General features: G+C 46.1%; 9 protein-coding genes across 17 annotated transcripts; 4 read left to right on the top strand and 5 right to left on the bottom strand.

Moving 5' to 3' along the window:
• Positions 1-60,928: 60,928 nt before the first annotated feature.
• On the bottom strand, positions 60,929-66,008 carry LOC120301644 (ras-related GTP-binding protein C). The gene is made up of 7 exons (XM_039329144.1): positions 65,691-66,008; positions 65,330-65,533; positions 64,783-64,982; positions 64,284-64,398; positions 63,716-63,858; positions 62,434-62,582; positions 60,929-62,202 (listed from the first exon to the last, which is right to left on the bottom strand). The coding sequence occupies exons 1-7, from the start codon at positions 65,964-65,966 to the stop codon at positions 62,054-62,056; spliced, it is 1,236 nt and encodes a 411-aa protein (XP_039185078.1). The 5' UTR covers positions 65,967-66,008; the 3' UTR covers positions 60,929-62,053.
• A 1,333-nt stretch (positions 66,009-67,341) lies between these two features.
• LOC120300675 (MYC binding protein) lies at positions 67,342-68,206 on the bottom strand. The gene is made up of 5 exons (XM_039326986.1): positions 68,045-68,206; positions 67,883-67,955; positions 67,742-67,790; positions 67,514-67,643; positions 67,342-67,422 (listed from the first exon to the last, which is right to left on the bottom strand). The coding sequence occupies exons 1-5, from the start codon at positions 68,057-68,059 to the stop codon at positions 67,378-67,380; spliced, it is 312 nt and encodes a 103-aa protein (XP_039182920.1). The 5' UTR covers positions 68,060-68,206; the 3' UTR covers positions 67,342-67,377.
• Positions 68,207-70,299: 2,093 nt separating this feature from the next.
• Positions 70,300-80,898, bottom strand: RHBDL2 (rhomboid like 2). The gene is made up of 8 exons (XM_039329133.1): positions 80,800-80,898; positions 79,320-79,610; positions 77,878-78,026; positions 77,437-77,549; positions 76,923-77,023; positions 73,229-73,289; positions 72,098-72,159; positions 70,300-70,543 (listed from the first exon to the last, which is right to left on the bottom strand). The coding sequence occupies exons 2-8, from the start codon at positions 79,533-79,535 to the stop codon at positions 70,361-70,363; spliced, it is 885 nt and encodes a 294-aa protein (XP_039185067.1). The 5' UTR covers positions 79,536-79,610; positions 80,800-80,898; the 3' UTR covers positions 70,300-70,360.
• A 1,409-nt stretch (positions 80,899-82,307) lies between these two features.
• Positions 82,308-86,953, top strand: LOC120301631 (ras-related GTP-binding protein C-like). The gene is made up of 7 exons (XM_039329120.1): positions 82,308-82,617; positions 82,774-82,977; positions 83,323-83,522; positions 83,907-84,021; positions 84,445-84,587; positions 85,179-85,327; positions 85,563-86,953. Exons 1-7 carry the CDS (start codon positions 82,342-82,344, stop codon positions 85,709-85,711), a joined length of 1,236 nt encoding a protein of 411 aa, XP_039185054.1. The 5' UTR covers positions 82,308-82,341; the 3' UTR covers positions 85,712-86,953.
• Positions 86,954-88,559: 1,606 nt separating this feature from the next.
• Positions 88,560-99,942, top strand: GNL2 (G protein nucleolar 2). Its single transcript, XM_039329030.1, has 16 exons — positions 88,560-88,715; positions 88,802-88,886; positions 89,516-89,610; positions 89,768-89,907; positions 90,240-90,424; positions 91,215-91,281; positions 91,786-91,944; positions 92,236-92,349; positions 93,108-93,236; positions 94,048-94,152; positions 95,162-95,320; positions 95,895-96,002; positions 97,308-97,702; positions 98,700-98,779; positions 99,343-99,431; positions 99,786-99,942. The coding sequence occupies exons 1-16, from the start codon at positions 88,646-88,648 to the stop codon at positions 99,912-99,914; spliced, it is 2,109 nt and encodes a 702-aa protein (XP_039184964.1). The 5' UTR covers positions 88,560-88,645; the 3' UTR covers positions 99,915-99,942.
• On the bottom strand, positions 99,933-102,807 carry DNALI1 (dynein axonemal light intermediate chain 1). The gene is made up of 6 exons (XM_039329052.1): positions 102,646-102,807; positions 102,435-102,571; positions 102,002-102,171; positions 101,729-101,907; positions 101,439-101,603; positions 99,933-100,534 (listed from the first exon to the last, which is right to left on the bottom strand). Exons 1-6 carry the CDS (start codon positions 102,724-102,726, stop codon positions 100,499-100,501), a joined length of 768 nt encoding a protein of 255 aa, XP_039184986.1. The 5' UTR covers positions 102,727-102,807; the 3' UTR covers positions 99,933-100,498.
• Positions 102,808-102,919: 112 nt separating this feature from the next.
• Positions 102,920-108,401, top strand: SNIP1 (Smad nuclear interacting protein 1). The gene is made up of 4 exons (XM_039329043.1): positions 102,920-103,081; positions 103,171-103,279; positions 103,742-104,322; positions 107,771-108,401. Exons 1-4 carry the CDS (start codon positions 103,008-103,010, stop codon positions 108,033-108,035), a joined length of 1,029 nt encoding a protein of 342 aa, XP_039184977.1. The 5' UTR covers positions 102,920-103,007; the 3' UTR covers positions 108,036-108,401.
• A 194-nt stretch (positions 108,402-108,595) lies between these two features.
• On the top strand, positions 108,596-112,636 carry MEAF6 (MYST/Esa1 associated factor 6). Of its 8 annotated transcripts, none has more exons than XR_005554955.1 (9): positions 108,602-108,946; positions 109,098-109,213; positions 109,315-109,402; positions 109,493-109,538; positions 109,637-109,826; positions 111,111-111,140; positions 111,285-111,343; positions 111,867-111,900; positions 112,337-112,636. XR_005554955.1 is itself a non-coding variant. In XM_039329064.1 (8 exons), exons 1-8 carry the CDS (start codon positions 108,842-108,844, stop codon positions 112,500-112,502), a joined length of 705 nt encoding a protein of 234 aa, XP_039184998.1. In that variant the 5' UTR covers positions 108,596-108,841; the 3' UTR covers positions 112,503-112,636. The 8 variants fall into 8 exon arrangements, 4 of the variants coding, with proteins under 4 accessions (XP_039184998.1, XP_039185008.1, XP_039185019.1 ...); XR_005554956.1 differs by having other exon boundaries at positions 112,407-112,512; XM_039329064.1 differs by lacking the exon at positions 111,285-111,343 and having other exon boundaries at positions 108,596-108,946; positions 112,407-112,636.
• Positions 112,637-115,883: 3,247 nt separating this feature from the next.
• ZC3H12A (zinc finger CCCH-type containing 12A) lies at positions 115,884-126,728 on the bottom strand. 2 transcript variants are annotated; one of them, XM_039328981.1, is made up of 6 exons: positions 126,057-126,728; positions 125,168-125,720; positions 120,264-120,403; positions 119,156-119,390; positions 118,449-118,555; positions 115,884-118,356 (listed from the first exon to the last, which is right to left on the bottom strand). In XM_039328981.1, the coding sequence occupies exons 2-6, from the start codon at positions 125,680-125,682 to the stop codon at positions 117,440-117,442; spliced, it is 1,914 nt and encodes a 637-aa protein (XP_039184915.1). In that variant the 5' UTR covers positions 125,683-125,720; positions 126,057-126,728; the 3' UTR covers positions 115,884-117,439. The 2 variants fall into 2 exon arrangements, with proteins under 2 accessions (XP_039184915.1, XP_039184923.1); XM_039328989.1 differs by lacking the exon at positions 126,057-126,728 and having other exon boundaries at positions 125,168-125,953.
• Between the last annotated feature and the right edge of the window lie 12,435 nt (positions 126,729-139,163).

Below are 139,163 nucleotides of genomic sequence, written 5' to 3'. Positions count from 1 at the left end.
TTAACACCTGGGCAATTCCAGTTATTAGATACACAGCTGGAATAATGGGCTGGACTCAATCTGAACTAAAAGCCCTGGATAAGAAGACCAGAAAAATAATGACATTGCATCATGCCCTTCATCCTCGGAGCAACATTGACATATTTACCAAGGAAAACGGGTGGGCATGGAATGTTGCAAATACACCAGACAGTTGAAGAAGGTAAAAAAAAGAACTGGAAGAATATGTGAATGACAATGAAGAAGATGCACTAAAGTTAGTATACCATGAAGGCTTGCTGAGTATGGAAAGACCAAACTGGCCTATAAGAATGATCAAATGAGGAACAGAATGGAGACATGGGAAGACAAAATATCACATGGCCAGTACGTAAAAAGCTAGCAGGCAAAGCAGATAACAAAAAGACCTAGCAATGACTAAGAGTAGGAAAATTGAAGATAGAGACAGAAGAGCTAATTTGGGCTGTGCAGCCCAGGTCTTAAGAACAAATGCATAGAAAGCCAGAATTAAGAAGACAATAAGAGACAGCAAACTCCAATTCTGCAGAGAAGCTGAAGTAATAGGGGATCACCTGGTTAGATGCTGCAAGAAGATCACACAAACTGGCTACAAGCAACGGCATGACAAAGTAGCCTCAATGGTGCATTGGAAGATCAATTATACAGTTGATTTCTGTTTCCTAGGTGAAATATGACTACTTTGCTCTGTTAAAGCTCATTCTGTTACATTTCAGACTCCTTCTATAACCTCTTAAAACCATTCTACATATTATTTCTGAATGCTATATATACCACTGCTATATCATACCATTTAATGTTACCACCATCTCATTAATTTAAGTGTTGAAGAATGCAGTGCTAAAACCAGTTGGCACTCCCCCTGTTATCTCCAGGATGGAGCCAGGTGGAGCCAGCTGTGCATCTAATTAATTGTCGTGCCACTCAGTTCTTGGTGAATTAACTCTCTTGCTCATAAGAATGTCATAAGGTGTTTTGTCAAATGCTCGCTGAAATCAAGATAGATGCAGTCCTTGTTTAACAATGCTAATTGGGGCTGGAAACAGTTGTTAAGTGACACAGTCATAAGTCTGACTTCATAGCTTAGCAATGGCAATTGCTGTTCTAATTGATGTCATTAAGTGAGGACTTTGCATGATTGCAATTTCTGACTTTTTGTTGGCTTCCCCACTGACTTTGCTTTTGAGAAGCTGGCAGGGAAGTTTGCAAATTAGAATCGTGTGGCCGTAAAGATGCTGCAGCGGCCATAAGTACAAGATCTGGTTGTAAGTACCAATGGTGTCATAAGTTCAACAGTCATTGAACAAGTGGCTGTTAAAGGAGGACCACCTATATATAAATATTATTTCCACAATCTACTGAAGAGATCCTCAGGCTAAACATTTAAAGTGATTAATCTGGCAAGAGTTACTCTTGTTAAATCCCTATGTTGATGAGGTCCTTAAAGGTTGATCACTGTAGGAACTGCTTTAGGATCTTTCCAGGTATCACTCTCCACACACTGCCCTTGCTCCTTTCTGCACAAAAACAGCTGGCATTTAGCTCTTCTCCAGGATTTCTAAAAAATAACACATGGAGTTTTGGCCAGGCTGCCCACAAGTTCCTTTAACATTTGTGATCTGACCACTTTCAAGGCACTGTAATTATTCTCTCACGATGCCCAATTTTATGCTAACTTCATAGTTTTACCCAGCCATCCCTGAAGCCCTCTCTTTTGCTGATGTTTTGGCACAACAATGGTTGTGTAACTCTAAAAGACAATAAAAGGTGCTAATGAGGAAATGCACAATAGGAACTGAGTTTAATTTGGATTCCTACACTGACAGTGAGATAGAATGCACAGCCCTAACAGCCTCTACTATTCTGGTTGGCTCAAAATTAATACATTGTCCAAAAATCTAATGGATTGAATTTTGTGTTCAATCTTATAGCTCTCTCCTTCTTTTCAAAAGCGGTGTCAGAAATTAACATGATATTCCTCCAGCACTATGCATGGAGAAAGGGGACACTATTGAAGAAAATTCTCAACTTAATTCTGCTCTTTGCCTACTGCCCTCCAACGCAAGAGGGGTGTCTTTAAGCCTGCCGTTAAACCATGATGAACAAATGGTTGGAATTTTAATCATGGCACTTGAGTACTTTGGGGAGAAATATCTTCCTTTTTTAAAACAACAACAACAACAACATGTAATTCCTACATTTTATCTAAAAGACCACTGCCAACTTCCTGGTTGACTGACAGGATTTCTCCTGACATCCATTAGCATTCTCTGCTATTTCTGCCATGTGATAAACACTGGCCTTTAAAAAAAAATGTCTTTTTGTCAGCACGGAACAGAAAAGAAAATTTGGTCAGAACCCCTGAAAGTGGGGGGACATTAATACCTCAATTGGGCAAAGCCAGGACATTCGTTCCTGCTAATTATTATGGACAAGCCACTTTATTGAACCACCTCCTCTTATCGACATTAGGATGCATGAGCTGAGGTTGTTGTTTTAAATGTGCTCATTAACCACGCAAATCTGCCCTGTTGACAGAGCGCTTTTGAATTAAACCCCAAACTGTAGGCATTGGACAAGGAGCAATTTATAATGCCATTAGCAACACTTGCGAAGGTTACAGGCTTCAAAAATTGTTCAGCCATAATTATTCTTAATGGATACAAGGAAGAAACTGACGCAGGACAGCTTTTTCATTAGCTTTCAATCAAAGCTGATGGTTCTGAGAAATGTACAGTAAGTGCATTTTGGGAAAAATAATCATGTAGCTGCACCTTTCACTGGAAAATGTTTTCTGTGTAGACCCTAACTTTTAATGTCCTTAATTTGAAACAATTAAAAAAAGCCCTCTGATTTTTCTTTGGAGCTGCTGCTGAAGATGGCTCAGTCTGCAAATTAACCCTTCCATGAACTTTTATTTTCCAAGCACAGTATCTCTTATTCCCCCAAATGGCCAGAGGCTATTTCCTTTTGTCCATTTATTCTCTGCAACTTAAAGATTTTATAGCTTTTTTTCAAAATATCCTGCCCCCACAAGTCCCGTCTAAATCAAAGAAAATATGCAGAAAAACGCTTCTCCGTGTGTTTTGTGATTTCCCATATTTACAGGGCAAGCAACTTTTCATAAAACAAAAATTAATCCTATTATTATTATTATTTTAATGGAGCAGTGTAGGAGAAAGTTCTAAAAATAAAAATGAGGAGCATCTTAGATTCTGAGAGGTCGAGAGTCTGAGAGGTTCACCTGACCACTTCAAGCAGTGTTTCTTTCTTTCTTTATTAGTTTTATTCATTTATAACATAAAATGTGAAAATACTAAAGCAAATAGTAGGGGACAACAGTAGAGAAAAGAAAAAGACAAAAGGTGTAAGGAAAGGAAGGGAAAGAAACTAAAGGCATTGATTTCCAACTCACTCTGTTGCAATAAAATCAGATGTTAAAATCAAATCTGAACTTTTGACATTTTTATAGTAATATGTACTAGCCATTTTTGTATCGGAAAATCAGTCTAATCTGTAAAACCCAAAATCATGATATCATTTTTTTTCCAACTCAAGCGCAAAGTCCAGAAGCGGTTTCCAAGTAGAAACAAAAGTACTTATGTTCAATTTGGCCATCTCTGCTAATTCCATCAGCTTTGGTAACCATTCATCCATGGTGGGAATTGAGGGATCTTTCCACTTTTGTGCCTAGAGCAATCTCGCCGCGGTCACCATATATAAAATCAGATTTTTCCCCCCCCAATTTGCTGCAGAGAAATACATTTGTACTGCAGTTGATCAAGGAATGTGGGAGCAGCTTTCAAAAATTTAGATTGAATAGTTTCCAAGGTGGATAGGTTGAGTGCCATATAGCTGTGATTTAAGACCTTAGCTTTAAATGGTTTAATTGCTGTGGGCATAATTATTGCCTTTATGGCTGGCAAATCTGATAATTGCATGGGAAGCTTTTTGTGCAGTTGTTGAGAGCTCACTAATTCGGTGGATCTAAGAAGTAGAAGGTTGGAAGTGAATACCGAGATATTTAAAGCTCTTGACTTGCTCAATAGCACTATCATTAATTTTCCAATCATAAGAAAAGCCAAAATGGGTGGTGGGGGGAGGAGGATAAAATTTTGTTATAACGTAATTCATTTCTAATGTTTCTTTGAAGCAAAAGGAGGCTGGAGCTGCTGGGCATCGGGAAAGCCCACTTTGGGATACCATACGGGATTGCACGCTGGCATCATCTGCACAGGGTAGAGAGAAGACCTGGGGAAGGGGCTGGGGCCAGGCTTCCCATTGAGAGCATAAGCATTGCATGTGGAGGGGCAGATTTCAATCCTGCACGGCTACTGATATGTCCCCATGGCTTTTGCATCTGATTAGCCCAAGCATACGGAAATCAGCCCTGACTGTTCTTTGACAGATACTGAAGCTGGAGCTCAAATACTCTGGCCACCAAATGAAGAGAGAGGACTCCTTGGAAAAGATCCCAGTGTTGGGAAATACTGAAGGCAAAAGAAGGGGATGACAGATGGTTAGATTGTGTCATTGACACAGAGGGCATGGGTTTGGGCAGACTCCAGGAGATAGTGGAGGATGGGGGATCTGGCGTGCTGTGGTCCTTGGGATCACAAGGAGTTGGACACAACTTAGCAACTGAACAATAAACAAAAGTCCCAAAGGTGCTTTTTCCAAAAAGCAACTGGACTTTGTTTTTTTCCTCCCTTTGGAAACATTTTGTTTCTCATCCGAGAAGCTTCAGAAGCTTCTTGGATGAGAAGCGAAACATCTTCAAAGGAAAAAAAAAACCCCAAGAATGTCCAGTTGCCTTTTGGAAAATGCCCCTTCAGGACAACCATGACCTGAATGATGGAGAATCTCCATAGACAACAAGCAAAAGTCTAACCATCTTTTCAGCATTGCCCAGTGTCACTTGATGGTGAAATGGATGGCATATAAATGTAATAAATAAAAAAAAAATTCTCAGGCAAAAGCAAAATCAGCCGGAGAAGGTGATGGCCAAGAGAAGCAGCAGCTGACTTCCTCCACCCTCTTTCCCAAGGAACTGAAATCAAGAATTAATAATAATAATAAAGTTGGAAGGGACCTTGGAGGTCATTTAGTCCAACCCCCTGCTCAGGGAGGAAACCCTACACCATTTCGGACAAATGGCTGCCCAGTCTCTTCTTTAAAACTTCCATGTTGGAGCATTCACCACTTCTGGAGGCAGGTTGTTCCACTGGTTAATTGTTCTAACTGTCAGGATGTTTCTCCTTAGTTCTAGGTTGCTAGGTTGCTGTCTGAATTTGAAAAGGAGGCTAAGCAGAAATGGAAAGGTCCAAGTATCCCTTACCTGCTGCTGGATGAAAGAGGCCACAGTTGGGTGACTTTGGGCCAGTCCCTCTTTCTCAGCCCGTCCCACCCCACAGGACTGTTGTTGTTGTGGGGAAAATAGGAGGAGAAAGGCACATCCCTACCTTGAATTACTTATCAAGTAATAAAGGCAGTATAAAAATCTAATAAATAAATTCAGTACATTGAGCGCAATGGTAGGTATCAAAAATAACTGGATAAATCATCTGCTATGTCCACTAATTCTGAAAAGGAACCACCAAAACAGTTTCCAGAAATTATCTAGTTATTTGTTACTTATATCTACAACATTACAAAAGATTTTTAAAATCCTTTAAAAATCCTATAATTATGTTCTCTTCAGGGCAAGATTAAAATGAAAGTCAAATTGCAGAATAAATCTTAAATTGATCCTAAATTGCCAGCATTTTACTGAGCATCCAATCTGTTCTTTATGTTTGTAACTGATTGCTCTTCTCTCTAATTCCGTGTCAGTTATTGGTGTATTGTTTGCTTTTTGTTTTGTTGGGCAAAAAGAAAATGGAACTTCTTGGTATCTTGCAGGTAGATCCTCCATCCAACCTGCTCTTTGGATCTGTATCTCTCAAGTGCTTCATCCCTTCTTCCTTTCCTACGGATGCAGAAGTTATGAGGTCTTCAGGCTGGGCTTTTGTCCTTTCTCTGGCTGAAAACAATAACTAAGAGTGTTCAGCCACGCCAAAGTCTCTCTGAAATCTACCAAGAAGTGTTCGGTATAAAAGGAGGGACTGGGATCAAAGTTAGCTTCAAAAACATAAAACATAATTGTGGAAAAGTAGCAGATTTCAGCAAAATATTGCTGGCATCTCAGCAATTACCTCTGCAGCACAGTCTTTCTTACAGCCTATTAGCATGTCAGATCCTGGTGGTACTTTGACTTCTAAATATGCCCTGAAGGACAGCAAACTGCCTTTGCCAAAAAGGCCAATTTGCAGGTTTCATAGTAAAATGCTCAAGGCACCCTTTGATCAGACTGCTTCCTAAATAAAAAGCAACAGGGTAAGTGTGAAACATCATTAACAAGTAATTAAGCCTCAGCCACAGCCCATGAACATTCCCCTAATGAATAAAGGCATATGTTGTGAAGGCAATTTTTGTCTCTTAATGCTCCTTCCACCCAAAGCAGCCAAATGGCAGAGGAAATCTACACAGAGAATCTCTTTAGGCAACTCACAGGAAAATTTTCCGTGCTGGATGGGGAGCTAAGCGGCTAGACAGTGGCAGCCCAATGTTTGGGGGGGGGGGGGAAACGACTCAAAAGCATTGAGCTGCAAATACTTTGGCATCATTGATATCTTGGCTATTGGCATGCTATATTTTTCAAGTCGCTGTTTCTGCTGTCTGCAGAGCTTCTTGATTTGGCTATTTAAAAGGCCAAACAAAAATTATGTCCCACCCCCTCAATATTATGCGAGTATGCAAATGAAAATTTCACCTAATGAGTAGACAGGGCTGCAGTTCAATGGAGAAATACTAAAAGAAGGACGGGAAGATTGAAATCCAAAGTCAAATCTTGTTGCAATGGATTTTAAAAATTATAAGAAAATCCCATGTAGATATTGTAAATGATTCATAATCAGCTAATCAGCTAATCTCTAGGAACAGGATTCTCAAACCTTGAAACTCCCTCATTTTTTTTTGTTTTATAACATTGGCGAAGAAGCTAATTAAATCCCAGCCTCATTGCACAGATTTCCTCTTTTTAAGAGAGATAAAAATGATGCACAAGGAGCTGCAGATTACAGGGCAAATGGTGACAGGAGATTCCAGACAATAGTTTTAAGTAACATCTTAATGTGATGCTTTTTTCTTAAACACTGTGAAGTAGCTGTACTAGGCAACAAGTATCTGTGCATGGAAATGTAGGCAAAAATATTGAATTTGCATTTTATGGTGTACCAATGGTCTTCCTGAACCTGCAGATTTTGTGACTGGATGCTCATTTAACAAAAATGCTTAATGGTATCAAGGAACCATTTTAACGGTTGTGATAATTGAGCAGATTGGAGAATTCTGCCCATAATCTCAAAGCTTAAAAAAAGCCACCTGAGTTGTAAAAAGTGAGCAATTACAATTATAGATCAGAATAAGGAAAATAGATTGATGCTAAATCCAAATTTGACAAATTTACCTATTTATTTATTATTTGCAGCATTTATGTAGTGTAGGCATCCCAAAAGATTCCTGGCAATTTACAATATAACCACGAAGTCCATAAAAGCAATACATAACATAAAATTAATAAATTATCCTGATGTTCATGAACTGGTGGCCTCCCGCTCTTCTGCACCTGTTTCACTCCCCCAAAACTTCATATAATGAGAGAATCCTCAGCCCATCCATCATTTGCTTATTTATTTCATAGATTTTTGCAGCCTGCCCAACTCATTAGATTCTGGATGGGTGACAATATGTTAAAATGAGAAAAAGCAGCAATGGAAATAAATGAAAGGTTATAAAACTATAAATAAAACTACAAAAGCCACAGTCATAATAATTTCCCCTTCAAGAGTTAGCTAAGTAAAATCCAGTTGTCTTTAAAGTGGAAAAGCACAAAGGAGGGAGCTTTATAGATCTCTCTAGGGGTAGAGAAATCTTTATAGAACTTGAACAAGAATAAACTGTAGGGGTCAATTCTATTTAACACAGTTGATCCTGGAGATACCAGGGTGCTGATCCATGAAGAGTTGTACAAATTATTACCAACATTTTGATTTTTCCTCCCTGAAGCTTATTGGCAGTGAAAAGTCCCCATAAAATCTGGGTCATTTTTCAGACTCATGTGGACCATGTTGTAATACTGTAGTCCATCCTTGATACAATGGACTTTTCATAAAGTTCAACTGAAGAAGCTTCTTGGATGAGAAGTGAAACATTTTCAAAGACAAAGTCCAATTACCTTTTGAAAAAACACCTTTGGGAATGACAGTGAGAGCTATGACATGGTAGAATGACTTGCCTCCTGGAGTTGTGGGGGCTCCATCACTGGAAAGAAAAGATTGGACATCTCTCCCCTTATTCTGGGATGGAATAAGGTCTCTTGCCTGGGGCAGGGGGTTGGCTAGAAGGTCCCCAAGCAGGTTGGACTACTCCTTCCAGCTTTATGATTCTATTTCTATTTCTAATGAAAAAAAAAAGAACACATCCAACTTTGTTTCTGGATTTTGTGCTTGAAATCAGAAAAAAATGAAACTTTGACTTTGGGTTTTGTTGATTAGATAACTTTGTGGTTACAAATATGGCTACATATTAAGTATTTAAAAGTCAAAAGATGAGATTGTAATGTTACTAATTTATTCTGCTCTGCTAAAAAGAATTGGAAATCAATGCTTTCCTTTCTTTCTTTTTCTCCTTTTTCCCCTACCCTTCTTTCTCTTCCCCTTTCCCTCCCCCATTTTCCCACTATTTTAATTTTTTTGTATTTATATCTTAATAAGCTTAATACAATTATTAATAAAAATGTACAGAAGTAAATGTTGAAATAATGTAATAAAACATGAACACACAAGGAAAAGCATTATGTGGTCAATTTCTACAAAAGATTGAGGGGAAAGTGAATAAAGATAAAACCTGGCAATGGTTTACAACTGGAACATTAACAAGATCGAGCTATCTGAAGTAATGCAAAAGACCAGAACTGAAAAAACCATTAAATGCTTTAGAATGCAGATGTGCAAAGAAGCAGAAGAAACAGTAGACCATATCCTCAGTTCATGCAAGAAAATCACACAAACTGATTATAAACAATGACATAACACAGTCACCAAAATGATTCATTGGACAACTGCAAAAATCATCACGTGCCAGTAATGAAAAATTGATGGGAACATAGAGTTGAGAAAGTGGTTGAAAATGAGGTTAAAATATTGTAGGAATTCCAGCTAAACCTTAGCTCAGAACACCCCAGATGTAACTTTGTTTGAAAAGAAGAAAGTGTGGATAGCTGAAGTGGCAATACCAGGAGATAACAGAAGAACTGGGAAAAGAATTCTAATAGAATAAATCAAGATCTGAAAATCAAAATGGAAAGATTATGGCATAAACTGGCTGTGGTGGTCCCAAGGATTATCGGCATGCCAAGAAATGTCCCAAAGGTGTTTCAACTGGACTTTCCTGTTTTGCTAGAAGATGTTTTGCCTCTCATCCAAGAAGCTTCTTCAGTTCTGACTGAATGGTAGTGAATGGAAAGATTTACTGTCCTTGCAATCATCTGCAAGGATTGTATGGATGGAAACTAATCAAGGAGAAAAGCAATCTAGAACTAAGGAGAAACTTCCTGACAGTTAGAACAATTAACCAGCAGAACAACCTTGCCTCCAGAAGCGGTGAATGCTCCAACACTGGAGGTTTTTAAGAAGAGACTGGACAGCCATTTGTCCAAAATGGTATAGGATTTCCTGCCTGAGCAGGGGGTTGGACTAAATGACCTCCAAGGTCCCTTCCAACTTCATCATTATTATTATTATTATTATTATTATGATGATGTCGTTAGCACTCTTTTTGAGAATCTCTCAGAAATGTCTTCTAGCAAAACAAGGCAGCTTGACTTTCCTCCACCCCTACCAACTTGAACCCCAAAGAAGAATATCTAGCGGCAGTAAGGAAAGAGAGATTTGTTTTCCAAGTGTCCCCTTTGGAGTAAGAAACCCACCGCACATGACTAAGTAGGGGAGGGGTTGAAGGCACAATGTGCCTACAACTTTCCCTCCCCTCCCGCTCCCTCTGCCCTGGCTCCACTAGAAGCCTTGCAAATGGCTGGGTGACAGGCAAGAATTATCCCCATTCTGCAGCAATGCCATTAAGGCACCTCTGAGAGTGCCATTAACATCCAAAAGGGTCCAAGCCATGTTTCCATACACAATCTGTGATGCTCAGCAGCGCCATTGGAAGCACCCATGAGCCGTCACAATTCTCATTAGTCCTTGAAAAACAGCTCATTAGTGTTGTTAGGACTGACAGGTAAATACAGTTAATGGGATAAATCTATCAATAAATTCATTGTATGCAGAAAACTGGTTTCCTGTGCCAGAGTTTCTTTGAAAGATTCAGTGTGGCTCCTGTAGTCAAACTCAGAATATGCAACAACACACACTTAGCTGAAGAGAGATACTGAACAAAAAGCAGGCAAATAAAAACAGAAATGAACCCATTGTTTATTTACACGGGAGAGTGAGTACATAGTGAATTTCAGGTTGCCGCAAATTCACAGTTGTGGGGACAAAATAAATTATAATTATGAAACTGCCCCTTATAGCAATGCTTAAAAATAATTGGAAAAAGGCAAAACATTGCCCCAACTTGAAGGCAGGACAGAGGTTGCTAGAACTCTTAATATGTATTTCTCTGCAACGGTGCAGCTATTCTGTGAGAGCGGGGGGGGGGGGGAAGCACAGGAACCGCCAACAGGTACAGAGAGTGAAGTGGCCTAGAAACCGTTGTGATTAAATAAATGAAGCAGAAATTGAACCTATATTGAAGGGCAGAAACAATGAAAAATAGCTTGATGGTAAATGATTGGCTCATTTAAGAACAGGACACTGTATCAGAAACGGATCCCTTTGTTTCATGGATCTGTAAAAAGCAGAATAACAGAATAACAGAGTTGGCAGGGGCTTTGGAGGTCCCTAGTCCAACCCCCTGCTCATGCAGGAGACCCTATGCCATTCCAGACAAATGGCTGTCCAGTCTTTTCTTAAAAGCCTCCAGTGATGGAGCACCCACAACTTCTGAAGTTCCACTGGTTAATTGTTCTCACTGTTAGAAAAATTCTCCTTAGTTCTAGGTTGTTTCTCTCCTTGGTTGGTTTCCCTCCGTTGCTTCTTGTCCTGAATTCAGGGGCTTTGGAGAATAAGTTGAGCCCTTCTTCTTTGTGGCAGCCTCTCAGATATTGGAACAGTGATCTCATGTCACCCCTCGTCCTTCTTTTCACTAGACTAGACAAATTCAATTCCTGCCACTGTTCTTCATATGTTTTAGCCTCCAGCCCCTAATCATCCTTGTTGCTCTTCTCTGCACTCTTTCCAGAGTCTCAACAAAACCAAAAATGAGATGAAGCAGTTGAGATGAGGAGATTCTAGAGCAGTGGTTCTCAACCTGTGGGTCGGGACCCCATTTGGGGTCAAACGACCATTTCACGGGGGTCGCCAAACAACACAGTCCGCCATTTTTTCCCCCTTTTCCTTAGCTGTGCTACTCCCTTTTATTCTATAGGCTTTTGAAAGCCAATAGACTAGACTCTCTTGAATAGAGTCTAATTCTATTGGCTTTCAAAAGCCAATAGGAATTGTCCAGGCTGTCTCTGCCCTGCTGAGCCCACCAAAAGTCCCATTCTGCAAACGGTGCTGCATCAGTTGAGTAATCCTCGACTTACGACCGGTTGAGTAGTCCTTGACTTACGACCGGTTGGGGGTCGCGGCATTAAAAAGATTGAGAACCACTGTTCTAGAGAGATAGTGCCTATTAAGTGTTGAAGGCAACTCTACCCCAAGCAGACTTCAGTAAACAAATGCTAAACAGCCTCCACAGTAGATTGATGTTGTTGCGGATGAAACAAGAGAAGTTGCTGAAACAATGCTTAGTAAAGAATGCTCAGAAAGCACTGGGGGAGGCATAGTTAGGAGTAATAAAAGCCATGGGGTTCAATACACCACTGGAGACAATCTTCCCAAAGCAGAATGGAAGCAATGCAGCGGCCACAAGCAAAAGGAAATTAAGTGCTCCCATAGAAAGAAATTCTGTTGAGAACAAGCCAAACTACATTCCATGGGGATTCATTAATAGACATATCCAGATGATGGAGCAATAAAGATGGCTAAATGTTCTTGCAGTGGCCAAGGTAAGAGTTGGGGAGCAAACTCTGGAAAACATTAGAATGAGACCTGCATTTACTAGGGCACCACCAATGATTAATTTAGTTAAAGAAAGGGACTGGAGCTGGTTCAATTCACTGAAATTGGATCAAATGACCTATTTTGCCCATTTATCCAACAGATGAAAGTCTTTGTGGAAGGCGAAGGATCTGTAAGAGTGCACTGGAAATTGAGAAAAGCTGAAACAATTCAACTAATTATTAAAGTTGCTTTGTATCCTCCAACATTAAATGATAGTTCAATGCTCACATTTGGAACACATGAGCTTGTGGCATATCTAGATTAACCAAAGCTAGGGGACTTAATACACGAATGGAGGTAAACTTCCTAAAGCAGAATGAAATCAATTCATTTTAAAAAGTGAGTAAGCCAGTTAAAATGACCCAGAATAAAATTAAAAGGCAGGAAAGTTTTGGATGCGGTTGGACTATACATTTGTAAAAGAAAGAAAGGGAAGGAGGAAGATTCCTAAACACTATGGCACATTTGAAATTCAAATGCCATGAAGCAGCAATCTCAGACTGATGGAATGTATGGATGGAGTTGAAGCTCAAGGCAGGACAGAATCTACACCTAGAGACCTATCAGGTGGGTCGCTCAGAAGCCACTGACTGCTTTCTTTTCATCCAGGGCAGCGAGTTTGTTAGTGGTGCTGGCTTGCAAGAGACCTGAAAGAAAGAAGATCAAGTGTATTAAAATTGACCTCTTTACTTACTTACAGGCCCAGGAGTTCTCTCCCAGTCTGCCACCATGAACCCAGGAGGTGGGTTGGTCTCCCAAATTCAACTCACCACGGGGCTGCTTTCATTGGGCACCTTTCATACGCCCCCCCCCGTGTTGTTTAGTTTAAGCATCAGCAAGAGAAGGTTAGGATGCATCAATGAGGATTAAATGTCTAGCAGGTCTTGGGTTCCTGCTATGGCAAAAGGGGGGAATTAATGATCTAATTGGGGTTAGAGCAGAAAGTTTGAATCTGGCAACTTGCAAGAGTAAAATAGGCAGGGTCAGCTTGTCTAAGCAGGCCCTCTTCTAGGGGCTAAGTGATAAAAATGCCAGATCCATGGTGTAATTTGCTTTTCAGTGCTATATTTTATCAAATGCTTACATTTCTACTCATAGTAAAGGAAAACCTTTGGCACTTGTTAATGGGATATAAATCAGTCAAACAAATAAATGAACTTGATTGACTAGAATTTGCTTGCTTTGAAGCATAACCTCCTGTTAGTGTTGATTCTTGTTGCTTTGTTCCGTGTGTGATCCCACCTTTGCCCACATCAGTTTGTTACTACAATCTTCTCTCTGTGTGGCAAGACCACAGAAGTATAAAATGAGATGGATGAAATTATAAGTGTAACTTCCACAAGAGGCATATTTCTTTGGTAAGCCATGAGCAAATGACCAATTAAGTTACTTTTATTCATTGTTTTTATTTTCATTTCTAAATGTCTCTCCTTTAATCCATTTTAAAATGTTGTTTAATGACACTTTTTAAAATACTTTTTACTTTGTGTTCCTCCATTGTTAAAGTACCCTCTACTTAGCTTTCTTTTAATTTTTTAACTAAATTTATATAGACATGCATGTGTATCTTACTCTTGTTTTTGTTCTTCTAAATAACATCCCCCTTTCAGCATATTTTAGGTCAGTTCATAAGTGTGTTTGTGTCATCCGTTTAACTGAAGATGAGGAGAACAGAGGCAGGACTTGGTCCAACAGTGATGTATGTAGCCCCTTTGAACCCAGTACACCTATTTTGAAAGTATAAGAAGCTTTTTGAAGAACACACCAACAGGTGTTGCATGGATACCCCCCCAGACTTTTTTTGGCCTTCAAATCTGAAATTCTACATAGAGGTTTTTGAGGGGTATAGACTTGATTCAATGCACAGCTGTTGCTGAAATCCATGGTACTTACTCTGGAGTAAGGAGCATAAATAGATCAGGCTGCTTTGTTCCTTATGGGTAGATGCAGCAACAGGCTACAGGCCTTTCACTTTTGTTTCTTCAGCGATGGCCCCTAGTAATGGTCCTTGTTCAGTGTCATTCTGTTACTTTGCTACTTTCTCAGCCCATCAACTTTATTTCTGTCCTTTAGGACAGAGGTCCCCAACCTTTTGGGCATCAGGGACGGTTCCATGGACAATGGTTTTTCCACAGACCAGAGACTGTGTGGTTTGGTGTGCTGCCTGCATCCCACGGATGAGGCTTTGCTTGTTTCTGAGGACCAATTGCTGGCATGCCATGGCCTGGTACCGGTCCACGGAGCAGGGATTGGGGGACCTCTGCTTTAGGACATTAGTGACCCACTCTCCAATTTTATCAAGTGGGTATTCAACAAGTTTTTCCTTGGGATCTTCATCTACATTGTTAATAAAATGCTGAGGAGCCAGGACAGATCTGGTGGCACCCCATGGCTTTCCCTCTCAACTCTGATTACAAATCATTAATGAGTAATTTCTCAGGCCAGCGTTGTATCTACTTAATTGTCAGGCCTTCCAGCCTTCATTTAACTAGCTTCCTATGAAGCATATCATGGATGCTTTGCTGGGAAATCAGGACTACAGGATTGTCCCAATCCACCAAAGTTATGTGATCAAAAATAAATGTTAGCTCAACAAGATGTTCTTGACCAATAATCCACTAGTTTCATTACTACTTACATTTGTATCTGTCTTCATTCCTGGATGTAGAATACACCTACCTCCATTTTATCCATACTGTGTGACACAGGATAAACTGTGATGTCTACAAGAGATGTCTACGATACAATTATCTAATAATATTAGAAACTGGGTGTCCCCTGTCTCTGTTGAATAGTCCTATGACTACCCTAGTTTTTTACATGAAACTTGTTAAGATTTCTGGGGATGCAAGGATGGCGTTTTACCACCATCACAATATCACCAGTTGGACAATATGATTTCCCAGCCAGAAGATGTTACCTCTAGCGGATGACTTGCGATGGGAGGAACTTCTGTTCCTCCCTTCCTCCAAATGATAATCCAAATAAGCCCTAATTAAACCAGGGTCACCAGTGGTTGCCATTTTCATGCCATCTAAGAGGAAGTTACCTGTAATGACTAAATATCACACCTGGTAATGATGTTAAGTAAATAGGAAAGAACGATGAATTATTTATCGAATACAATATGTTTTTTCATGCTGATGAATCATTCACAAAACACGAAAACTAGATAATCTCTGTGTATGTCTATGCAGTTATGGGGTATTTGTGTGCTAATACCTGAAACAGAAGTCTACAAGAACATCTCCAGAGTATATTATAACCCATGGGAAGAGTCTTCCAATTAAGGAAGCAGTGGCTTTGTTGTTATTTCTTTCTGATTGATGCCATGTGCCCCATTCCAGAAGAATTTGTGGCACTAATGATCCACAACACACAAACATGCACACACACACACACACACCAGGAACAGTGTGTGATTTGTATGCTGCCTTGAATTCCTTGAGGAACAGAAAGATATAAAGTAATAAATTCACTTCTCAGAGTTGGTGCGGCTGCAGTTTCATGGTACACTATTGGCTTGACGCCCCCCCCCCCCGCCCCTTCAATTTGGTCTGGGCCACATCGCATCTTCCTGCTTGCCTTTCTTGCCCTTCCAATTTGGATCAGATGTTGAACTGGCTGGCCCCCCAGTAATTGCTGTTGACATATTTTGGACTTTTGCCTCATAGCTGGAGACAAGCCTCTCATTCATGAAGAACTATAGCTCATTAGGCAGGCTCTGAACTACAAACCTGTTTAATTAACTTGTGGAAAGCAGTTTCACTCCGCTGGGAAATTTGCACATAAAGGCCTGGTGTCTGGCTCTCTCCCCTCCACCATTGTGTTTCAGAAACAGTTTTCCAGCCAAAGCTCTCTCCCACCCTTGTGCTCTTGCACTAGGTCCATGCTGAAAGCCAAGGGTGGTCCTCATTAAGACACCCCTCATGCCACAGGATGCTTTCCCATGATTCATTCTCGGGCCTTTCTCTTCCTTACAAGCAAGGGTGTGTGAGTGTTGCAAAGGGTCCTCTGAAGTCTGCTTACTGGAGAAAACACATAAAGGAAAATATATAAACAGAGGACAAAAAGCCTCTTGGGACTATTATACGAACATTTGAAGTTGACAGGATGGGTTGTTTTGTCCCATTATGTTGACAGATACTTTGCTGCATCCTCTTGCTAAGGGCCAGTATAAAGCCCAGGATAGGGAATGTTTCCAATGGAGAGGGAACCCTTTTTGGCTACTGTGATTGTGAGTTGGATCCTAACTTTCTGGACTGTTGTGAGCCTACATTTAGTAGCGGGGTCTGGCTTTGCTGGAATTAAGAGTCACTGGAGCTATGTTGCATTGCGTTCATCATCCACAGCCCCCATGATCAACCTGCATCCTCAGGATCAAACCAACATCTCCTGTGCCTGCTTTGAAAAAATCATGGTGGAACACAAATATGAAGCACATAAGCCAGATTGAGTCCGTGTCCCCCAGAAGCAACACACTATACACAGAGCAGAGACAGCAATAGTTCACAGGTGGAAGCGAGGCCAAATGGATCCCACACTCATAGACATGCATGACCCAAAGGACAAGAACTGTGAAGTACAGGACAGGTAGAACTGCTTTGTTCTTTCTTCTCCAAAAGAAAATGGCCACTGGGCTTTGCTGCGAGTAAAGAGGGAGCTGTTGCTAGACCAAATACAGGCTCCCACAAGGCCTATTCAGAGAAGAACTTCAAGGGCATTTTTCTCCTAGGAGGTGGGAGACAGTGAAGTCTTTGAAAGTACCTGACACTCCTGACCATACAGACATTTCCCAGTTTATATTCGAAATATATCATTATTTGTGTGGCTCTTGTCTTATATGAAGCTGAAAGTTTGCCGAAGGGATGAGCTGGATACATGGAACTGTGCTTATGAAGAAACCTCTGTGTTTAACAGAAATGGCCAAAATTTCTGCTTATTTAAAGGACCATTCACAAGAGAGATATGTTATTGTATGGAGAAGATGGATAGAATATGTTCAGAAGAAATATGGAACTACAAAGTTTCATTTATTTTATGAGTAATGGATTTGTTTATAAAATTATGATGTTAAAGTTTGAAGAGAGTTAAGGGTTAGTATGATTTTGGTTATTGTATAATTAGTAAACTTAAATAGATTATGTTTAATATGTTTGTATAACCCTGTACTTGGCTCTGGGAAGTGGGGGGGGAGGGGGGTGGGGGGAGGATGGGTTGAAGGTTAAATAGCTCAGATAAGTAGAAATAGTTCTATTGTATATAATATTGATGTTTTAATTTGGAGAGAGGAATTGCTCGGGCATTTCCCCTGGACTGCATCCGGAGTGAGAAGATAGGAGGAAGGGGAGAAGTAAGTAGGAAGGTTGAGGAGAAGGAGGAGAGGGGGAGAGTGAGGAAGAAGAGGGAGAAAGAGGGAAGTGAGAGAAAAAAAGAAACCTCTGTGTCTATTCAAATGTTTCTATGAGCAAGTGTAGAGAAACTACTTTCCCAACATTCACATCTCACAACTTAGAGACTCTTCCTAACTCATTTCTATATTCAGGCACAGCTAGAATGTAAAGGTCCCTCAGCAAGGAAATCAAAATGGATTCCTCATATCGAACAGTTGTTTCCATATTTAAATGAAACAGGCGTCATAGAAGCCATAGAATAACAGAGTTGGAAGAGACCTCTGAGATCTTCTAGTCCAGTGGGTTCTCAACCTTTTTAATGCCGCGACCCCCAACCAGTCATAAGTTGAGGACTACTCAACCGGTCGTAAGTCGAGGACTACTCAACTGGTGCAGCACCGTTTGCAGAATGGGACTTTTGGCGGGCTCAGCAGGGCAGAGACAGCCTGGACAATTCCTATTGGCTTTGAAAGCCAATAGAATTAGACTCTATTCAAGAGAGTCTATTCTATTGGCTTTCAAAAGCCAATAGAATAAAAGGGAGTAGCACAGCTAAGGAAAAGGGGGAAAAAATGGCGGACTGTGTTGTTTGGCGACCCTCGTGAAATGGTCGTTCGACCCCAAATGGGGTCCTGACCCACAGGTTGAGAACCACTGTTCTAGTCCAATCGCCTGCTCAAGCAGGAGATTCTATATAATTTCAGATAGGTATCTGTCCAGTCTTTTCTTAAAAACCGCAAGTGATGGGGCACACATAGCTTCTGAAAGCAAGCCATTCCACTGTTTAATTGTTCTCACTGTCGGGAAGTTTCTCCTTAGTTCTAGGTTGGTTCTCTCCTTGGCTAGTTTCCATCCGTTGCTTTTTGTTCTGCCCTCAAGTGCTTTGGAGAATAAGTCAATCTCCCCTTCTCTCATACATGAACTCATTCTTCGTCTTTCTGCGTGACGTTGTGTTTATTTGATCATTCCACCTCGGGTTTCTCCACCCAAAGCAAGTCTGTTGTCATTCTTTCATTTCAGGCAAATAAGGCAGCAGACAAAGTATTACTAAATCCCAAGTACCCTCTGAAAATCAAGTAGTTCCATCAGAAACCTGGAGTGATCAAATAAGCAGAACTTTATGCAGCAAGATAAAGAATGAGTCCATGTATGAGAGAAGAGGGGATTGACTTATTCTCCAGAGCAGAACCCCAATCTCCAAAGCAATGAGAAGTGGATCTGACTGCAACAATGGACAAGTGTTACTGTTCCTTGTGTTCAGATCATTGTGTAACAAAAACCATATCAAAGTATGTGATCGCCTATGTATGAGTGACTCAATGACTTGGTTGTTTCATGGTTGCCAGGTTGAACATAAACTCTGAAGTTGGTTGTAGTCCTCAGGAACTGTTAGCCAAAGGACTCTACCGTAAACCCAACAAAAGAGTAGTTTGGGCAGGGGAGCCAGCATGCAGCAGAAAAATCAGTTCTGGAAAATATTCTAGCCTTGTGTAGGTCTACAATCTTGTCCCTGGCATCCTTGGAGAGCTCTTTGGTGTTGGGCATAGTGGAGAGTTTGGAATCTGATTGATTGATTGCTTCTGTGGACAGGTGTCTTTTATACAGGTAACAAGCTGAAATTAGGAGCACTCCCTTTAAGAGAGTGCACCTAATCTCAGCTCATTACCTGTATAAAAGACACCTAGGAGCCAGAAATCTTGCTGATCAATAGGGAATCAAATACTTATTTCACTCATTAAAATGCAAATCAATCTATAACTTTTTTGAAATGTGTTTTTCTGGGTTTTTTGTTGTTGTTGTTATTCTGTCTATCATTGTTAAAATAAACCTACCATTAAAATTATAGACCGATCATTTCTTTGTCAGTGGGCAAATGTACAAAATCAGCAGGGGATCAAATAATTTTTTCCCTCACTGTAGTTCAAAATTGAGAAAAGAGTGTGTCAGAGTTTGTGTCACCTGATTTATGTAACTGATATGCAGAATGTATGATGAGAAATTGGGACTATGATGAATAGAAAGAGGAAAATTCCTGGGAGAAACATCAACCATCAGTTATGTTGCAGGTGCTATTTTTATGGCTGGAAGTGAGGAAAAGTTAACATCACTTTTATTGAAAAGAGTACAAAGCTACCCTACTGCTCAATATTAAAAAAAAAAAAAAACAGGATTATGTCAACAGGCAATGCAAACCCAGGACAAGCATATGGAGAAGCTGAAGTAGGAACAGACCTTGTCCGTTAGGCTGAGACATTTACAAAGATGTAGATTTTGGTCATGAAATTGAAAGGCTATGAGAAAGTTGGACAAAATGTTAAAGTGAAGAAACAAACTGACAACAATAACAATGACATAGTGTAATATCTAAGCCAGCCTGTGCAGCTTACAGCCCATCAGGCAGCCTTCTATGAGCTGCCAACATTTCTTGAAAAAGCAATGAATTCTCTGCCATCCCAGGTTGTTGTGTCCACAAAGGATCTGCATTTGCCCCAAATCACAATCATGTCACTGAAACAGCTGGAACTTCATAGACCAATCCTAAGTACCACCCTGTCCCAAGTTTGAATGGTTGCTGAACGAGTGTCATTACGCAAGGACCACCTGTATTGCCTGTTTGGGGTCTTGGAACAAATGAAGTAGAAAACAAGGACTCTTGCTCTATTTTTCTGGAAATACCTTCCTTGGGGAAAAAAATATTGAAAGGGAAATTTCTTTACCAAGTTCTATACTGAACCTTCTGATCTGAAAGTAGCTAAAACACACTCTAGGACAGGGGTGTTAAACAGCTGACCTGTGGGCCAGATATGGAAGCCGCATCCACCCCAACTCCGGCAAGGGGAAAAAAGTCATGATACGTCACGACACGTCATGTGACACGGCGAGTTTGACATCCCTGCTCTAGGAAATAAACCCTGGCTGTTCTTTGGAAAGACAGGTACTGAAGCTGAAGCTCAAATACTTTGGTCACCTAATGAGAAGAGAGGACTCCTTGGAAAAGACCCAGATGCTGGGAAAGATGGAAAGGAAAAGGAGGAGAGGATGGCAGAGGAGGAGATGGTTAGATGATGTCATTGATGCAATGAACATGAGTTTGGGCAGACTCAGAGAGGCAGGACAGGACAGGAAGGCCTGATGTGCTGTGGTCCAGGGGGTCATGAAGAGTCAGACATGACTTAGCAACTGAACAACAACAACAAACATAGCCTGTGTATAACCCTCAAACATAACATGCAGGAAAATGAAATTTGACTTCAGTGAGAATGCCTCCCAAATCAAGATGTCCCTTGGATGCTCAAGTATGGATTTTGGAGAGAAGGAATAGCTCTTCCCCTAAAGCAGCTCTTGCCTTGGTGGGCAGCTTCTTCCTGCTCAGCCAGGTGATCTGGGCCCACCTGTCTGCTCTGACTGGGAAAATCTCATCCGCCAGCTTCTTCCCCGTCCAACAGATCTCAGGAAGTGGAATCCACCCACTGAGCCAAGTCCCCTTGCTCACAGGTAGGCGTAAATTGCTTCCTTCTCACCTCCCAGACTTCTGCCCACCTTTGTCTTTCCACAGCTGAAATTCCAGCTGCACTGGAACGAGTCTTGCTTGGCTGTGTGTTTGGACGTGGATTATGTCAGGGAACTCTGTATTGTGAGGACTCAGCAGTGGCACAAAATGGCTCTCTATGATGACCATTTAAGACAAAGATTTTGGCAAGGACATCCAACAACATGATAATTTATTTAAAGCAGATACAGCCCTGAAAGTGACCCACTTAAAAGTATTAAAGACACATGATGTTTTTTTCCCTGTTCATAAAGCAAGCAGGGCTGATGAATATGCAAACGTTAGGTTACAATTAGCATGATTAGCTCCTGCTCTACTACTAGCTTATGTGTTTAGATGCTGAAACTAATGAGGTCATGTTAATAGGATCATCAGCGCTTAGGACAACTGATGACAGTGTCTGAAATACTGAGAACCTTTTCCCCACAAGGAAGGAAAAAATGTGAAGTGAGCAATGTTCTCCATTCAGCTAGAAAACAGATAACTCTGGAATGTCATCTTTTTTTAAAAAGATATTTTATTAATTTTTTATAGTTACAAATCTTTAGTGCTTAGTAAACAACGTGTTGTCTGAGTCCACATATTTAACTTAATAATAATACATCTTCCATTCCAATTCTCTTCTCCATTTTTCTAGCTATTTGTAAAACGTTTCCCATGTTTGAAAGTATTCTGTATCTTCTTTCCCTTTTATTTTCAATGTAAGCCTGTCCATTTTCTTTCGCTTCTTGTAACTTTTTCAGTCTGATTCTGGCTTTTTTCCCTTGCCAGATAAATTTCAAAATTGATACATTTAACTCATCAAAAAAAATTCTCTAATTCATTTTCACCGTCGCTATTCTTCCTAATATTGATTTTTCCATTTCTCTAAGTCTAGTTTTATTTGTTTTAATAGTTTTACATAATAGCCTTCTTTTATTGTTGCACACCTTGCTGTTAAAGATATCCCCAAGTATTTAACTTTCTTAACTACCTGGAGATCTGTTTTTTTCTGACAGTTGATTCTTTTGTTTATCTTAAAGGTTTTTTACTATCATTTTAGTCTTTTCTCTGTGTATTTTCAGTCCTGCTACTGCTCCAAATCTTTAATTTTTGTCAATAATTTAGGGCTTCTCTCCAACGGGTCTTCTAATATAAATACAAATCATCCGCAAATGTTTGTTGTTTATATTTTTCGTCTTTTATTTCCATTCCTTTAATTTCTGGGTCCTGTCTAACATTTCTATTCAGCACTTCCAAGGTTAAGATAAATAGCAATGGAGATAGTGGACACCCTTTTCTTGTGCCTTTTTTGATATTAAAGCTCTGTGAAATCTCCATTTACAATTACTTTAGCCGTTTGTCTATAATAAATTGTTTTAATTATATTTATAAAATTTTCTCCAAAATCCATACAGTTTGGCTGTTGTACCATAAATTAGCAACTAACGTTATCAAAAGCTTTCTGCACGTCTAAAAAAATTAACACCATTTGCTTCCCTGGATGCATTTCATAGTATTCCAATGTATCTAAAATCATTCTTAAATTGTTCTTTATTTGTCTCTTTAGTAAGAATCCGTTTTGATCTGGATGTATAAATTCAATCAAAAATCTCTTCAATCTTTCTGCTATTATTGAGGCAAAAATTTTATAGTTCACATTTAATAGAGATATTGGTCTATAGTTCTTTATTTGGGTCAGGTCTGAATCTTCTTTTGGTATTAAAGTAATATTGGCTTCTGTCCACGTATTTGGTAATTTGGATTGTCATCTTAATGATGGAATGTATATTTCCAGATCTGGAAAGCCCTCCACAAATGGCAGAGAAGTTTCAGGAAAGATGGGAACCAATGTCAGAACACGGCAGTTCCTTTACGGTCAGCCCTCTGCAAAAAATGTTATCAAACTTCAGCCAGAAGGCTCTCCTGGAACCCGTTAAGCAGATACACTAGAACTGAGGAACTTCTGATAAAAAAGCTGAATTACTGAAAAACTAAGAAACTCATGAAGGTAAAGGTTTATCAGTCTTCCAGAGATGTCTGTGTATCATTGTGGGTCTTATTTATAGTGAAATTAATGCAAAAGGATTCCACCCATCTTGTGTTCTAGGAACCGACTGGCCTGGCATCAAGTTTGTTCTCTATTGATCACCTCAGCTCACTCATACCTACCTTCTCTGGCTAAGGGTCATGCAGCATTGCAAGAGATCAGCCATGTCACTGACTCAAAAGACCTGTGGCCACCCAATGTCCACTTGTAACCTGCTGAGTTTATTCTATGTACATTTTTAGGACAGCATTCCTTCAGTAAATGACCTCGGTTCTAAACTTTTAGGGTAGAACTTACATTCCCTTGCATGGTTTTGATTCCAATGGTTAAACCATATTAAGATAGGCAACCTTGATTTATTACTATTTTGTATTCAGTATATGAAGAAGAAATAATTTATGCTGGAACTATATAAATTTTAATTATATAAATTAAATAAATATTTGTGGGATTGCTTCTCCCCATTGCATATCAGAAATATATTAGAGTTTTAATACATTTGTTTGTTTGTTGTTGTTGTTGTTAATTGTGAAGTCGTGTCTGACCCATCGCGACCCCATGGACAACGTTCCTCCAGGTCTTCCTGTCCTCTACCATCTTCTGGAGTGCATTTAAGTTCACACCTACTGCTTCAGTGACTCCATCCAGCCATCTCATTCTCTGTCGTCCCCTTCTTCTATTGCCCTCAATCTTTCCCAGCATTAGGCCCTTCTCCAGTGAGTTTTGTTTGTTAGCCAAGTTGTTTTATATAATTCAGGCAGCCCTATAAACAAAGCAAACAAACTCTAATTTAACACAACCGGAACAGATCCCAAATGCAGAATGGAGTGTGACAATTGAGGGTGGATGTTATGCCCCGATAGCTTCTGTTACTCACACTACCTCTGATTCAAAATCCTTTGTTTTTAAATTCTCTTCCAGTTAATTTCTCTATCCAACTTTCCATTCATCTTGTTTCTGATGACCTCCCTTTTGTACTTTCACAATATATTACATTGTAATATTTATTTTGTTTAAAGGCAATAGCTTTTCAATTGCATCATGAATTATCTACAAATCATTTGCTAAATAGCTATTTTTTTTTTACTGTATAGAATGGCCTACAATATCAAGTCTAATCTGGATTTTGTCTTCTGCCCAATATTATGATGCTTTCGTAGCAACTGAAATCTTGATTGGTTTTGCAACAAATTAATGTGGGCTAATTTCCCTGGAAAGATAAAGAAGTGATGCAGATGTAAAAACAATCTAATATCTATATTTTGTTTACGTACAGGGCAACACCTGTGCCATATCTCTTCAGGACAATGCCTTTGTTTTTTGGTCATTGGGGCAAAAAATATCACCATCACTGCCAAAGTGTAAAGTTGCCTGCTTTAGGACCCGTGTCTCCTTCTGTCCTTCTGGCTGGTCCCTCCCTTCTGTCTTGTGCTGACTGGGCATAGCCAGGCAGTAAATAATTCTCCCTCCCAGCACATTGATTAAACATCCCAAGAACATTTAATACACTTTGCATAAATCATGTAAATGGAATGATATGTACTAGAGATTTTTCTCATCAGTATAGCCAGGATAAATGGAAATGCTCTAGAAAGGAGCCATCAGTCTCCTCTGATGGCAGAGGAGGTACCTCACAGCAAGGCACCCCTCAGATGGGGGACCCCAGGCAGAACCCCCTAATGGGCCAACTTTGCCTCTGTCGCACAGATGCTGCTGGGGGTGGACCATTTGAGTAGCATTTGCAAAGCTGCAAAAGATCAGATGGGGAATGTCCAGGTTCAGGCCATCAAAGGAAACTGGGTTTTTTTGCTTTTAAGGTGAAAACCCTCACAATGTGAAGTTCTTAATGTGGCTCAAACTATGGAGGAAAAGCTATTTGGAGAGCCTGATGAAATGAAGAGCTCCACCAGGTTTCCTCATGCTAGTCAAGTCCTGGGTCTCAGGGAAACTTTTGTGTCCAAGATGGATTATGCAATGTGCTCTACATGGGGCTGCTTTGAAGATCACCTGGAAACTACAGACGGTTCAAAATTTAGTGGCCCGAGCATTATAACAGGCACCTCCTGGTATGCTTGTGTCTCACCACTGCTAAGCAAGCCGCATTGGGCGCCAACTGGATTTGAGAGCAATTCAAGGTGTTGTATTAAAACTATGAAGCCCTGTATGGCAGAAGGCTTGGAGAGACTGCTTATCTCCAATCATTTTTGCCTGCCCAATACTTTCTGGCAGGGGAGTGTCCTTTACATCCCCTTGAAGCTGCAAGATGGGGTCATCTTGTGGGACTGAGGAAGCCTGCCTTCTCTGTTGCGTCCCTCCCCCGCTCCTGAGCTTCTCAAAAGTTTTGAAAATCTGGCTTTGATTCCTTTGATCCCTGGGGCTGATCTTTGTTCAATGGCCCATTTTTTGTTTTATCAATTTTGTTGTCTATTAGATTATTTTAGTCTGGGTTATCCGATTTAATGGGGTTTTTTAAAAGCCATTTTTATGTTTTCTCTAGTTTTGTATGCTGCCAAGAGTCGGCTGGAGTTGGGCAACCAATGAGTTTAAATGAATAATTAAATAAATAACATGAGGAAATTACTTGGATTAGAAGTAATGCATAGCAGATTTTTAGATGACACAAAATTGGGGGAGGGTTGCAAACAGCCCAGAAGACAAAAGTAAAAGTCAAAACAGTGATATGCTAGATAAGTTTCAATCAGGAATAATCGTGCCTCAGATTAACCTCATTGTTAATCTGAGATTAACAGAATATTAGATAACTGATCTGAAAATAACATGATGAAATTTAACAGAGATGTATCCTCCAAAGCTATTTACTTGGGGGCAGTGATAGGATTCCAATATGTGAACAACCGGTTCTCTGTGTGGATGCTGCTTCCGGAAGTCCATTCTGGGCCTGGCCAACAAAAAATTAGCTACCGGTTCTGTCGAACTGGCTGAATCCGACCACTGCTTGGCGGGGGGCGGGGGCGGATTAAATAGCCAGATATAAACATCTGAATGCAGGATGCCTGTCTTGGCAGCAGATCATGCATTAGGAGGGGACCTTGAATTGCAGCTCAGCGAGTGGTGGGTGCATCGGCGTAGCCCACTTGGCCTTGCTGTGAAAGTGGGCATGACTCTTATCCTAGGATAACTTTTGTCTGGCCAGTCCTGGAAGACTTGCCCCTAGGTCAGTGGTGGTGAGCCTATGGCATGGATGCCTGAGGCGGCACTCAGAGCCCTCTCTGGGGGCACGCGTGCCGTCACTCCAGTCCTAGGCCTTCAGCTGGGTTTTATAAAACCTTTTCACTTTAGGCCTCTGCCGCCGTGTGCAAAAAAAAAAAAAAAGGTTCAATCAATCAATTTCAACTTCTTGGAAAGTTGGAATTGATTGATTGAACTTTTTAGTCCCACCCAGTCTGCCATTACCACCACAGCAACGCCCGCCCAATGGGCCACACCCACCCCGCACCCGACGATTCATAGGTGGGTTTTGGGTTGCAGTTTGGGCACTCAGTCTCTAAAAGGTTCGCCATCACTGCCCTAGGTCCTGTTCCTAGCCACAGTTAACCTTGTTCAGCTCCTCAGCCAAAGTTAGCTGTGTGCTGCCCTCTGCTGAGACCTTGTAAACAACCATTGCTTCTCTGTCTCTCTCTCTCTCTCTCCCCCCCCCTCGCAAAAATGGCAAATACAATATTAGATTTTGTCAACAGATGCAGAGTTTCCAAATCCCGGGAAGCAATCAGTTCATTTAATTCAGCTCTCCTCAAGTTCAGGGTCCAATTCTGGGTGCCGGATTTTAAGAGGGATGTGTGAATACCAAAACAGGTCCAGAGAAGTCAGAGGGGATGATCAGGCATAAGCACTAAATCTTGTAAAGAGAAATAAAAGGAATTGGGAATGTTTACGCTTCAGAAGAAAATATTGTGTTGTGGGTCTTTGTATATAGGTGTGTGTGTGTGTGTGTGTGTGTGTGTGCATGAAAACATAGCACTCTTAAATATCTGAAAAAAAGTAACAACTAAGAGTGTGATCATAACACAGCGGAAGACAGAAAGATTTATTGGTTTTCAATTTTCTAGATCCTCTGTTGTGCCAGAATTGCTTATTTCTAGCTGAGTCACAAACCTGTGTCATAAAACAGTAAAACCATAAAATCACATTAATGCTAATTTGTTGTTGTTGTTGTTAGTTGCAAAGTGGTGTCCGACCCATTGAGACCCCATGGACAAAGTTCCTCCAGGCCTTCCTGTCCTCTACCATCTTCTGGAGTTTAAGCTACAAAAAATTTAAGGAAGCGCATTGCCAAACAAATGGCAAAAAGTGCAGATTGAATGTCCAAAGTCTAGGGTCTCCTGCTTGAGGACTAGAAGACCTCCAGGGTCCCTTCCAACTATTCTAGGTTCTGTATTCTGTTCAGAACAACCAGGTTTTGAAGGTTCTCTGGAAAATAACCAAAGAAGGGGTGGATTGGATGTTAAGAAAAGATGAGCTTCTTCTAGAACAGACTTGGCAACTAAGACTTGTGGACTTCACTCCCAGAATTCCTTGGCCAGTTCTAGAACATTGGGGCAGCAAGGGAGAACGAGTGCTTTCAGGGCCCTTCCCAAGCAGAACCAACAGGCCTGTGAGGGTCAGCTTGGAGGAGAAGGGTCCTTGGGTAGCCTGCATTCGTTCCCTGTAGAGCTTTCCAAATTAAAGTAACACCTTGAATTATACTGAGCAGCCTGTTGAAGTCAGTGCAGCATTCACAGTATAGGTGTCCCGCTGCTGAACTGGCAAATTCTAATCAGCATGTGGGCTGCTGTTTTGTGCACCAACTGCAGTTCTGGCTAGTCCTCAAGGGCAGCCCCAGGAAAAACACCCTGTAATAATCCAATCCAATTATGCCATGGGTGAATGTTGCCAGATCCTCCCATTATAAAGAAGGGTTGCAACTGGGAGCAGCAGTCACAGCTGGGCAAAGACTCTGGTCACAACTTCCTTTCTCTTGCTGATTAAGGTGGATCCCAAATTGTGCGGCTGCTCTTTCAGGAACCCCATTTACAGCCCTCCCACTGTCACACTCCTGCTGAATAGACAATCACCCTCTTAACTTGTTCTGGCCATGCAGATTCTTATAGTCCCTCAACAAGGGATTCCAAAGCACCATCTGTTTGATGCTCAGTGATGTATGGCTGGCTAAGAACCCTGGTGGCACAGTGGTTAGAATGCAGTACTACAGGCTACTTCTACTTGTTGCCAGCAGTTTGGCAATTCAAGTCTCACCGGCTCAAGGTTGACTCAGCCTTCCATCCTTCCGAGGTTGGTAAAATGAGGACCCAGATTGTTGTGGGCAAGATGCCGACTCTGTAAACCACTTAGAGAGGGCTGTAATGCACTGTGAAGCGGGATATAAGTCTAAGGGCTATTGATATTGCTAACTCTGCCCACAGCCAGGAATTTAATCGTGATCGGCTCAAGGTTGACTCAGCCTTCCATCCTTCCGAGGTCGGTAATATGAGGACCAGATTATTGGAGGCAATATGCTGACTCTGTAAGTGCTTTACCACTCTTAGAGAGGGTGGTAAAGCACTGTGAAGCGATATTGCTATCATCAACATCCTAATGGAACCTGACCTGGAAGCAACTGATGACCTCCCACAGCAACATCTAAGATATGGGAAAGTACATAGACTCCAGATGAATGACAGAAAAGGGCTTCCTAATCACCTCGTCAGTGGAAACGAATGACCCAGAGTGGTCGTGGGGGTCTCCTTCCCTGTGTTCCAGTAAAGCCTAGAATGACTATCCATCCCTGATGCTTGAGTCTGGATTCCTCCATTACTAAGGAGTTGCACTTGGTGGTGGTGATAATGATGATAGGATGGAACTTATGGAGACAACCTTGGAGACAGTCAAGTCCAAAAGTCTGCCTAATGCAGGATTTCCCTGTCCCAGAGGGACAGTCTGTTTCTCTTTAAGCTTCTCTAGCAAAGGAGAGACATTCTTCCTGATTGTCTACCAAAACCTACTTCCTTGTCATTATTCTATCTTCTGGAACAACTGGGTAATTCTGCAGGACCTCTTTGAAGACAGCTCTCTCTTCCCCTGCAGCCTGGTAGCAAAGTCCAGCTCCCATACTGCCACCTTCTCAGTTGTAACCTTTATCGGATGCAGTTGTGTCCGCCATATTCACATGACAGCTAATTTGGCCACTCTGTCAAAAAAGAAATGGTTTTATGCGACTTGTTTGTGATAAATACATTCTGACTCCTGCCAAGCAGTGCTGTCCTTTCCAAATGCTTACAAAAGAAGGGTTTAATTAATTAATTAATTATCTATGCCACTTTTTTTATTGAAAAGTTTTACAAAAATTACAAAATATACCCCAAACTCCCCCTACCCCCCTACCCCACTTCCCAAAGCTGAATACAGGGCAACAAATATAATAATCATAATCTAACTAACATTAACCAACTATATAGATAAACAAATATAATGCGCTTTTAACACAGAGTAAACAATTTAGAAATAAACTTTATCATATAAACAAATTAAAATCCCAATTTATAAACAATACAATATAATAAAAATTCCACTACACTAAACTATTAATAATAATAATAACAATAATAATATTCAATAATTTATTCTATGCCACTTTTTATCGGTGTCAGTATCAAGCTGACTAGCCAACCCATTTCAAGTTCATCAGCACATCTAAACTAGTCAGTCTGGCTACATCTTGCAACATCTCTCCTTTTCAGAGGAGATACTACAGCTCAAAAGTGGCCCTTTTCTTGTCCCTATCATTTGAAACCTGCAAATTCCACTCTGGGGTTCTTTGCCAAGGAACCTTGGAAGATGAAGTGCCTAAGGAGATGCCTGGAGGGATCGTGGCAGAAAACAAGGTGCTGAGCTGACTGAACAGAGATAAGATCCCATGTTCAGGCTTACATCACGGTGGTAAAGCAGTGAAACATCATATTTCTCCACACAGGGTGTCTGTGGAGTACCAACCACCAGTGTTATGTAGGGCGACATCTCCTCTGGGATCCAGACCTTTCCTTACAGCTCTTTGTAAGCATTTTGCAAACAGAACTGCTCACTCTGAACTGGGTGCTAAAAAGATGGCAGTGGTAACAGCTTACGAGATCGTGTTGATTCTTTTAAGCCTGGGATGTCTAAGAAAGTCACTGAAGGACTTATCTGAATGTAAACTAGACCTTAACCCTCTTGGGTGACACATGCAACAGTGAAGGCGTGATAGTATGGGTACTTGTGAATGGATCTTTGGAGATTAGGTGATTTCATATGTCTTGAAGGAGCAGAATACACCCCATTCTCCAAAAGCCATCTCCTCATCCAGATGTCTTTGCAGCCCATCCTTGATACAAGGCTGAGGAAGGATTGAGCTCTAGCTACAGAGAATCTTGGGTAAAACAGATTGTAGGGATCCATTTCAGGCTGGAAATGAAACTGAGTCCCACTGGCCTGTGGTAGGACCTCTTATCATCATGTTAGATTTCTCAGCAGTGCTATAAATTATCAGCCATACCTTTTGTATTACTGGCAAGGGCTGTGAATTGGAGGCACCGTTCTGTTATAGTTCTCTTCTTTCCTTAGTAGGCAATTCCAATTGGTGTAATTGGGGAAGATGAGGCCGTGCTATTAGATAGACCAGGAGTTTCCAAACTTGGCAACTTTAAGACTTGTGGACTTCATCTTCCAGAATTCCTCAGCCAGTCATGGAGTTGAAGTCCACAAGTCTTAAAATTGCCAAGTTTGGAGACCCCTGAGATATTTAAGATATACATGTGGGAGGTCATCTATTGATTAATGCTCCAATATCACCAGTCATCTGATGATAATCACTACCCAAGCCAAGGAGGTATGCATCGGAACTCCTGATTGGGTATCTGGAAGCCTTGAGGACTAGATGGGGCAGAAGAGATTCAGACTGAATACCAGCAAGATGGAGTTATTCCTGAGGCTCCTATGGAGAATCCATCTATCGCTGGAAATGGAATTCTACTTCTCCTAAAAGAGCTGGTGCACGTCTGGGGTGCTCATGGATTTGTGGTGGAAACTGGCCAAGGACCCTTCAGGCAGCTCTAACAGGTCTGCCAGTTGTGTCCATTTCCCAGGATGTGCTGAGTCTATGTCCTTGTAATCTCTTAATTAAACTACTATAATTTGCTGTAAGTTGGACTACCCTTGACAATGACCAGAATGCAGCTTTAGCTGGTTCCAGAGCAATGCCTACTTTCTGAAGCTAACCTGGTTTTCAGTAGGCTTCCAGGCCCAATTCAAGGTAGTAACCTTATTACTTTTGAAATTCTACTTCAGGTAGAAACTATATACCTTATACATTCTAGGTAGGAGAAGACATTCCCGTAAACTGGAGTTCTTGGCAAATGGCAGCTGTAGCCCCTGACGTTTGAACAGCTGGCCCTTTAGATTAGCCCTCAGCTGCCTTTTACACTGTTCCTCTCTAGGGGGAGGGAGATTGTAAATCAGGTTGCAAAGAGTGGTGTTGTTAAGGACTGGTACTAAATTGTTTTTATGAGTTATATAAGGACCTACAAATAAGGTTGTATAAATAGGCAGTATACAAATAAACAATATTCTCTGTTTGTTTTTGTTTCTAATTTATTCTTCTATTTAACTCTGTATCTTTTGTTTGTTCAATTAACAAGCTAGTGGATGTCAGTTTAAAAATCATCTTTTGGGTTCAAAGGTGGGTTAAAATTATCCTGATCAGTAAAGCTGGCTAAGCATGGAAAAAGAATGAATATGGCATTAAGAATTCTGCTTCTGCTTTCAGGCAGAGCAGGGACATAAAGTAATTCTTTTTTTTTAAAGAGGTTTCCTTGGACACTCCATTTCACAGCAACAGGTGGGGGTACAAGCACTTATAAGGGTGAAATCCAGTCGATTCCGACTTTAGAGGGCAGGGCTCATCTCCATTTCTTGGCTGAGGGAGCCAGCATTGTCCAAAGACATTTCCACTGTCATGTGGCTAGCATGGCTGTGTGCCCAGGCACACAGAGCACTGTTATTTCCCCACCATAGTGGTACCTACTTATCTTCTTGTATTTACCTGCTTTTGAACTGCTGGGTGGGCAGGCAGAAATGGGAGCTCACTCTGTCACACAGCACTCGGGTCTCAGACCTAGGCTGTCAGTTTTCCATCTCCACCTCGAGAGAATTATAAACAGCAGCTTTGTTTTTAAAAAAGGGAAAGGCCAGAGTGCACAATGCAAACTGGGATTGTTCCTGATCTAAGCAAAGAAGTGTTGTTCTTTGCTGATTATCCATCACTGTTTCATTCAGTAAGTTGTTTGATTGCCTCAGCTCTCTGATATAACCAGGAATAATATATACAGGGGCTACAAAACACAGGATAGCAGCCAGGTGGCAGCAGAGATGTAGAAGCCTCTGCCCCATTACTACCAACTAGCAGTAACCCAGAGGCTTGCAACTTAGACAGGGTAGCCCTCTACAAACCAACCCTTGGGTTTGAAAATGATTCCCAGAAATGCTCCTTGCCGGCTTTACAGAGGTGAAGACTGCAAAATTGAGATTTTTAGCAGTTTAGTAAGATCCTTCGGTCATGTTTCATCAATCTATGTATAGTTATGAAATTATTTTGGGACAATATCTCCCGCTAGATATCCTACTTGAGATAAAGCCTTACCCAGTAGGGTTATTTGGGGTTGTTTATAGACAATCTCCCTTGTTTTCTCTGTCTTCCGCATAAGGGAACTCTTGTATTGACTTCTCCCTAATTCTGACTTGGGGCATCCTGAGAATATCGCACTGCCCTTGAGATGAATGGCACTTGCACAAAATCATGGGAACCCAACATTTGGGTGTGACCACGCTTAACCACAGGTCCTCGTCTTTATTCTAGCCACGGTCTATCCACTGCAGAATGAAGGCCTCATCTGCATGTTTCCAACCAATACGGTCTTGAGTTTTCTTTTGCCAATTGGGCCCGCCATACTTGCTGACGTTGTTGCTCCATCTTGTTTTAGGTCTCTTTGGGGGATGCTTTTTGTCAGCCAGAAACATAGGTGTACCCATTAAAACCCACGCATTAATTCAAGTGCCATCCACTCACATTCCACTGTAAGACTCTGTACAAGAAGGAAGCCAGAGACGAGAGACTCAGCAGCAATTAAGTAAAATTGGGAAACGGCAATTACAGGGTTGGCAACGGCAAGGTGGAAAGTAGGGCACATGCCACTCAAGAAGTGTCACTGAAGCCCCCTTTGAAGTCCTCCCCAAACTTATTGACAATTTCTTTGCTCTGTGTGACATGAGAAAATTACAAAATACATTAATATATTTAATTAAATCTTTATGAAACAGAGATTTTACCTGGGCTGCCTGACATTGAGCATGCAGCCTTTGGGTGGATTTGAAATGGAATCATTGGATCATTGAGCTGGATGGGATAATGGAGGTCTTCTAGTCTAATCCAACCCCTGCCCAAGGTAGGAGTTATTATACCATCTCGGACAAATAGTTGTCCAATCTTTTCTTGAAAACCTCCAGTGGTCAAGCACCTATGACCCTGGGAGGCAAACTGGTCCACTGATTATTTTCAGTTTGAATCTCCCTCTGATGAGCTTCCACCTATTGCTTCTTGTCTTGCCCTCGCCTGCTATGGACAATAAATTGATGGCCATGAGCCATGGTTAGAATGGAGTATTGCAGGCTGACTCTGCCCACTGCCAGGAGTTCGATCCTGACCAGCTCAAGGTTGACTCTGCCTTCCATTCTTCCAAGGTCGATAAAATTGTTGGGGGGCAATAGGCTGACTCTGTAAATCACCTAAAGAGGGCTGTAAAGCATTGTGAAGTGGTATATAAGCCTAAGTATTATTGCTATTGCACCTCTCTGTAAAAGACCTTAAAGTATTGGAAGACTGCTATCCTGTCTCCCCTGAGCTAAGCATTAGGCTAAACATACCTGGTACACTTGGCCACTCATTGTATGGTTTAGCCTCCAGACATCTTTGTTCTTCTTCTCTGCATTCTTTTTAGGGTCTTAACATCTTTTTTGTATTGTGGTGATCAAAACTGGACACAGTATTCCAAATGTGTCCTCGCTAGTGCAGTATAGAGCCGTAGCAATCACTTCCTCTGATCTTGATGCTATCCCTCTGTTGATGCAGCCTAAGACTGCATTGGTCCTTTTGGTAGCTGCAATGTACTGCTGACTCATATTTAAATGCTGGTCCACTAGGACATCTAGATTCTTCTCACAGTTACCACTGTTGAGCCAACCACCTCCTATTCTGTACCTATGCATTTGTTTTTTCCTGACTAAGCTCAGGACCTGAATTGCATCTTGTTGAATAGGGTCAAATGCTCAAGTCTATCAAGATCCTTCTGAATCTTTATCTTCCAAACTGTTGGCTGCTCCCCTCAGCTTGGTGTGATCTGCAAATTGGTTGAGTTTCCCTTCTATTCTCTCATCTACAGCATTTATGAAGATGTTGAAGAATCCTAGACCCAAGGCAGAACCACGAGGTACCTCACTGCATGCTTCCCTTCACCCAGATGTAACTCCATGGGGGACTGCAGCAGAGTTGGTCAGCCAGCTGCGGGTCCATCTGATGATGGTGCCGCCTATTCCACATTTTTCTTTCTTACCAAGAATAGAGCATGGTCTATTTTGCCAAAATGCCTTACTGAAGTCCAAGTATATTATATCCACAGCATTTCCTTGATCCACTAATTTAGTCGCTTTATCAAAGCAGGCAATAAGGCTTGTGTGCCATCGTATGTTTTCAACAAAACAATTCAAGATGCTCACAAATCTGCTGCTTGATGATCATCTCCAGGATTTTCACAGGTGCAGTATTGATGTCAAACTGATTGCCACATGAGTGCCGGATGAACGCTACGTTACGGGCTCCTCTTTCCCAGTCTTTTCCTGCTCTGTGCTACTTATGATGTATGCCCCCCTCCCAAGAGTCCCTTGTGGAGATGGGGGCTATAGAAATCAAATCTAACAATCAATAAAAGTCAGTTGAACACATTTCTTTCAGGGACCAGAATTTATCACCCATTCATCTCTGGTTGACCCCCTACCCAAGCGCCTTCCGATGATGCAGGGTGTATTCCTGCACCTCCATCGCTGTTTGTGTATTCTCACTTGGGGTTGTGTCGGCTCTCTGTAGTGCCTTTGTTTTTACATTGAACACGAAGTTGAAGGGCCTCCAGGCACAGCTGAGGAATAAATAAGTGGAGGCTGCATAATTCATAAGCAAGGCAGAGTCATCTGGGGGCCCTCAGCCCAGCCCCTCCCAGACAGCAGCAGGGAGAGACTCACCTGGATTTGCATATCCCAGGAAAGCTCCCAGGCTCTCCCTCCCTCCACCGGGGGTGGATCTGGGGTAATCAACCCCATCCCTGCAGTTGTTTTAACACAGGCTATAAATATTCCAGCATCTGCCTACCTAGCATGAAATGCCTTCAGAACAGGGAAGTTTCTGGATAGCAAAATAAATACCAGCATGGGTGTTTTTCCTACACCGTCTTATGAACCTTGTGCCCTTTGCACCCAATTGGCTTGGCTGTGTTTGTTCTTCTGCTTTATTGGGCTTTATATATTTTACATCTTTAGCTTATATGCTTATTTATTTATTTAATTGTTTTTAGATTGTTGGGGAGTGTGTAACTGTTGTTGGGCTGTATGCCACCTCGTCAGGTGTTTTTGAGATGAATGGCTATATAAATATGAGGAAGGAAGGAAGGAAGGAAGGAAGGAAGGAAGGAAGGAAGGAAGGAAGGAAGGAAGGAAGGAAGGAAGGAAGGAAGGAAGGAAGGAAGGAAAAAGTGGTCATTTGGCCATGGTCAGATTTTTTTTCTTGCATGTCTTCTCTGTCTCGGACGACTCCTCAAACCAAGATTTCAGAACTGTAACGAATACAGATTAATTTTTGGTGAATAATTAGAATCAAGCTAGGACCTAATTTCTACTCAGGAGAAATAACCTAGGAAAGCAGGTGGTTTTGAAGAAATGCTGCTGTGGTGCTCTTCTATTGTGCCCACATCACAAGATATTTCACCACATTTTAAAGCAAACTTGCAAGCACAGGTGGTTCGCAACTTACAACCATTTGTTTAGTGACCATTCAAAGTGACATCACTCGAGAAAAGTGACTTATGACCGTTTTTCACACTTAGGCCTGTTGCAGCATCCCCGTGTTCACACATGATCGAAATTAAAATGCTTTACAACTGGCATGGATTTATGGCGGCTGCAGTGTCCCGGGGTCACATGGTTCTCTTCTGTGACCTTCTGATGAGCAGAGCCAATGGGGAAGCCGGATTCACTTAACAACCGTGTTACAACTTAGTAACTGGAGCGATTCACTTAACAACTGTGGCAAGCAACTGGGTTGCCCAAAGCCCCGTCTGCAGGATGCAGGTAGCACACAAAATCACGCCCCCTCCGGTCCACGGAAAAACCTCTCTCCATGGAACCAGTCCCTGGTACCCAAAAGGCTGGGGACTCCTGTTCTAGTCCAACATCCTGCTCAAGCAGGAGATCCAGTCCCATTCCAGATAAATGGGTACCCAATCTCTTCTAAGAAATCTCCAGTGATGGAGCACCCAAAATTTCAAGCCATTTCACTGGTTAATTGTTCTCACTGTTAGAAAATTTCTCCTTCTCGCTTGGATCTCTCTCTGGTTAAGTCTCCTTGGTTAAGTTTCCTTTTGTTGCTTCTTATCCTGCCCTCTGGGGCTTTGGAGAATAGATTATCTGCCTCTTCTCTGTGGCACTTAGCCCCTCAAATATTGGAAGACTTAAACTTTATACTTCCTATCAACTTTCACCCCAGGAATATTTTAAAGTTGTTCTGCCATAGGCACCAACCATTTTCACCTATCTTTTCTATAATGTCTTGACACTATGGTTTGTACGCTTCTATTCAATATATCACATGCATATAATAAATATCATTTTGAGGGATGTTATTTGGTGATCTTAGTTTTCACATTTGCCCAACCGTCTAATTTTCGCTCAGAGAAGACTGCGTATTTCCTCAAGTCATGGCACCATTGGTTCTTCCCCAAGACAATGATGTATTTTAGAGGGTAAACAACATCCAGAACTTCACACCAGATAGGTAAACCTACCTGTGGCCAGCAGAGCTATCGGTGATCCATCCATGGATCCATTCTTCCATGACTCTAAATTTTCAATTACCAACTACCAGAAGCTCACTTCTGGGAAGTATATAGTAGTTACTTTTGCAAGAAAACATCAGTTACCATTAATTAGTTATTTATTAATGGATCCTTTCTCTCCAGAGTACCTCCTTCATTCCAAAGAACCCCACTTTTTCATGACTGCAGAGGAGGCATAATGTTTGAACTGGGTGGATGGGGGGGGGGCAATATTTTAGCCATTCCCTCAGCTTCCTAGCCAGCAACCTGTTTCAATGAGAGAATTGTATTCCTTGAAACCTGAATGCCTGGCACTGTTCCCACACTCTGTGGGATCCCATTGTTGCAAGCAGAAATATGGTTTATGTATGACAGGAACCCATAACCAGGTTATTGCCAGCTGAATTTCTCTTGGTGGTTTTTCTGTGGGTCTATCTATTGATAAGTTACTGACACGTCTAGATGAGAGGTGTCAAACTGCTGGATGCATCATGCCGAAACTGCGTCCACCCCAGCTCCGGCAATGGAGAAAAAGTCATGATATGTCGCGACACGTCACGTGACATGGCAAATTTGACACGCCTCGTCTAGATGGTGCCAATTCTGTTCCAACTGCTGATAAGCTGAAACTCTCAGGCCAACTTCCAAAATAGAGTGTATCAATACCTATGGAGATTCTCTATCATTATGGTGGCCCTAAGGTGCTTTTTCAAAAGGCCACTGGACTGCTTCCTTGGAGACATTTTGCTTCTCCTCCAAGAAGCTTCTTCAGATCTGACTGAAGAACTGAAAAATGAAGAAGCTTCTTGGATGAGAAGCGAAACGTCTTCAAAGAAAAACTGGAAGGTCCAGTTGCCTCTTGAAAAAGCACCTTTGGGAAACCTTTGATACCGTTTATCAGCCATTTTGCCAGCTGGCTTTGGAGGAAAAAGGCCAGAAGCATTACACACACCTCCCATGTAGCCCACTGAAAGCAAAGCATTAATAGGCTCCAAAGATAAACTGAGAGAGAATGCGCCAACACTGGAAGTTTTTAAGAAGAAACTGGACAGCCATTTGTCCGAAATGGTATAGGGTTTCCTGCCTGAGCAGGGGGTTGGACTAGATGACCTCCAAGGTCCCTTCCAACTTTATCATTATTATTAGAAGTTCTTGAGGATTAATCTAGGTGAGAGTTTAAAAGGGGAAGCACATTTTGGACAGATCCCCTGTTCTATACTGTGGCAAATGCCCCGAAGATGTTTTTCACCATTCTCTCCGCATGCAAATATAATGGGGAATGCTTTTAGAGCAAACCCTTTTAATCATATATATGTCACGGGTTCACACATGAACCATACCCCAAACAGGAAGATGTCACCCCAGAAGGAATGTAACATCTTCCTCTCCCTGTTCCCTTCCCGGCTGCACTCTGGGTAAAGCTATGCATATATTGGGGTTAGACTGAAACTTAAGGCTTGTAATTTGTAAGTTGGCATGTCATAACAAAGCCTGCTAATTGCTGGATCAGGCTGTATTTTCTTGGTTTACTCTCCTGGAGTACTCGGAGTACTTTTTGTCGTTTTCACACAAACAAAAGAAGTAAAACTCTTTGTGCTCTCTAATAAACTTTTGTCTCCCAACAAAGTTTCCTCTGCATGGATATTAATTATCCTGAGGGGTTCTTGATGCCCTTTGAGCTTGGTTGTTTTCTTACAGACGTTTCATTACCCAACTGAGTAACATATCAGCATTAGTAGTGAAAGCTCTGCAAAGCTCAGAGAGCACCAAGGACCCCTCATTTCAACTCTGAGCTACAAATATTCGCCTTTATTAATTAACTATCCCATTGAAACAAGTAGTAGCTAATTCCCATCAAGTCCCACAGGAATCCTCTCCCCTGAAGCATCTGGCTACTGGTGACATCCTCAGCAATCGCTTCCAGTGGGGATGAGGAGAGGCGCCTGATTAAACCTTAGCCCAGTGATGGCGAACCTATGGCACACGTGCCAGAGGCGGCACTCAGAGTCCTCTCTGTGGGCACACCTGCCACCGCCGCCAGCTCCCGCAGGTCCATTAGGCCACCATTGGCGCCCAAAGCGGCAGCCCCACCCAACACAAAGGAGGCAAAACAGCTGGCTAGCAAGCTTGAGTAAAGGTGGTAGATCATGCCCCCATGCGCTCGCTGGCCTCACCTTGCCCCACAGCAATGGCACCCCCGCCCTACCCCCTGCCTCACCCCACAGGATGAGCTTCTTGCCCACCGCCCCATCTACCAGAGACCCTCTGGATCTCCCCCAATCCTGCCCAGCCCCCATAGGTGTCCCCCCACGAGCAACATCAAGGTGGCCACGTCCACCCCGGCCACGCCCACTCAATCTGCCATCAGCAGCCACTCCCACCCTCACTGCAGCCACTCCCACCCAGTGGGCCATGCCCCACCCCCGAGGGCACCACAACGCTGATGCGGTCCTGGCACTTTGCAATAAATAAGTGGATTTGGGGTTGCGGTTTGGGCACTCGGTCTCTAAAAGGTTCGCCATCACTGCCTTAGCCTGACAACTCCACTCTGAAGGTCTGTCTCCTTTCTTCCTCCCCAATGGACATAGAAGAGCCAAGTACCCCGAAATTCCTCACTGACCCCCCCCCATGGATGTATCTTCCTCAGCTGAAGGGGCTTCTGAACAGCCCCCAGAAACAGCAACAGCAACCTCGAATGAGTAGATTTGTGGCTGTTGGGGTTAATACCCGGGAAGAATTCTTATCCCATTTTTACAAATGATCGTTGAATTGTCTTTTCCTTAGTCGTATCTCAGAGTCTCTGGCTCTGATATATTCCGGTGAGCCTCAAAACGCTGCCCAGAAGGATGTTGGCAGTTGACTTTGATCTGCTTCACCGGCCAAGTTTAAGGGGCAATAAGGTGAGTCGACTAATGGGCCTTCTGAGCCTTTAGGTACAGGGGTAGTCAACCTGGGCTCTTTTAGGACTTGTGGACTTCAACTCCTAGAATTCCTGAGCCCGCTAAGCTGGTCAGGAATTCTGGGAATTGAAGTCCACGAGTCATAAAAGAGCCCAGGTTGAGTACCTCTGCTTTAGGACAAGGGAGATCAGGAGACAGGGAGAGTGATGCCGACGGCCACCCCTTCTAGGTGCCCGGGTGCTGAGGAAGGGAGAGTCCTCCTGCCCTGGGCAGAGTCAAAGAAAGGGCCAGTGAACTTGGGGGGAGCTCTCGAGCTGCTCTCCCCCCTCCCAGGCCGCAGCTGTAGGGGGGCCACTATCAAGACCCAGGGAGGCAAGCCCTGGGGAAGCTGCTCAAGCGCCCAGCCCAGCAATTTCCCTGATTCGGCTTCATTCCGGAGGAGCCCCAGTTGTCTCGGGGGCAGCACCAAAGGGGCTGGCTCGGCCCGTCCCGGCCCCCTCCCAGACCTCCGTGCCCGGGTTTGCCTCTCTTGCAAGCGGGCAAGGCCAGCCCGGAGCGGCAGACCCGGCTCGCCCTCTAAGGGGGCGCCAGAAGGCAGCGGCCCGGGCAGCAGCGAGAGAGCCGGGCGAGCGCCGCGGGCTGCCTGGCGGGCGGAGGCGGAGAGGCGCCCGGGCCGTCAGCTCAGCACAATTCCGCGCTGGCTCCGGCGGGCGCCGCTTGCAGCTTCCCCAGGGCTTGCAAGGACGCGCAGCGCCTGCTTGCGCGGCAAAAGGTCCCGCGGCGGCTCCGAGGGCGGGGCGGGGGGGGGGGCGGCGGAGAAAGGCCGGCGCTGCGGAACCCGCGCCCGGCTGCCCTCCGCTGCCCCGATCCCGCCGGGAGCCCCAGCGTGCCGACGGGCAGAGAACTCCAGCACCCAGAATCCCCCGGCAGAGCGCGAGCGAGCGCTCCCCTAGCTGGACGCGCAGAGGCGGGTGGAAGTCCGTCCGGGGAAGCGAGCGCCTCCCGTCCTAGGGCAGCCTTCGCCTCCGCCGCGAGGGTGTGGAGAATCCAAACACCTGGACAGAGACTTATTGGAACCACACCAGTTGAATTCTGCCCAAGTTTGGCACAAAGAAAGAAACTAACCATCCCCATATCCCCTCCCAAGTTTTGTTGCGACTGTTAAAAGGCGATTTGTTTCCACTCACGGCAGTTAGAAAATGAAAAAGAGATGATGCTATGCAAAACAACAACAGCCAGAAAATCTATACATAATATTCAAATACAAGCAATCTTGACACTTGCGGGTAATACTGTATACCCAAGGATAAATGCAAAACTTGGTGACACAAATGGCATTTGGAAACGGATACCCTGACAGAGGAAGGAATGCTGTGCAAACCTTCACAAAGTTCTTTGCTTCGGTGAACTCGTGATTTGCAGAGAAGCCCTTGCACAATAACATGGGCCCTGCATTTATGGAACCACAGAATCCTAGGACTGGAAGGGACTTTCAAGGTCTTCTAGCCCAACCCTTCCTGCTCAAGGCAGGAGCTTTACACCATCCCAATCAAATGGTTGTCCAGTCTGTTTTTGAAAACCTTCAGTATGGAGTGCCCACAACATTGTTTTCACTATCAGAAAATTTCTCCTTACTTCTAGGTTGGATCGCTCTTTGATAAGCTTCCACACATAAGTTCTTGTCCTGCGCTCAGGTGCTTTGGAGAATAAATCAACCCCCTCATCTCTGTCTGACAGCCCTGCAAGTACGGGAAGACTGCTATCATGTCGCCCCTAGTCCTTCTCTTCAATAGGCTAACCCAGGGGTAGGCAACCTTGGCTCTTTTATGACTCTTGGACTTCAACTCCCAGAATTCCTGAGCCAGCATAGCTTGAAGTCCACGAGTCATAAAAGAGCCAAGGTTGCCTATCCCCGGGCTAGATATACCTAGTTCCTTCATCTGTTCATCCTAACCATTTAGCCTGCAGACTCTTTTATCGCTTTATCTTAATACATATTATTACATATTATGTTGTATGAAACCAAAGCTGGGGCACTTCATAGCAGTACAGAAACCGTGCAGCTTCTTTGTCGATGAAGAACACTTCACCTTGGCATCAAACTCTCCCTGGTGGCAGTGCCAAGTTGTCTTGCGAAGGCCTAGATCAGGGGTTCTCAACCTTGGCAACTTTAAGACTTGTGGACTTCAACTCCCAGAATTCCTCAGCCAGCTTTGCTGGCTGAGGAATTCTGGGAGTTGAAGTCCACAAGTCTTAAAGTTGCCAAGGTTGAGAACCCCTGGCCTAGATGATACGGAGTGCCTTGTCTCTGTGAAATAACACAAAGCTTACAACCAGATGAAAAGCAACCCCATTCAACTCCGAGGAGCGTCCTTGTTTGCTGGTAAATATGCGCAGAACAAGGTTCTAACAAGTCTCTTTCGAAGTAAGGTTAATGGAATACTGAAAAATAAACTCCTCCTGTATTATTCTCGATGCGTCTTGGCTTTCCAGGGTTCCCATGGCATTAAGCATTCTTTTGGTACTTTGGGAAATACTCTGATGCAACTGAAATTCATATTACTTTGTGCCTGTAATCTTATGAAGAATTCTGGAAAGTGCTGTGCACACAGGAAGCTCTTTACAAACATTAATTAAAAGCTTCACAACATTTCCACGGATGGATATTACAAGCCTCTGCTCACAGAAGCAGAGTAAAAGGGATCAGGAGATATTAGGACTGCTAACACAGGAAAAATTCAAGGTTGTCAGCCAAATTTCCTGCCTGGTGGGGCAAATGCTTCCTTGGTAACGCAATGCAGGCGGGGGGGGGGGGAAGAGGATCACTCAGAGCCGAGGCAAAGGTGCCCAGTGTTCCCAACAAGAGTGAGCTGATGACACTAACGGGTTAGGTTAGCCTTGCCAAATCTTATCTTTTGTGGAGTCCTACAATTTCAGAGGCTGTTGAGCAATTGAAAAGCTGCCGAGAAGAGCAAGCCAAGATGGGGAGGGGCTTGCAGGCTATGTCCGAGAAGAATGCTTAGTGAGGGGCTGGTTAAAGTGGTGTCCCAGAGAAGAAAGAGGATGTGGAAGTCTCCTCCTTAGTGCTTCAAGAAGTGGCAAGAACCAGCAGGTAGAAGACAGAGATCCAAGCTTGAAATATCAGACAGGAGGATTTCCCGATTGGGGGGGGGCTGTGAAGGAGTGGAACAGCTGTCAGGGATGTTCCATTGCTGGGGGTTTCCAAGCCCTTAGTCTGCACTGCACCGGCAGACCTGCAACCCTGTCCAACTTTGCAATCCCTTGGTACAGTCCTAACTTACTAAAATATGCCCAGGCAGCTAATTGCACATGACTGAGGAGCCTAATGCAGCAAAAGTTTCATTAATAGGATAAACCTAATCCGGATAATATAATTTATAAGGTTATTAAGGATAACACAATCAGGATAAACATAATAGTGAAGAGATCCAGGTCTCTTTGTGGTCATCCTCCCTTTCTAGCATGAGGCACACTCAAGAACTTTCACAGATCTCCGAGGAGAAAGAGACACCGCAGCACAATTTGTGGTCTGATCATGTTTTGTTTATTTGTTCAGATTTGATTTATGTTCACCTTTCTGCTTACTTAAACATTCAAGGCAGCTAATAGAATTGATGTCACTGGTGGCAGGGATGACAAGACAAGGCAAGGTCAGCATTCAGGCTTTTTGCTGAGTGGGAAGCCAGCCAACGCTCGGCTGTTGGCCCAAATATCACGCTCGACGCTGTGCCTTTGGGAAGGAAGAGGTGGTAGGGCAAGATGAGGAGCCACAGGCGCTTGCCTCAGCTGCACACATCTCAGCCAGTGGCGGGGGGCATGTGGCTTGTGGAGTATTCACAGTCATAGCCTTTGGGGGCACCAAACCCTGACTGATGCTTTGCAGGTATATATATCAGAGGCTTAAACCTCCCTCCAGATCGGCCACTTGCTGATTCTATATTTCTATTCCATTCCATTCCATTCCATTCCATTCCATTCCACTCCACTCCACTCCACTCCACTCCACTGCCTTCCATTCCATTCCATTCCATTCCATTCTATTCTATTCTATTCTATTCTATTCCATTCTATTCCTGCTGTTTAAAGCAAAACAACAAGCATGGAGCAGAAACAAAGTCATTGATAAGAGCGCAACATATAAAGGACAAGAGATGTTTAGAATGTTTGCATTGGGCATTTAAAATCCCATTTTGGAAGACTGTTTACTTCTCCCGTTCTCACATGGACACTTTCTCTTTCAGACCAGCACAGAGTGCTTAATCTTTTCCAGTGCATTGTTCAGTCTTCTTTTGCAAATGTACTAGAATCTTCTGTGAATTACCTCAACAGCAGAGACTTTGGGCTGCAAGCTAGATCGTGTACCACCTCTTGGGCAAGAAACTCTGCTGAGCAGATAATTCTTGACCTGTCTAGCTGACAGCTTCCCCTCTCCGAAGGTGGAGAAAATCTAAGGGACTTGATGTTAATGAGGGGAAGAGCTGTGGTGACAGTAAGTCATCGGGACAAGGGCTGAACTAGGAAAACTGGCCCCAGTGGTGCTCAGGCCACCCGTCTCATCCATCCCCCAAAGCACCAAGTGACCCATTAAGTACCCATACATGCAGAACAGAGGGAGGGAGGGAGGGAGAAGCCCAGCCAAGAGCTGAATAAGCGGTCATCTGAGTGGGGAATCTATGATTTATTTTAAGCCTGGGTGTGAAATCTGACAGTTTGGCATAAGGATGTGGCTCTTTCTGTGGCTTGTGGAAGTTCTGGAAACGTTCAGCATCTCCAGGGTATGTAATGGGTTAGGGAGTACCATACTGGGTCTCCCTGGCTCCCCTCTCAATGTCAGAGTGTTCCCCCAATAGGAAGGAAGGAAGGAAGGAAGGAAGGAAGGAAGGAAGGAAGGAAGGAAGGAAGGAAGGAAGGGAGTTCCAAAAACACACAGAAAAGAAAGGTAACATGAATACCTGCAGTACCTATTCTTCTATACACAGCCCATCCAGTCAATATTTTTCTTCCAGTTGTCTCCTTTACCCTACATCAAGCATCTAGGGTAAACTAGTCCAATGTATCTGCCTCCCTGTTACAGAAAATAGGCACAAAGAACTCCAGAGCCATTTAAAAGTGACAAAGTACAAATAGCAAAAGCCCCCATATCCAGAGCACGCCCGGAAACCAAAAAATGAGTTCCTCTTCTATCCCCTCATCTAAATCATTGATGAAGATACTGAGGAGTATTGGGCTTAAGGCAGAACCTTGAGGTACCCCACTGCATACACCCCTCCAGGTAGATGCCGTTCCATTGAGGACTATACGTTGAGTGGTCAGCCAGTTACGATTCCATCCGGGGGTGACACTGTCTAATCCACATTTTTCTATCTTATCAAGTAGTAGGTTGTGGTCTACTTTATCAGATGCCTCACTGAAGTCCAAGTAAATTATATCCATAGCATCCCACCGGCCCACTAATTTTGTCACTTTGTCAAAGAATGCAATTAGATTTGTCCAGCACCCGCATTAATGAGCCAACTGTGAGCCTTCCAGGCCAGTCAAAGCTGAGATGTTCCTCCATGTTTGGATTACAATTGCTTCAGGTGGTTCTACCCCTAAAAAGTGTTCAGAATTTGCAATTGGTACACAATGTGCTAACCAGACTCCTGACAGTACAAGATCCAGCAGTCCTACAAGATCTGTAAAGAATGATCTACAGTATGCTGGTTATCAGGCAGAGTTTAAGGTGCTGGCATTAAGGATTTGAATAACTTTTGTCTGTATTATTTGAGGATCTGCCTTTTCCATGATGAATTTTGCTAACTGTCCAATCAGCAGGAGAAGCCCTTTTGAATTCACTCCCCGAGATGTGTATGGCTCCTGTTCTCTTATACCATGTAAGAAAGACGTACATCTTTATTGCAGTCTTTTAACTGTTTATAATTTTTTTCTCTTTTATTGGTATCATCATTTTAATAATATTTTAATTTTGGTTTAATTGCATTAATATTGCTAAGTTTTATTCCTTGTATTTTTTATATCTGGAATAAACAGAAAGACAGGATATAAATTCAGTAATAATAACTAAAAAAAATCTTCCCTTGAAACCTGATAGTTACAGGGTACTGAATATGAATCAGTACTGGAGAATTCAGAAAGTTTCTGTCACAAATAATCTAGTTTGATGTCTATTATGACGCCTCCTAGAGTAAAATAATCTAAGATACCAGACAGTTTCGTTTTCCCTGGAAGGTTTTAAAAATTAAATTGGACAAGTTTTTGAGGCAAAATGTTTTATAGTTAAGTCTTTGGTTCTCCACCTTGTTTTCCAGTCTATGTAGGTCTTTAAAGTTTCCTTTAAAGCATTTGTTGTCATTCCTTGGATCTGTCATGCTGGCAGCTCTTCTTGTCTTAGGCTGAAAGGATTAAAAATAAAATGAGGCATACCTCTGCTTTTGGATCAAGAACTTCAGCCATTTTGTGACTTGAGGTGAATCACAAACTGATTGAGCATGAACCAAGAGGTATTAAGCATTGTCTGAAGCCTTCCAATCCCAGGGAGCTTGAGGTTCTAGAAATCTGGAACGACTTTGTTCCATTGTATACCAAAGATCTATCTTACATTATTTCTGGATAGAAAAGTGAAAGACTTTAAAAGAGCACAAAAGAACTTTCTGTCTTTCTTACTGAACTCCACAGCTGAGGAAGAAAGAGAAGGACGCATGCAAACATATAGGCGGGATATTATTGATTGAGCTATTTATTTGTGAAAAAAACCACGAAGAGACCAATGTCACAACTATTTTTAAATAAAGGAAGAATAAGGCCCATGAACCTGCCAATGTGGCATTCTGGTGTCTGTGTTGGGCAAGGTCTTCAAACGGAGGGCCAAGCATTATGTTAGTGAGTCCTTGAGCATAATCAGTCCTAGGATTAAGAACATCTGACTTACGGATAATTCGTATTTATGAACGGGCTGCTATTACTTAAAAATGGCAGATAGCCTTCTCCTTCCATGCACTGATGAACTACTGAAACAGTATGTTTTTATGTGTGGCCTGTTTTCAGCGATTTTCAGCAGCTCATGAGAACATTGTACGTAGGAATGCATGCAGGAAGCATACCACAGTAGTAATGGGAGACTTCAACTATGCAGATATCAACTGGGAGACAAACTCTGCAGCGAGCGGGAGATCAAACAGATTCCTAATCAACCTAGCCAACAACTTTGTCATCCAAAAGGTAGAGAAGGGAACTAGACGTAAAGCCGTACTAGACTTAATTCTGACTAACAGAGAAGAAGTGATAGAGGGAATTGAAGTTGCAGGAATCTTGGGGGAAAGTGACCATGTCATACCGGAATTTAATATAACACAAACACTAGCAACAGACCGGATTCCAAACACTCTGTTTTTCCTCAACTGTCAATTCCCCCCTCATAAAGGTATACAGTTCTATTGCCCATTTGTTCCCTCCTCCCTTCCCCAGTTCATTGATGGCAGGACACCAGCGAGGTACCAAGCTGAAGGTGGTGGATCTGACAGATAGGCTCAAGATCGAAAAGAATTTTGACAGACTTGAACACCGGGCCCTATCCAACAAAATGCAATTCAATGGTGAGAGAAACAAGGTCTTACACTTAAGCAAGAAAAGCCAAATTCACAGGTGTAGAACAGGTGGTACCTGGCTCAACAGCAGTAACTGTGAGAGGGATCTAGGAGTCTGAGTGGACAACCATTTCAGTATGAACCAGAAATGTGCTGCAGCTGCCAAAAAAAAATCCAGTGCAGTCCTACACTGCATCAACAGACTCATAAGGCCACAATATTATGTCCAGTTCTGGTCACCACAATATAAAAAAAGATGTTGAGATGGTAGAAAAAGTTGAGACAAGAGCAACTAGGATGATAAGGGGTTTGCAAGATAAATAGTACGAGATGCAGTTCAGTATATCTAGCCTAACAAAAAGAAGAATTAGGGTTGACATGATAGCTGTCTTCTGGGATTTGAGGGGCAGCGAGTTGATTTATTCTCCAAAGCCCCTGAGGGCAGGACAAGAAGCAATGAGTGGAAGCTCAGCAGAGGGAGATCCCATCTGGAAATAAGGAGGGATTTCCTGACAGTGAGAGCAATTAATCAAGGGAATAGCTTGCCTCCTGGAGTTGTGGTTGCTTGACAACCAGGATCATATAAAGTCTCCTGCATTGGGCAGTGTTTGGACTAGAAGACCTCCAAGATCCATTCTAGTCTTATGATTTTGTTCTGTTCTGTTCTGATCTAAATAAAATCGTTCAAAGGTAATTCCTGCCACAGTTGCCATCTAGACATCTAGATCTAGCAAGAGGAGACAATAGAGATTCTAAGATTGCAGGAGAGATTTTTCAGGTAAATGTAACCTAAGAACAGGCTGAACCACATCTTATTGTGATATAATATAGAGAGCTGCAATGTGCGGGCTACTGGTTATATCAATATTCTAAACAGCAGCTCTTTTCTAACAGTAGACATGGTGGGATCACTGGAAATATCACCAACCTTTTGCACACTGTAAGAAGTGTTGCTGTCCCCAGAATTAGACCTTTCTTAAACCATAAGACATTTTGTGAGAGCCTAAAGAATCAGATGCGAAGGCTGTGGTTTTTCTAAAAATGCGTCCAAATCCTATTTTTCAAAGTTAATTGTAGAACTTGCTCAGGTTTTATTTCTCTTCTCTTGGCTTTTGGTAACATGAGGAAAACTGCCAGAGGAACCAGAAACTGACACTTGGATGGGTTTTTAAAGATGAATTAGACATGCCCTTTTTTCTTCTTGACTATTCCACCAAGAGTTCAATCCCCAGCCTCAAAGTGGTCAGAGGAAGGTGACTTCAGGCAAACACAAGAATAGTCTCCGCTTTGCCCCTCTTCAGCCCCTCTTGGACTGGAAATGGAGTAGAGCTAGGACACCGCCATCCTTCAAATAGCATCGACCTGCCTCTGGGACAGTCAAAACAAATTGCACCTGACAGGTGCATGAGAGTCTAGTGTAAGAGTTCTTCATACACAGCTTGCGCACCCAGGTTCCTTTAGCATTTAGCATCTCAAGAGGGCGATGCTTGTCTGTATGGATTTCTGTAGCCTCTACAGAAGAAGGGGAGGGTGAGGATTTGGTTCTGGAATTGTGCCAGGCCTGGAAGCTGATTTTTTAATCCTCCAAGATCAGTTGCCATGTCTTCAAAGGGTGAGGAGATGGAAGATGACTTGACTCCAGTACCTTTCCTGAAATAGGCCAAGAGGGAAGATGTTTTCAGTTACTGGTTTATTTTATTCATTTTTTTTATGTTTCCCAACTCCAAAATGACTCTCAGTAAGTTTAATAAGCACAAAAACAATTATATAAAAAAACACATGGTCACCCAAATGGAACAAATAAAGAAAAAGGCCCTTTTCATATTAGTGCCAACCTAAAGGGTTCACTAACTATCCTAACCAAAGGCCTAAGGGAACGGCCAAGTTTTTAGGGCTCACTTGAAGGAAGGTGGGTTGGAGGGGCTATACAAATCTCTAAGGAATACTTCTTCCAATCAGGAGTTGGGACAGAAAAGGTCCATTTTCCGGGCTTGGCTTGATCAAACAGGCTTGAAACGAACAACTCTGTCACTCTAAGTTACAGATAGTCCCTCAGACAGCTAAGCCCTATGCATGTAGATTTTTGTAAGTAATAAACAGCTTCTTGGTAAGCACCTCACTTGTGAATATAACTGTTTGTACCACTGTGTTTGGACCAGTTGTAGCTTCTGAGAAGACTTCAAGGGCAGAATCAAGGCATGAGTATCTGTGAGGAGAATCAAATTGTCCAGGCATAAATGGAACTGGCAAAAAAAAACCTATGCTTGTGCAAAGGCCTTCCTAGCCACATCTCTTCGAGCATGAACTGAGTGTCCAGAACGACTCCCAGAGAGAGCCCAGAACCAGGAGGACGAAGCATCCAGAGCCATTTTGTCTTGCTAAGATTGTGCTTGAGTCTATTCTTCCTCGCCATTCAGACTGAGAAAGAAAACTCTTCTTTGGTCACCCCTACAACGGAACGATTTTTTAAACTGCAGTTGAAACAAAATGAAGTGGCCAGGAGCTTAGTGGGCAGAACCCACTTTTGCTTCATAACAGCAATTATCTAGTTATTACTTGGACTCTTCAAAGCTGGCTAGTGTGACAACATTGGTATATCCATACATAAACCTCTGAAGGTTGTTCGTGAAAAGTGTCTTAAGTTCCGTTTGAAGGATTCTGTAATACCTTGATGATGTTACCTAGTTTGGATAATGAAACATCTGCAAGAAAACAACCAAGCTCGGAGACCATGAAGAACCCCTCATTTCAACCCTTACTGGAGAATACAAATATTCTCCCTTACTGGTATTCAGTAATGTACCTGTCTAATTTAGGGAGCGGCATCATATGAAAAATGACAGTGCCATGTGACCTGAGAACATAGACCCCTTACAAGATGGATATGTGTGGTGTTAAAGTAAGTAATCAAGGATTTTGACCTGATACCTAAGCTATCAAAAGTATCCAAATTCAGATGATCGGATCTGGCTAGCTTCTGGGTGTGCCCAATTCATCTTTTGACCAGAACATATCTCTATGTTAAATCTACTAAGCTGTGCTCAACGCATAGTTTGCGTCTCCACTAAAACTTAAACATGTTTTTTCCTGCATCAGCCGTCCTGGCTTCAGCTCCATACATTATTCATTACCTCCAAATATGACACAATGGTGAGTCCATAAGCTTGGATTTCTTATCAGAATTGCTTTTATTGAGTAACACCCAGTAGAGCCCCTGCAGTCTGGGCTGAAATGAGCAGCTCCCTCATTGTAATAATGTGTTTCTGTCATCTCCTTATTATCAGCATGATAAAAGATGAAATATTCACAGATGCTGCCCTTCTAACCTGATCACAGTTTGATATTTGAGCTTTGAAAATGAGTTTTATAAGCCTTAATATACTCCTTGGCGGGGTGACCCCTGAAATTAAACATTATTACAGAGCAGATATTTAAAAAACAGGGGCTGCAAATTACATCAGAATGAACATATTAAGGCACATTATGACTTTACCAAGTGGAGGCTGACTGGTGTGGAAGCTGCGAATGCTATAAAACTCAGCAGGCTGATGCCAAAAGCATCAGGGGAAAAAAAATAATAGCAGCCATATTTTGATTTCAGTTATGATCTAGCTGAAGCAAACCAAATTATGGGATTTTTTTTCCCCCTCTGCTTTCTGGTTTTCCTAAGGGAAGAACCACATTACTGTGAGGTTTATCTTTTCAGTGCTCTTTCATAGTTGGCTTCAAGTACATCGTTATTTTTCTCAGTGTGAACAAAATAAAATAAATACCTATTTTAATGAAACCAGAATGCCCCAGAAGAAGAAGAAAAAACTAGGCAGACAGTCATATGAAGTTCTTTCTTACACTCCTGTTTTTGCCCTTTCAAAGTCTCTCCCTCCCCCCCTCTCTTATAGGAAAGGTTAGCTATACCGAGAGGTCCTTTGGATATTCCTATAAAGTCGGCATCTCAGGTTAGCTGCCTTTATGCATGAACATCTACATTCTAAAACTGAAATATCTAAAATGTTGACCTTGAAAACATTTAACATATCATACAATACAACTGCAGTGGAAAAATACAGTGGGTATACATGGATTGCCTCTGTGGCTATGTAGGGCAGGTGGGGAGGAAGCTAACCACCACATTACAAGAACACAAGCGAGTGGTCAGATGAGGAGAGCCAATCTCATTGGTAGCCCCGCACTGCAATGAACAAGGACATACTGTACATTCAGTTTCACAGCTATTAAGATTGTTGGCCAAACAGGTACAAAGATAGCCAGGGAAATGAATGAATCCTGGAAAATGGGCCCCTTGTCAGTCAACAGGAATGCTGATTTAACACCAGCTTGTCAGCACAACAGCCAACAATTAAATAGCCAGCCATTAACACCCCAATCAACCAATAAGAACCACACCCAACCAGGCACCACTCAGATACAATGCATAGAATAATCCAAAGCAAACTTTCCAGTAGAAAGTTCCCTGAGAATGGATGGTCCTTTTTATTTCAATAACCCATATTGCACTGAACTAATTGTTAAATAATAATGGGCCCAAGATATATCTTTGTTTAATTTATCTGGCATTGCTTCTACCTCATTGCCTCCCCGTCTCATCAAGAACAGGCCAGTTGCAGAGAGAGAGAGCTTTTGAATTCTCTAAATGGGCTCCCTAAAACAAATTTAGCTTTTGTTCAAAGGCTAAATGTGTACATAAAATGTAATAATCAGTTAAACAGCAACATCACTTTGGAGAGGATATACTGAGTTTAGTGCTATTTATAAATAAATAGTTTGATACTTAAATGATTTGGAAATAATATGCATTCTCAAAAGTACGCACACACTATTAATGTGCATCTGGGCTAGACCTGGCTATTTATAAATTTATTTGAATCAAATTTCTTTCAATGCTAATAGCCATTGTTTTTCCTCAGATGTGTGGATAATATGATGCATTTTATCTAATAAAGCTGAGAGGCCACTCTCACCTATTTGTGTGGTAAAATGCCCTGTAACAACTGAACTGTGATTTGCTGAGTTTAAAATGCTATTATGTTGAAATTAAGACCTCAATATTTTTAGCAGCTTTAGCAGATTTTGCGTTCGAGAAGACACCTGATAAGATACAATCGTGTTTCATCTTACAGGAAAAACCAGTATCTGACAGGTCATCTGGATAATGGCTGAGATTAAGGAAAGATCATCAATGTCCCTTCATAATTATGGGATATAAGTAATGGGGTTGTCTCAGTGAGCAATGAGCAGGACTGAAAGGTTCAGCTCAGAAAAAGAGACTTTAATTTCTACTTTCCCTCACTATGAATGCTAGAAAATAACATCCTTCTCCATCTCTATGGCATGCCCTTCAAGGAAGACCATCCAATGCCATATAGGTCAATACTAATTTTATTGTAAAGCTATTGTAGCAGAATCTTATAAGTATGGATGGGCTTCTCCCTTCCCTCCATTTATCTTTTGTGATAATTGGGAGCGGGGCTTGTCTCGGGTGGTTTCTTGGGTTACATTCCTGACCCGGACTTGGTCCTCTTTTATCTCCTTCCTGTCCTCCATGTTTATTCCCTCTGCCCTTTATAGGATCTCCTCTACAAGACCTGCTTGTTCAGGAGAGCTGCCTCTTCAATTAGCTTGTGGCAGATCTCCTAATCTCAACCCACCCAAAACACAACCCTGGAGATGTTGTAATGTTAGGAAGATAAAACCATTCCTGTTAGGTGGTCACAGGTCAATGGATGTAAGCAAGGAGGAAAAGGAGTAAAGGTCCCAAGTCCAGAAATAAGGATCGCTGCGGCTTTGAAATGCCTGCAAAATAGATTGGAAGCCGCCTGAATTCCCAGGAGTCTGCAGAGCAGATGGCTGTCATTTTGTGTAAGCCTCAAAGTTTCTAGAAGGTGTCCCAGTTTGCTTTGGGGCAGAGAACATTCAACGGGAAGATGTCACAAGCAAAGTGAACAAGTCCAGCTGTATTAGCATATTATTTCAGTTGATTAATCCTCTAAAATAGGATTAGCTGTCTTTATAAAGTGAGCATTTCAAATGTTAGAATGAGTGAATGAGCTTCATTATATGATGGAATTGTGGAATCATAGCCGTCACATAGTCTAACCCCTGCCTAGAATACGATCTGCTGAAGCATCACAGCAGGCTAGTGGATGATCACTTGACTATGAGCCAGCAGCGTGCAGCAGCAGCCAAAAAAACTAATACAATCCTGGGTTGTATAAACAGAGGCATAAGAATCAAGATCATGTGAAGTGTTAGTACCGCTTTATAGAACTCTACTGAGGCCACACCTGGAATCCTGCATCCAGTGAAGCTCTCCATCTTTTATTGCACAAAGTTGCATCATGGTGGTTTTTTTTGTATAGATTTTATTAGTTATTATGGCATGAGGAATAAGGTGGGGTTGGGATTTAGGTTAGGGTTAGGATTAAGGTTAGGGTTGGGGTTTTTCCAAATAACATTCTCAATATTTAGCAAACAGCATAATGTCTACGTTCATGTATTTAACCAACAATAATAGATAATAGTTAATTATCATAAACAATATGTTAATTAATCACTCAATAGCCTTCTTCTTGCTAATATATATTCTACATATCACTTTCCTTTCTCTCTAATTCATCTTTCTAGCCCTAAAATTGCATCATGGTTTTAATGATCAAGGCATATATTTTTGGAGGAAAAAAATCACCCTTAAACCGTTAGGTCAGCATGAGATTTTTTTTTTTAAAAAAAGCACCCTTAAGAAAACGCCTGATCTGCTGCAAGGCATCTGACTACAATATGGCGACAGTGGTAGAATTTTTCTTTACAGGTGCGATTTGTGCAAAAACTAATTCGCAAAATAATTGATTGGCCTATCCAACCTGGAATGCAACCCGAGGCAAAAAAAAATAAAGAAAAAAGATTGCAGGGCTGGAGGGAGTGTAAAGGATTCCTGTCCCCTCCCTTCCTCCATCCGCACGAAGGAGCTGACTTTCAGGAGTGTGGTGGGATGGAGACCAACAGGTTGTCCCACAGAATCCCTCTTAGCCTGGCAATTCATGAGTTTCAGTGCTCCAGAATTTTCCCATCCCTACACAGAAGAAAAACATTAATTTTTTAGGTATCCTGACGCCTTACATGCACGACACGGTCAGGGATTTCTAAAGGAAGCCAGTCCAGCATTAAGATACACATTTGTCTAATTTAACGTGCAAGGAAGCCTGCAAGTAAACACGGGTTTCCTGGTAATATATTTAACCCCATTCTGGACATGGTAAATGAAATGGAATAAATGTATACAGCCCATGAGATTTCCATGAAGCACTTGGGAGGCTTCGGTCCTCTTGCTGTCAGCAGCCTGTCTCTCTGCAAGGCACCTGTCAATCACAGGCAGCCTTCCTCTCCCTCAGGAGTTCATTGTGCCCACAGACCGGAGTGGGAGAAATGCTCCTAGGCATCGGAGCAGCAGACAGGAGTACAGCTGTCAATCATTGTCACTAATTATTAACTTCTGCCACTCAGAGCAAGGGGAGCCTCTCTCTGCCCCATCCTCGGTGGCTCGAATTTGCTTTCCGAGAGGCTGTTCAGCTTTTCGGTATTTGCTTGGTGTGTGTGTGTGTGTGTGTGTGTGTGTGTCAGCCACAACTGTTCAGAAGACCAGCTTGCCTTTCCCACCAGACAGTTCCTGGGAAGAAAGCTTCCAGACCGTGGATGCTCCACCTTCTCTCCTCTGGAGTAGCTGCTTCTGAGGAGCGCTTGGCCATCAGCAGCTGCAGCGCAATCTCTATCGCTTTGAGTGGGGCAGGGGGGAGAGCCCAACGGAAAAGGACTCCTGGCGATGGAGGGGGTGTGCTTGTGTGTCACAAAAAGTCTGACCATCTTGCTAAAATTGTCCCCTTCCCTTTTAGGAAGAAAAAAGACGAACATCCTGGACAGCATAGAGCAGGACCAAAGGTGGTACACTTGGGTTTAAATAGTCCATAAATATGGAAACAAAAAAAAGGTACCCATAGTGCTGAGCCTACAGAAGTTGGGCTAATTGGAATTGTGCTCTCCCATCCACGGAAGCCAAGGGCAAAGTCCCCCTCCTTTGTAAGTGTAGGGCAAATGTCATCTCTCTAACTAGACTCCTCTCTAAAAATTCTCTATCTATATTTCGTACAGCATAACAGAATACAGCATTAATGCATAAAACATTCCCAAAAACAGCATATAAAATGTCTGTCGAAATATAAAACATCAGAACAGGGAATTATTTTAAAAACACATAGTGATGAATAAAACTCTGTATGAAATTAAATTATGTATCAGCAGTTACAGAGGTGGCTAAACCTATGGCCGGATATCTGAATTGTTTAGCCACTGGACAGCACTGCCCTTGAGATCATGGAATTCATGCAGGAATCCAGGGAAGTTTCTCAAGAGGAATTCTATCACAATGTGATGTAAAGTTTGCAGGATGTTCCCACAATCATTGTCAGGATTATCAACCAGCCCCCATTTATATTTCCAGTACTGGCGCAATGGCTACTACAAATCCAGCGGAGTGCTGTCCAAATTTTCCTTGGGAAATCAAAGCCGAAGGGATGTTATAGGGGATCAAACACTAAATTAAACAGATCTGAGTTAGAAGTTGCCCAATGCTGGCATGCAATGTAGACTAAAGTCCACCTGGTGCACCTGGGCAACATGACCTTATCATGGCTAAATGGTCTACATTCCAGCTGCTGGACCTCACTAGGATCTCCCAACAAGAAGCAGCAGCATGAATACTGGAAAAAAAAATAGATAAACTCTGAGGCTGCATGAAAGCAGGTACTGCAGAGCAGGGCGGATTATTTGTGGAGAAAAAAAAAACTGATTTTAGCTTGCCTCACCAACAGTTCCTCTGTGTTCTCTACTCAGGTCCAGCAAACTTGGCTTCCCACCCATCTTGGATTCTATCTGTAATTTCTTGGCCCCCTCCCAGCCCCCTCCTGGTCTCTGCCTCTCTTCCTGTCCACTCTTCAAATACATTCAACTAAGATAGTTAACCATTTTGTCTGCAGATCCCAGGTCCTTGTCTAGTGTTAGTTGTACAGTTGCTATGGCAACCAGATGGACAGATCTGCCGCCATTTCTGCCCTGAGATCCTTTCTACTTCCCAGCCAAATCTGCAGCCAGCAATTCCCTCTCAGGGAATTGCTGTTTGAGATCAGCTAGGTTCTGTCAAGTATAGTTTTCCATTTTGTAGACCAAAACGGTGGAGGGGGGTTTATTACAAAACATTTCTATCACTTACGGAACTAGATGAGCAGAGAATTCCTAAATATAGCTCCAAACAAATAAACAAGAAAGTCCCGTTGCCTTTTGGAAAAAAGCACCTTTGGGTCAGCAGATACTTCTTCATCTTTTCCCTTAATATTCTTGTCATATGCTCCTCAAATTCCTTTCAGTGCAATTTTATTGGTAGCTTGCTTTTGGTTTCTATTTTGCCAAAATGACATACGTATTTGCTATTCTCATTTGAATAAGACATCATTTTTTATTCTTTCCAGTACAATAAGAATGCAGGAAATAAATTATGCAAAGGGATGGCAAATCTGTCTGTCTGTCCATCAGTAGGTTAACTCCTCAAAAGCAGAACAGGATCACATTTACTCTCTTCGTGATTTTAATAAAGAAAGACTTCCAAATTTTAAAATTAAGCGCTTCCAAAACTTCTGTTATATGCTGTGTAATCATTTTGTCATCAGAAGAGATGAAAATAATTTCTGCAAAGCAGAGAATTCTACAGCTATTCAATCAGTTTGCCATCCTTATTTATTTCATTCTACTGAATCCCATGCAAAAATATCTGGGGACATATGAAATGGGAGATTTGGGAATCTGATCATTTTTTTTTCACATGGTACTGTAATGTGTGACATTACCCCTTATTTTTTGGGATGTTTCCAAGAAAGTATTTTGAAACAAATATATGCCTCCATCATTTAACAAACCATTTAACTCTAGATTATGGGCAGAAATCGGTGTATAGTAGGTTCCCCCTTATTTATTATAGGATTATCCTTAAAATTTAAAAAGTCCTCAGAGCCCCCTGTATCCAGCTCCCTGCCTCCCAACAGATTGCTGTCCAGGTTCTGTTCGACCACGTATCATGAAGGGAGCCCATCATCCCCCACCTCCCACCCATCTCTGGGATCCACAGCTGAACAGCTCTTACTCTGAGAAAAAAATAATGGATAACCTTCAGCAACATGCCTTGATGTAACACAGCCATTATTCCACGCCTTGCCTTCTACAATGATAGACATCAGGACAACTTTTTCTGACATTCATTTAGATATCTCAAGATTGCTGCTACATTATATCTGTCAGCTGAAGCATTTGTATATTTCCAATGACCAGAAAGCAAGAAGACAAAATATGGACCTCAAAGATTACATGCTGAGAATGTGCCATGATTGCATACTATTATCTTGTTGGAATAGAATAGAATAGAATAGAATAGAATAGAATAGAATAGAATAGAATAGAATAGAATAGAATAGAATAGAATAGAATAGAATAGAAGCTGGAAGGGACCTTGGAGGTCTTCTAGTCCAGCCCCCTGCACAAGCAGGAGAACCTATACCATCTCAGACAAGTGACTGTCTGGCCTCTTCTTAAAAATATCCATTGATGGAGTGCCCATGATTTCTGGAGGCAAGCTGTTCCACTGGTGAATTGGTTTAACTTACATGAAGAAGTTATATAATAAGAAATACTGGTCTAGAACAAACAGGAACTAGAATTAAAATTGTTAGGAAAAAAGGTAAAAAACTTTGGTGCAACTGATACCATCTTGATGTCTGGAAGTAAAGAACTGAAAGAATCTCTTATTGAAGGTTGAAGAATTGTTCTAAACAGAAAAAAATCTATTCTGATGCTCCGTATTGAAAAAGTTTAGATTATATCATCAGGCAGTTCATGCAAATAGGTGGAGAAGCTGAGCAGTAACAGGTTCCCTCTGCCTTGGCACAAACCTTCATGACTGTATCTGTGAAATAAAGAGAAATCCATTGCTTGGGAGAAAGAGGATGCCAGTTATAGGCAAAAATGCAGAGGAAGAAAGAAGAAAGAAAGGAAGGAAGGAAGGAAGGAAGGAAGGAAGGAAGGAAGGAAGGAAGGAAGGAAGGAAGGAAGGAAGGAAGGAAGGAAAGCTAACCAAGTCCAGTCCAGGCCCACTGGAGGGAAATAATCCATTTTATAAGCTCTCCTTGGAAGAAAGCATGCAGACACCTGGACAAGGAACATTATTAGGTGTACCAGGGACAAGGAAAAAAGTAGACCAAACTTCCTCTAGAAAAAAAAGCAAACATTGGTGACAGAAGACCCATCACTGTAGGCTTTCAAGAAGAGATTGGACAACCATTTGTCTGCAATGGCATAAGGGCTCCTGCTTGAACAAGGAGTTGGACTAGAAGACGTTCAAAGTCCCTTCCAACTCTGGGGTTATTCTGTATTCTAAATCAATTTATTCCTCGCTTGAAATAAATGTTTAGCCAAAGAGTTGTCAAACTAAACTTTTTGTGGAGCTCTACTGCCATCTTGTGACGTATAGAGGTATTTATTGCAACTTGCTCCTGTACGAGTAGAATGAAAAATATACATAGTATTAAATGATTCTCAAACTGTAATGCCTGGATTTATTTTCCAGATAGTGCCTTTGCGCTGATTTGTGCTTTTTTTGAATGAAGCATGTGTTTCTTGAAACTGGATAAACTACCAAGATGCCGTACATAGGAAACTCAGAATAACAGTTAGAAGGGACCTTGGAGGTCTTCTAGTCCAGCCCCCTCTCAAGCAGGAGAACTTATATTATCTTGGACAAGTGACTGTTTAGTCTCTTCTTAAAACTCTCCAGTGATGGGACTGCCCACGATTTCTAGGGGCAAGCTGTTCCACTGGTTAATTGTCCTGTCAGGAAGTTTCTCCTTAATTCCAGGTTGCTTCTATTTGGTCAGTTTCCAACCATTGTTTCTTGTCCTGCCCTCTGGTGCTTTGGCAGCCCCAGTCCCATTGGTTAAAGAATTTTGACTTGGGGGTCTAGGAGAGCCTGTTTTGCTGTTTCCACCACCCTATGGACCATTCCTGGAGGTGAGGTTGGCTTCTACTCTCACAGACATGGGGATGGTTGGTGGTTTGAGGATACTGTGTCTGTCTTTTTCAGTTTGCATGTTTTTGTAAGGATTTTAATGGTCTTTTTTGCTTGCAAACTGCTCAGAATCACTTATACAGCGAGATGGGCAGTGCATAACTATGATAAATCAACCAATCAAAATAATCCACTCCACTGCTATGTAGATTCAATTTCAGCATCTCTATTATGTAGCTATTGAAATATCTCCTTCTGAAAAATGTGGAGAAACTGCTCCACATTGTAACAGTTTTAACATCTGATGTATGTATTGGGTTGTGTATATTCACTGAAGATTTGCCACACATACAGTATATTCAAATATGTTACTGGTGATCAAATCACCTTAATTCATTGCCCTGTAAAATAAAAGTTTCTATATGTTCGAAGTAAAACCCATACTTTGGTGCAAATCATTTGAGTCAACATGGCTTTACCTCCATATCAATTGCAGGCTGCTAATTCTGTAAGTATTCCTTATACATTTTTCTGCAAAGGTGATTATATACTTACCCTCTGAAGTGTTTAGGTTCAAAATAAGAAAAATATAACTGGTGCAAAAGTATGCACACAGCAAAATATTTGGAAGCTGAAATTTCTACCAAAGAAGGTATTCCAATGTAATGTCTAAAAAACTGTCACAAGAAAATACAAAGTACTGTTTGGCAAAAACAGCTAGTTGGTTTTGCTTACAAGTTGAAAGAAAACACAATAAAGCAGGCGGCCTAATTTCTGCAAGGTATTAATTAGCAACTGAACTGCAGCCACATTATTATAATGCCTGTGAGTTTACAACTTCCCACAGGACAGTAAAGCCTGTATTTCCTTGTATTTAATTCAGAAGAGAAACACTTGCTGAGATAAAGATATTTTATTAATGTAGTCTGGGAACATATCAGCTATGGACATGACCCCCCCTGGCAGAATACAATCACCTGTGAAGAGTATTAAAGCATCTGTTAAGTCTTTAACAAAGTCAAATTGATATTTTGAGTAAAGAACGGAGTCTGAGGCGCTGGAACAGCTGTCATCATTAAGAAAATGGCATTTCCATGCCAAAATACAGATGACCTACAGGAAGATTCACAGAAAACATTTCATCACATGGAAAGTGTTCCTATGGAAGGAAGTTTCACATGTTGTTAAAAATGAGCAAAATTGTTTGCAAATTCCAGCAATCAAAACCTATCCTGTTCCATTTTTGTCAAAGCAGAACTTATTTTTTTAAAAAATAAAACGACCCTTTATGCGATCATGCAGGTTCAAGAATGAAATATCGAACGAATGCTAACCATACTAGCCATGGCGGGGTGGAAGGGAATCACTTGGGGAGAGGGTAAAGCTTTCTCCTGATCAGTCCTGTCCCACTCTAGCGGATGATCTTCATCTCCGTTCCCTAGCCGAGGGAGCTAGCGCTGCCCGTAGATGCTTCAAAAATCAGTGTAACGATGCGTGCAGGAACTGAGTCAAAGGCTTGAGAAGAGCCCAAGATATTTCAAAGAATTCTGACGACAATTAGAGCTAGAAAAGCAGATAAGCGCTTTCATTCAATGGGTTTGTTAAGGATATATTACTTTTTTCAGGTATTACCACAAAACCGTGTGATAAGTCACGTGGAATGTGTTGAGTGTGTACTCAAATAAATTATGGAATATGCCTGAGTTTCAGAGCCCCTCCAGCACATCGCCGGCTGCTGAATCCTGAGACAAACAAGGAAGTTCCCACCTGGAGGAGAGGCTGCCTGCCTGCCTGCCTGCCTGCCTGCCTGCCAAATGACAGCGAAAGCCGCCACTCCGAATCTTGGCTTCCTCGCAGTCACTCCGGGTGTCTGTATGGACGCTGAGGACCAGTCCACAAGGCAGACTCCTCTGGCTCCAAAATGAACGGCTGGAGTCGGGCAGCCCTCCCTCCCTCCGTGCTGCTGCTCCTGCCCGATCCAGGCGCAGGGTGAGCAAGCAAGCACCAGCTCATCCCGACTCAGTCCTCCTTCGGGGCGCCATTGTGAGCCACTGCTTTCAGACCGGGAATGCTTGCTTGATGGCCGCAGGGGCGATGCGAGGAGACGCCCACTTCAAAGACCTCGTGGATGGCCTTGCGGAAGCAGTGGAAATTGTAGTCTATTAAGCCTGCAAAGATAAAAAAAAGGGATTGGGACGAAAGGGAAGGGGAGACGCCAGTTGGGAAAATCTCAGAAAACGAGAGGCATGAGATATGGGAGCTTTGCAGACTGAAACGTATCGGCCCTTTTCTGAGCTCAAAGGTTATCACTGGGGATTGTAGAAGCTGCTGTTTGTGCTGCTGATCCACGGTAATAAAGATTGATTGGTTGACTGAACAAAATGAAGCTCTTTTCTTACCTTTGCGTTCAAAGCTTTCCTCTCGAAGGATACACACCAAGGCTAGAAATTTTGTCACTTCTTTTAAATATAAAACAGTTGTGTTGTTGAGTTTAATAATTGCCATAGATTCTTCGTCGTATGCGCTACCGCTGCCGTCTTCTTTTAACCTAGAGTTGGTTGAAGGAGAAAAGACTGTTCAGCGTATCTGAGATTTAGACTGAGCACTTAAATTCGAGGCAGCTCAGATGTCTCATTTATATTTAGGCAACTGAACAGGACTTTAGAACAAATTTAAAATTTTTACACTTTACGACAACTTCAGAAATGTATAGCTGCTTTTCAGCTTGGTTGATCTACGAATATATTTATGCTTTGCATCATATATATATATATATATATATATATATATATATATATATATATATATATATATATATATATATAATATATATATATATATCTTTGCATCTTAAGAAGACAGAACTCTTGGAATAATTCTTCCAACAGGAATCCTTTATTAAGAGAAAATGGTTGCAGGCATGCTAGACAGGACTTGGGGTTCAAGCTCTTCCATTCAAGGTTTTAAGGGGTTCCCCAGTAGTCCCACCCAATCAACCCCCCTTCCAGTGATAGTTTCAAGTATCACAATTCCACCCCCTTTCTTCTTTCTTCCGTCTGGATGGAGACTTCAGATAACTACATGAAAGGCAAATACCCTCCTTTGGTATGCTAACGCTTCGAGGTTACAATAAACACACATTCAGCATTCAGCTCTTTGAAGTGTACTGAAGGAAGTGAGGGCCATAAAGCCCCTTTGTTCTCCCCCTTCTCTCCCTCTTATGGCAGAATCCAAAGATGGCAGAATTGGGAGTTTCTATATTTGATAATTAAAGATGAAATATAATTGGATTCTGACATCATCCTTATATTAATATATAAAGTCAGCTTACTGCAATATTGATGATCTTTATTATTTTTATTTATTCATTAAATTTACATGTTGCCCATCTCATCAATTAGGTGACTCTGGGCAGCAATCCTATTTTGATGCAAATACCTGTCCTGTGATCATGATGTGAGGCATACCAGGGTTTATAAGGACGCTCGCTCAGAATCCTGGACAAAGTTTTGTTGGCAAAATTATGCCAACAATAAGCAAGGTGGCACAGCCTCCCCCACCTTTTAAACTAAAATCTTCACTATTTCAAGATTATCTTGCATTTCCCAAAATATCCCTGAAGCTAGAAGTCACTAGCTTCTTTCGAGATGGTTGTTCCGTACTTCTAAAGGATTTGCTTACCCATATATGCAAGAAACGTCAATGACAACGTCAATCATGTCACAACACAGCTCGTAGGACTGCATGTCAACAGGGGAGCTGTCGGTTGCAATATAGATCTTGCTGACAACGTCAAAAAGAAAAGCTTTCTCAATCCCCGAGTTCTTCAGGAAATGAAAAGACAGGTTTACGTTAAGATTACATCTCCCAAATACCCACATTTGTCCCACGATCTATTTCCTTTTGTTTATTTTGCAATACTTTATTGTATAAACCAAGGAGGTAAAGTACCCACTTAATATAAAGCAAGTATTGATCACACCACCTATTTTAATAATTTTACTAGTGTCCAGTCCAAATTTTCAACATACAAAGATTATTCGTTTAAAATGTCTACTATAAACCAAATCATCTGTTTAAGCTCAGCACGATTGAGCAATCTCCAACCCACCTCTGCTTTGGAGGCAGAAGTTCTTCCCAAGATCTCTGGGTGTCAGTTTCACCATCCCCTAAACGGAAATCCCTCATTTGTTAACTTTAACGACATGATTTGCCCTGCAGACATGTGGAGTAATTCACTGCTACTCACTGATATAAAGATATTCAGCAAGTTTTCCAAAGTGGGCAACTGTGGAATGAGCTTCTGCACCACCTTACTGAAGGCCTCAAATATTGAGTGATCGTAGATGCTGGTCAAATAAAAGCTAAAAAGAAAAGAACTCTCATTAGTTACCTGAGTGCTTTCGCCTATTACCTGCTCTTTGGCCAAAATAATCCCACCACTGATATAATTTCCCAGAAAAAGTAGAATGGCTAACCGTGACAGCATTTCAGATTCAGAAAAAGTATATTCTGGGCTTTGGCTGTTCCCTTCCCCACCCCAAAATTGGTGCTGACTCATGAAAGAAGGGTGCAGGTCATTAAGTGGAGCATGGGGTGCCTCGGGGGGGGGGCTTGGAAGCGGAGCAGGACCCCAGGCCTGCCTGCCCTGACCCTCCCAAGGCTTCCGCTGCTCCTCACCACATCCCAACTTGCAACTGGTAACCGCCATTCAACAGCATGTAAGAAGCTACAGAAATGTCACTTGCCTAAGATGCAGCTTCTCTAAGCCAGCATCAGCCAGATCATCGTTCGCTCTCTGATGGATGTCTCTCTGCGTTTCAATCTTATGGTCGTCCGATAAGCCATCCACTTTATGAATAAAAACTTCAAAGTTCATTTCTGGATTGATTTTGTAAGCTTTGGAAACAGTGATATGGAGCCTGGTTAACGCCTCCATGTAGTCGTCCTGCAAAACAAACGGAAGGCCCGTTTTTGCCGGGTGAGTTTCATTCACCAGCCCCATGAACACTTGCGAGGCGGCTGGGCCAGGTTTAGCCCACCTCCCAAGAGCGGCTCCGACTGGGGGCCTTCCTGGGGCCCTCCGAGGCCAAGCGGACGAGGCCCAGCAGCGCTGCCAGGAGGAAGGAAGGAAGCAGCTGGGAGGGAAGCCCAGGAAAGAGCCGGAAGCGCCGGCTGCATCCTCCGCCCAGCTGAGCGCTTTATGTCGTCCCAGCCCAGAGGCCTGGGGGGGGGCTGGGCTGCCCCTCCGCCTGCAGCCCCCCCACTTGGCCCTCCCCTCCCCCTCCCCCCCACCTGGGCGTCGATGACGTAGATGAGGGCGCCGGTGCCGCGGAAGATCATCTCGTAGTCGAAGGCGGGGTCGAAGAAGTCCATCTGGCCGGGGAAGTCCCAGATCTGGAAGTTGACGAAGGAGCTGGCGGAGACGTCGTCCTTGTGGATCTTGGTGGTGCTCTCCAGGAAGAGCGTCTCGTTGGGGGACATCTTGTGGAAGACCACCTGCCGGCACAGGGCGCGCGGCTCAGGCGGGGCACGCCCGGGGGAAGAGGGGAGGAGTGGGGGGGGGAGAAGCCCCGCCGCCCCCGGGGAGCCCCGCCAACCCCCCCCACGCAGAGCCCCCCGCCCGCCCGCCCGCCCGGGCCAGGCCGCCGCGCACCTTCTGGATCGAGGACTTCCCGCTGCGCCGCAGCCCCATCAGCAGGATGCGCGGCTGCTTGGAGGAGTCGCCGCCGCCGCCGCCGGGCCCCGCGATGCCGCCGCCGCCGCCCGCCAGCTCGGCCCCGTCGTCCTCGCCCGCCAGCTCGTCCTCGTCGGCGCCGTACCCGAAGTCCTTGGGGAAGGCGTCGGCCGCGCCCAGGCTATCCGCGGGCAAGGCCGCGCCGGACAGCAGCTGCGCCGGCTCCTCGGCGGCCCCGAACGGCATGGCGGCCATGGCGAGCCCGGCCCGAGGCGGACGCGCGGCCGATTGGACGGCGCCGCGGTGGGAAAAGTCACGTGACCCCTCCCCTCGGGCCCGCCTCCCCGCCGCCGGGCGGCTTCCTTGCCTGCGATGTCGCGGGCGCCCCCTCCGGCCTGGCGGTGACAGGACAGCCAGCCCGGCCGAGCCCCCTCCGGCCCTTGGATGCTTCGCCCTCGGCGCCCGCCAGAGTCCGGCGCGGGGACGGGAAGACCGGATTATAATACGGTTTTAAACCGAGTCTAATAACACTATTTATCCAATAGACGTATAAACGTAGTTAATTCTATAGACTACTTTTTACATTTGTAATTGTAAAAAGGATCTTGATATTAGATTTCTATTACTTCTATAATTTTTTGGTTGATTTACCTGGTTAGAAAAGTTTATCTTACTTTACAGCCTTTTATTAATTTTCCTTTATTACCCAAATCCTTTATTACTTCTAAACCTGAAGTGATGCTAACTTTTACAGCCTTATTTTATCCACTCTTCCGCCCAATCCTAGGTACGTTCCATCTTTTTTCCTAGTAAATGGCAGCTTAATTCTGTAATATTAGCAATTATTCCAGAATACGTTAGTACAACATTTTCACTGATCTATAACTTTACAATGAAAGAAACATGAACATATTTCTATGGGGGAAGGTGTGAACCTTTGATACCTAGAAATACAAGTAATCCTCAATTTAGTGGCAATTCGGACATTATCACTGAGTGATGCGCTTGTGCATTTATGAACGTGTCCCTTAGCAATGGGAATCTCTGTAGCCCAAGATACCATCATTAACTGAATCCCACATTAGGTACGGCTACTTCCCCCTGGCTTCCCACAATCATAGTTAGTGGAAAAGCTGGCAGAAATTTGCACGTCCGAGGACAGCAGGCAGGTAAATGGTTGCTGCCTGTCGGGGGAGGGAACTAGGGGGTGCAGATCAGGAAAGGTACACAAAAGGTACAGTGTGAATTGGGGAGGGTGTAGGGTAGGAAGGGTGCATGGGGGGGGGACCAAAACTGGTCAGGAAGCACCATCCCAAATGCAGACTGGCCAGGGAGGCACAGGTGACACAGGCAAGTTAGGGGAAGCTGGCAGGGAAGGTTGCAAATGGGGAAGCTGCTATGGTGGAGCACTACAATCAGTTCTAAGTGTGGACCTGTTGCCAAGTGCCCAAATTGTAACCACAGGTGTGCTGGGGTGGCCAGAACGGCAAAGACCGGCTGTAACCGCCATTTGTTCAGCTCAAATGCTAGCAGAACAAGTCGCTCAGATTGCACGGAGAGGGGCCGGCCTGACCCACCCTCCAAGTAAAACAAGGTGGGCCCCACCAGAGGAAGAAGCTGCAAGACGAGAGACTTTCCAGATCTTTTATTGAAGCAGGTACAAGGCTCATTCTCCCCGCTTCTCTTCCTGCGGCGGTTCGTACTGGGCCAGCTGAAAAGGAGGGCGAGGCGGTTAGTTTTTCTTTCCCCAGGAGCCGCCCTGCCCTCGGCTTCTCCCCGAGGAACGGCCGGGGCCGCCTTACCTTGGCTTTCAGCTTCCGGTTTTCTTCCAGGAGGGCTTCGTACTTCTCCTTCATCTCGGCCACCTCCAGCCGGAGGGCTTCCACCTCGGGGTTCTCGGGCGCCGCGGCTCCCAGGTGGTGCTTCAGGAAGCTTCGAGGCCGGAGGAGTTAAGGGCCGTCGCGCCTCCCGGCCCTGCCTGAACCCCCCCACCCCCACCCCACCCCGCCCCGCCCCGCCTGGCAGGATACTCGAGGGCGCAGCTGGGCTTCTCGGGCTCCTCGTAGAGCGCCACCAGCACTGCAGGGCGAGAAAGCGGAAGCGGCGCTGGCGACCCGGCGGGCGGAACCGAGCGGCACCCCGCCCGGCCCCTCCGCGCCGAGCCGCCTTACCTTTGGTCAGGGTGTCCATCACGCCGGACTTCTCCAGGTAGCGCCGGAACTGCTCCCGCTTGGAGTCGGCGGCCTACACCGCAGGGAAGGAAGGAAGGAGGGAGGGAGTCAGCACGGCTCCTCCCCCCAGTCCCCCAGCCCGGCCCCGGCGGCGCTGCTCACCTTGTAGCTGGCCATGGGCGCCTTCGGGTCTTCCCGCTGCTGCTGCTGCTGCTGCTGCTCCTCCGGCGGCTGCTCTCGGGCCTCCCGCGCAGGAAACGGGAAGAGGCGTGCGCCGCCGCCCGCCTCTTGAGCGCGTCGCGGCGTCCGCGCGTCGCCATAGACACCGGCGGGCCCCGCCCCCTCGCGCCCCTCCTCTTCCGGCGCCGTCCTCCCCCCCTCCGTCTTCTCCTTGGGGGAAGGGGCGGGGCCTCCCGCTGTCCCCGCAAGGAGGAGGAGGACGTTTGCTTGCTGCGAAAGTTGGAACTCTCCTCCCTGCGCTTCGGACTGGAAGAAGGGGCGCGGGGGCCTTGAGAGCCCGTGGGAGGGAATACCGAACATTTCCAAATGTCTTTCCGCTGAAGGCAGGGGTAGGCAACCTGGGCTCCTTTATGACTCGTGGACTTCAACTCCCAGAATTCCTGAGCCAGCTGTGCTGGCTCAGGAATTCTGGGAGTTGAAGTCCACGAGTCATAAAAGAGCCAAGGTTGCCTACCCCTGGTTTAAGGGGTAACCTGGAGTAAAGTTGCTTCTCCAAAACGTGCTGCTTTTGGGAATTTTGGGAGTGGCAATCCAGCACGTCTGGGAGGTAGCTATGAGAGGCAGAAGCACTTTCCTTCTTTCATTGCATCCCGGTTTAAAAAGGGAGCTTGGGCGAGTTTGTCTCTTTTCGTACCAAAGGAGCACCACCACACATTGTTATTTAAATATTTAATTTTATTTCTTTAGATGGATTCATAGGGCCACCCATCTTGATTCTGGGCCGCTAACAAAGATTTAGAAATGCAATATAAATTGTTTTTATGTATGTGATATACCCAGGAATTGTGTTTTCACTGACATTATTAATATGTACATATGTATGTATATGTATGTATGTGTATATATGTATGTATGTATGTAATCAGCCAACTAAAACAAAATGATTTCAGAAAACGCTGTTCACCAACCATGCCTAGGAAAACAGGTGTTCATGACTTTCTGAGAGGTAACAGAGTCAGGAGCAGCTAAACTCTGGGTCAATGGGCAGGCACAGGTAGGGAAAAAGGTTGCTTTCTGGGAGATTGCAATATAACAAGCGACGATTAACGGCCTGGAGCGGGCCCCTTCTGCCTGACATAATGCTATGGCTAACAAACACAGGGATAAGGCCATCCTTCAAACACACTGTCCCTGTGTCATGTAAGACTGTATAGGTAATAACTAGCACCTGTAGTTGCGCCTGGAAGCAAATTGGGAGCCGTGCAGATTGCAGAGCAAAGGTATAATATGGATATAATGAAACATAATTGCTTCTGCTTTTGTATTCTGGATCAAGTGAACCTTGTGGAGGTTCTTCAAGGGCAGCACCGTGTAAAGTGCATTGCAATAATCCATCTGAGAGATGATCGAAGCATTAGTAGCCATGTACCTCTTCACCCAGGAAAGGGAACAACTGGTGTAAAAATGAAGTTGTGCAAAGCTTCCACTCCATCCTATCTGCCCATCAAGACTGATTGCAACCAATTCCAGAGATGGGAGGAGAATCAGCAGAACATTCTGCATGTAACACATACATGTTCAGAAGAAGACAGTAATACCTAAGTCCCCTGAGAGCAAAGATAGACATGCTACCCCCATCCTTCATCTACAAGTGCAGTCTGCTATTTCAGGTCTATATCCCAGCCTGAAACATCCCTTGATGAAATATGTGCTAGCCTCCTTTCAAAATGGATACATGTGTCCACTCAAACCAGTCTATTCCCATTTGTGAGGCATGAAATAATGCTGGAGGAAGTGCAAGCTGATGATCTGAAGAGGTCTCTTCTAAAGCATCTTGGACACCAGCAAGCTTTCACCTTTCTCAGGGCAGGCCATCCACACACGATCAGCTTGTCAATTATTGGCAAGTTTTTGTACAAATGAAACTATGGCACAGCACTGCAAATAATTTGCCATATATCCTTCAAAGGCAAGAGTCACTGGAGCAGCCCCTCAATGCTTAGAAAAATCAAGTCATAAGGGAAGGCGACAGAAGACCTGGTAGCCAGATACTGACGCTGAGGTTTTAGCTAAAAACTCAGACCCGCTACTGACCAAAACTTCTAGCAAAAGAATGTCCATAAAATCATAACGACTCTGAAAGTTGAAACAATTCAGCAATTAAAAAGCATTGCTGCTTTGCATTAAAATATATTGTCACACGAAATATGATACTACAAAAATATGAAAACAAAACATATTTTTCAAAGATTTTTTAAAATTCTCCTTCAAAATTATACAGTTATTGAATGTTGCGTTCTACTGGTTTGCTGGTGAGAAGAACACATTGAACAATACAGCAAGTATCACAAATATTAAAAATACACTTATACAAACCCAGAATTTAGGATCTTTAATGAAATTTTTATCAAAATTGCTGAATATGACATAACCTACTGACATTCCAGCAAGGCCGCCTGCAATGTGGGCCACAAAGGAAACCTTAGGGGGAAAAAGACACACATATACATATATATATAATTTTAATGACTGTATTTATGCTTGGAGTGTCAGCCTTTGGTGCAAACAGCCAAAGGACAACACAAAGATTGTTGCAGCATTAGTGAAAACCAAAACAGAAATATTTGCAAATAGGCAGGATTTTGGTGCTTCCAGCACTACAAAGCAAGAACAAGGACAGCTGCAAAGGGATTTACAAGGACAGCTCCCAAGTAATAGACTCTCCCTTAATCAAACAGGGATAAAGAGTGGAGATTCCACAAAAGAAATCAGAAAATAAGGAGAAAGTTTCCCAAATAAATCCTAGTGAGCAATTGTACTCAAAGAAGTCCACCTCTCTCTCTCGCTCATCCTACTCAGAAAGTGTATCTAATTTTGAGGCGAACGCTTGATTCAGGGCCTCTATGAATTAACTGCTTTCCTTACTGAAAGAGGTCAATGGACCTCTTAAAAACATATCCCCAAACTGCAGCTCTGAATAGGATTATCTAGCAGGGTTCTACTGATTCTATTCATACATAGAGAACGCCAGAAGTCAATCATAGTTAGAATTTCTAGTACTGAGTTGCTAGCATGGACTTTATTAGTTCTAATCCTAACCCAGTGGTGGGATTCAAACATGTGAACAACTGGTTCTCTGTGTGGATGCCGCTTCTGGAAGTCCATTCTGGGCCTGGGCAACAAAAAATTAGCTACCGGTTCTGCCGAACTGGTGCAAACTGGCTGAATCCTGCCACTGTCCTAACCTCATTACTGTGCAAGCCGCATTGGCTACCAGTGTGCATACAGATCCAATTCAAGGTGTTGGTTGTTACCTTTAAAGCTCTGTATGTCATGGGTCCGAGGTACTTATGGAGCCATCTTTCCCCAATGGAACTAGCCTGTTCTACTTGCACTAGCAGAAGAGGCCTGCTATGGATCTCATCTACTAAGGAACTCCGGCAGACAGGTTGAAGGAGAAGGACCTTTTGCACTGTGGCCCTGTCCCTATGGAACACTCTACCACTGGAGGTGAGAACTAGCCCTATCCTTTTGATGTTCTGGAAGGGTATTAACACTTGACTTTACCAGTTGGCTTGGGAGCCTGAGGGGCATGCTCACTGCTGGAGATGGTTGACCAGGTAAGAAGACCTCATCCCCATGCTGTCCCTCTCTTAATTTTGGGTTTTGTTCAGTCTTCAAAACTTTAATCTGCATAGTTTTAATATTTTAATATATTTTAATTATTTTATTTGTTTTATTACCCGTAAGTTACCCAGAGTCACCTCACAGAGGAGATGGACAGCATAAAAATATAATTAATTATCTTGAAGTTTGTGCTGAAAAGGGAAAAGATGAGAGAACAAGTCAACGTAATACAAGATATAGAGGGGGGAAATGCAACATTCAGATAAAGGGGCAAGGAAAAGTATTTGGTGCAAGCTTGCAGAGAAAAAATAAATAAAAGAATGCCAAATTATTCATCAGAACTGGCAGCAAAATAAACCAGCAAGCTAAGAGAGCGAAGGTAGTTTTTAACAGGAAATACGCACTTACCTGAATCCCAGCTGAAGGGGAGAGAAATCTTCTGTACAGAGCAAATCCTACATCTGTTCCAACTAGGAATTTAACACAAATGGTCAGAAACAAAAGTTCAGAGTGTTGCACATTAACCGATGGCTCTCAAAGGAGTAAGTAGGTAGGTATTGTTTTAAAAGGCAGAGGGCTGCCTCTGGCCCTGAAAACTAAGTCTCTCAGTAAAAGGCCTTATATAGCTGGAGCCATATTCTCCGAAGATGTTATAATAATAATAATAATAGTAAAGTTGGAAGGGACCTTGGAGGTCATCTAGTCCAACCCCCTGCTCAGGCAGGAAACCCTATACCATTTCAGACAAATGGCTGTCTGAAACTGTTAAAACTGTTTGGTCTACTTCATAATCTTTCTTCCCTCAAACCCATTATGTAGCATGCCAACATATAACATTCCAGGAGAGAAGACCGGATTGGTGTTCGTATCAGCACTGATAGCTTGGATGGCATCAGGACTGTAATCTTGGGGAAAGCAGCCCCATTATTTGTGCCCTCTGTTCACATAAACCACACCGCGAAGCCTTCCTTCTTGCCTCACTTAGTCTGGAGGATATGCTACATTAAGAAGCAATGGGGACCACTCAGCTGCAGACACATCACACAAGATCCCAACAGAAGGTTATAGATAATTATTAATGATTTTAAAAGCCATAGGTCAGTGATGGCGAATATTTTAGAGACCGAGTGCCCAAACTGCAACCCAAAACCCACTTATGCATCGTCAGGTACCAGGTGGGTGTGGCCCATTGGGTGGGCGTGGTCCATTGGGTGGGCGTGGCTGCAGTGGTAACAGCAGACTGGGTGGGACTAAAAAGTTCAATCAATCAATTCCAACTTTGCAAGATCTTTTTTTTCCCGTGAGAAGTTGAAATTGATTGATTGAACCTTTTTTTTTTTTTTTGCACACGGCAGTGGAGGCCTAAAGCGAAAAGGTTTCATAAAATTTTTCTCCCGTGAGTAATTTGGCATGAGAAAGAAGAATAGAAGTGCACATAGGCTTCACTGAGCATGGAGAGTAAAAACAGGATGGCAACTTCTCCAATTTTACTATACTTATTTAATGACGCTCAGAGAAGAGCACACTAAAAAAAGTTACCTATTGAGCCAATGAACAGCAGTCTTGCAATTCCAAATAGAGGAATCATTTCTCGGAAGTTCTGAAAGAAGAAGAGATACGAACAAACTCTAAAACAATTCCACTTCAAGCTATAAGCTACCCATCAAAGAGTAAAATTATATCACCAAAGAATTAAATCAAGATCACAGATTTATAGAATATAAAGATGTGAAAGGGTCTTAAAAGATTCCCTAGCCTGACCCTCTGCCTAATGCAGGATCCCTCTCTGACAGCATTTCTGATAGATGGACTTCCATTTTCTGTTTAAACACTTCAAAGGAGAGTCCACCACTTCCCAGGACAATTCCATGACTGAACAGCTGATACGATATTAATATTTTCACACTGTAAGTGTAAATTACCCTTTCCCTCTCCTATTTTCCCCACAGCAACAAGCCTGTGAGGTGAATTGGCTGAGAGAGTGCAACTAGTCCAGGGATAGGCAACCTTGGCTCTTTTATGACTCGTGGACGAGTCATAAAAGAGCCAAGGTTGCCTACCCCGGGACTAGTCCAAAGTCTCCCAGTTTGGCTTTCATGCCTAAGGCAGGACTAGAACTCAGAGTGTCTTGTTTCTAACCTGGGGTGCCTTCACCACTAAACCAAACTGCTCTATTTTTATCCCCAAGGAAGCACTACTTTGATGTGGTTGTGGGGCTTGTCTGCTTTGAGCAAGATGATTTCCATGCCAAAGTTTCAACCCTACTGGTCAGTTCTCCTCAGATGAGCCAGTCAGTTCTCCTCAGATGAGCCAGACAAAGAAGTCTTTAGTCTGGTGCCTTAACAGTTAGACCAAATTGCTCTATTATATTCTCTCTTCACACCAACTGTGAAGTCATAGCTGCTTGCTCCTTAGCTGGTGTAGGTTTTCATTTGCACTCAGTTCTTGCCAAGCATACGGGATGTCGTATCCACATAGTATGTCCAGATCCAAGCAGTTTGCCTCTTTGCAGTTGATAGACAGAAATTCTGTCAATGCTTTCAAAGGTTTTTGGTGTACTAATAACTACGAGGGATCACCCAGCTCACGCCATAATCTTTCAGTTTTGATTTTCAGTTCTCGATGTATTCTATTAGAATTTTATTCTCCAATTCTTCTATTATCTCCTGGTATTATCGCCTCAATTATGCATGCTCTCTTTTCACCCACAGTTAAATCTGGTGAGTTCTGAGCCAAGATTTTATCAGTCTGTATTTGGTAATTTTAACCTGCTCATTTTTGACAACTATTTCAACTATTTTTCATCATATTTCACTTTTCATTTCATCCACCATGCAACCCTGTTCTATTCTCACAAGCTGTTTGTTTGTGGAGTTTGTGGAGCTGCCTTAACAAATGGAGCCCGCTAGAGCAGAGGTCTCCAAACGTGGCAACTTTAAGACTTGTGGACTTCAACTCCCAGAATTCCACAGCCAGCGCTAGACAATGAGAATCGCACCTGGTAGCCTCTGTAGGAAAGCGGATGCTCGCATTGCATCGGCTGAGCACATCTTGAAAAAAGCAGTAAGGTATGTTGGGTGCTGCTGCTGACCCTTAGAACTGGCTGAGGAGTGGGCTGAGTCCTGGATAACTGGATCGGCAAGCTCCATTATGGTCCTAAGTCAAAGATTACCTACACAGTTTTTCTTAGTTTTCCAAAGCTGCATTGTTTCTTTTTTTATTTTTTCCCCCAGAATTTTCTATTGCCATTTACATTTTGGCAGAATCGCCTCTGGTCTGATTGAAATAGCTGATTTTGCTTAAATTGGATGATTGGTGCCTCAAAGCATTCGGTTGTCCTAGTTATTGCTGTTATTTGTTGTTTTATGATTTCCTAAGCTTCTTCAATTTTTCTTTTCTTTTTAAATTACTCACATCTGATCTTAATTTCTTTTTTTGGCTTCCAGTCTGATCTTCCACTTTGGACTGAATACAATTTTGCTTTTGGTTTCCTAATTTCAGTATCCAGTTGTTCTGTAACCACCACTGCTGTACTGTAGACAACCTGATTGGTCTGTTCAATGGATGATATTTTAATCCTTTCAAATGCCTTGTCCACATCCTTTATTATAGGTCTGTTTTGGGCACTATTTTCAATGCCAGCAGTTTTCTACTGGCAATTCTGCATATGTCACAATCTTCTCTCTTAATTCTTGTCAGGAGGTCGGTTCGTAGGTTGTTTCAGCGATGGCCTGTACTGTTTCTACTATTATTACTTCTTCTAAGCTATGATGTGTGTAGTTCAATATTTCCAAATTGCTATTATCTGAGTTTCATTCTACTCTTGGCTTTGGGTCTTTCATTTTCATAATTTTTCTGAATCCCTTCCAGTTTTGCTTTCCTGAATATTTATTTCTGGTAATGAATCTCTGATCTGCTCATTGTTGTTCAGTGATATTTGAGTCTGGATAAATTATTTTCCAATGTTCAGACATTCACTTTTAGTCCCGCTTTGTTGGTTCTGATTTATAATTGTAGGCCATAATGGTGTGATTTTGAAACACAGTTTGTTTTTGTCTTGTCTGTGATTGATGCTCCTCCAATAACTCTACAGTCCTTGGCCCTGGTTGCTCAGCCATCTCCTGAGTCCCTTAACCAACCGATGACAGATGCCCAGGGACTCTAACATCTGATGTGGTCCTTGTTGACTTGGTGATGACTGATCTGGTGTAGAATTCTTTTTGTTTTCTTACCATTTTAAAGGGGTTAGTCCTAGGCTTAGTCTGGCCTTTCTGGCATGGGTTGACCCTTCTGGAGAACCCATTCTGGCTGACACGTCCCTCAACCTCTCAGAGCATTGCAAGTCTCCTCCCCCCCATGACAAGGGGGTATGCATGGAGGGGGTATTGTTATAATGTTATTATTAGACCAAACTGATCTATAATGCCATGGTTATTAAATCAACAGTAGTTGTGAATAATTATATTTATTTCACATTACGAGTAGACCTTCAGGGTTGAACTGTGGGATCCTTGATGCTCTTTGAGCTTGATCATTTGCTTGCAGACACTTCGTTACCCAATTAATTAACATCATCAATGCAAGTGAGTGTGGAGTTTGTTCCTTGTTAATATATACCACATTTACTCACCATTCAAAAGTAACAATAAAAATAACTAAGGAAACAAAAAGACTAGAATGCATCCTTTCCCAACATCCAGGTAGGCAAAGATCAACACCAGACAAAGAATAATGCAGAAAGCAATGCCCTAATCAAGGAACTATCAAAGAGAAAACTATACGCTCACCAATACTGGTAGGGCAAACTATTGTCTATAAGAGGAAGTAACACCCTTCCTCCCCCCCCCATTTGCACTGATGATGTTACCTAGTTACTTAGCAAGCAAACAACGAAACTCAGAGAGCACAAAGGAATTCACCTAATAGAATAATTATTACTGTCTGTATTTGTTGTAAGCTAATTTCCATATTGAGACTTTTTTTTCTCTGAAGACCCACATACAGATGTATGTTTCAGCCAGCTTGTGGGTGATATTCTGTAACTTTGTAAACCCAGGTTTAGATTATGAAAACTTTGGCTAGTGACCCAAAGCAGTGAGGGGGACAGTTTTCTTTCAAGAGTTTTATCTCTGCAGCTAGCCCTGGCTTAATGACCCTAATTTCCAATATCTGTTTGCCTCACTGCAATGGGAAATCTTATCTCCCCCCCCCCATGTTCAAGCAACCCCCTTACCAGTAGAATATTCATGAAGTATCCTCCAATCAGAGCGTAAACACCTCCTGACGCTCCCACAAGACCCAGCATGGGATCACAGATGGAACTTGCCAAAGAACCTATTAACAGAATTAGGCCAATTAATGAAGATAATGCTGGCAGTTTGGAATGGCTAATGTCAGGCCCAAAGGATCAGTGCCACACCCAAAGGGGTCTAATTAAACTGATGTATTGCAATTGATGCCTATGCACGTAAATATCAATGGAATTCAAGGGTGGGTTGAACTTAGTCCGCTTGTAACCACATAGAGATTCAGGGCAGATCCCTCTTTTGACTCCGCCCCTGGGTTTTGCCACTCCTTCCCCTATAACTAAGCAACTATTAAGTTTGATTACTGACATGCAGGTTAAAATGTAAGATGTTTTTTGATTCACATCCAGGCCCCAGCGTTTCCACGGGCTATTCCTCTCATGCTGCTTTGTATCGAAAAGTGGGCTAATTGCTACGAAGCCTTTTTTTGGCACGACTCACCTCCAATTACTCCAGCAAGATACACGGCTGCAACTCTGTGTCCTTTATGAACTAATTCCAGGGGAATTCCCAGGCACAGCTGGAGAACAAGGTTCCCTATGATATGTTCAACACTGCAGAAGGAAAGGTGAATTTGAAATGAATACTTATCTTCTCCAGAAAAAAGAACACTGAGATTATTTTAATGATAAATGGGATACAAATTTAATGAATATATAAATATTCAGTGTTTTGCATAATTATATGAATACGACAAGCAACGTAAGTGGCAGTGAAGTAATTAAATACAATTAGAGCGCAGCGGTTTCACGGGTTCTAGGTGTGTTCTTAGCCCAAAGCCATAAAGCAGCTTCAGTCCCAATGGAAAGCAAAGCAGAATAACAAAGCCATGCCCAGGGCCTCATCTAGCACCTATCAACATGAGCATAACAGATTGCTTACCCAGCATGCAGAAACATGTAAGACAAAAATCTCCAGGCTTCTTTTCGTTTCTCAGGCCTGTAAATAAGTGGACTTTCCCAGATTCCCATTTCTAGCGTGATCCATTGAGTCTGGGGCTTCCAAACAGCATAATAAATGAATATTGACAGCTGGAAATAAAAAAAAACCCTTCAGTCCATACCTGATTGAATTAATGGCGTGATTTTGATTCTCTGTTCTGATCTGGTAATGAGTAAAATGCAAAGTTCACTCAATATTATTCCATGTGAGCAAAGTGTCTGTTTTAAATATGATAATATGTTTTGATACTTTTTTTTCTTTCTCCCTTTTTAAATCAGGTACATAATTTCTTTTTTATTTCTCATAAAATCACAGATGTCTTTAGAGGTGACCTAGGCCAATCTGAAATGCAAACCTAAAGCATTTTGAACAGATGGCTATCCCTCCTGTGAAGACTTCTTTCACATGGGGAAAATCATGTTTCAGAGGCAGGAAAGTTCTTTAATATCTGAGTTCACTTCTTTATCGTTTTCACCCACTGGTTCTTATTCTGTCTTTTAAAGTTTCCTTCTGTGTATAAAACTATCAAAATTAAACACTTAAATGGGATACTGGGAGTGTAAGGAAGAAAGAGTCACTTTGTTCTTAGTTATATTTCTAAGCAGGGATTTTTCAGCAATCTTGAAAAGCAGACTTTGACACTGATTTTTGGGTAGAGATTCAGCAATGCCCTTTTGAGTCACGCCCTTAGGTCCATGGCTTTGTGGTCCCAAGAAGCCTGCAATCAGTTGCTTGGCATCTCACAGAAAACTATCCTTCTTAGCACTTTGCTGGAAAAGAAAGGAATCTCTGCAACTTTTTTCTCTCTCAGGAAATCTTCGTAAAGCTCAGTTTATTTACTTATTTATTTGACTAGGTTTATAGACGACTCCAATACTCCATCAATTCTGAACAGCTTTCAAACCTACCATCTATATAATTAAAACAGCCCAATATTAATACTGTATTAAAAATATTCCTATTCTGAGAAACCCACATGACTACATTCCTTCACAGGATTTTCTCTGGCATTTTATTTTGTTTCTCTTGGGATGAAAGAGACAGTCTTACATTTGGGGAAAAACAAGTAAGCAAGTGCCTTTTGTGAAGCAGTTAAACCAGAAAGCCCAGGTGAGGATTCCTGTGGAAAGGTCCTTTCAGTCGACAAGTTCCTTTTTTAGGAACTGATGAAACATTCACTTAAAATGAGAAGTAAAAGCTCTATGATGATTTCTTTAAAAATAACACTAGTTAAAAAGGAATTAGAGCTCATGAAAACCAACTCTATAGATCAGGGGTCTCCAAACTTAGCAACGCATTAGATTAAACAAGCAATTCCTGAAACTTTTCCTCAATGGTAAAAACCATGAAATGCAGATTTAGAAATGCATAGAGCTTCTTACCTCAGCTAAGCTGATAGCCAGGATGAAAACGGGTGGCGGAATGCAGCTGGCTCTTTCCAAGTAAGTAGCTCTGGCCTCTCCGGGGAGCATCCATTTGGAGACGGTATTGTGGACGCTGCTGCACCTCACCCAGGGGCACCTGCTCTTCTCCTCGCTAGGCTCCTCTTCCCGCCAGGTGTCTGGGGCATCTTCCAGGTTGAACCGCTCAAGCTCCATGCTGCCCCCGGCCCAGCCCTTCAAGGGGCTGTCATGAAGGAGCCTCTGCAGTGGCTGGGACTGGCTCTCGGCTGCCTGCAAGGCAGGATTTGGGGCACCTTCAGCACTCTCTGTCTGGTGCCATCTGGAGTTAGCACTAACCTTCCCCAACCCTTCCCAAGTCTCAGCAGATCAAGGAGCGTGCAGAAACGGACAGACTCACATTGAAGATTTAAAAAAAACCAAGATGCAGTGTATTTCCAAATATGGGATGTATTTTACCAATGGCTGGAAAAACGGGAAGGTAGAGATTAGGATTTTATTACCCGTTATTAAGATAAGACCCAGACAACACATTGTTTATCAAGCATTTATGAAATGTAAACTTATAAAAAAATGTTTTAAAAAAAAGCTTTGTGTCCTCTTGGTTAAAGAAAAGATCCACTCTAGAGCCCTGGGGCAATGCTCCCGGGCTCTCCACGCACTCGGAAGGCGCCTCAGAGGCTGCCAGGCAGCACTTGGGCCACTTCTTCCCTGGGGGTGGCCTTTCTTTGGATGGGCAGTTACTGGGGGGCTCCCAGCCTGCAGGCTTGCTCACCCAACCCGGGGTCCCCTACCCAGAGGTAGGCAACGTTGGCTCTTTTATGCTGGCTCAGGAATTCTGGGAGTTGAAGTCCACGAGTCATAAAAGGGCCAAGGTTGCCTATCCCTGCCCTAGCCCTTCTCAGCCCAGCCAGGAGGGGGGCGGAGGCGGCCCGTGGTGTCCGCCCGTCCCATCCCAGGGCCACAGGAGACCCGGGGAACGCCAGGCTGCCTGGACGAGGGGCCGGCCGGGCGGAAAGAGTCGGGAGGCCAAGCCCGCCTGCGGCCGGAGGAAGGGAGCAAAAGGTCGCATCGCTGCTCGGGCGGCCCGAAGCGGTCCCGGGGGCAGCGCCGCGACCCCGTCAGCCCCGGGCGGCCGGGAGGGCTGCCTGCACCCGCCGGGCAGCCGCACTCCAATCACTCCCCAGTCGCAGGGATCGAGGAGCGGGCCGAGCGGGGCTGGGCACGCGGCTCAGACGCGCCGCGGAACGGCCGCTCCCAGGTGCGCCGAGGAGGAAGGAGCTTCGTCGGCTACGCCCGGGCAGCTCGGGGACCGACGCCGTCCATCCAGCCAGTCCCAGGCTCCGGAGAGGAGCTCGGTCCCGACGGCGGGAGACCCGAGGCGGCGGAGAGGGTGCCGAGCGGCCGGGCCGGGACGAGGGAAGCCGCCGCTGCCGCTACCGCCGCGGCCAGCAGCGATTACCTGGGCGCGTCAGCCAGGAGCTCCGCCGGCGCAGCAGCGGGAAAAGGCGAGGCGAGGAGGGCCGGCCAAGCGCTCCACCCCGCCCACCCCTTCGCTTCCCTGGCCTCGCCTTGTCCCGGGCCGGGAGACGCCCCGTCGCCAAAGCGGGTCGGAGGCGGCGGATGCGACCCGGAGCTCGCCCCGCTGGGAGGGCGGGCGAGGGGGGCGCACGGAGGGGCATCGGTTCCTCGGGGATGCGACGAAGGGAAGAGTTACGGTGGAGAAAGACAGGCGGATGTTGCCCCTTTTCAGCCTCCCGGCGCGCTCCCCTCGGCCGTCCGGCTCTGTGGCCCCCTTTTCTCCAGCAGCCTTGAGTCGGGGTTCGCCCAGGCGGCAGCCCGTGAACCATTGGTGGGCCCGGCCTTCCCGGGGAGCAGGGAAGCCGGGCTGGCGGAGAAGCGCTGTTCCCCCCACCCCGCCTTCCCAGTGGCCCCTCTGGGCGAGTCCCCTGAAGGAAGGGCCTGCTGAGTGGGCTTGATTAGATTGATTATAATAAATGTTTGTAAATGATATCATATAAACGTTATATTTATTTTACTGTAGAACTCATTTGTCATCCAAGTTTCTTGATTGTAGAGCTGAGATTCAGGCAAAGGCACAGAATGAAGCACCAGCCACTGCTACCGCTTTCTCCCCTCCGGCTGGGTGTGCCTTTAGCGGAGCTTCGGTGCATCGGCTTTTTATAATGTGAGCTATTTTTTGCAAGGGAAATATTAACCTCCCAACCTTCTGGAATGTTCCCAGGTTAGTAAATACAGAAAGGAACATTGAGCTGTCAAAAATCCCTCCCTTCCCAGGAAATGTGAGTAATCATGTTGCTTTTTTCAGTGCCATTGTAAGTTTGCATAGTTAATAAATGAATGGTTGTGTGTCAAGGACTATCTGTAGTGTATCTGTACCGATAGGCACTATACGTCCTCATGCACCCAGTTGAGCCCTGGAGGAAAATGGTGCCTGGGACCCTGTGATTAGACGTCCAGACAGTACCAAAGGAGGGAAGCGGGGTGGCTCCATCCATCCAGCTGGAAGATGTGGCCAAGGTCCCTCTCAGGCTGTGGCTGACCTTGGTTCGGGCTTCAGGGTTTATTTGAATCTGCAGACTCTGGATTAGAGTATTTAGGGCAACAGTCAGAAGTGTAGTCAGAAACGTCCCTGTTTCTGCATTGATAAACAGAGGGTAAATCACTAATATGCCCCACAAGCAAAGAAGCAGAAATTAAGGAGGGCTGGGAGAGGGTGCAGCCTGGAAAACACGAAGGACACGAAGCCAGGTACGGATGGCCTCTTCCCGTCTCCGTTCTGGCGGGCGCCGATGGCGAAGCGTCCTGGGGCCGGAGATGGCTCGGCCGGGCTGGCTGTCCTGTCACCGCCAGGCCGGAGGGGGCGCCCGCGACATCGCAGGCAAGGAAGCCGCCCGGAGGCGGGCCCGAGGGGGGGTCACGTGACTTTTCCCACCGCGGCGCCGTCCAATCGGCCGCGCGTCCGCCTCGGGCCGGGCTCGCCATGGCCGCCATGCCGTTCGGGGCCGTCGAGGAGCCGGCGCAGCTGCTGTCCGGCGCGGCCTTGCCCGCGGACAGCCTGGGCGCGGCCGACGCCTTCCCCAAGGACTTCGGGTACGGCGCCGACGAGGACGAGCTGGCGGGCGAGGACGACGGGGCCGAGCTGGCGGGCGGCGGCGGCGGCATCGCGGGGCCCGGCGGCGGCGGCGGCGACTCCTCCAAGCAGCCGCGCATCCTGCTGATGGGGCTGCGGCGCAGCGGGAAGTCCTCGATCCAGAAGGTGCGCGGCGGCCTAGCCCGGGCGGGCGGGCGGGCGGGGGGCTCTGCGTGGGGGGGGCTGGCGGGGCTCCCCGGGGGCGGCGGGGCTTCTCCCCCCCCACTCCTCCCCTCTTCCCCCCGGCGTGCCCCGCCTGAGCCGCGCGCCCTGTGCCGGCAGGTGGTCTTCCACAAGATGTCCCCCAACGAGACGCTCTTCCTGGAGAGCACCACCAAGATCCACAAGGACGACGTCTCCGCCAGCTCCTTCGTCAACTTCCAGATCTGGGACTTCCCCGGCCAGATGGACTTCTTCGACCCCGCCTTCGACTACGAGATGATCTTCCGCGGCACCGGCGCCCTCATCTACGTCATCGACGCCCAGGTGGGGGAGGGGCAGGGAAGGGCCAAGTGGGGGGGCTGCAGGCGGAGGGGCAGCCCAGCCCCCCCCCAGGCCTCTGGGCTGGGACGGCATCAAGCGCTCAGCTGGGCGGAGGATGCAGCCGGCGCTTCCGACTCTTTCCTGGACTTCCCTCCCGGCTGCTTCCTTCCTTCCACCTGGCAGCGCTGCTGGGCCTCGTCCGCTTGGCCTCGGAGGGCCCCAGGAAGGCCCCCAGTCGGAGCCGCTCTTGGGAGGTGGGCTAAACCTGGCCCAGCCGCCTCGCAGGTGTTCACGGGGCCGGTGAATGAAACTCACCCGGGAAAAACAGGCCTTCCGTTTGTTTTGCAGGACGACTACATGGAGGCGTTAACCAGGCTCCATATCACCGTTTCCAAAGCTTACAAAATCAATCCAGAAATGAACTTTGAAGTTTTTATTCATAAAGTGGATGGCTTATCGGACGACCATAAGATTGAAACGCAGAGAGACATCCATCAGAGAGCGAACGACGATCTGGCCGATGCTGGCTTAGAGAAGCTGCATCTTAGGCAAGTGGCATTTCTGTAGCTTCTTACATGCTGTTGAATGGCGGTTACCAGTTGCAAGTTGGGGTGTGGTGAGGAGCAGCGGAAGCCTTGGGAGGGCCAGGCCAGGCAGGCCTGGGGTCCTGCTCCGCTTCCAAGCCCCCCCCCCCAGGCACCCCATGCTCCACTTAATGACCTGCACCCTTCTTTCATGAGTCAGCACCAATTTTGGGGTGGGGAAGGGAACAACCAAAGCCCAGAATATACTTTTTCTGAATCTGAAATGCTGTCACGGTTAGCAATTCTACTTTTTCTGGGAAATTATATCAGTGGTAGGATTATTTGGGCCAAAGAGCAGGTAATAGGTGAAAGCACTCAGGTAACTAATGAGAGTTCTTTTCTTTTTAGCTTTTATTTGACCAGCATCTACGATCACTCAATATTTGAGGCCTTCAGTAAAGTGGTGCAGAAGCTCATTCCACAGTTGCCCACTTTGGAAAACTTGCTGAATATCTTTATATCAGTGAGTAGCAGTGAATTACTCCACATGTCTGCAGGGCAAATCATGTCGTGAAAGTTAACAAATGAGGGATTTCCGTTTAGGGGATGGTGAAACTGACACCCAGAGATCTTGGGAAGAGCTTCTGCCTCCAGAGCAGAGGTGGGTTGGAGATTGCTCAATCGTGCTGAGCTTAAACAGATGATTTGGTTTATAGTAGACATTTAAACGAATAATCTTGTACGTTGAAGATTTGGATTGGACAATAGTAAAATTATTAAAATAGGTGGTGTGATCAATACTTGCTTTATATTAAGTGGGTACTTTACCTCCTTGGTTTATACAATAAAGTATTGCAAAATAAACAAAAGGAAATAGATTGTGGGACAAATGTGGGTAATTGTGAGATGTAATCTTAACGTAAACCTGTCTTTCCATTTCCTGAAGAACTCGGGGATTGAGAAAGCTTTTCTTTTTGACGTTGTCAGCAAGATCTATATTGCAACCGACAGCTCCCCTGTTGACATGCAGTCCTACGAGCTGTGTTGTGACATGATTGACGTTGTCATTGATGTTTCTTGCATATATGGGTAAGCAAATCCTTTAGAAGTACGAAACAACCATCTCGAAAGAAGCTAGTGACTTCTAGCTACTTAAGATCTTTTGCAGTTCAGGGATATTTTGGGAAATGCAAGATAATCTTGAAATAGTGAAGGTGGAGGAGGCTGTGCCGCCTTGCTTATTGGCATAATTTTGCCAACAAAACTTTGTCCATGATTCTGAGCGAGCGTCCTTATAAACCCTGGTATGCCTCACATCATGATCACAGAACAAGTATTTGCATCAAAATACTGTATGATTGATACGCAGAGTCACCTAATTGATGAGATGGGCAACATGTAAATTTAATGAATAAATAAAAATAATAAAGGTCATCAGTATTGCGGTAAGCTGACTTTATATATTAATATAAGGATGTTTAAATATATTGGTAGATCAACCAAGCTGAAAAGCAGCTATACATTTCTGAAGTTGTTGTAAAGTGTAAAAGAATTAAATTTGTTCTAAAGTCCTGTTCGGTTGCCTAAATATAAATGAGACATCTGAGCTGCCTCGAATTTAAGTGCTCAGTCTAAATCTCCGATACGCTGAACAGTCTTTTCTCCTTCAACCAACTCTAGGTTAAAAGAAGATGGCAGCGGTAGCGCATATGACGAGGAATCTATGGCAATTATTAAACTCAACAACACAACTGTTTTATATTTAAAAGAAGTGACAAAATTTCTAGCCTTGGTGTGTATCCTTCGAGAGGAAAGTTTTGAACGCAAAGGTAAGAAAAGAGCTTCATTGTGTTCAGTCAACCAATCAATCTTTATTACCGTCGTGGATCAGCAGCACAAACAGCAGCTTCTACAATCCCCAGTAATAACTTTTGCGCTCAGAAAAGGGCCGATACGTTTCAGTCTGCAAAGCTCCCATATCTCATGCCTCTCGTTTTCTGAGATTTTCCCAACTGGCGTCTCCCCTTCCCTTTCGTCCCAATCCCTTTTTTTTAATCTTTGCAGGCTTAATAGACTACAATTTCCACTGTTTCCGCAAGGCCATCCACGAGGTCTTTGAAGTGGGCGTCTCCTCGCATCGCCCCTGCGGCCATCAAGCAAGCATTCCCGGTCTGAAAGCAGTGGCTCACAATGGCGCCCCGAAGGAGGACTGAGTCGGGATGAGCTGGTGCTTGCTTGCTCACCCTGCGCCTGGATCGGGCAGGAGCAGCAGCACGGAGGGAGGGAGGGCTGCCCGACTCCAGCCGTTCATTTTGGAGCCAGAGGAGTCTGCCTTGTGGACTGGTCCTCAGCGTCCATACGGACACCCAGAATGACTGCGAGGAACCCAAGATTCGGAGTGGCGGCTTTCGCTGTCATTTAGCAGGCAGGCAGGCAGCCTCTCCTCCAGGTGGGAACTTCCCTGTTTGTCTCAGGATTCAGCAGCCAGCGATGTGCTGGAGGGGCTCTGAAACTCAGGCATATTCCATAATTTATTTGAGTACACACTCAACACATTCCACGTGACTTATCACACGGTTTTGTGGTAATACCTGAAAAAAGTAATATATCCTTAACAAACCCATTGAATGAAAGCGCTTATCTGCTTTTCTAGCTCTAATTGTCGTCAGAATTCTTTGAAATATCTTGGGCTCTTCTCAAGCCTTTGACTCAGTTCCTGCACGCATCGTTACACTGATTTTTGAAGCATCTACGGGCAGCGCTAGCTCCCTCGGCTAGGGAACGGAGATGAAGATCATCCGCTAGAGTGGGACAGGACTGATCAGGAGAAAGCTTTACCCTCTCCCCAAGTGATTCCCTTCCACCCCGCCATGGCTAGTATGGTTAGCATTCGTTCGATATTTCATTCCTGAAGCTGTATGATCGCATAGAGCAGGGGTTCTCAACCTTGGCAACTTTAAGACTTGTGGACTTCAACTCCCAGAATTCCTCAGCCAGCTTTGTTGGCTGAGGAATTCTGGGAGTTGAAGTCCACACGTCTTAAAGTTGCCAAGGTTGAGAACCCCTGGCATAGAGGGTCGTTTTATTTTTTAAAAAAATAGGTTCTGCTTTGACAAGAATGGAACAGGATGGGTTTTGGTTGCTGGAATTTGCAAACAATTTTGCTCATTTTTAACAACATGTGAAACTTCCTTCCATAGGAACACCTTCCATGTGATGAAATGTTTTCTGTGAATCTTCCTGTAGGTCGTCTGTGTTTTGGCATGTAAATGCCATTTTCTTAATGATGACAGCTGTTCCAGCGCCTCAGACTCTGTTCTTTACTCAAAATATCAATCTGAGTTTGTTAAAGACTTAACAGATGCTTTAATACTCTTCACAGGTGATTGTATTCTGCCAGGGGGGGTCATGTCTGGATGGGATAAGTTATTAATAAATATCTTTTGTCTCAATAAGTATTTCTTCTCTGAATTAAATACAAGTAAATGTATTTATTTGTGTCCAGTGGTGAAGTTGTAAAATCACACACATTGCGATGAAGTAATTTACCAGATTGTTGTTATTTTTAATGGCAGTTGCAGGTCCTAATTAATACGTTGCAGAAATTCTGCCTTCTGCTTAATTGTGTTTCCTTTCAACTTGTAAGCAAAACCAAGCACCTATTTTTACCAAAACAGTAATGTAATTCTTCTGGGAAACTCTTTCAGACATTAGTTTGGAATACCTCCTTTAGTGGAAACTGCATCTTTCAAACACTTCACTTAATCAGCTTAGAGAGTATCCTTCCTTTTGGATATTTTTCCCACTCTTCTTTACAGAACTTTTAATTCAGTATTATTATTGTTAGCTCTTGCATGCAACGCGTATTTGAGATGTCCCCACAGGTTTTTTTTGGCAATATTCAGGTCTGGTGATAAGATAAGTGGAAATAAGAGTAGTGTGGTAGCCTAGTGAAGGAGTTCAACTCCCATTCAGAAGATTGAGACTTCGATCCTAGGTAACGGTAGATGTTTCCTTCTTAGGGTGCAAAGAAAAAATATCTGCTGCAAACACATGGCCTCAGGAAAGGCATCTGGCCAGTAAACACTCAGCTCCATCCGATCGCCCCAATTACACCAAAATGAAGGGATTACAAGGACATGAAAAGGGAGTGGTTTTTTAAATTCAAGTCTGGAGAGTAAAGGACATTTCAAAACATTTTTTTCTTTCTTTCCTTGCTTCCTGTAAGTGCTTTATGGTTGATTTGGACTTAAGTTTCAGATCAGTGTCTTGCAGAAGTGTGCACACTTTTGCACCTGTCATTTTTTTCTTATTTTGAACCAATAAACACTGTACACAGTAAGCATGCCATCGCCTTTGCGGAAAGGTGTATCAGGAATTCTTATTGTATACCAATAATGTAGTTGGCATGCAGGTAAAGCCATTTTGACTCAAATATTTGATTTGCACCAAATTATGGATATTTGAGCAGATAGAAACTTAATTTACAGTGCAATTCCTGATCCTTTTGCTTTTTTTAGTAAGTGAATTTAATATGGTCATTTGATCAGCAGTAATATATTTGAATATATGTGTAGCAGATCTTCACTAAATATACAGTATATACAGTATGTATCCCCCAATAGGTCCCAAAAGAAGCATGAAATGTTAAAACTGTTACAATGTGGAACAGTTCCTCCAAGTTTTTCAGAGGGAGATAGCTGGGTGGCTACATAAGGAAGATGTTGAAATGGATTCTACACAGTAGCTGAGTGGATTATTTTGATGGATTGATTACATTTATAAAAGTGATTCTGAGCAGTTTGCAAAAAAGCATGGCTGACTCAGGAATTCTGGTAGTTGAAGTCCACGAGTCATAAAAGAGCCAAAGTTGCTTACCCCTGGTATAGGGCTTCCGGCCTGAGCAAGGGGTCGGACTAGACCACCTCCAAGGCCCCTTCCAACTCTGTTATTCTCTTAGTCTGTAATTAATCGACTTCGGCCCCGAACTGCCTATGGGCGCCCGCGGGCGCCTACAGCCTCCTGGTGACGCGGCGTGACGTCACGCGGGCGCGGCGTCTCGCTCGCGGCAGCCGGAAGCGCGCCTGGGCTCTTCCGGAAGTCGTTGACGGCCGCTCTGGCATTTCTGAGCCGCCGCCGCCGCCGCCATGGGGAAGCCGCACTTCCAGGGCCGCCGCCGCGCCAGTTTCAACCCGTCGCGCTCCAGCAGCAACCCGGGTAAGCGGAGCCGCCGGCGGGCGAGCGGGCGGCGGACGCGGGCTCTGCCGGGCGGCGGGCGCTGATCCTCCGTTTTGTCCCCGCAGATCGACCGGCCGGCGCCGGAGGCCACAACATGCGGGACCGCGCCACCATCCGCCGCCTCAACATGTACCGGCAGCGGGAGCGCCGGTGAGTGGGAAAGCCGGGGCGCTCGGGCGCTGCTGCCAGTCCTCCGCCCGCCTCCGTGGGCAGACGGGCAGTGGCTAGGCCTCGGGTCCAGACCGGATCAAAGGAATCCGGTTTCTTCCTACCCAGCAAGCTAAAAAAAAGGCACAGGCGGAGACCGCCGGCCCGTCCTTCGGGTGCCCGGTGTCGTTAACAGGTGGACCGGCTCGTAATCCAGCAAAATACAGGGTAGTCCTCGACGTACGACCACAGTTGAGCCCGACGTTTTGGTTGCTAAGCGAGACATTCGTCGTGGGTCTTTCCCCGTTTTACCTTTCTTGCCACCGTTGTTCAGTGAATCACTGAAGTTGTTAGTAAGTTGATGGTGAAGTGAATCTGGCATAGCTGGCTCAGGAATTCTGGGAGTTGAAGTCCACGGATCATAAAAGAGCCACGGTGGCCTACCCCTGGGCTAGGCCATCTGGTTCCATGATGTCTTTGCTGGTGCATCGTTACTTCTGTCAGCTTTACCCAGAGAGGGCCAGGACCTTGTTCATGCGAAGGGGGCTCTCTTAAAGAGCTGCCGCTTTAAGCTGAAGATTGTAAGCAAGCCAGTTACTGTCAAGGCTCCCATGTTGCTCTTTTTTATACAGGAACAATCGTGGGCAACTGGTCCGACCACTTGAGTTCCAGTCCACAGTGGCACCAGGCACCGTAGCCCGCGTGGAGCCCAACATTAAGTGGTTTGGTAAGCCTGCTGTGACGGGGGCAGTTTGGGCGGGTTCTGCTCTTGGATTTGAATCAGAGACTGAGAGGGCTGCTGGTGCAAGTACTGTGTTGTTTCCTGTGTCCTGTCAATCCAAGCTACGACAGGCACCAACAGTTGGAACATCCTTTCTATGTAGGAAACACGCGTGTGATCAAGCAGTCCTCTCTCCAGAGATTCCAGGAGGAGATGAAGACGGTGATGAAGGATCCTTATCGAGTGGTCATGAAACAAAGCAGGTTGCCCCTGTCTCTGCTCCACGATCGGATTAAGCCTCATGTGAGTGATACGCTTGTCCTGTTGACCCAGGTGTTACCACTGTGTGTGGGTGAAGGAGGTTGGGAGGGAGGGAGGGAGGGAGGGAGAGAGAGAGATCCATCTGTGGCTGAAACAAAGCAGTCAGCAAAGAACAGCGGTATCTTCTTGTAACAGTGGAAGGACGTTTACACTCTGGCTAGCCTAGCCTGCTTTGGGTCAGGAGTGGTGTCGCTATGGCCCTGTAGCTTTTCTCTGGGGAAAGCTCGGCGGGGGGGGGGGTAATTCTTCCAGCTGAGCCTGAGCAGCTTGTTTTGAGCCAGGATGATGGAGATGGGCCCTTTTTCTTCTTTTAGAATTCCAAAGTCCACCTTCTTGATACAGAAACCTTTGAAACAACCTTTGGTCCAAAATCACAGCGGAAGCGACCAAATCTCCTGGCAAGTGATATGGAGTCTCTGGTAGAAAATGCCATAGTTGAGGCCAACAACTACAGCCAAGAGAAAGACCGGGATCTGGTGACAGAGGATACTGGAGTCAGGTATATTATTGGAACTGGCCCCTAGAAATACGGTTTGGTGTGGGAGGGAGGGTGCAGGGTGATGCATTTTCCCCCTGAAGTTGGAAGGTTGTTAGTACCTTTATGGGGTTGGGGTTGCTGGGTTCTTCCCTAAACCAGCAGCGTCCACCCGAAGACCTACTCACTTAAATTCTCCAGCTACATTAAGTTATTAGGAGCACCTGAGTGATTTTTTGGCCTTGTGTTAAATGCGTCACCATTGGCCACTGTGACTTTTTTGGCTGGAGTTTCCGACTTTTGTTTTTCCAGATGAATATTAATTCTGCTTCCACCCAATTTGATTTCTTCCCATTCTGTCCAGGGGACTTGCCATATTCTCTGCCCTTCCAGATGAAGCGATGTTTCATCTGCCAGACAGCTTTGTTAACGCCTGCAAATGCTTGTTTTACTTGATTACGACTAACATGGTTTTAACATAGAACCAACAGAAGGGACACGGGCAATGGGTCTGCTCTTTGAGACTTGGCATTTAAAATGAATAAAACTTTCAAATAAATGAATGCCCTTTTATTTGTGAAAAAGATAAATAGGGCACCATGAGAGGAGCTGCCACAGCAGCTGCTGTGTGGATGGTTCAGCTGGTGAAAGAGTATTCTGTGAGAAAAAGAGACAATATGTTGGGCGCATAAATCTATTGTAAGGATGGGTTATTCTTTCTCCCACGGAAAAAGGAATCTGCTATCTAGTCATCTGTTGACATATTGCCTGGTTGTGCTTTTGTGTGGCTGAGTCTTCAGGTTCCCTTTTTCAGGCTGGAGGCGCAAGAGGAAATCTACAAAAAAGGACAGTCTAAGCGGATCTGGGGAGAACTTTACAAGGTATACGAAAGGGGGGTTGTGGCTGTGTAACTGTTGTTCTTGCAAATGTTTCTGACTGAGGCATGGGAAAGCTGTTCCTACCATGGTGTCCTGGACTAGCTTGCTTGCTTTTTTATTAGTTTTATCACTCCTTTATTATATAAATAACTCAAGGTGGCAAGCATATGCAGTACTTGTTCTTCCTCCCATCTTCCCCCGCGAGGTGGGATTGGGCTGAAGAGAGAGTGAGTGGCCCAAAATTGCCCAGCTGGCTTTCACGCCTAAGGCCGAACTGGGATGTACCATTTCCTGGTTTCTAGCTTGGTTCCCTGATCTCTAGACCAAAAGCATTGAGTTTCTTCCAAGTTAAAGTTAAAATAGGCCTGGAGTTTGATATGTTCAATTCTGCTCAACTGCGTAGTTTGAAATGCTTGAACTTGATTATGGTGAAGAGTTAAAACGTGGAAATCCTCCTGGATGCTTCCCCAATCCACTAAATCTCTCATTTTGTCTCTGAACCGCCAGGTGATCGATTCATCAGATGTCATTGTGCAAGTCTTGGATAGCAGAGATCCCATGGGGACCCGTTCCCCTCACGTGGAGGCCTACCTGAAGAAGGAGAAGCCCTGGAAGCATCTCATTTTTGTTTTGAACAAATGTGATCTGGTGCCCACCTGGGTGACGGTAGGTCCCTCGGGAAATGAGGTGGGCTACAAGAAAAAGCTGCTGGTTTGGGGCTTGTCCCCAGTGCAGAGAAAGACCATCTTGCACATGAACTCGGTAAATGTCAGGAACGAAGCTGGGAGAGGTTTAAATCAGAAGTGACTTTTTGCAACTGCTTGGATGTGCACTTTGGGAATGGTTGGGGGGGGGGCGAGGTCCAGAACCTGTCAGCTGGCAACTTCCTCTGTAAGCTGCTGGCTTGCATGGGATGGAGGGGCTGCTGGGCATGGAGACTTGGTTTGTTTCTTCCAGAGGCGCTGGGTGGCGGTTCTGTCTCAGGACTATCCGACTTTGGCTTTTCATGCCAGCCTCACCAACCCTTTTGGAAAAGGTGCCTTCATTCAGCTCTTGCGGCAGTTTGGGAAGGTATAGTAAATAATAATAATAATAATAATAATAATAATAATAATAATAATAATAATAATAATAATAATAATAAAGTTGGAAGGGACCTTGGAGGTCATCTAGTCCAACCTCCTGCTCAGGCAGGAAACTCTATACCATTTCAGACAAATGGCTGTCCAGTCTCTTTTTAAAAACTTCCATTGTTGGAGCATTCACCGCTTCTGGAGGCAGGTCGTTCCACTGGTTAATTGTTCTAACTGTCAGGAAGTTTCTCCTTAGTTCTAGGTTGCTTCTCTCTTTGGTTAGTTTCCATCCGTTGCTTCTCGTCCTGCCTTCGGGCGCTTTGGAGTAGCTTGACTCCCTTTTCTTTGGGGCAGCCCCTGAGATACTGGGACACTGCTATCATGTCCCCCCTCGTCCTTCTCTTCATTAAACTAGACATACCCAATTCCAGCAGTCTTTCTTTATATGCTTTAGCCTCCAGACCTCTAATCATCTTTGTTGCTCTTCTCTGCACTCTTTCTAGAGTCTCAGCATCTTTTTTACATCGTATTGACCAAAACTGGATGCAGTATTCCAAGTGTAGCCTTACCAAGGCATCTTTGTGCTTGCCTTGAGCATCCTGAAGAATTCTGTGTTGGGTGGCCCGTCACTTCCATATCAGCCAGCCTTGTGCTGCGGCTGCCAAAAAAGCCAACGGCTGGTCCAAAACATCTTGCTCTATTTCTTAGGACATTCACCTTCAGCCTGCCTCATTCTCTCTGTGTTGTCCCTTACAGCTGCATGTCGATAAGAAGCAGATCAGCGTGGGCTTCATTGGATACCCTAATGTGGGGAAGAGCTCCATAATCAACACACTCCGCTCCAAGAAAGTCTGCAATGTGGCTCCCATTGCTGGTGAAACCAAGGCAAGCTTCCCCACAGATTCAGGATTAAAATGTGGCCATTGTGGTTGAGAGGTTTTCCTCTGCTGGAAGGCAAGGTCTTCTGCATCAGTGCGAAGCGTGTTCTCACTTCTAGGATTGCAGGGCTGGAGTGAAAGTGCCTGATGTGTAGTTCAGCATCTTCTCTACTTAAGGTCTTTATTTTTCCAGATGTGACAAATACCTGATAACTTGGAGTGAGAGGCTGAACAAAACTTTTATCAGATGGCTGAAAGAAATCAAAATAGCCATGTTGGAACTAGCATGTAGAGCAGGGGTCTTCAAACTTGGCCCTTTGATGACTTGTGGACTTCAACTCCCAGAATTCCTCAGCCAGACACGTGTGCCTGGCTGAGGAATTCTGGGAGTCGAAGTCCACAAGTCAAAAGGGCCAAGTTTGAAGACCCCTGATGTGGAGTGAGAATCTTTGTGTCAATATGCTCAGCTGATTAGACAGCTACAGAAATTCACTGAAATGTCATTACTGAAAAAAAACCTTCCTTGCCATTTAAATGTGGTTCTGAGCTTTGCTGATGTGTGTGAACAGTAGAAAAGCTGCCTTTAAGGACAAGAAAAACAGTCTTGGATTTATTGTATGCCCTGCTCTCTAGCATGCATGCTAAACAGCCTTTCCAAAGCAATAGCAGGTGAGGCGATGACATTAAAGGGCTACTCACGTGTCTCCTGGCCATGAAGTTCTCGATGTTTACATCCTTGAACAATCTCAAGAGCTGCCGTCATGTGTTTTGTTCCTTCTGAAATAAAAGATAGACTGGCTTTACTTTTTCCTCTGCAGGTATGGCAGTACATCACTTTAATGCGCCGTATTTTCCTCATTGACTGCCCAGGTGTGGTGCACCCCTCAGGAGACTCAGAAACGGATATTGTACTGAAAGGAGTGGTAAGTATCAAGGGAGACATCGGGGGAGTTTTTTTCGGCCTTAGTCTGACTTGGCCAGCCTTATTGTGTTTCCCCTAAAATAAGACCTACCTCAAAAATATGACCTAGCTTGATTTGTACACGTGTGCCCAATATAAGCCCTACTTAAGATCCTGTCCACTCCATTGCACCTGGTTGTGCAAAGTGGGGCGAGGCACACGGGTAAAAATCAAGCTAGGGTGGGGATGGGAGGGTAGAGCTGTCCCATGCGCCCCACACCCACTTATCTTAGGATGGTCGCAGCCAGGCCTTCCACGCCCCAAAACCTGCTTTGCCTCGCCGGCCCACTTCTTCTGCGGCTATTCGCAGCTGTCAGTATGAGCTTGCAGTGTGCTGCAGCTACTAGAAAGGCCAATGCAGTCCTTGGCTGCATCAACAGACGGATAGTATCTAGATCACATGAAGGACTAATGGAGGCTTTGTACTGCACTGCCTCCCCTTTTGGTCACCATGATACGAAAAGAATGAGTGCAGTGAAGAGCAACAAAGATGATTGAGGAACTGGAGGCTAAAGCGTATGATGAATGGCTCCAGGAACTGGGCATGTCCAGCCTAATGAAAAGAAAGACTAGTGGTGACATGGCAGCAGTCTTCAGGACATGAGGGGCTGCTGCAGATGAGGGGATTGGCTTATTCTCCAAAGCACCTGAGGCAGGGAAAGAGCTAATGGATGAGAGGTCATTAAAGAGAGATCCTACCTAGAACTAAGGAGAAATTTCCTGACAGTGAGAAGAATTAATGAGTGCAAAGGGCAGCCTCTGTGGACGCTCCATTGCTGGAGGTTTTCAGGAAGAGATTGGAGAATGATTTGTCCAGAATGGTATGGGATCTCCTGCCTGAGCTGGGGGTTGGAGTAGAAGACCTCCAAGGTCCCTTCCAACTGTATTTTCTTCGTAGTCGTTGGAGATATGTGTGTGGAAATCTGTGTCTTTGGTAAAAGCTAGGAGTTTGACTGTTCTGTAATTTCCAGGTTCAGGTAGAAAAAATCAAGTGTCCGGAAGACCACATTGCTACCGTGCTGGACAGAGCCAAGCCGGAATACATCAGGAAGACATATAAAATAGAGTCCTGGGAAAATGCAGAGGACTTCCTGAAGAAGCTAGCATTCCAGACTGGGAAGTTGCTGAAGGTGAATCTGGTCTTATGGATGCCGAATAGCTGTTTGATTCAAGAGAAAGGAATTTGGAGCCCTTAGTGCGGACCTTTGCTCAGCAAGCAAGATGTTTCCTGAAGGAGAACCTGCTCCAGAGGACCCTTCTGGGAACAGCCAGAGGGGATAAGAGAGAAAAGTTGATTATGCTACAAGGGGGATGATGACTTGGTTGCTCATGGCTTGCTCTAGGACAGGTAGACAACCTTGGCTCTTTTATGACTCGTGGACGGCTCAGGAATTCTGGGAGTTGAAGTCCACGAGTCATAAAAGAGCCAAGGTTGCCTACCCCTGCTCTAGGAGGCTGAAATGGCTTTGTGGTAATTTGGTGAGCTTGCCTTTGCCTTTGCATATTGGATGAATTGGGCCATCAGAGTACACAGTGGGGTAGTTTGAGGAGGTGTGATATGAATCCAGCCCATAATTTCCCCCCTCCCCCTGCACGCATCCTGCCTGGTGTCACAGCCCCAGGCCCCTTCACCATCAGGCTGTTCTCTTGGATCGTCTCTCTCCCCTTCTTCAGTTGTGACTGCTGGCCCTTCTGCCTTTGCAGGGAGGAGAGCCTGACCTGCACACGGCCAGTCGGATGGTGCTGAATGACTGGCAGAGAGGCCGCATCCCGTTCTTTGTGAAGCCTCCCAATGTGGAACAGGACTCTCCGGTAAGGGCTGACAGAATAGCTTGAGTGTTGTTGTTTTTTCAAAGAGAGAAAGGAGGAATGGCTCCTCCTGAGAGCAAATACAAGAGCAGGAGTTAGCAATCAAACAGTATTTCAGCAGGACTGAGAACGGGCTGATTTTGAAGGCAAGAACTTGAAATAATGGAAGTGTTCTTCCTAGGCCCCCATGAATATTCACTGTATGTCTGGCCCAGGGGTAGGCAACCTTGGCTCTTTTATGACTCGTGGACTTCAACTCCCAGAATTCCTGAGCCAGCATGGGGGAACTATGGCCCCCTCATGACTGGTGGACTTCAACTCCCAGAATTCCTGAGCCAGCGTGGCTCAGCTTGGAAACCTCTCCCTTTCCCCTCAGCATGGCTAGCTCAGGAATTCTGGGAGTTGAAGTCCACGGGTCATAAAAGAGCCACGGTTGCCTACCTCTGGTCTGACCATAAGAGATGAGCCTTTTCCGTGCCTTTAAGTCTCCTCCAACTTTTTCACACAAGGCGAGGAGGGCCCACCTTACTTGGATAAAAATCACCCACACTTAAAACGTTTTTGTACCATTGTCGTAATTATAAACTACTCGTGGGAGTAATTCAGAACAACCAATTTCAGTGTACAAGTAGTCCTTGACTTACAATCATTCAAAGTTACAACAGCACTGAAAAAAGATTCATGACTGACTGTTACATGGCCATTGCAGCAGCCCTCTGGTCATGTGATCAAAATTCAGACGTTTGGCCACTGACTCATATTTATGACAGTTGCAGTGTCCCTACTTGTGATCTTCTGAGAAGCAAAGCCAGTGGGGAATCCAGATTCACTTAACAACAATGTGTTACTAACTTAACAATTGCAGGGATTCACTTAACGTTGCCAAGAAAGGTCATAAAATGGGACAAAACTCAATTTAACTGTCTTGCTTAGTAATTGAAAGTTTGGGCTCAGCTGCCATAAGTCAAGGACTATCTGTAATTGTCTTCCTTCTCTTTATATATTCTGTTGTCAGAAAAGAAAGGGCAACTGAGCCATCGCTTCTGTCCGGAATCCCTATCTTCTTTTCAGGAAGATGGGGGGATTTGATGGTTGTTCATAAAGGGATTGGTGTACTTGACTATCCTTTCTCATGAATCTGGGTTCTGACAGGTCAGGTCAGGATCCTGGTGAGCCTTACTGAAGGCCTTCCCAAGTGGGAAATGGTGCCCAAATCATTTGGAGTTGAACAAGCCAATGGCAAAGTGAAGGGCAGGGATGGATGAGTAACCTGGCTTGCAGGGAAACTTCCGTTGCTTAATTTCTCAGCCCACAGAAGCTGCCTCAGATGGGACCACAGGCCTGAGTCACAGTGAGAACTCGGGGATGAGAGAAGAACGTGAAGGACAGGCTGGGAGTGATAAGTGCTCCAGCGTGGCCCCAAAATGGCCTTTGCCTCCAGTGCCACAAAACTACGAGAAGATCACAGTGACCTCTCAATTCTTGGACGAGGATCTAGTTCCTGTGAATATACTGGGTGTCGGTGAAACAGACAGTGGTTCGGAGGAAGAAGAGGAAGAGCAGAGTTCACCACATGGGAGGCCAACCTGTGAGGCTAACCTCAAAGAAGATCCAAAGGTAGTACTTAGGTCCCTGGACGAGAAGATTGCCAAGTACAAGAGATTCCTGGATAAGGCAAAGGCCAGGAGATTCTCAGCAATAAGGTAATGGCATCCGACCATCTTGGTTCATCTGATTGGGCAGAAAGAAGGGCCTAAAACACCCACTCACCACTGTAACTCAAGACTGACCAATCTTCAACCCTCTTTCTTTTCAGCATCCGCTGCAGCACCCAGTTCATAATTAAATTCCAGGCACCATCTGTTTCTGTGCACGGATTAGTGGTCTTCAGGGGGGTGAAAGATGCACATTTGGGTTCTCTGCCCTCCTGCATGAAACAAAAGGGGCTGTTTTGGTCTGTGCAGGGACCACGTCACTCCCACTGCAGTCATTAAGTGAGACATCATAGGTCTGTGACTTGCAATTTTACTGCCAGTTTCTCCGTTGTTTTTTTTTTTTTTGAAGCTGGCTGTAAATCATGCAGATGGTGAGCACCTGACTGCCAGATGCTGCAACAGTCATAAATATCTGTTGGTTGTGAAGCACGCACATTTCAGTCACGTAACCACAGAGATGCTGCAACAGTCCTAAATGCAATGACTTATTGTAAAGTTACTTTTTCATTGCTGTTGTAACTGAACTGTTGCTAAACCGTTAGCAGTCGTTAAGCAAGGACTGCCTATACAGCCTTCTCCAGAGTCAGGTCTTTCCATATGCCTGAAATGAGATAATTTGAGACTTGTCATTTGTACATTGAGAATACTGGGTTTATTTCTTCAGTGATCCATTTGTTGGTTTTCTTGGCTGTGTCCCCAGCTGCTTATTTCTAAAGCATATATTCTACATTGTATTTTTTTTAACTTATGATGATGAGAATTAGGCTGTCCTATTAAACTTGAGGCTGTACAACTGCTAGAGCAGGGGTCCTCAACCTTGGCCACTTTAAAACTTGTGAACTTCAACTCCCAGAACTGGCTGAGGAATTCTGGGAGTTGAAGTCCACAAGTCTTAAAGTGGCCAAGGTTGAGGACTCCTGTGGTAGTGGAATGGGGGAATCAGATTTAGGTAGAGTTTTAACTATTTGTTTGCTCTCCTACCTAGAATCCCTAAGGGGCTGAATGAAAAAATATTTGCAAAATCAGAGTTGGATTCAGTGGCTGTTGAAACTCAGAAGACTAGAGGTATGGTGGCTCCTTCAGCAGTATCTGCATCCTGTGCACATTTTATAACTTTGTCCTTATAAAGGGCCAGTGCTGGCTTCATTCCACTTGGCGCACTTAAGCCACAGAATTCTGTGTTGCAGTGCAGATAGTAGAGTTCTCCACAAATTTCTTTTCAAAAGGCTCAACTGTTACTAATCTGCATGGATTTTGACTAGCACCGAGTACTGGTTGTTAAGGAATGACTATGAAAAAGTGTTGTTGCCCTCTTGTTCACTTTGGAGAGCTTCCCAAATGCATCTGTGTAGCCTAGAAAGCTGCAGTAGATAGGACCACACCTAGCCTGAAGAACCCTTTTTCTCATGCAGTTTTGAGTGACCTAGTTTGCTCTTTGAACATATTTAAGGTCATCCATCAGAGAAAAGGGGGGCCAGGAAGCTGTCATTTTATGTGGAAGGGGAGCACAGCTATCCCATTCTGAAACAGTTTTGTCCTTTACTGGAAAATTCTTTGTTGCTCAGTGTTTTGTTCTTCAGGAAGAGCTTTATCTCTGTTTGTCTCTATTCTTGACATGCTACTTTTAGGAAAACAGAGAGAGAAAAAGAAAAGGAAGATTTCAGAAGGAAAGGAACAGCAGAGTTCCAGCATCTGCAAGAAGCTGAACTCAAAGGAGGTAAGTGTCAGCAGTGAAAGCTGGCTGAGTGGCTTTGGGACAGTCACTTTTCCTTAGCTCAAACCATCTTATGGAATTGTTCTGGGGAAAATAGGAGACGGGAGCATTAGGTTACCTTAAGTTAAACAGAAACTAAAAGCAGGATGTAAATCAGTTCTCTGTGGTTTTCACAAGGTGCAGCCCAAGGGAAGTGTGTTCATTTTATATGGCATAGTTGTCATGTAGTGTGGATTTTAAAAAGAATTGTAGTAGGGCTTACGTGTGGGAAAAAATTTCCTTTTGGGATAGTAAGTTACAGTTATTACATCGTCCATTGTCTTGGATTGTTCCAAAACCTTTGTTTTGCCTTTGCAGAAGAGAAGAGCAGAGCGGCAGCAGCACACAAAGAAAGTCGGTGTTCGATATTATGATACTCATAACATCAAAAATAGAAACAGGAACAAGAGGAAAGTTGACATTGGAGACCAGAGACTTACAACCTAAGATAAATCAATAAAGATACATCTTGAAATTGTTATCTTTATAAATCCACATAGTAAACATTCACCACATGAAAACTGTTGGTTACCAGTTGGGATCCTTACAAAAGACTTTGCCCATCAGTGTGAAAACTAAAAATCAAAGTAGCAGAAAGGGCAAATTTTCTTACTATTTTTGGCATATATGGCTGGCAAAGGAGAAGTTGATCAGGAGGTGTGATTGCCAGTTAAACCACTACATCAGATTTCAGGAGTCAGGATTAATTTTAATGCATTTTGTACAGCCCTTGTTTTGCAATTGGGCAGAGTCCTGCCTGCACAGAACTAAAATACTACTGGCAATTTTTTTTTAATTTAAAAAAAGCACCTCTATTATTTACCTCCAGTAAATATGAATTGAAAAGGCAAATCCCAAGCCAGTTGAGATTCTTTTTAAATGTGCAAGAACAGTATTTGAATTTATGTTGATTCAGACGAGGTGGAAGAATTTAGATGCAGGTAGATTCTAGATTCTTTCAGGAAGAATTCTCTACAGCTGAGTTCTCTTTTTCCCCTCAAGGCACATTTTGCACTGGGCTGACAGAAAGCTTATTTCTTCGGGGCAATGATGCCTTCCAGCTGGGCCTAAAATAAAGCAGTTAATCAGTGAGGACTTATGCATTGTGCCAAAAGATACAAAACTGTTGAGAGACAATATACTGCTGGGCATGAAGGAGAGACATTGAGTCAAATATTTTAGCCGTGGGCCATTCTGTGACAGGATAGGGTTGGCTTAGAAAGGAAAGCATATTTGTTAAGTTTGAAAAACAGAATCCTGAGTGGGCTTTTTTTCAAAGACATCAGCACCACAAGGAGTGTAAATTGGCCAAGTCCAACTCATCCTAAGGCACAAAACATATCCAGGCAGTCCTCAACTTACAACCAGTTGGATATGTTTGAAGTTACAATGCACTCGCCAAAATCTATGACTTGATTTGAAAATTATGATGGCAGCAGCACCCTGTCACATGGTCAAATTTCGGGCACTTGGCAACATCCTACACTGGTCCCCAACCTACTGGAATAGCTGATGAGCCCCACTCATTAGCGCCACCGTGTGGGCATTAGCAGCCCCATTTGTACATGTGGGCGCCAGCACATGCTCCGTGGGTGTGCATGGCCCACTTGTGCATGCACATGCATGCTAATGCTGTCGTGCGCATGCCTGGAGCCCCACATTTCCCTACTGTTCCCTTCTGGGCTGCCAAGCTGGGAAGGTTGGGGAACTCTGTCCTACAATGATAGGAACACAATTTTCTGTTTTTTTTGCCACGGCAAAAAACACTGAATAAAACGAATTCACTTAAATCAAGTCTGATCAGGCAGTGACCTGCTTAACAACCAATTCTGGGCTCAGTTGCGGTCACGGGTCAAGGAGTGCCTGTATTGTTCTGGGAAGGTGGACTAAGGTGACTCCAGTTGGGATTCCTTCCTCCCACTAAGCACCAGCCCATTAAAACCAGAAGGCTCAGTTTGTGTCTTCCCTAACCTTGAGCTGCTGATTAGTCCGTTTCAGGAACTGGACCTCCTCGGTGTGCTTCTTCTCTTCCACCTGTCGCCTTTCCAGTTCCCGCTTTTCAATGGCTTCACACTTGGCCTTCTGCTCGTTCACTTGCCTCTCCAAGTCCCGCTTCTCATCCTCGAGTTCCGCAATCTGGAGACGGAGAAGACACCGGCTGGGGGGCCTTGAAGAAGGGCTGCCACTTGCTCTGCTCTGCTGGGGCAGCCTAAGCCTGGCCTCTACCCGGGGCCAGATGGGCACCAGCCGGGAGACCTTACCTTCTTTTCCATGTCAGATTTGCCCTGCTCGGCTTGCAGGGCCTTCCTCATGCCGAAGGCCACGCTGCTCTCGTACAGCGTCTGGTAGGCCGCGATGGTCATCCGGATCTCGTCCCGCACGCGCAGCAGCAGCAGCCCGCGCTCGGCGCAGTTGATGGTCACTTGCCGGATCAGCTCATCTGCGGGGCCGGGATGTGTGTGGAAGTCAAGCGACGCTGGCGGCCCCCTCCTCCCTCCCCTGGTTCCCCTCTGCCCCCCTCCGTGGTCGCTCACCAAAGCACTGGGAGTAGAGCTCGCGCCGCACCGGGCAGATGCCGGTCTCGCGTGCCTGGCGCTGCTGCAGCTTGAGGTCCAGCTGCTTCTGCAGGTGCACCACGTCCATGCGCGTGCTGGGCGTGCTGGAGACCTGTTGCACCCAGAGCTGGTTCTCCTCCGTCCATTCTCTGCAGCGGGAGGCGCAGGTGAGACGCTGCTCGGGCGCTCCCCTCCCCCCCCCGTGAGCCCCCCAACCCTCCTCCCCCTAACCCCCCGGGATCTCCCCAACCCCCCGCCCCCCTCGAGTCCAACCCCCCCAACCCCCCGTGAGGCCCCCCAACCCTCCGCCCCCTCCCGCCGCGATTCACCCCAACCCCCGCGAGCCCCCCAACCCTCCTCCCCCTCCCCCTCGAGAGCCCCCCAATCCCCCCCACTCCCCCGCGTGGCTCACCGCGGCGGCAGGATGGCGTTGAGGATCTCCTCGGCCTGCTTGCTGGGGTCCACCGAGGGCGACGGCGCCTTGCCCTTGGGCGGCGAGACGGGCCCCGCCGGCGACGACAACTGCGGGGTCCCCTTCAGCGGCCGCGCCTGCGGAGCGGCGGAGCGATCAATCCCCGGGGGCGACCGCCTTCCCTCCGCCCCCGGCCCTCGTCCTCCCCTACCTTGGGCGAGCGCTTCTCGGTGTTGCGGCTGACCAGCACCGGCGTCTCGTAGCGGAGGAGGGAGTCCGCGGGGGGGATCATGGCGGCTGCTCCAGGCCCGACCGGCGCCGAGCCAGTTGCACCGCCGTTGCCACGGCCACGGGGACGCCGGGGGGCGGGGCGGGAGCACGCGCAGGCGCACAAAGGCCTTGACGCAAGAACCCCCCTCTCGCCGGCCTCAGCCAATCACGGGTCGTATCGCGCAAACGAGTCACGGGGCACACCAGCGGGGGCGGAAGCACTTGGTCGAGCGCTTCCGGGCCAGGCGGAGGGCGGCGGCGGCCTGAGGGTGGAAACCAGGAACTGGGAGCCGGTGAGACGCGATGGAGGAGTCGGAGCGGCGGCGGCGGAGGCACCGGACGCGCAGCCCGCGGGGAAGCCCCCGGGAGGCTGACAGGTGAGCGCCGAGGGCGGGGGCGGCCCGGGCGGGCGGGAGACCGTGGCGGGCCCGGGCTTGGTGCCTGACGGGGTTTGTGTCGTTGGAAGGTCGCAGTCGAGGAAGAGGCGCCGGTCCTCGGGCAAAAAGAGCAGGTCGCCGCCGCCCCGGGAGAAGCGGAGCCGGAGTCCGCGACACGCGGGCGTCAGGATAAAGCAGGTAGGCAGCTGGAGGAGCCGGTGCGGGGTGCCCGGGGGGGGGGGGAAGAGGAGGCCGCTGTCCGCGTGGCCGGCAGACCGGAGGCTCTTGGTTTGCCTGCAGCGAGGCCCCGGCCATAGGCGAGGCGGCTGATCTCGGGTCGGGGCCTCGCAGACGCCAGCCCAGCCTCTCGGTGCCAGGGTTCTAGTTCAGACGCTTCTGGTGCTGCGCGGCCCTCGGTTCCACCGGAAGGCTGGTTCCGTTGTCCAGCTGCCCTTAGCCTTAGGTGTACCATTCGGTTACACTTGGTCGTTCAGTGATTCAAATGTTTGTGATGCTTTGCAGCCACCTATTTTAACCAGCTCGTTCTAATTTGAATAATAGAGAACTCTTGTAAAATATAGCTGGGAATCCAAAAACAGTTTTCTATCTTTGTTACTGAGTTCCACTTGTAGGTATCTATCTATTCCTCCACTGTTATAGGAGCCGGAGGATCATTCTCGAAGGGGACATGAAGAGCGGCAGAACCAAGAGCACTCAGAGCTTGGACACAGGCAACGAAAAAGCAATAGAGAGAGGTACCGGGATCATTCAGGTCGAAGGAAGCTCGCTAAGGAACAGGCCGAGAGCCGTGGAAGGGAACAGGATGCCCGCCATCTCCTGGGTCAGCAGTCGGATAGGGAATTCTATAATGAGAGGCGGAGGCAACATCGTCAACAAATGGAAGCAAGTGGAGATGAAGAAAATAGTGAGGGAAGAGGGCCCAGCAACAAGAACACGGACAAGGAGGCTAGCAAAAAGGAAAAACCAAGCTTTGAACTATCTGGTGCTCTTTTGGAAGATTCCAATACTTTTCGTGGTGTTGTGATCAAATATAGCGAGCCCCCAGAAGCACGCATTCCCAAAAAGCGATGGCGTTTATATCCCTTCAAGAACGACGAGGTTCTTCCTGTTATGTACATTCACCGGCAGAGTGCTTATCTGTTGGGAAGGCACCGACGCATTGCTGATATTCCTATTGACCATCCCTCATGCTCTAAACAACACGCTGTTTTTCAGTACCGGTAAGTTCTTAATCCAGGGGGATGAGGTGAAGTGGAGAGTGGGATTATGGCAAGATTTCTCAGGCTGTGGGCCACAACTCCCTGTGAGGTTTTGACTGAATTTGACAAGAGGTACAAAAATGTAGCTTGTACAGGCAGACTTTCTCTGGATAAGCTGGCTGCCCATTCTACTCTCTCCCTATTTAGGTTGTTGTGGTAGCAACAACAGCAGCAGCAGCAACAGTCTCTGCCCCACACCAACTCTGACCTCTGGAGCCTGCTGCTTGCTGCCCCTTGTGTTTTCCCACCCAGCCTGCTATACTTTCTTCTTCCCTCCCACTGATGAAGGAATTAAGGGGTCTTAATGCCATTTACACTGCCATCACCTTTCAAACCAAGATGAACAGAAGCTAAACATGTTTTTCCTGTTATTCTGCATTCTCAGTGGCTGCTTTGGTAGTCCAGGCTTCTTAACTGCTGCTTGGTCTGTAGAAGAGAAGGCAGATGTAAGGAGAAGAGAAGATGGTCTGGCAGGTGTAATGGGCAACAATGGGCTCAAGCCCCTGGACAGAGGTGCTGTCATGATAGCCAAAGTAAAGTAGCCAGAGAACAGAGTATGTAGGCAGGTTCTAACAGAGCTTTGTGCCTGTGTCTGGAGAAAGTTTAATTTTTCTATATTGACAGCTATGTCCATGCTGCTGTTACTAAGGACATCATACAAACTCACTTATCGTAGTAGGGAAGTGAACAGAACAAGAATGAAAATTAGAGAAGTCAGAATGAACTTTATTAATTTATCTAGAGGTACAGGAAAGGGATTGGCATTGCTTGTACACAGAGTTCTTGACAAATTATCGGCAAACTCGTATCAGTGCAAAACAAAGGGAAGGATGGCAGAGGAGTAAGCAAGAGAAGAAGTTGCAAGTCAGTTGGTTTATCTACAGTCTACATCAGTTTAGTGTCTTTTAGCTGTTTTGAAGAGCACAGATTCCAGGGTTGATGTGAATGGTGGACGCTAAATTAGGGAAGGTCAATCTGGAATATTTGGAGAAGGGATGCCATGGACACCTAGAAAAATTAGTCTTGAAGAATAGAGTATAGGGAGCAAGAAAAAAAAATGGAGGTCCAGAACAGGAGAACTTGGGTGGTTATGGAGGAAAAAAAGAAGAGGAAAGAAGACACATATCATCCTGATCAAATGTTAATGTTACTAGCTCACATAGCTTATTTGGTAAACAGAATCCACAGTTATTTGAGTCTGCTCCTATCAGAATCTGTTTCCAGTTATTGCATAGATGGTTCAACTTTTTTTTGTATAAAAAATGTAAAAATGGTATTTGGTTTCAGAAGAAGGCTCTGCAGCTAGAGGAAAGTTGCGTAAAGTTCGGGCAGAATATAGTACAGCCTTAAAATACAGGGCATGAAAAAGGCAGCCTCATGCCTTTATAAAGAAACTACAAATAGATTACTACAACCACATGGAATCAGCGTAGCACATAAGCCAACTAAAGCTCTTCAAAACATCCTAAGTAAACCCAAGATCCAGCAAACCAAAAACCCAGAAGAAAAAAACAGGAGTCATCTACAACATACAATGTAAGGACTGCAACAACCATTAGTAGGACAAAAAGGCAGACGACTGGCAGAACACATCCAACTGGCAGTCAGAAGGCATGACGAAAATTCTTTAATTTCACAACATATAGACAGATTTAATCATAGTTTCAATGGGGAAAATGTGACCATCTTAGACCAGGCCAAATCCAAAAATGCAAGAGAATTTCTAGGAGCCTGGCACTCTGATAAATCGGCCATCAATAGACACATAGACATTAACAACATCTATAGAGTGTGCAAAAGAGACTATCAACCAGCCCCAAAGAGAAAAAGACTCGAGCACTCTCCACCAGCAATCAGCACTCAGATTAGCTCTCAGGTTACCTTCAGACCAACAATCAAGTAAGCAATAACCCAATCAAGAAACTGCCACAGAGATATTAGTAAACAGCCCAACCAAATAATCTCTCAGACCACCCCCTCCCAGACAGGACAGACACCAGAATATAAACTGACAGCAAACAGCCCTCCTTACCAGCACTATGATGTTACCTAGTTGGATAATGAAACGTCTGCAAGAAAACAAGCTCAGAGAGCACCAAGGACCCCTTATTTATAAAGAAGACATGATATAATGTAACAGAATGAATGTAAAGTATAAAGGAAGAAGGAATAAACAGACTGATGGCAATTGGGGCTGGAGTTGCCATCGCTAAGTAAAGCATGACACAACACGATAGCCAGAACTTTTGAGGACCAGTTATATGTCCATTTTTTCAGTGCTACTGAAATTTTGAATGGTCCTTCAACAAATGGACATAAACTGAGGACTACCTGTAAAATTACTTTAACTCTGCCTGACTTCGGACGAGTCATTCTCTTTCAGCCCAATCCATCTCACAGAGTTGTAGGGAAAATAGGAGAAAGGTGTGTTGGGATATGTTTACCTTGAGTTATTTGTAAAAATAAAGGTGGGTACAAATAAATGCTTCATGGTAATCGAGAAATGGAATGGGATTTTTTTAGTAGATAGGGAAGAGAAGAATTAAATTACTGGAGAGGATGGTGCTTAGGAGAGACTTGAATAAACTGCTTGCCTAAAAAGCAGCTGAAGAATCGGTGATAAATACAGATAGTCCTTGACTTACCAACAGTCATTTTCCGACCATTTGGAGTTACCATGGCCTTGGAATGGATGCTTGACAGACAGCTCCCATTTACGATCAGTTATGATTCCCACGGTCGCATGACCACTATTTGTGGAAATTTGGGTTTGCTTAGCAACCCTGGTGATTCATTTAACATGTCAGAAAAGCAAGTCTAGTCACATGGTTTCCTTAGGACTGCAACATCAAGGACTACTTGTGGAAAAAGAGGGTAGCTTTTAAGAAAAGAGAAAGCCACTTTATAAGAGGAGAGGAAGGCAGGGCCCATCAAGGATTAGTGTTAGAGGAGTTCCAGAGATTTTTCTACACAAGGATAATAAACCATCTCCAGGCTGGGAGACCCAAGAGCTGCCATTTGAGGAATGTCATCTTGAGCAGTTTGGTTTTGCCCTGTATTCCACAAATCTCTGAAAGCCTGGTGGCTCTGCTCACGACCTGGCCTTAAGAGAGCCTCTTACTTGTCTTGGATATCTTGTGTAGTTTGTTCTTGGCACATGTGCCTTTTTTCTCTCATTTCACTGTAAGCCACTGAGAGTTGCTGGGAGTTGTGCAGCCACTCAATCCACTGACATAAACTGCCTGTCCCCATCTGGGCACAAAGGCCTCCAGCTATGGAATGAAAAGGGATCTGGTATTTTTGATCTCTCTCTCTAGAGCTACATGAGAGGCTGAAGGACTCCGACATTGTATTCCTGGATCATTGGGCATTAACTGGCGTGGTTTTTTTTTTCTTTCTTTTTTGCAAGGCTGGTGGAGTATACCCGTCCCGATGGCACAGCGGGCCGGAAGGTGAAACCATACATCATTGACCTCGGCTCTGGCAATGGCACCTTTCTGAATAACCAGCGCATCGAGCCTCAGCGCTATTACGAACTGAGAGAAAAGGACGTGCTGAAATTTGGCTTCAGCAGCAGGGAATATGTCCTCCTCCATGAATCCTCCGATGCCACCGAGGACGATCAGAAGACAGAGGAGGAGGAAGAGGAGGAGGAGGAGGAAGAATCCACCTGAGGACCGGCTGACAGCGGGTTACCCTGGATCCACTCGGATCCGTCTGGTGGACCTTGGAGCTCGGAGGCTCTGGGTGCCCTGGCTGCCTTAACACCTGGAGGCTCCTAGCTAGACGGGGTGATGGGCCAGGAAGCCCCATTTTTGCTTTGGGGCAATCTTTTTTAAAAGTTGGATGCCGTTGTAGGATTCGGTGGCATCAGGGAACTTTTCCCAGTGCATGTTTCGTGATAAAACCTCTTTTAAGCAGCCGGTCCTCCTGAACACGCAGGGCCGCCATTTACAGTTTATAAAACCTGTTCGTTTTCCTTTTTTTTTTTTATTGCTGGTGCAGTTTGTTTAAAAATAGATGCTTTTTGGTTAAGAGAATACGGAGTCCCGTGTGTGTTCTTCGCCCGTCGCCTCCTTTCCGCTGCGTTGACCGACGCGCCCCACTTCCTCCCCCCACGAGGGGGGGTCACCGGACCTGTCTGGGTGGGGCCGGCGGGGCCTCTCCGGCTCTCCCGGGAAGGGGAGGAGCCGAGCTCGCCCGCGCTTGGGCCGCCCCGGGCAGCAATTGCGGCCTGCCTTCCTCGCTTCCCCGCGCGGCTGAGGCGCCTTCCCCGAACCGGGGCCTCCTCTGCCCGGCTCGCTCCCGGACGCGGGAGGGGCGCGGCGGCGGCGGCGGTCTCCGGGTGAGGGCGCTCCAGGACGCGGCTCCTCCTCCTCCCGCCACGCTCCGCCCCTGCCGGCCTGCCCGCCTCTCCGCTCGCCGCCTGCTCCTCCTCCGCCGGCCGGGTCGCGGTGGGCCTGCTGGGCGCGGGCGGGCCATGGCGGCGTTGCACGGGGCGAGCGCCAAGGCCGGCGCCCCGCCGCAGATCCCGGACACCCGCCGCGAGCTGGCCGAGCTGGTCAAGCGCAAGCAGGAGCTGGCGGTGAGCCCCGCGCGGGGGGGGGACGCTAGGGAAGGGGGGGCGCTGGGGGGGGTGGAGGCAGCAGGGTCCGAAGGGGGGGCGGAGGACGACCACCACCCCCCGCCCTCCCCCGCTAGCCCGGCCCGCCCTTCCTTCCCCCTCGCGCGCGCAGGAGACGCTGGCCAACCTGGAGCGGCAGATCTACGCCTTCGAGGGCAGCTACCTGGAGGACACGCAGATGTACGGGAACATCATCCGCGGCTGGGACCGCTACCTGACCAACCAGAAGTGAGCGGGGGGGGGGGCTAAAGAGGGGGGGAGGGAGGGGCGCCCCCCTCGCCCGCCCCGCCGCTGCCCGCCTTTCTCCCCCCCCTCTTCCCCCCCCCCAGAAACTCCAACAGCAAGAACGACCGTCGGAACCGGAAGTTCAAGGAAGCGGAGCGGCTCTTCAGCAAGTCCTCGGTCACCTCGGCGGCCGTAAGTGGGGGTCTCCCTGCGGGGCGGGAGGGGGATGCGGCGAGGGGCGCGCTGCTCCCGCTGACCCCCTGCCTCTCCTCTGCCCCCCAGGCGGTCAGTGCCTTGGCTGGAGTTCAGGACCAGCTGATTGAGAAGCGTAAGTTTGGGGCTCCCCTCGGCTCCCCCCTTGGCCCGAGACCCCAGTCGGGCTCTGGGTTGCCGAGCTCGGGGCTCCCGCCTTTCTCCCCCCTCCAGGCGAGCCCGGCAGCGGCACGGAGAGCGACACTTCCCCGGATTTTCACAACCAAGAAAACGAGCCGAGCCAGGAAGAGGTGGAAGAGCTGGATGGGTCCGTTCAGGGGGTTAAACCCCAGAAAGCAGCCTCTTCTGCCTCGGGGGGCCACCACAGTAGCCACAAAAAGCGGAAGAATAAAAACCGGCACAGGTGAGGTGGGCGGGCTGGAGACCCCGAGCGGCTTCTTTCTCCAGGTCTTGGTCCAGGTCTCCGGCTGGACCCCCCTGAGTCTCTGGAGAAGGAAACGCCTTCCCGACATTTTCTCTTGAACGGTCATAGTTCAATATTCCTCACTGTGTCGCCCCACAGGCCAGGTACGTTAGGGTCAGGGTTCACCCCATGAGCTCAATGGCCAGGTAGAGCTTTGAATCTGGCACCTGATCCCCGGCTGAGGAACCCTCTTGGGGTTCAGATGGAAAAGCCTCAGAGGGATCTCCTACCCCAAGGGAGATCCATAAATCAGCAGAGTTTTCTAGCGACTCTATCCCCAAAAGAGACGTCCCCTCTTCTCTTAAAGACGTAACCGGTTAGGTTGCCAGGTTAACCCAGAAATGACATTTTCCTGCTAAAATCAAGAACTATCTCCGCATGCGGTCCACTCTGTGCCTAACGCAGGGAAGCAGCTCTGCCCCAGCCGTCACGCAGTCTTGAAAAGGACAGTAGAGGAGGGGATGAAAGTGGAGGGGCAAAGAGGAGAAATGAGACTGTTGTTGTTATGTGTATTTTGTTTAAGTTGCAAATGTCTGATGACAATCCTTTCCGTGTAGTGAGGTTTTCCTTATTGAGAATTGGAAATCTTCCAATAACTGGATGCTGGCTTTCTTCAAGGCAGGAAATCCTAATAGACAAAAAAGCTCAAATCTGGAGATTCTGTTCTGAAATATGCCAGGTGTTCCCATTCATAGGCCGGGAGAAAGCCGTGGAGATGTGGGTTGGGCTGGACTTGAGCAGAGTCTTCTCCATGCCCAGAGCTACACCTGAAAGTGGAAGCAGGCCCTCTCTTGGCTGTTGCCCCCGGCCCAGCATTTCCCCCAATCCAGGCTGGTGTTCTGCCTTCTCAAGGCCGGGCACTGGGTCCCGTCCATTTCCGTTTTCTTCCATTCTGCCCAGGCAGTCCAGCCAGAATCCTGCGGGGAGGCTGGCGTGCAGGTCTTGCCCACCCTTTACTGATGTAGCTGTTTGCTGCTCCTTTCAAGCATTGTGGGAGGTTCCCATCTTGCTTTTCTTTCCAAGGTTGCTGGGCTCTTTTGGGGTAGGGGTGTTCTGGGGGAATGGGGGCGATCTTGGGTGGATTTTATATTTCAAGATTACAATGATGTGTTGCCTGCTCTTTTTTATTTTTAAATTTCGCTAGGGTGGCTAATCAACTAATTGATTTAATTTCTTAGTGTATTAATTTCTATTGCTTTCTTCTTTTCGAATGCTGCCCCTCAGCCCGTCTGGCATGTTTGATTATGACTTTGAGTAAGTTTGACTTGATTTGACTTAAGTGTTTGTGCTATGATGTCCATGTGTAGCCTTCTCTTTTCCCCTTTGCCACCCTCCTTCAACTTCCCCACGTGCACTTTCAAAACTATTCTAATCCATAGTTTATCTGTTTAATTGTAGGTATGTATATTAGGTTAGGCTGGCAAGTTTTTAAAAATACAGACAAAAGCACAATGGAGGTAACTTTTTATTTAATAACCTTGGCTAAAAAAATTAATTTGGCTACCCTCTTTGCTTCTTTATGTCACTTTGAAAAGCAGATAAACTCCTACTGAATTCTGAAAACTGATTTTTGTTGCTTTGCTTTCTGAAGCCTGCAGATAAGGCAGTTTCCCAAATGCAGAAAATACAATTTGATTCTTATTGGTGTCACTAAATCCTCTGGCTACCGTTTCCTTCTCCCTCCTCTCCCCTCCCCCCCTCCCCCGCTGCCTCCTCTTCTTCCTCCACTGAGTTCTATCTTTAACATGCTAACCCAGCAGATGACGTGTTCCCAGGGTCTCTGGATGCTGCCTAACTCTCTAATGTATTTCTTCTGATTGTCGGGTGGAATCTGCTTTTCGGTGCCATTGGGAGGTGGGTGGGAATGCTACCCTGGCCTGTTCATCTCAGGCTTGTCCCTTTGCTGCCGTGGCCCAGACAGGGACTGCCTTTCTAGCCACCTGTAGGCCAACACTCCCTTCTTCCTTCCTCCCATTGCAGGATTGATCTCAAGTTGAACAAAAAACCACGAGCTGTAAGTATCCCTCCTCTTTTCCTTCCCTGCCCATCTTTCAGTTACTGCACAGTTCTGGGTAGGGTTGAGGTGAAGCTTGCTTAAAGGCAGGGATAGGCAACCTTGGCTCTTTTATGACTTGTGGACTTCAACTCCCAGAATTCCTGGCTCAGGAATTCTGGGAGCTGAAGTCCACGAGTCATACAAGAGCCAAGGTTGCCTACCCCTGCGTAAAGGGGAGGAGAGCGTCCTTCTTGCAGCCTCTGCTTTGGATGGCCGAAGGGCAGCATTGTCGGAGGGGGTGTAATGGGAGTTTGAAGCAGGGTTTTCCAGGGTTGACCCTGTCTATTGCAGGCACCCTGTGGGGCTAGTCCTCAGCTCCTTTGGGTGGGAAGTGGTGCCCGTCCAGTTTGTGCTGGTGTCCCCAGTGATGTTCACTGTGCCCTTGTGCCCACAGGACTACTAGTGGTCCTCCGGGATGAATCTTCCAGGAACTTTTCTCCTTCCTTCCTTCCTTCCTTTCCAAGAGACTGAATAAGCACAAGACCGGCTCTTTCCTGCAGCAGCCTGCACACCAGCAACACTGCTGGCCGAAACAGCTGCTGCCGATTCATCAAGCATAAAATCCATGAAGTCAAGTCCTCTCTACTCGCCGCCATCTTCTGGTTGAATTGTTTTGTCTTATGTATTTGGCTCTTTTTTTAAAAAAAATAAATAAACTTTATTTAATTTTCCATTTGTTAAAGATTAAGACAAATTGTCTGCTAGATGCTTTTATTCTTCAGAGCCCGAATAGTTTTTCAAACTGGGAAGGGTGATTTCATTTTACTCTGAAACGCTTGCTAACAACTTGAGGGGAAAACAAGCAGTCTCCTTTTTTTATACGTATGTCTCCTTATTGTAAATAAAACAAAATCTCCAGTCACTTTAGCTTGTTTTCTGGCTGCACTCATATCTTCCTTGAGAGCTATAGAATGCTTAACCAAAATCAGGGGATATCCTAAATTGTGCTCATGCACAAGTATTAAAGCATAGTCTGATCTAGTAGTGAGGGCACCAAGCTAAAAATTGGGGGATTTGAGTTCTAGTGCCGCCTTCGCCTGGAAGCCTCGGCCCAACCCACCTCACAGGGTTGTTGCAGGGAAAATAGGAGGAAGGAATATGAGGTATCTTTGTTGCCTTGAATTGTAAAGGATAATGGGATAACAAACCACAATGGCTTGGCTTGCAATACAGAAAGGTACAGATGAACTTCCCTTGGCCTTGGGTGTTATGTGAATTCAGCCTCCCAGAGAAAGTCAGGCCAAGGGGTCAGATCCCAAAGCTTGTCTTCTCAGCCACCCACAGGATTCGTGGGAGGTTGGGGCAAAAATGGCCTTTTGGGAGTTTTCTGGAGTTTCCTCTGGGGAGATGGATTCCCAGAGGCATTGGCGTGGGATCCCTGTCAGTTTCCACTTCTGGAAAGATGTTCCTCTAAATAACAAGCCTTTCTGTGCCTCTGACATGTTACCTGGTTAGATTTGGGGGGTGGGGGAGAGCACAGGGTGTGCTCTGTCTAAACTACTGATACAAACTGGGCCCTCTTAAAGATTAGAATTTGTAATAAGTTGAGAGAGACCGTGGAGGTCTTCTCACCCAACCCTCTGCTCAAGCACAAGACCTTATGCCAGTGGTTCTCAACCTGTGGGTCGGGACCCCATTTGGGGTCGAACGACCATTTCACGGGGGTCGCCAAACAACGCAGCCCGCCATTTCCCCCCCCCTTTTCCTTAGCTGTGCTACTCCCTTTTATTCTATTGGCTTTTGAAAGCCAATAGAATAGACTCTCTTGAATAGAGTCTAATTCTATTGGCTTTCAAAAGCCAATAGGAATTGTCCAGGCTGTCTCTGCCCTGCTGAGCCCGCCAAAAGTCCCAATCTGCAAACGGTGTTGCACCAGTTGAGTAGTCCTCGACTTACGACCGGTTGGGGGTCGCGGCATTAAAAAGGTTGAGAACCACTGCCTTATGCCATTCCAGACAAATGGCTGTCCAGTCTCTTCTTGAAAACCTCCAGTGACGGAGCACCCACAGCTTCTGGAGGCAAAATGTTCCATCAATTAATTGTTCTCACTATCAGGAAATTTCTCAATTCTAGGTTCGCTACTAGGACAGCTAGATCCCTCTTGCTGTTACTGCTGTTGAGCCAGGTGCCACCTATTCTATGCCTGTGCATTTGGTTTTTCTTGCCTAAATGTAAGACCTTATGTTTTTCACCACTGAATAGCATTTGTTGGGTAGGGCCTAGTGTTCAAATCTGTCAAGATCCTTCTGGATCCTGAGTTTATTTTTTAAAGTGTTGGCAATTTCCCAGCATCTTGATGTCTGCAAATTTGATGAATTCCACTTTTAGCCCTTTGTCTAGATCCGAGGTCACCAACCTTTCTTGGTTGGCAGACTGGAGGGAAAGGGAGGGGGAAGCATTTTACACATGTGCGCAGGGCTAGCGCTTGCGTGATACTTGCTAGCCCTGGCCCATTATGCACAACACCCTGTTCCTTCCTTCCTTCCTTCCTTCCTTCCTTCCTTCCTTCCTTCCTTCTGAGGTGAATAACACTCAGATGCAACTGGTGGCCTTTTCCTTGCGGAATGGATTCCAAGGGCTTCCCTCCTTTGGCCTAAGGAGTTGTTTTACCATTTCCAGAAAGTCCTGCGTGTCAAGTCTGGGTCCAGAGGTGGGGACTTTCCAAGTTTCCTCCTGGAGTTGGCTGGCCTGGGAGAGGAAGGAAGTTCACCCCTTCTGACCTCTGTCTTGCATTGGTGTTTGGCTCCCTGGCCAGAGGCCGTCAAAACTCCAGCCCGAGGGGGCCGCCTGCCTTCAAAGGGCCCAAAGATAAAAACTGCTGAGGGGGGGTGTGTGTGCCCTAAGGTCAGGCACTCCCACCCAAGCCTGTTTCTGGAGGTGACAGGAAAGTCCTTGAATCAGGGTCACCCCCTGGCTGGATGTTTGGGGAGCCAGAAAGGGGCTTCTGGAGCCCCCCGTGAACTGCCAGGAAAGGAGCCAACAGTTGCCTCCATTCTCTCCCCCCCCCCCCGGCCGTGGGTCTTTCTGGCCTTCTGGCTAAGCAGAGCAGGAGCCCCTCCCCACTTAGAGCCACCCTCCCCGCGCCCCAGCCGCTGCGCCAGGCCGCCCCCGCCGGCAGGAAGCGCCTGGCACTCGGGGAAAGCCCCTGGCAGGAGCCCCGCGTTGGGGGGGGGGAAGCCCCGAGCGTGGGCGCTGTCATGTGCGAACCCGGCCCCGGCCTGGCCGCCGGAGGGCCGCTCGGCAGGCGCCGCCCCGGAATTCAGCACCGAAGGAAGCCGGAGGCCCCGCCGCTTTCTTGCCAGCTGGCGGCCAAAAGCCCCGCCGGGTCCCTAGAACTCCGCTCCCTCCGTCTGAAGCCCTCTGGCCACTGCAGGCGGGTGGTCGTCGGTCCAGCGTCTTCTCTCGGCCTCTGTCCCCCCCCCCTCATGCGCAACCCCCACGGGAGCCGCTCAATTGCCTGCACCGCCACTCTTAAGCATCTTCATCCTCGGCTTTTTTTTCCCCTTCCGCGCGCAGCCAAGTCACGTGTGAATTGCTTTGCAAGTCACCTGGCTAGCACAAGCTGGTTTGCTCGTTTCCCACCTTAGGGTGGCCGCGTTCAAAGCTTCAGGCCGTAAAGCAGCTCTTCCCAGAGCCCTCCTCCAGATGCAGGGCCCCTCGGTTCCCGGGCGATGGGTCTGACTCCAGTTCAGCTATCCTGGAGGGGAGAAACGTCCCTGGGCCTTCCTGGCATCCCGTGTCCGCCTTCCGAAGCCTCTGGGGCAGGGCCGAGGGCCCTCAGCACCTGCAGGAGACGGTGCCCCACCCTTCTGCTTTAAGATGGTCTGTAGCAGCTCAAGGACAAGAGCCAAGAGCAGTTTTAGCAGCCAAAGCTTTCATTTAAACACTTAAAGTTGTTTTGGAAAGAGACTTTTAGGGTTGAAGAAAAGAGAGCACAGCCATTGCAAGGTTCAAGGTTGGTTTATTTTTTTTAACTTGCCTGCAACTCCACCTAGGGCAGAATAAAGCGAGACCAACCGTCACCAAAGCGGCCTCAGCTCAGAAAGCATTTCATTAAAAACTACGACTCTTGTAATTTACAAGTGTGCAAAGTTGTAAGATTATAAATGATTACTAAAAAAAAGCATTTTGCTTACTAATGCGAAACACCACATTTCTGTGATGGATCATAATTAACCAGCTACGCAGGGTTTCTTTGGCCACGTGGCCTCCGCAGCACACAGTGCTGGCACGGCTGACCCATCTCCAGGCAGGGAGAGCAGCAAAGCCTGGTGGCATTGCCAAGTGCCCGCAGGGGCTTCTGCCCTGCTTCTCTCCCAGGCAGAAGCCCTGGGATGACTCCGGCATCAGCCGAAGAACCACTTGAGAGACTGATGCAATGTGCATCAACGGATCAACTGACCCTGGCCTGCAAGTGAATCACTTATTCTGAAAAGGGCCAGGAACAATTGCTGCAAATTCATTACCGAAGGATCTGCAACTGTCCGTACGGGACTTACCAATCCTCAAGACTGAGCCGATAGAAAAGTACAAGCTAAACACGGCCTTTCCCCCAGTTTCCGCTGGGCCTTTCTACAGCCACAGAGAAAGTGGCGGACGTGTCTGTCAGCAGGCAAGCAAGTTGCCCAAAACAGCCGGCACTGAAGAGGTTCCCCAAAATCCCAACAGTCAATTCAAGCAAGTCCCTTTTCTGGAGCCCCTCCAGGTTTCACACGAATGCATTATGCATTTAGTCTTGGGCTCCGTGACATCTGAGCTGAAGATACAAACTCTGGTTTATAACGCTAACGTTGCTAAGATGCCCCACAAGAGTTATTTTCAGCACCGCTGCTCCATCTCAGGGCAGAGGCCACAACCCTCCGAGGAAAGTTGTGCCCAGACTTGCAAGTGCCCAGCATGCAGGACTTGCCTGCCAACATCGGAGGAGGAGGAGGAGGAGGAGGAGGAGGATGGATGCAAAGCGCCTCGTGGCTAGTCCCAGAAGAGAGAAAACAACATGGAGACCTTAGGTAAAATATTTTCAAATCTTACTCTGGAAGAGTAACAGAGGAACTGAAATGAAGCTGAGTGGATAGGATGCAAGTCGGATTTGGTTCACTCTCCACCACAGTACATCCTGCAGCGCCGGGGACTCTTTCCTCCCTCTGATGACTTTTCTGACCGGCCACATCCCCCGGCAGCCATTTGGGGAACAGCTATGGCTATAAAGCCTAACGCCTTCTTCTCTGGCCCGCTCCAATTCTGGCTGCACCCTAGACAGAAAGCAAGCCTGGGACTTGCTCCATGTCCAGCATGAGAAAACGGCTCAGCATTATGGCTCCTGGGGGACCTTCTTGGATTGCTTGAGGCAGATCTTTCACCTCACCCGAGCCACCAAGCCTGGTGCCTGCCCTCCGTGAACGGCTGCTGGATGGTGATCTAAACCGCAGGCAGAAAAGGACGTTTTGTCCCCCCCCCTCCACCCCCATCAGAGTTGGGCTTCCCTCCTCCGGCCGTGTCACACCCCAGGGTGTTGGCTCTTGTACGTGAGGATTTCAACAGCCAGCTGCTGAGGGTCCAAGAGGTGTGGAAAGCGGTTCATGACGGTGTCCACCAGGTGAGGATGGAAGATCCCACATAGCTTGACATGCACTTGGGCACGCTCTTCTGCAAAACTTTCCGGCGTGGCCCAGTGGCGTGAGGAGTCCTCGTAGGCCAGGCAGGGAGCTCTGGGCAGCTCTTGGCGCACCGCAGGCCCCGGATGGTACGGCTCGGACCAGTACTCACGCCCAGGGCCCAGAGAAGCACTGCTGGCCACGTCGTAGCCAGAAAAAGAGTGAGGAGCAACCTGTCCAGATGGGGAGGGCAGGAAGCTCTGAGGCAGGTACTGGCCGTACCTGCTGCATTCCGGGCCAGGAGGGACCCGATAGGCAGGTACCTGCCCCCTGCAGCTGCTGCCCCCAAGCCGCTCTTGCTGGGCCCCCTTGACAGGACTAGCCGAGGGGCTGGGCCACATTTCAGAGAGTTGGCTCTCAAGGGAGCCGATGCCTGAGTCAAGGCGGTCCTGGGCAAGAGAGTCCCTGGAAGGCAGCTGGTACTGATCTGAACTCCTGTAACTGTGGCTCTTCTGGGCTGGGATGCCCTGGGCATTGAGGAAGAAGGGGGGCAGATCGCCATGCCTAATGTGATGGGCAGAGCTCGTCTTCTCAGCCGAGGCCTTCTGCAGGGGGACTTTCTCACCCTCTGCCGCTGCAGAGCCCCAGACCTCCCCGTGGGGGGGCCTCCAGCTCCTCCTCTCCTCCTTGGTGGCTGGCGCAGCCCTGGTGGGGGAGAGCCTGGCGTTGGCCCGGAGCTCATCGGCAACAGAGCGCTGCAGTTGCTGTGGCCGCTCCGGGTGGTAGAACTTGCACTTGATGCCATAGGTGCACTTCTTGCCTGCAAAGATAAAGGCGAGCCGCATGACGGGTGTCCACCCCCCCCCAAGCCCTTCAAACTGCTCTGTCCCGAGCAGGGGAGAGTGGCCTCACCATATGGGCACTGCTGCTTCTTGTGCTCGGGCACGGCTGGCGTCTTCCTCAGGAAATTATCCAGGCTGGGTCCATGGCGTCCCAGGGGGTCATCGGGAGGCATGAACCTGGGGAGCAGAGGAACCATGTCCATCACGAGCTACAGACCCCGAGGCCAGGCCTAGCCCTTCCCCCTTTGCCAGGGCAACGGTGTACGCCATAATGCTGGGAGTCCCAGCGACTCCACCGCCTCCTGAAAGGCTGGCTAGATGTGAGCAAGCCAGTGAGCAGAGATTCAAGACTTTGCTGGGCATGATGTCCAGCTCAAGCTGAAGAAGCCGTCGGGCTGCGAATTAGAAGGGCGCTTCCTAGCCAGGAACTTCATGTCCCAGAATTCTCAGCCATAGCCTTAGGGGCTTATTCCTCACCCCCCAAAACCCTGGTCAGCCTCCTGGTCAGCCTCCAGCCTTCCCCAAGGCCAGGGGTAGGCCACCTTGGCTCTTTTATGACTGGTGGACTTCAACTCCCAGAATTCCTGAGCCAGCCATGCTGAGGGAAAAGGGAGAGGTTTCCAAGCTGAGTTATGCTGACTGAGGAATTCTGGGAGATGAAGTCCGCAAGTCATAAAGGGGCCACAGTTTCCCCCATGCTGGCTCAGGAATTCTGGGAGTTGGAAGTCCACGAGTCATAAAAGAGCCAAGGTGGCCTGCCCAAGGCCAAGGACTTACTTGTCATTGACAAAGGAATACATAAGCAAGCGATCTTCAATGAACTTCTTCCACTCCGGCCGTTCTGCCTGCAGATCCCGATAGACGTCGTTGGAAACCACGATGCCGTCCGACTCCCAGGCTAGCTTCACAATGAAGCGGTCATCGTAGCAGACCACCCGCTTGCCCGCCACTCGCCGGGAAGGGGTAAAGACCAGAATGTTCTTCTTCTCGAGGTCATGGAGGATGTGCTGGTCTGCAGGAAGAGGTGGTGAAGCCCAGGAAAAATCAGGTGAACCAAGCTCGGGGTGCTACAGGTAGCCCCTTGGCAGGAAGGGGCCCTTGGCTGATCTCAATGAGCTGATCTCATTTCCTTCCTTTATGCTGTTTTTTCGTGTTTGTCTAGGCCAGGGATAGGCAACCTCGACTCTTTTATGACTCATGGACTTCAACTCCCAGAATTCCTGAGTCAGCATAGCTGAGTTGAAGTCCATGAGTCATAAAAGAGCTGAGGTGGCCTACCCCTGGCCTAGACCCCTCTTCCTCTTCCTCCATATTCTCTTCTCGGCGCTGCCTCCCACAGCTTTGCCTTTCGTTTAAGTGTCTAAACGAGATCACGCTTTAGAGCAGGGCTCTCCAACCCTGGCAACCTTAAGGCTTGTGGACTTCAACTCCCAAAAGAGCTGACGGAGGAATTCTGGGAGTTGAAGTTCACAAGTCTTAAAGTTACCAAGGTTGAAGCCCCCTGCTTTAGAAGGTCAAGAAAACAAATCAATCCCGTAAACATGCTATAGTTTTTTTTAAAAAGTGCAAATGTAATTTTTGCCATTCGAAACTGCTCTCTGGCAGCACACCTGTCAAGTGTTCAGGTGATTCTAGATAGATTTCCGGAAACAGGGCTGCCTATCTGAATAGCCCCCTATGGCCTTCCTGGTGCTTTGGCCAGCAGCAAAATTAGGGGAGCGGCCTCTTAAAGCCACTGAGAAGCGAAAGTCCCACCACAGGGATGAGAAGGGGCATGTCCCATCCCAGTCAAGTCTTAACCCCCCCATCCTGAGGAAGGAGCACGGGCCTGCCACTAAGCCTCCGCCAATACATGATGGGCATCTGCTGGAGGTTGCCTTGTTACCTGTAATGGCGACATCAGAGCGTGGTTGCTCTTTTCTCCAAGATGGGACGAAGACCGTGACGTCCTTGTGTCCTCGATCCAAAAACCAGGTCACAGCCAGCAGGATCCCTCGGCAGGAGAAGGCGTCTTTGTCTCCATGGCTGCAAATAGAAGAGAACTGCAGGCTCAGAGGCTTCCCCTGCTTTGGCCTCATGCGCTGGCATCGAAGAGGCCATGCGCAGCCATAGGTGAGGACAGAGTTTTCGACTTGTCACGCTTCCCTGCCCTTCTGCTATTCGCAAGCAAGCCAATAGGAGAGAGAGCTGGGCCCAAACTCAACGATACCAGAACATTGACTCTGATTGGAACAGAATAACAAAGTAACAGATTGGAAGGGACCTTGGGAGATCATCTAGTCCAACCCCCTGCTCAAGCAGGAGATCCTACACCATTTCAGACAAATGGCTGTCCAGTCACTTTTTGAAAGCTTCTGAAGGCAAGCTGTTCCACTGATTAATTGTCCTCACTGTTAAGAAATTTCTCCTTAGTTCTAAGTTAAATCTCTCCTTGATTAGTTTCCATCCGTTGCTTCTTGTCCTGCCTTCAGGTGCTTTGGAGAATAGAGTGACCCCCTCTTCTGTGTGGAGATATTGGAACGCTGCTATCATGTCCCCCCTTGTCCTTCTTTTCACTAGTCCAGGCGTACCTAATTCCAAATGTCTCAAATGGATGAGGAACCTGCAGGGAAAACACTGCATTCTTGAAAATGACTGTGGCCTTGCTCATGTACAGAGAGGCAGCTCTCACCTCTACCTACCTGTTCTGGGCCTCGCCCTTCTCTTCAGCCTGGAGGGGCTGTTCTGCTGACCCCTTCTCCCTCCCTGGCCTGTCTTCAAGATGCTTGGGAGATGCACCCACCTCCTTCCCCCCTGCCCTTCTTCTGCAGCTTCCTGCCTCTCTTCCCAGGTGCCAAGATCTTCCCTCGGTGCCAGAAGGATTGGCCCCCTCTCCTTGGGGCTCCTGCTAAATCCCAGGGGAGGCCAGGGTGCTGGGGGAGCACCCATTGTAATTTTTTGCTAGGAAGCACCTACCCATTTGCCTTTCAGCTGGTCACTGAGAAATATGTGGATATAAGGAAGGCAGCTTATTGTACTTTCAATTATTTATGATTCAGAGCAGCATAATGTCATGAATAGGCTTGCATTATGGGGTGCTTTAGGAGGATGTGGAGGGAGGGCCTGCCTATGGAATGCAGTAAGAACAACAAAGCGTGGCTGAGAATCAAGGGAAATAAGTGGCTCAGCACTGGCAGAAGGACTTTCCATGTGGGAAACGTGCAAGGTGTCCTTGTGGTGGCTTTGTAGGTGTGTGTTAGCTGGAGATATATTTTTCAAGGCTGGGAGCCTGAGCTATTTGCAGCAAATGTTCAGATAGGTAAATGTGAGTAGAAATTTGGCGGCCTTATTACAGTGTTCTCACTGAAAGAATGAATAAAGGTACTTGAACTTGAAAACAAATATTTGATGAAAGAGCCAGGATCCTGAGAAAAAAGGAAAGCAGTTGTTGGATAGTGAGACTGGTGAGATTCTTAAGAAGAATGAGACGTTTGAGGCGAAGAAGGCAACGTGCCAAGGGGTCTATTGGCAAACTAGAAAGGAATGGAAAAGTATCAGCAGATGGTGTTGACACAGAGGAGTTTGATTTCCTTCTTTGTTTCTCTTTATCGCCTGCTTTTAACTGCCCTCGCTCTCCTATTTCTCACCCACTTTTGCATCATGTCACTTACTCCAAAAGACGGTGGTAATGTTGGGCAATGAAACTGACCTTTCCTCCAAGCAAATACAGCTTCATTTCTCAGTACTTCTGCTAATTACTTGGGGGGGAGGGCTGAAGACTCACCCTCAGGAACCTCCAACTTCTCCATGACTACCCAAAGACCTTCTTTTGCCAGAGAAATGCCTTGTCCCTCTCTGCCACAGAGAAGGGAACTCCAAAGCTCCTCTAGACATCCCCTAGTTTCTGCCCACTCAGCAAGACAGGGCAAGCCCTTGGCATTTGTGCAGTTTTACTTTCAGCAGTCAGACATAAATGGCCCTCCGTGTCAACAACTGGCATTCCTGTCTCCTTGACAACTGAAAACGACGGCCCTGCAATTTAAAAAATTAAGAGCTGTTCTGAAATGAGAGTTTTCCCGGAAGGTACAAGCAGTCTGTTGTGCAGTTTGACAGGGCTGGGCCTGGTTGCAGCAGGTTCTTCCCTGCACGGCCTCCGAAAGTGACCCCCCCACCCCTGCTGTTCCCCTTACTCAAATCCCTCATCTGGAAACAGAGGAGTTAATGTTCAGTGCGTGCATTAATAAGACAGCCAAAGCAGTAGAGCAAAGAAAGCTATGAACAGCAGAAAGGAGGGCTGCCAACTGGTGGAGCTGGCACAAGAACTAGGCCTGGCACGGGGGAACTTTTCCCTGACCTCCCCCCCCCTTCAAGGTGGAAGGCTGGCCCTCAGTTGTCCTGCCAGGAAGAGGCTTTTTTTCCCCCAACTAAAGCTTCAGGGCTATCTTGATTCACACAGAACCAGTTCTGCAAGTCCACTTAAACCAGGGAACCGGAAGGGCTTTCTCGTTAAAGCAGCTCCTGTGGTGAGACCAAACCTTGCACATCACCAGTCCCCATGATGGGTCTCAGGGGCCCGGTCGAAGGGTCATCATGGTCACGTTCAAAACTCCTTGCAGCTTCATCCAAACGAAGAACCCCTTTCCCTTCACGTGCCCACCACCCTCTTTCTCACACAGCACAAAGCTCCTACTTCCTACACAAAAGCCCTAAGCGAGACTGAAGCGCCAGGCAGGATGAGCCAGGAATGCCAAGGACAGATCTCCTCCAGCGTTTCTCCATCCTCAACTGAAAAGGTCCAAGTAGTTCATCTGATGTGGCAAGAGACGTGAGAAATTCCCGTAGAAGGAAGTCGGGGAGAATTCTGCTGCACACACACCCCTCCAGGATTTGCATAAACCTGCCACAGAGTATTATCCAAGCAAGGGTGAATCGGTGAGGAACAGTTTGTCACTGCACTCATGCAGGAAGCAGTCTGTAAAAATTCCCCTTTGTTTGTTTTTTTTTTCCTCGAAAAGAGATTGCTCAGAAACTCCGTCTCTGCTGCTCCGGGCACCGCTCAGAACCCCCACTGGTGCCCCCTCCCTCTCAAGTGCCCTCTGGCCGGCATTTACAGCCGGAGAGCAATTTGGCTTATCTTAAACACAGCAAGGAAATGGCAGAAGTCCCTAAATGCTGCCTGGCTGGCCTCTCCCCGCTGTGCAGACTACCAGGCCTGGGCTGCCAAGAGCAGAATTAGGACTGGCTTTGTCTTTTTACTGCCATCTGGCGGCGGTCCAGACTTTTGCAGCCCCACCAGGTTCAGTGGTTAACCCAGCGGACGGCGCGGCTGGGGAAAGGGGACCAGGAATGGCATCTTCCTGTCTCCTCAAGTGCAAATCCCCCACTTAAGCAGCTATTGCTCAGGCTAAATGTTCACGGATCCCTGCCCTGTCATGTACAGGTAGTCCTCGATTTACAACAGTCCATTTAGTGAACATTTAAAGATGCAACAACACTGAAAAAAGTGACTTGCGATCCTTTTTCACCCTTACGTCCATTGCAGCATCCTTATGGTTGCAGGATCAAAATTCGGACGTTTGCCAACCAGCACGTATTTATCATGGACGCAGCTTCCCAGGGTCACGTGATCACCTTTCGGGGCCTCCTGAGAAGCAAAGTCGATGGGGAATCCAAATTCACTTAATAACTATGCTACTAACTTGAAAACTGCAGTGATTCACTTAACAACTATGCCAAGAAAGATTGTAAAATGGGGCAAAACTCACTTAAAAACTGTCTCACTTAGCAAAATAAATAAAAATAAATAAGAATTGGGGCTCAATTGTCAAGGACTACCCGTATTTCCAATGTTGTTTAGAATGCTGGGAGATGGAGAAGTTGTAGGAAGCATACCTTCCACCTAAAAACTAAAATGTTTCCCCCAGGGACGAGAGAGTTCCCTTCACAGGTTGCCCCCCCTCTCCCCCGGGACAGGTGGAGGAGCTTCATCCTGGGCTCTCAGCCCTTCTTTCCAATTCTGGCAGGAGATTTTGCAATTCCTCCAGCATGCAACAAGGGCCACAACTATGCCCAGAGTTTCTCCTCTACGCTGAGGCAACTCGGATGGGGCCTCAGCCCTTTCAGTCCCCACTGAGAGGCCAATGGATTGGGGGGGGAGGGGGAGGCACCTCTGGGGGAAGAGAGAAATGCTCTCCCAGGCACTGATGCGTCATGCGCCTTTAACCTGCGCTGGGTTCCTTCCTGTTTAGATAAGGAAGGTTTGCTAGACAGAGCCAAAGCAGCAGAAAAGCACAGCTACCCCAGCCAGAAGTCTGGGTGGCAGCCAGAAGGATGCCCATGTGCTCCCCCCCCCCCGCAAAATCCTTCCTGCTTCAGAGGCAGAGGGAATTGCAGGGGGTCCCAAGCAGACCCCTCACATGCCACAAAGGCAAGGATACACCGTGCCCAAAACCTACCTGCCAAATCTCATCTAATCACGATAGGATAGGATAGGATAGAAGCTGGAAGGGACCTTGGAGGTCTTCTAGTCCAGCCACATAGTCCAGCTTTATAGTATTATCAAAATCCAGCAATCAACCATTATTAAATTCCCAAGAAGATTCCCAGCTGTAGGGTTAAGAAGGAAGGAGGAAGCCAAAGGCACGTCTACCTTCTCCCAGGCCCATCTCCATTGTGCATCCTCCATTGTTTGTTTGTATCTCTCTCTCTCTCTCTCTCTCTGTGCCGGCCTGTGCCTGGAAGCAGCTCAGTCGGGAGGATTTCACCTCTCAAGGCCACCTCTCTGGGAGCCGGCAGCCCGCCCAGACTTACCTCATGGCCACGTTGCTCCCATCGATCACGATCGGGCGCAGGTGATCCCCCTCCTGCTCTTCCGGAGGCGCAGGCTGGGTCGGGGGGCTGCCGGGGGCGGGCCGCGCCCTCGGGACGGGCGGCACCTCGGGGCCCTCCGCCGCCGCCTGCGCCGGCTCCCTCTCGCCCGGGGCCGCCCCGTGCTTGACCAGCTCCCCGAGGATGGTGTTGGTGTCCGCCTCCGGGCCGTGCTTCTGCAGGGCGCCCAGCACCTCCTGCGAGGAGTAGCCCAGCTTGCGGAAGAACTCCACCTTCCGCCGCCTCTCCGCCCGGCCCTGCTCCGGGGGGCTCCACGGGCCGGGCTCGGCCCCGCCGGGGTCTCCGCCGCCCTCCAGGCTGCAGCCGCCGCACAGGCTCAGGTAACCGCTTTCCGGCTCTTCCCGGCCGCGGCCGGCGGCGGCGCGGGCGAAGGGCAGCGGGGGCTCGCTCCAGCCGGGGAAGCGCAGGGCGCTGGGCGGCCGTCGGTCCAGGTCCATGGCGGCTCCTCGGGCGCTGCTCCTCGCTCAGCGCCGGCCTGCCGAGAGAAGCGCACAACTAGCACGGCGGCCCGACTGGGGAGCCACGCGCGCCCGCGGGCCGGGTCGGGCCGTCCCGAGCTCCTCCCTCCCGCCCTCCGAAGAGGGGAACCGGCCGCCCGCCCAGCCGAGAGCGCCGCTCCGCCAGCAGGCCCGGCAGGAAGCGGGGGAGGGCGCGGCGCTTGCCCGACACGCGGCCCCCGATCGGGCTTCCCGAAGCGCGGCTGGGCAGGGAGCAGCGCCCGCGCCGGGATCGGAGCCGGGCTTTGGGACCAGCGCCCTGCCGACTCGCGCGGAGGGAGACCCCGCTACCCCCGAGCCGCCCCGTCGCTTACCGGGCGCCTCCATGGGGCCGAAGTGTCCCCGTCCGCGCGCGGGCGCCTCTTTATAGGGAGTCTCCGCCGCCGCCCCCTGCGCCGCCTCCTCCGGGCTCGTCGGGGGAAGGTCTCCGCGGGAGAGGCGCGGCGGGCGGGGCCGGGGCTTGGCGGGGCCGCGGGCGGGTTGCTTCACGGGGTTGTTGGGAGCGCTGGATTGCGAGAGATGCGGGCCCGGCGCTCCCGTCGGCGGCTCCTCTCGCCTCGCCCTCCCAGGGGCTTGAAACGGCCGAGCGGGGAGTTTGCCTGCCGTTCTCAACTGCAAGACCGAGGGCCGCCTTCAAGCAGGGCCGCTTCAGTCCCGGGGAGAGGCCGCACCCTCGGGGGGCCCGTCTGAACGACCGCCTGGCCGCACAGCGCCCCGAAAGCGCTCCGGAGCTGCCGCCTCGCGGGGCAGGACGGGGCTGGGCTCCTCCCGCTGAGCAGCCCCGGGAAAGGGGCGCGTCCCCGGGGGATCTCTAGCCCTGGCAGCTCCTGGGTGGCAACTCCGGTTTAGCGACAGGCAAATGAGCTCGTCGGGGCCGGGACGAGACCGCTTCTGGAGGCGGCACGTCGGGGGCAGCCCAACATCTGGACCGGGCTCGGACAAGGGGGCGCGCGGCTCGGCCTTAAGGGGAGCCGTGGATGAGCCGGTGGCGGAGGAGCCCAGTGCGGGGCTGCTTCGGCGCGGGAAGCAGGACGCGCCCGGGGCCGAACCGCGGGGGCGGGCGGGGCGGGCTCTCCGGCCTCGTCTTCCTACTCGGACCGCCCGCCGAACCCGCTCTCTGTCCAGGGCAAGGGTAGGCAACCTTGGCTCTTTTATGACTCGGGGACTTCAACTCCCACAATTCCTGAGCCAGCAGGGCTGTCTCAGGAATTCTGGGAGTTGAAGTCTCCGAGTCATAAAAGAGCCAAGGTTGCCTACCCCTGGGGGGCGGGGGCGGGTTGCGGCGTTCCCGCCTCCGCCCGCCCGGGATTGGCCGCTGCCTCGGCCGCTCCAGCATCGGGCGGTGGCGCAACAGCCCGGGAAGGCGGGGCTTCTCGGAGGACACCCGCCCCCTCTATGCAAAGCAGGGCGCCCGAGGCCGGGGAAGAGCCGCCTGCCGGGCCGGAAAGGGCTCCCCGGGGAAGAGCGGCGCCCGCTTCCTGGTTTCGCTGGGCCTTGGCGCCCGGGCCTTGGGCTGTGGGAGTCAGGGCAGTGGCCGGTTGCTTCCCCGGAGGAGAAGTGGACCTGGCGGGGGAGGGTGAGCGGCCTTTAAGACCTTGAGGGCCTCATCCGGAGCATAAACTCCAAGACCACCGGTCTAATAAAGAGGGAGCGAGTGACAGGAAGAAAGAAAAAACCTCAGACACGAAGGAAGGAAGGAGAGAGAGAAAGAAAGGAGGGTACCCAGGAAAGAAAGAGAAAGGGAAGGAAGGAAGAGCAAGCATGGAGGATACCCAGAGTGAACCATACAGGACTCAGATGTCTCTACAGCAGCGGTTCTCAACCTGTGCGTCGCGACCCCATTTGGGGCCCAACGACCATTTCACAGGGGTCACCAAACAACGCGATCCGCCATTTTTTCCCTCAGCCGGTGCAGGGGGCGTCGCCACGCATGCGTGCCACGCAGGGGGCACCGCCACACATGCGCACCGCCTCCTTATGACCAGGGTCGCCGGTATAAAAAGATTGAGAACCACGGCTATATAGGAACGCTCAAAGTTTAGGGAACAAACAGGGTGAACTTGAAGTACTAATACATGGAGGCAGCTGTGATATAGTTGCCATTACTGAAAGTTCATGGGGTGCAACTCATGTCTGGAACCTACCGATGGAAGGATATAAACTATTCAAAAGTAACAGACCCAACAAAAAGAGGAAGTGGAGTTGCATTATATATAAAAGATCACTACATCTCTGCAGAAATCCACAAAACCACGGATGAAAACCTCTTAGAATCCATATTAGTCAGTATAAAAGGAAAAAAGGATTGACATTGCTGTAGGCGTATATCACAGGCCACCCAACCAAACAGAAATAGATGAACTTTTTTGCTAATCAATTAACAAATGTATGTAGTAATGGGAGACTTTAACTACCCTGATATCAACTGGGAGACAAACTGCAGCAAGTGGGAGATTGAACAGGTTACTGATCAGCCTAGCTGATAACTTTGTCATCCAAAAGGTAGAGGAAGGAACTAGAGGAAAAGCTATACTGGACCTAATTCTTACTGACAAACAAATGATAGACTGGGATGAAATTGAAGGAACTTTTGGGGGAGATTGACCATGTCATGTTGAAATATAATGCAGACACAAGCAATAGAACATAATCAAATCAGTGTCTTAGGTTTTAAAAGAGCTGATTTTGACAAACCTAGAGAGAGCTTGGGAAGGATTGCATTCATGAAAATCTTTTAAGGAGAAAATAACTCAAGAAGCTTGGGAAAAATATGATTATAAAAGCCCAGTCCAGTGAAATACCACTGAAAAAGAAAAATAAGAAATCCAAGAAGAAACCAGCATGAATGCACAAAGAATTTTTTGATAACCTGAAACATAAAAAGGATAAGTATAAAAAATGGATAGTGGGACACATAACTAAGACAGAATACCAACACAAAGCCTGAATCTTCAAAGCTAAGGATCAGAATGAAGTAAGGTTTGCAACCGATGTAAAAAATAAGTTTAAAAAGTTAAAAAGCTCAGAGAGCACCAAGGAGCCCTCAAAGTAGACCACAACCTACTTCTTGGTAAACTAGAAAAATGTGGGTTATGCAGCATCACCATCGGATGGATTTGCAACTGGCTGACAAACCACACTCAATGTATAGTCCTTAACGGAACTACATCTATATGGAGGGAAGTAAGCAATGGGGTAACCCAAGGTACCAAGGAAGAGATTGGACAACTATTTATCTGGAATGGTAAAGGGTCTCCTGCTTCAACAAGGAGTTGGACTAGACCCCCACGGTTCCTTCCAGCTCAGTAATTCTGCTCCCACTATAGTCACATTTCTTCCTCCCTCTATAAAATAGCAGCAGCCAAACAACAAAGAGGCTTAGAATCTGAAAGCGGAAGCTGCTCAATGTTTGATGCTATCTTAAGCAAAAAAATCCAAACTCTGCACACTTCCTGCTTTCCCCAGAGTGAGCATGAGCCACCCACCACTTCTGGAGGGCAGGAGCGCATGACCTCACGTCCCCTCCCCCACCTCTGCAACGAATGCAGAATGGTTGTTTTCGGACAAAGGAAGAGAAGACGAGGCGCATGTCTGCCACCCTTTATTGTGTTGTGGGGCAGTTTTCTCTGCTGCAGCTGGCAGAGGTGGCTGCAGGGCAGGAAAGCTCCTCCTCTTTGGTTCCGGGTGGCTGCTGTGCACAGCCGTTTTTTCCTAGGCCTCTGGCTGGCTGCTTTGCTCAGCCTTCCAAGCCTTTGGGGTTCAGATGTGCTGATCCCTTGACATCCAGAGCATTCTTGATTTTTAGCTGATTTGTTTATATACGTACAGTGAGAATTCAGCCTCTTACAGGTTGTCCTCGACTTAGCAACAGTTCATTTAGTGACCGCTCAAATTTATAATGACACTGAAAAAAAGTGAACTTATGGCCATCTTTCATTGTTGCAGCATCCCCAAGGTCGCATGATCAGAATTCAGACGCTTGGCAACTGACTGGTATTCATGATGGTTGCAGGGTCCCGTGTGTGTGTGTGTGTGTGTGTGTGTGTGTGTGTGTGTGACGTGATCCCCTTTTGCGAACTTCAGACAAGCAAAGTCAATGAAGCCAGGTTTCACTTAACAACCACATAACTAAACTGCAGTGAAATTTTGGGCTTAATTGTGGTCGTACATTGAGGACTACCCTGTACTTATGCTGGGGATTGCACATTGCCAAAATGTCCCTCAGCTTTTGTTACTTTACCTGCTTTGAGAAAAACTCTCCTCAGAATTAAAGTGTCCTGGCGCCCCCTTGTGGAGGCCCAGTAAAAAGGCCTTTCTTGCATCTTCCTTGTTCAGCTCCTAATCTGTGCTGCGTTGTGTCCCAGGAATTCAGCAGCTGCCTTTTGTATGATCTGCTGCCGCTTGCAAACAATACGCTGTTTAATTATGACTTTTCTTCGGCTCAAGGAACTACTTTCCAATTTTTCAAATTAGTCCATTATTAGGCCCAAACAGATCATGCCAGAGAAATCTTATTGCCTTGTTTGATAAGTGACTAAATTAGAAGATCAAGGAGATGTTGTGAACATAGGTTGGACTTCAGCAAGGCATATGACCAAGTAGGCCACCATCTATTTCTTGGTAAGATAGAAAAATGTGAGGTAGACAGCATCACCATCAGATGGATTTGTAACTGGCAGTTCAACCACACTCAATATGTAGTCCTTAATGTAAGACCACACTAGGAATACAACATCCAGTTCTGTTCATCATAGTACAGAAAAGGTACTAAGACTCTAGAAAGAGGGCAGAGAAAAGCAGTAAAGATGAAAAGGGGTCTGGAAGCCAAAATGCAAGAGTGGAATTTCTATTTTTGTTGAGATGATCTAACATTGCATGGGAAGGGGGAGGCGGAGGGGAGAAGAGAAAAGAAGGGGGAGAGCTAAAGCAAGAAAGAGGAGAAGGGGAACATTACCTGTTTCAGAGAAGAGCCGTGAAGATTTGTAGTCCACTTAGGGAACTAGAAATGAAATACCCTGAAGAGAAATGGAAGAAACTAGACGGGAATTTTGACAACACTTTTCAAGTACATAGAAGAAGATGCCATACTTTCCCCATTTCAGAATGCAGAACAGAAGAGAGTTAAGTTACAGTACAAGAGAAAGCCAATTTGGTACCATGGTGAAGGCACCAGACTGGGAACAGGGAATTCTAGTTCTGCCTTGAGTACAAAGCCAACTGGGCTTTGAGCCAGTCATTCTCTTTCATCCCTAGGAAGGAGACAATGGTGAACCACTTCTGAGAAAATTTGCCAAGAGAACTGCAGGGACTTCTCCAAGCAGTCTCCAATAATTGGACACAACTGAATGGAAGAAGAAAAAAAAAACTAAAAGAAGACAGATTCCAACAGTAAGAGCAGCTTTGTGGCAGCGCTGGCCCCACTTCCCTGGATGTGTTTGCGTAGAGGCATCAACTCCAGAAGGCAGGACACAAAATGATGTTAGAAGGTGGGAAAATCCTCACGGGAAGAGCATTTGGGAATGGAACTGATTGTCCGGAGGAGTGGTGGATTCTCCTTCCCTCGGCTGTTCAGGCAGATGCTGAACAGCCCTATGGATGCTGGGATTTTGATTCCGGGACTCCTCAGCCCCTGGTCCAGGACCCTGAGCGATGCCATGGTCTTCCTAGGCCCTGCTAAGAAACCTGGGGTGCAGAGAGTGTCCTGATGTTGGTAGGAATGAACAGGGAGTGTCATTGCTGAAAAAGCACACTTTCTAGGAATAGGGGAAAACCAGTCATGAGAGCCATTGTAGTAGAAGGGTTCTCTTCTGCCCACAGCATGAAATGATGGACTTGTGGATCAAGCAGATGCTGAAGAAATTGGTTCTCAGAGAGGGAAAGTGCAGTGATGCGACCAACCACTGAGTGGCTCTGTTGTGCCGTGGAAGCTTCCTCCCTCCAGTGATGCTCTGAGTGCCAAGGGGCTCCCCCATGCTGAGCCCCTGATCTGCTGAAGGCAGTCATTGGCTGAGGAGCCCTAGCCCAGAATCAGGAGCCCGGCTGCAGCTTGGGAAGAGGAACTGGCTGGAGGAGGCCGAGAGCAGACAGAAAGCTTCGGGGTGAGGGAAGGAGAGGAGCTGGTGGTAGGAGCAAGGGGGTGACATGACAGCAGTGTTCCAATATTTGACAGAGCACCAAGAGGAAGGAAGCCTATGAAAGAGAGAGCAACCTAGAACTAAGGAGAAATTTCCTGATAGTTAGTGGAACCACCTGCCTCCAGAAGCTGTGGGTGCTCCAACACTGGAGGTTTTCAAGAAGAGATTGGACAGCTATTTGTCTGTAACGGTACAAGGTTTCCTGCCTGAGCAGGAGGTTGGACTAGAAGACCTCTAAAGTCTCTTTCAACACTGTTTTTTTCACAACGGCAAATGAGTGGCTCTTTCTCCAGTCCTCTGGTAGTTTTCTGTGTCCTAGGAACTTTGAAAGATTCTGTTCATGTCTTCTAGAACCCTGGGGGGGGGGGTTTTGCCTAACTATGTTTCTACATGGAAACCACTATTGGACCTCTTGCTGGAAACTGAAAGAAATGAAAATTTAATTTTGGGATTTGATGATTAGAACTGCTTTATGAATAAAGAAATGTTGTGCTGATTTTATAGTGAGAGGCTAATGCGTTATATTCTACATTTTTACCGAAGAAAGTTGGAAAATATTTTTTTTTCCTTTTTTCACTTCCTTTCCTTTCCCTTTATCTTTGCTCTCCCGAGTTTGCTTTTTTCTTAACCTCTCTTTTCTTGCCCCTCCTTTGTTTGTCTTTTATCTTTTGTTGAATATTTTTCCCTTTTGAACGAAATGCTTCTGTGGGCCAAAGCTAGGTAGTTCCAATATAAAACAAACACGTTCCCTTTTCATATTAAAATGAGTTGTATCCTATCTTTTGGTTTAATGGCATGCCGGAAAGTTAAGGGAAAAGCAATTAACAGGAGGTTGGCATACAGTGTTCAGCAGAATTAAAGCAAAATTGTTCAAAGGGAAAACGTTATTGAGAAAATAGGGGTGCTGGAAAATCTTAATGGGTTAATTCAGGAACCAGATCAAACGTGTGCAAATACTGAGGCTGGAAAACAAGTCATTCTTTATAGCCCACCCAGATTGTTTGATAAGCTTGTTATTGATCTGTTGAACATACTTATACTGCCCCCCCTCCTCTCAACAGGAACTCTGGAGGGCAAACAGAACACAGATAGTCATCGACTTACGACCACAATTGAACTCAAAGTTTATGTTGCTAAGCGAGACATTTATTAACTGAATTTTGCCCCATTTTACGACCTCTCTTGTTGCACTTGTTAATTCAATCACTGTACTTGTTCAGTTAGTGACACGGTTGTTAAGTGAATTGGGCTTCCCCATTGACTTTGCTTGTCAGGGAGGGTCACAAAAGGGGATCACGTGACCCTGGGGGGGATGCTGGAAACATCAGTTGCCAGCACCTGAATTTTGGTCACGTGACCAAGGAGATGCCACAACGGTCATAAGTGTGAAAAATGGTCATAAGTCACTTTTTTCAGTGCTGTTGTAACTTCGAACCATCACTAAACCAACGGTTGTAAGTCAAGGTCTGCCTGACCTCTTCTTCGTGACTGTTTGAACTCTACCTACAAGAAGTCAGGACACTGATTGAATTTCCCTTTTTTTGAAATATATTTATCCGTATTCAGCTAGAGGGGACAATTTATAAGGAGGTTTGTTTTTTTCTTTTTATGCATGTTTGTCTTGCCTAGTTTTGTTTAGTTTTTGTATTTTTGTTGTTTTTCTCTTCTGGAGTTTGTATTTTAATGGTTTGAATAAAACATAATAATAAAAAAGAACTGGCTTTGCTGGCTTTTTGCCCAGCCCAAAAATCTTGTCAGTCTGGGTTTCTCATATAAACACAACTTAAGGGAAGTTTTGCTGAAGGAGGGCAGGGCAGCCAATGTAAATTCCTAAGCGTTGTACAGACCTGGAACCTTGCCTCAACGTGGGAATTCCGTGGGTTGGCACTTATTTTTAAAGGTACAGTGTTCCCTTCTGCTCTGGATAGCATGCAAGAACATTTACAGAACACAGGATAACAGAATAGAATGGGACCTCAAAGGTCTTCTAGTCCAATCTCTGCTCAGGAAAACCTGTTTGTTTTTTTAACAAAACTCCTGAGCATCCACGTGTATCTCTTCTCAATAGCAATAGCAATAGCACTTAGACTTATAAACCCTCCCATAGTGCTTTACAGCACTGCTGCCTGGTTTACAATGTCAGCCTATTTGCCCCCAACAATCTGGGTCCTCATTTTACCCACCTCAGAAGGATGGAAGGCTGAGTCAACCTTGAGCCCGTCAGGATCGAACTCCTGGTGGTGGGCAGAGTTTGCTTGCAATACTCCATTCTAACCACTGCACCGCCAGGGCGCCAAGAAGAGAGATGAGCAAGTGAGCAGGAGGGAGGGAGGGAGGGAGAGACCTGGGGCAGCTACCTCACCTAACAAGCCTTCATGGTATTGGAAACATGGATACTGTTATTTTAGGGTCACAAAATGGGGAGGAACTGAAGGCTGGGCTGTAATTAGATGGTCTGGTTAATATTACCCTTTTCTCTGAACAACCACAAATTACTCTTAAGCGGCAAGATCAATTATAATCATTCTCTCTCATCAAGGACTGGACTCAACTCTGCCACAATTGCAGATTCAGGGATGCTAAAAACAGCTCAGTGCTGGGCACTGATTGCAGTAATCACAGACAAAGGATCTGAACATATTGATTTGCTTTCTCCACAAAGGAGGGTCTGTGTACTTTAAACCAACCTAAAATGAAGGAGAAACTTTGTGACGGTGAGGACAATTAACCAGTGGAACAGCTTGCCTTCAGAAATTGTGTGGGCGCTCCATCGGTGGGGGGTTTTAAGAAGAGACTGGATGGCCACTTTTCTGGAATAGTGTAGTCCAACCCCCTGCTCAAGCAGGAGACCCTAGATCAGGGGTAGGCAACCTTGGCTCTTTTATGATTCGTGGACTTCAACTCCCAGAATTCCTGAGCCAGCCATGCTGAGGGGAAAGAGAGAGGTTTCCAAGCTGAGCCAGGCTGGCTCAGGAATTCTGGGAGTTGAAGTCCACGAGTCATAAAAGAGCCAAGGTTGCCTACCCCTGGCCTATACCATTTCAGGCAAGTAGCTGTCCAGTCTCTTCTTAAAAACCTGCAGTGTTGGAGCACCCATAACATCTGAAGGCAAGCTCTTCCACTGGCTAATTGTCTTCACTGTTAGGGGGTTTCTCCTTAATTCCAGGATCTCTGCCTGGTTTTTATGGCACAAAAACCAGGTAAAGCTTCAGTCACGACATGCCTTCTTGCCTGCTTTGTTTTTGTTCTTTTCGGCTGCCTCTTCTAAAAAGGGAAGAAAGAGGAAATGGGAGATCTACGGACTAATTCATAAGTCGGGCTGATTCCTGGGAAAATCCCAGCCCAAGATCAAAAGAAACAGCCCCTTCCGCATACAACTGGAAAAGGTATTCCCAGCAGTCAGCATCAATGAACTGACACCTCCAGCCAAACTGTCCTGATCTCCCGAGTTGATCGGATCACCACCTTGATAGGCTGTGGACATAACCTACCCCCTCTTCGGAAAATCGTCTGACAAAGTGCCAGGAGGTTTCTCCCTTCCTGAGCCTGAAGGATGACCGAAGAGTCTTTCTGGTGAATTGATTGTTTATTGCTTTACAATCAGTGTGAGGGGAAAAAGTTACTCCCCCCACCCCCTCCCTGCTTTCCTCCCAGCTGTCTCTGCCTTTCAGTTTTAGCTTCTGGGCATCCATCCAACTTGGCACCTGCAATGCGCTCCAGTCAGGGGGCTTTGGATGCTTCTCAGAATACTATGCAAGGAAAGATCATTTCTCTCCCTTCCTTTCCTGCCCAGAGAGCTGACACAGATTACTTTTCTTTCCTGTCTTTTCTCTGAGGATGAAAATTGCTGGCTTGAGCCCTGGAGAGCAAGCCCAGAGGGATGGGCTTAGCAGCTTCCTCTCTCCCCCTTTTTTTCCACGGCAGCCTTTCTCTGCTGGGGCGCTGGTCCTGTGGAAAGGGCCTGGAGCCCCTCCCCGCTGGCCTTGGTGCCTCTGCTGGGCTTCTCCCTGTGGTCACTCACACGAATGTCTGTTTCCAGGTGCCTGGCTTCTTTTTTTCTGACACAGCAGCAGCCTCAGTGCTTCACCAGCATAAATGCTCAGCCTTCAGTTGCTTTCTCCTCTTAGGACCTGCAAAAGGAGACATATATATGCCGATCTCCTGCTAAGTCTTCAGGTTTCTGCCCAAAGCCCAAGTGGGCAAGCATTGGAAAGCATGCCTTGCGCTGGGAGGCCCTGGTGTTTTCAGGTTAGCTGCCCTGTCTCACACGATACCCCAAAGCAAGCTAGTTAAGTTGGAGGCACAAGAATGAATTGTGTGGATTCCTGGCTCAAAATCATGCTCAAAGAGTGCTGATCAATTATGCCTCACCATCCTGGAGAGAAGCATTTAGGGGGTGCCACAAGGATCTGTTCTGGGTACTCTGTTGTTCAATAATGATTTGCATGAAGAGATGACAAGAACTGCTATCCAGTTTTCAGATGACGCAACATTAGCTGATACATTAGAAAGAAATAAAATTGAAAGATTAGAGAAAATAAAAAAAAATGAATTTGAAAAATGCAGAGCTCTTCACTTAGGAAACACAAATAAAGGCACGGATGTAGGATGGAAGACAACCTGGCTGAAACAATAATTGTGAAGGAGAAAAGGAATAGTAGTTGATTGCAAACTAGCAATGAGTCAGCAGTGTGATGCCTCTCTAAAAAAGGCAAATGCAAATTTTGTCTGCCTCAATTGAAACAAAATTTTGAAATTGCAGGGAGTAACTGTTCCACCATATTTCACTTGGAGCAAATGACATCTCTGGTACAATGTCCGGTTCCAGGCATGGCTTTTTAAGGGAGATTTAAGACATTGGGATAGGGTCAATGAAGAGTACTGAGAATGATCAGTGGCGGGAAAGTAAGCTCTGCAAGAGAAGCCGAAAGAGTTCCAGGTGTCTGTTTAGCCTTGAGAAAAGGTGAGTGGCCCTCTTCCAGAGACCCCAAAGGGTGTCATGTGAAAAAAGGCAATGTCCTGTCTTTCTGTCTTGGAAGATTCCAGGACGTGGGGCAAAAAGAGCCGAGGTGGTGCAGTAGTTAGGGTGCAGTACTGCAGGCCACTTTAGCTGACTGTGTTCAGCAGGTCAGCGGTTCAAATCTCACCGGCTCAAGGTTGACTCAGCCTTCCATCCTTCCGAGGTAGGTAAAATGAGGACCCAGATTGTTGGGGGCAATGTAAATATATATATATATATATATATATATATATATATATATATATATATATATATTTGTTTTCTGAGGTTTTCGCGGGTATTTGTATATAGGTCTTTGGTTGTTCGGGTTTTCTCCCGCGTAAAATTGGAAGTGTCTTGGCAACGTTTCGACGAAGTCACATTCGTCATCTTCAGGCTGGTGTTTTTAGCTTCTTGCTTTGAGCAGCAATGTGTGGTTTTAGCTGTTTCTTCCTTTTAACTGCCAGTGAGGGTATGAACTGATTGGATGGGAGCTTGGCTGTGTTCTGATTGGGTGGAGGTGTGTTCTGAATGGTTAGGGGCTTGGCTGTGCTCTGATTGGCTGGGGGAGTGTTCTGTTTGGTTGTGCTCAGGTTAGTCTGAGTTGCAGAGGGGTTTAAGATTTTGGGGTTAGGGAGTCGTTTGTCAATAAGGGCAGGTTTCCAAATGGCTGGTAGGCGGGAGGTATCATCTCGCTTGTTCATGCTGTGTGGGCGTTTTTCTATCTCGATGGCTTCTCTGATTATTCTGTTATTAAAATGTTCACTTTTGGCAATGGCTCGAAGCACGAAGCTGAAAACACCAGCCTGAAGATGATGAATGGGACTTCGTCGAAACGTCGCCAAGACACTTCCAATTTTACGCGGGAGAAAACCCGAACAACCAAAGACCTACATACAAACACCCGCGAAAACCTCAGAAAACATATATATATATATATATATATATACATTGCTTACTGGTGTACACCGCTTAGAGAGTGCTTGCACTTAAAGCGGTATATAAGTCTCATAAATAAATAAATAAATGGATTTGCGTTAAAGGAAGACTGGTTATGAAAACCCTCCCTGGTGGAACAGTTTGAGAATGGAACCCACAACCCAAGGGAAGGTGTACTTAGCTCCCCTCCCCTTCGCTGGATATGCTCAGAGGTAGACAGTGGTCAGTTGGGGACGCTTGGATGGCCTCAATTCCAGCTCTGGGATTCTACTTACTGTATGGAACAAGGTCTTGGTGCCCATTAAGGACTCTGAAGCTTGTTTGTTTTGAATAAGAAAAGATCTGCAGATGCTCCATTTAGAAAGGAGGAAGAATCAAGGAATGGCTTGCCTCCCTGGCTGTTTCTCTTGGCTATTTGGCAACTCTGCTTGCCCTGTTGGTATACAAATGATGCTTCTGCTTCCCCCTCCCTCAAATCTCTTGGAGGGGCGGGCCCATGTTATATGGGGTGGAAGGCATCTGCTGGTGAGAGGTACCTGCTAATGAGTTCTCCGTTGCTTTCTTCTTTCACCTTTCTCTATCCTTGTGTCTTATTTATGAGGGCAGTTGGCTGGGGTGCTGCAGAGAAAAGCCTCTGAGCTGTCACTGGCTTTCCTCCTTGTCAAGTTTCTCCTCCTGAAAAGAATTAGCAGTAGTAATTGCCTGGCGCAATACAGTACATCTTCCATATGCTACTTTTTCCTTTAAAGTGTGCTTTTCCTGACAATGGCAAATTACATGCCTGTTGTAAAGCAAGAGGGGGCGGGTGGCCTTCCTCATTGCTTCCCTTCTGCAGATCCACCTAATCTTCAGGTCCCCTGAACGGTGGGATTTTTCCTTCCAGATTTTCATAAGCAAAAAAGTTGGGACTGTCCATCCCAAACTTCCCTTAGAGGGACAAGAGAAGGAAGTCCAGAACATTCTATTCTAGCGCCATCTCTGTCCGAACAATATTCATCTCAGCTCCAGGGCTGGACATGGCCACAATCTTACTCTTGTTTCTCGGCGGGGAGTCACTCTGTCACTCAGACTTGGCCATCATAGTGGTGGGACTTGTGCTGGTGTTTCTTGACATGACATCAGGGCTATAAGATTTCCTGCTTGAGCAGGGGTTGGACTAGAAGACCTCAAGGTTCCTTCCAACTCTGTTACTCTATTCTATTGTATTCTAAGCCCATTTTATATTCCTTCTTTTTGCTTTTAAAAATCTTAGTGTTTATTCTCTTTAAGTGGTGTCCCAAAAGCTAATTTCGTTTTTTTCTCAGGAACACCTTCAAGAGAATGACACGTCTTTTTTCTAAGTCCAAAAT

The sequence above is a fragment of the Crotalus tigris genome, unplaced genomic scaffold (assembly GCF_016545835.1).
Source record: "Crotalus tigris isolate CLP2741 ecotype Arizona unplaced genomic scaffold, ASM1654583v1 scf7180000017614.5298720, whole genome shotgun sequence".
Taxonomy (NCBI): domain Eukaryota; kingdom Metazoa; phylum Chordata; class Lepidosauria; order Squamata; family Viperidae; genus Crotalus; species Crotalus tigris.
Note: the sequence above shows the minus strand (reverse complement) of the source record. Positions and strands in the feature narration are given on the sequence as shown.

Coding starts and splice junctions, on each gene's coding strand:
- SNIP1 (XM_039329043.1), top strand. CDS start 103,008: ATGGAGGAGTCGGAGCGGCGGCGGCGGAGGCACCGGACGCGCAGCCCG. Junction 103,082..103,170: donor AGCCCCCGGGAGGCTGACAG/GTGAGCGCCGAG, acceptor TGTCGTTGGAAG/GTCGCAGTCGAGGAAGAGGC. Junction 103,280..103,741: donor CGGGCGTCAGGATAAAGCAG/GTAGGCAGCTGG, acceptor CCACTGTTATAG/GAGCCGGAGGATCATTCTCG.
- DNALI1 (XM_039329052.1), bottom strand. CDS start 102,726: ATGATCCCCCCCGCGGACTCCCTCCTCCGCTACGAGACGCCGGTGCTG. Junction 102,172..102,434: donor AACGCCATCCTGCCGCCGCG/GTGAGCCACGCG, acceptor CTCCCGCTGCAG/AGAATGGACGGAGGAGAACC. Junction 100,535..101,438: donor GGACTAATCAGCAGCTCAAG/GTTAGGGAAGAC, acceptor GCTTTATTTTAG/GCCCAGCTGGAAGGCATCAT.
- LOC120301644 (XM_039329144.1), bottom strand. CDS start 65,966: ATGGCCGCCATGCCGTTCGGGGCCGCCGAGGAGCCGGCGCAGCTGCTG. Junction 64,983..65,329: donor TCTACGTCATCGACGCCCAG/GTGGGGGGGAGG, acceptor TTTGTTTTGCAG/GACGACTACATGGAGGCGTT. Junction 64,399..64,782: donor TTAGAGAAGCTGCATCTTAG/GCAAGTGACATT, acceptor TTTTCTTTTTAG/CTTTTATTTGACCAGCATCT.
- MEAF6 (XM_039329064.1), top strand. CDS start 108,842: ATGGCGGCGTTGCACGGGGCGAGCGCCAAGGCCGGCGCCCCGCCGCAG. Junction 109,827..111,110: donor AAGAATAAAAACCGGCACAG/GTGAGGTGGGCG, acceptor GCTGCCCCTCAG/CCCGTCTGGCATGTTTGATT. Junction 111,901..112,406: donor TGAACAAAAAACCACGAGCT/GTAAGTATCCCT, acceptor TTCCTTTCCAAG/AGACTGAATAAGCACAAGAC.
- RHBDL2 (XM_039329133.1), bottom strand. CDS start 79,535: ATGGAGCTTGAGCGGTTCAACCTGGAAGATGCCCCAGACACCTGGCGG. Junction 73,290..76,922: donor ACTTCATGAATATTCTACTG/GTAAGGGGGTTG, acceptor TTCTTCTTTCAG/AACTTCCGAGAAATGATTCC. Junction 72,160..73,228: donor GCTGTTCATTGGCTCAATAG/GTAACTTTTTTT, acceptor TTAAATTCCTAG/TTGGAACAGATGTAGGATTT.
- LOC120301631 (XM_039329120.1), top strand. CDS start 82,342: ATGGCCGCCATGCCGTTCGGGGCCGTCGAGGAGCCGGCGCAGCTGCTG. Junction 82,618..82,773: donor GGAAGTCCTCGATCCAGAAG/GTGCGCGGCGGC, acceptor CTGTGCCGGCAG/GTGGTCTTCCACAAGATGTC. Junction 84,588..85,178: donor GATGTTTCTTGCATATATGG/GTAAGCAAATCC, acceptor AACCAACTCTAG/GTTAAAAGAAGATGGCAGCG.
- GNL2 (XM_039329030.1), top strand. CDS start 88,646: ATGGGGAAGCCGCACTTCCAGGGCCGCCGCCGCGCCAGTTTCAACCCG. Junction 88,716..88,801: donor GCGCTCCAGCAGCAACCCGG/GTAAGCGGAGCC, acceptor TTGTCCCCGCAG/ATCGACCGGCCGGCGCCGGA. Junction 91,945..92,235: donor TGGTGCCCACCTGGGTGACG/GTAGGTCCCTCG, acceptor TGTTTCTTCCAG/AGGCGCTGGGTGGCGGTTCT.
- LOC120300675 (XM_039326986.1), bottom strand. Junction 67,644..67,741: donor AAGCCCAGCTGCGCCCTCGA/GTATCCTGCCAG, acceptor CCGGCCTCGAAG/CTTCCTGAAGCACCACCTGG. Junction 67,423..67,513: donor ACCGGAAGCTGAAAGCCAAG/GTAAGGCGGCCC, acceptor CCTCCTTTTCAG/CTGGCCCAGTACGAACCGCC.
- ZC3H12A (XM_039328981.1), bottom strand. CDS start 125,682: ATGGACCTGGACCGACGGCCGCCCAGCGCCCTGCGCTTCCCCGGCTGG. Junction 120,404..125,167: donor GGGAGCAACGTGGCCATGAG/GTAAGTCTGGGC, acceptor TTCTATTTGCAG/CCATGGAGACAAAGACGCCT. Junction 118,357..118,448: donor GAAGCAGCAGTGCCCATATG/GTGAGGCCACTC, acceptor TTATCTTTGCAG/GCAAGAAGTGCACCTATGGC.